General features: G+C 37.7%; 1 long non-coding RNA gene across 1 annotated transcript; it reads left to right on the top strand.

Annotated features, from left to right (window-relative positions):
• The first annotated feature begins 58872 nt into the window (after window positions 1-58872).
• On the top strand, window positions 58873-129602 carry LOC133775130 (uncharacterized). Its single transcript, XR_009868196.1, has 3 exons — window positions 58873-58947; window positions 102230-102291; window positions 129466-129602. It is a non-coding gene; the product is annotated as an uncharacterized LOC133775130 (long non-coding RNA).
• The last annotated feature ends 14577 nt before the right edge of the window (window positions 129603-144179 follow it).

Raw genomic sequence — 144179 nt, 5'->3', positions numbered from 1 at the left:
TGGGGGAGGGAGATGTTACTTTGCTTCTCACAATAAATCAAATAGATGAAAATAACTGATGATTATAGAATGATTAATCCTACACACATCTAATTTTTATTCATATACTCAAATAATATTTATAATAATAATAGCATAATTTTATTAGGGTAATTCAAACTCTTGACTTTCAAACCAGGGAATTAAATTTTGAATACCTGAAGTGTTGTTGTTTACCATACCCTTCTCCAAGATTTTGCACTCTTTTTTCTGTTTTCCTTATTATTCCTCCTTTGAGTTCTGGTACGAAACTAGCCATAGGATAGTACTCATCATAACAACGGCTGTCTTAGTCTATTTTGTGTTGATATAATAAACATCTACATGGTGTGGAAAGAAGAGGGGATTATCTAGCTCTCTGCTGTGGAGGTTCAACAGCATGATGTTGGCATCTGCTCAGTTCTCATGAGGACCTCACGGCACATGGCATCACAGTGGCAGAAGGATGTGCAGAAGAGGGCACATGGCAAGATAGGAAGCAAGGGGCCTGGCGGAGACCGGACTTTTACCTATCACAACATGTTCTTCTGGGAACTAGCTCACTCTTGGAAGACCCGACCCAATCCACTCGTGAGTGTAGAGTCCCCAGTGACTTATTACTTTCCCTTAGGCCCCATGTGTTAAAGGTTCTGCCACCTTGCTAGCACCATTCTGGGGGCCAGGTTTCTGGAACTTGAACCTTTGAGGGACACACACAGACAATATCTCAAATTATAGCAAGAGCCAAAACAATAGCAATGGTAACTTCTCTTCTGTGACATCCCAATACATGCCAGCATTGTACTACAAGTATTGTACCATTACAAAAGTTAAAATAAGACAAAGCTGACACCAGAGTCTAGCGAATTTTACAGTAGCCTTGAAAGCTTTTTCAGTTAAAATGTGACTGAAGCTATAAAATATTTTATAAAATGTGACTGTAGCTATAAAATATTTGAATCAAGAAGATGAAAGAAATTTCATATAAATCCTGAATATTAGTACAGCCATCTTATTTTTGTAAAAAATTGACATAATCCATGATTATGTAAACACCAGTATTTGATTACGATTTTGTCTGGATGGGCCAGCCCTGTGACATGGCAAGGTTATGAGTCCACTTACACACGCGTCTCATATTGGAGTGCTGATTCTTGTCCAGGTTGTTCTGCTTCTGATTCATCTTCTTGTTAATGCACCTGGGGAAAGCAACCGATAGTGGCCCAAGTACTTGGGTCCCTGACACCCAGGTGGGAGGCCAGTATGGTATTCCTGGTTCCTGGGTTTCACCTGGCTCAAACCTGGCTGTTGTGGGTATCTGGGCAGTGAACTAGTAGATGGAAGACCTCTCTGTCTCTAAACCTCTTTCTGTTTCTCTGCCTTTCAAGTAAATAAATAAATCTTCTAAAAAAGACATTTTAGAGGAAAATATAGGACTATTATTATTTTAAAGGATTATATTAAATATATTAAATTATATTAATTATATCAATTATAATATATTTAATTATATAGGATTATTATTATTTTAAAGATATATTAAATGTTATTTTAGTACAGATTTTGTTATTCAAATTTTATATTTAATAACATATCTTGAGAAGATTATCAAGTTTAATTGCATAATTTGTACATTAAAATGAGGAAATAAGAAATTTTTCTTAAAGAAAAGTTTTAAGTTAGACAACACATTTTCCCATTTTCTGGTTCTCTATTGATTATGCTTTCCCAAATTTATTTTTTTCTTATTCACTCTAATATTTTGGTATATAGGAACCAATGGGTATATGTACAGAAATACATAGAGCATCAATGTAATATATCAAATTTTATAAGTTTATAAAATTGCTACTGATTAAGTTTTGGTCTTTGCATGGCACATAAGTATAACAATTAATAAATGTTTAAAAGAAAGAAAATAAAATAATAAGATGTATAAAAAGGGAGAGACCACTAGAGCAGCTGGTGACTCAATGGTCATATTCTGCTTGAGAGTCAGTCTTGGTGGAATGTAAATTGTGCATGCAAGATAAGAGACTTCCATGAGTTAGTATGAATCCTTTTTATAGAACTTACAGTGCACTTGTCAGGGATCAAATGTATCTCACCAGCAACCAGCTTGGCCATTCAAAATATATTACCAATAACAAGGAGTCGCAGTTGGGAGGAAATGACTCTACTCACTGATAAAGCTCATTTTTGGCCAGGTCATGTCATTAATTTTACCCTGATTCTTATCTTTACTTTCAGACTTCCTGTGCGAGTATTGCACGTGTGTCCTATAATTTATATTTCTGTAGTAATTGCCATATGATAAATGAACTGTTATAGTTAATGACATCTTGGAAATATCATTAACATAACTCATTACCTGTACTAAATTTGACTTTATGATATTAGAAGCAACAAACATGTGACCCTTGCTCAGATCTAATTTTTTTTGGTCCATTCTCCTTCTCTGTTGTTAGCTGGCAAAACTGAAAACTTCAGGACTACACCCTAAATTAATGCCAACAAACATTGTTTTATTTTCTGCCTGTGACAAGTAGAACAGACATCCCTCCACCATTACCCATAATTTGCTCCACCATAGCAGTGTTCATTTCTACTGAATTGTATGTGTCTTAGGTTTCATGTGCAGGAGTTATTGTGTGGTTCACAGTTGTTGTGTGACAGTCATTTTGTCTGATGTACCAAGAACGTCATTCATATTTAAACTCACCTCTCCAACTCACTAGTCACATCACCATGTACATCATCACTTCCCAACTAATTCGTTAAAAAAAAAAAAAACATTTGGAGTTCCTTCTCTGAAATAAATATTGACTTCAAATGAGTCAGTTGAATTAGAAATCCTGCAAGTGATATAGTCGATAAATGTGAGGAATAGAGTTGGCAATTTTGTGGTTGATACAGGTTTTAATTTGAAAGTCTTCTACTGGCATTATTAATCATAGTCCTGGTACTTTGGTTTCGCTGATGAGCTAAGTAAAGCTAAATGTCAGATTTTGATTTTTCCCTAATTCTGTGATCATTGATGGCTCATTTGACTCTTCTTGGTAGTTATACTGTTCCAGCCTATTCTGAAAAAGACTCAGTTAGTTCTTTTGCTCTAGATTCTTATAAGCTCCATGCATACCAAGCATTATTAAACCATGAGATTGGGGCTGGCGCCATGGCTCATTTGGTTAATCCTCTGCCATATGGGCGCCACTTCTAGTCCTGGTTGCTCCTCTTCCAGTCCAGCTCTCTGCTGTGGCCTGGAAGGGCACTGGAGGATGGCCCGGGTGCTTGGGCCCCTGCACTTGCATGGGAGATGAGGAAGAAGCACCTGGCTCCTGGCTTCTGGCGCCAGCCGTTGCGGCCATTTGGGGAGTGAACCAATGGAAGGAAGACCTTTCTCTGTCTCTCTCTCACTGTCTGTAACTCTACCTGTCAAATAAAATAAACAAACAAACAGACAAACCATGAGCTTATTAAGGAAAGTGGCCAATATATTTATTGAGAGAGTAAGAAAACAAGAAAAAGCTGAGTAAAAGAGAAAAGAAGGACTTGGAGATCTTATAAATAGCACACAGTTTTACACACGTTTAATAACATTGGGACATATGGTGTTGAATCATCTAGGTTTTATATACAGCTTTCTACTAATACAGATCCTGGGAGACAGCAATGATGGCTCAAATAATTTGGATTCTACCACTGATGTGAAAAGCCTTAATTTAGTCCCCAGCCTGTGGTTGTTGTGGGCATCTGGGGAGTGAGCCATCAGATAGGGATGCACTCTCTCATGCACTGTCTTCACTCTCCAGCTCTGTCTCTCTCTCACATAAAGTTTGTCTCTTCTAGTCACATTGTAGATATAATAGTTGAAGCACATTCTATGATGTTTACACAAAGGTGAGATTTTTGAAAATGTGCTCCCTAATTAAGTAATGCATCAGCGAATAATTTTCAAGCAAATAAAGACACATATTGTAATAGTTTTACATTAAATGTCTAAATGATTTTATCTTCATCATAAAAGATAGATACAAAGCTTAATCTATAAATTTTCAGTTAACAGAAGCAGAGGGTCATATAATGAGATTTGTTTTGTGTTGTCCTGTAGAAGTTCCCACTCCCACTCTCATCTCAATGTCATCTTCTCAACACTAAAACAATAAAATATTTTTGGTACTGTTTTTGATGGGATGGAGAGGATCCTGTAGTAACTAAATCCTACATGGGATTGTCTTACCATTCAGTTTAAAGTTATTACAGAGAGATGAAACAAACTGACCAAGCAGAAGAAATAGCTGTAATAAACATCAGAAAGTTAAGGAACATATTCCTGAAACAGAAAAAAAAAATAGGATGAGAGATTATTTTAGCTTACACTGAAAGATCAGGGAAGGTATACTTAGAAAAAACCCAAAATGGGCCGGCGCCATGGCTCACTTGGTTAATCCTCCTCCTGGGGCACTGGCATCCCGTTTGAGTGCCGGGTTCTAGTCCCGTCTGCTCCTCTTCCAGTCCAGCTCTATGCTGTGGCCCAGGAGGGCATTGCAGGATGGCCCAAGTGTTTAGGCGCCTGCACCTGCATGGGAGACCAGGAGGAAGCACCTGGCTGCTGGTTTCGGATTGCCATAGCTCCGGTCATAGCAGCCATTTGGGGGGTGAACCAACGGAAAGGAAGACCTTTCTCTCTGTCTCTCTCTCTCATTGTCTAACTCTATTTGTCAAAAAAAAAAAAAAAAAAGAAAAAGAAAAAGAAAAAAACCAAAACAGTTCAAAGCATGAGCTTGGTCATGAATATTGAGTAGCTGCAGAAAGGTGGTAGAAAGTATATAAGATTGTGTAGGGAACATTTTTACTCCTTTCTCTTGGAAACCTCTTTGCTCTTCCTATGTCGCTAGACCTTTCTCTCTCTCTCTCTCTCTCTCTCTCTCTCTCTCTCTCTCTTCCTCACATATAAACCCAATGGAGTACAGTAGTTCTTTCTTATCTACAATGTATATAGTCTAAGACTCCCAGTGGATATCTAAAACTGAGTATTGAACCAAGCCTTACATATCCTATGTTTTTTTCCCTTATTTTTACATAGCTATCATAAAATTTAATTTATACATTAGAATCAATGATAGATTAACAATTATAACTAATGATAAAATAAAATAGCTTTTAAAATACTATAACGACACTACCAATATCAGTATTATTAAACTCTGTGGCTATTTTTAAGTAAAATAAAGTTCATTTGGACATAGCACTGTGATCCTGTGACAGCAGAAATGATAACTGAGATGGCTATGATGTAATTAATGGCTGGTGATGGACACAGAGTTGAGACACTGAAAAAGGATGATTCATATCTGGGCTCATGAGACATTTCATCACACTACTCACATCTGCCTGCAACTTAAAACTTATGAATTATTTATTTCTAAAATTTTCCACTTAATATTTTCATATGGTGGCTGACCACAAGTAATTGAAATTAGGGAAAGAACCATGGTTTGGGGGCGGTGTTATTATTAAGGAAAAGGCATAAACCTGCAGGGAAAAATTAAGTGGAACTGCAGCAAGCTCTAAGAGCCGGAAAGTAGGTGGACCAGAGATATTAATAAAGCAAATGGGACAGCCTAAAGGCAGCTGTTTTGCACTTCATGCCCAAAGATGGTCTATAATTGAAGATCCCATCAGATAGTTCTGAAAGTGGAGCCAAAACTGCACCTGAGAACTAGAAGCTGGGCTGAGATCTATTCAATATGCAGGTTCCCAGAATCCCTTGGCCTTTCTGCAGGTGACTGATCTTCCCCCTGCAAGGAAGGCTGAGACCTTTGTTTCTAGCATAGATATGTCAGAGGGTCTCAGCAGTAGACAGCCCAGCAGCACATGAGGCTGTATACCATCCTAAAAATTTGGGGATTAAATATGTCCGTACCATGACTGTTGACAACCCCCAACTCACTCTCACTATTAAGCTCCTATTGGAAGAATGTTATTCAGAGCAACTCAAGAATATGAAAAATCCATGTCTGCCATAACTGATCTATTAAGAGTTCTCTAAAACCTATATCATCTGAAATAAAAAGATGTGTTAAAGGGAAGGTAACTTTAGGAAAGGATTAATAATGCTACTTGAAATGAATACGAGCCAAATTACACCCCTAAAAATAGGATGCTATTATAAGAGAAATCCAGAGGTCTATGAAAGTGTTTCCAGGGAGTAAAAATATTGTATTAATCTATGGAGATGATGATAACAAAGTGCCACAAAATGATTTCAACAATAACATATTTTCTCATAACTCTGGATGTTAGAAGTCTTACATCAAGTATCCACAAGGTTGTTTCCGTTTGAAGCCTGTCTCTGGCCTGCAGATGGCACACATCTCCCTGTGTCTCTGCAAGGTCTTTCTATGAACAAGTTTATTCTCACATTTCCTGTTATCAAGACATTAGTTATATTGGATTAAGGACCAAACTAATGCTCTGATTCTAACTTAATTACTACAATAAAGACCTTCTCTCTAAGAATGGTCACATTCTGAGGTACTGTGGGTTTGAACTTTAATGTATGAATTTTGGGGAACACAATCCCATATAACAGATGGTTTGCAAATTAAGTTTCAGAAATCACCTACAAAGTAAATTTTACCTGTACTTTTAATGGTAAATGGAAAAATACCAGAAATATTACAGAATTGTTTTATTTGGCTGAATATAATAAGAGTTCCAAAAGGAAATCTTTCTTTCCCCCAAAATGAAATTAGGAGACTTTATACACCAGAATGCTTCTGATTGAAAAGATCTACCAAATGTCTACCATGACTAGTTAGGGAATTTACACGTAGCACATTATCGTAAAAATGTTGAATATTGAGCATGAAGATAACAGTATAAAAGCCTTTTAGAAGGAGAGAAAAAAATAAAATTAGATTACATTTGAAGGATATAGATTGTGAAGGGCATCCAAATTTTTAACTACAAAACTGAAAGTTTAAAGACAACTTGAAAATATGCCTTCAAAACTTTGAGGAAATTTATTTCAGTCATAGAAATCTGGATCAAGTATAAATATTACCAGCATATGAGGGTGAAATAATGAAGAATTTCAGACAAGGAAGAGCCCAAAAATTATTTTCATGGAGTTTTTCTCAGGATATTATTGGAAGAGGGGTATTCCCAAAATGAAGTAGAGTTGAAAACAGTAGTAAATGTATCCAAGAAAGAGGGAGCCTAGCGTGAAAGAAGTTATAGAAAAACAGAATCTTGGGTCAGAAGATTCATTTCTGCTAAAATATACAGTTGTATGCTTGGATGTTCTGACAATGCAGAGTTACTAATAAAGATCAAAATGAGAATTCTCGATTTATATTCCATTTCTATGCCTGCGTTTCCTGGACTAGCAATGGTGTGTGCATTACCTTTCTGCTAGCGCTGCTTGAGGGAGATACCTATATCTGTATTTATATCTACATCTATCATTTTCAGTTTGTCATTACAGCTAACCCAAACAAAGATTAGACCATTGTAGAACTACAATTTTATTTGCCCTTGGAGAGGAGAAACCAAATCAGACACTAGGGCTTTTACTTCTATACAAAAGTTTTCATTTTCAACTTTTGCTCTTCAGTGAAAAAACATATTGAAGTTATTTTGAATTTTTTTCATTTACATGCAATTTTTTTTCAAACTGACCATTTTGACTTTTCAAATAGGATATTTCTATTTTTCTTAAACTGGAAGTAAAGCATTTCACCAAGATACATGTACATTATTCTTAGTTAATTTTTAGCTATGTTTTTGTTTACAATGAGTAGGCACATGGATTTATTGGATTCAGAATATAAGAAATTCTTCTACTCTCCTCTCCCAGTTTTCATAGTTTGGATCTTACTGGAATATTGTGTTCTCACTCATTTTTTATTTTGGTTTTCTCATTATGAGTGGCCTTGATTATCTGGTATGTAATCATATATAGAGGTAAAGTTTGCTTTAAAATTTCTTGACCATTACACATGTTTAATCTACTGAAAAGGACTCCTGGGACCTTCCTCTTGATTAATTTTAGACTCATATATCCATTTCAGAGTCTTACTCCTAATAATTTCATTTTTAATAAACGAGTTCTGTTGCATAGTCTTGTTTGATGACTATTCTATAATCATTGAGTTTAAACTCACTAGGGAATATGTGGTTATGTTCTCTTCAAATTCCCTAATAAATTCACTGTATAGTTTTAGGATACCATAAAATTTACCAAGAGCAGTTTCCTACTTTAGACATCCATGGGCTGTATTTCCTTTCCTTTGTGTAATCCTTTACTTTTTAAAAAAAAATTTTATTATCTTCCTGGCTTAATCTAAATTCAAGTTTATAAAGCATTTCTCAAAAAGAAACTACTGTGGAAATTGAATGAATAAATAAATGTGCATTCAGCAACATTTTTCTTTCAGGCTTTTTGTACACTTACTATAATTCATATTTTAACATTTATTGAGCACTAAGCGTGATACTCTGGAACAGAGAAGTAGATGCTACTTCTGTTTAGCAGACTTAGATTCTCATAGAGAATTCAATTTCTAAACAGGTTTCAGAAGTTAACTGTCACTATTACCTAAATGACAAGTAACAAAGAGAAAAAAATATACCATAAAGTTTGAACAAACTTTAAGATTTATTTTCTCTGTGACTAATGTCTGTACAGAGATTTGAATCCTGCTGACAGTGTGATTGACACACCAGAGCATTAACTACAAGATATGGTTTTTATATATGTTGTAAACTATTATAGACTTCGAATTCAGTTAAAATTGGAACTAACAAAATAACTATCTGACCCATATACTAAATGACTTGTATTTGGAAGCATTCCAGATAATCTTGGTTGTCTTATTGTTGCTGCAAACAGTCAGTTTGTTTTAAGTGGCCTTTGGCATTCATGTTATTTGAGGAATTTGGTAACTTTTAAAGCCTGAATTTTGGAGTCAAGTCTATGATCTGCTTATCCTTTCTTGGTTTCTACGAGTTAGATAGAACTTGAGTGAAGATTGGGACTGACCAGAACAGTAAAGAATACTTATTTTCTAAAAGCAAGCCATCCTTTTAAATGTCTCATTTTTATTCTAGTCCAATCTAGAACTATATTCTTTATTCTGAACAAATGAGAAAATTGACTTGTGAGAATAAAGTTCCAGACAGATAACTAGATAACTATCAGTAGCTTACTGTTTTCTCTTTCTTTCTTTCTTTCTTTCTTTCTTTCTTTCTTTTTTTTTTTTTACAGGCAGAGTGGACAGTGAGAGAGAGAGAGAGAGAGAGAGAGAGACAGAGAGAAAGGTATTCCTTTACTCTTTTTTTTCTCACTTTTTTTTTAAAATTTTATTTTTATTTATTTTTTTGACAGGCAGAGTGAACAGTGAGAGAGAGACAGAGAGAAAGGTCTTCCTTTTGCCGTTGGTTCACCCTCCAATGGCCGCCGCGGTAGGCACGCTGCGGCCGGCGCACCACGCTGATCCGATGGCAGGAGCCAGGTGCTTCTCCTGGTCTCCCATGGGATGCAGGGCCCAAGCACTTGGGCCATCCTCCACTGCACTCCTGGGCCACAGCAGAGAGCTGGCCTGGAAGAGGGGCAACCGGGACAGGATCGGTGCCCCGACCGGGACTAGAACCTGGTGTGCCGGCGCCGCAAGGCGGAGGATTAGCCTAGTGAGCCGCGGCGCCGGCCAGAAAGGTCTTCCTTTACTGTTGGTTCACCCTCCAATGGCTGCTGGGACCGGTACGCTGTGACCGGCGCACCATGGCCGGCGCACCACGCTGATTCGAAGCCAGGAGCCAGGTGCTTCTCCTGGTCTCCTATGCAGGTGCAGGGCCCAAGGACTTGGGCCATCCTCCACTGCCTTCCCAGGCCACAGAAGAGAGCTACACTGGAAGAGGAGCAACAGGGACAGAATCTGACCGGGGCTAGAAGCTAGTGTGCCAGCACTGCAGGCGGAGGATTAGCCTATTGAGCCGTGGTGCTGGCCGCTTACTGTTTTCTTCTGGTAGTCTGTCCTCAACAGAATTGATAAATTGATATGTTATTTGCAGCATTGGAAACATAAACTACTGAAAAAGAAAACCATAAATTGCAAACAAATCAATATTGCCCCAATTAGATTAACTGATCATCTGTAAGTTACATATTTATGAAGCAGATTAGTAATCATGTCTCCTAAAATTTAAACTTGAATCCTGATATTATAAAATTGACATATCCAACTCAATTCTTCAAATATGGCCCTTGCAATGAAAAATCCCATTGATTGTTAGTGACCTTGCCAGTAAATAAATGGTAAAATTTCAAGTGAGGAGGTCTTTAAACTTGTTGGGTGAACTGGAGCTTATTATCCTGAATCCAAGGTATCATGTTGGATGGATGCCTTCAGGTCCAACTGATAGGAATAATTGATTGACACATTATATGGATAAGAAACTTTCTCATTTCCTTATACAAGAACCTACAGAAATGGGAGACTATAGGGAAAGTAACAGCAAGAACTGGGCTTTCTTGGTTGTCATGGTTCTCTTAGTGTTGCTTACTTTCTATATATATTTTTAAAGATTTTATTTATTTTTATTTGAAAGGTAGAGTTACAGACAGTGAAAGGGAGAGACAGAAAGGTCTTCCTTCCATTGGTTTAGAAATAATGTGCTATAACTCCTTAGTATTATTTTTTATCACAAACAACATTTTTTTCAGATACTAATTTTCTTCTCTTTTTGTTTGATAAAATCTCTGCATCTCATATCCATCTCCTTTACATTTTTACTTATAATTACTCCTGGAAACATAGACATTGATAATGTTTTTAACTTAAAAAAAAGTATTCCTTTAATTGAAAGGCAAAGAGAGAGAGAGAATGCATGGGAATGTGCTTGTTCAAGCCCCAAAGTATGGCAACAGCCAGGGCTGGACTAGGCTGAAACCAGAGGCCAGGTCTTCATCTGAGTCTCCCACATGGGCAGCAGGGGTACAAGCTCTTGACCCATTCTCCACTACTTTCCCTGGCACATCAGCAGGGAGCTGGATCTGAAGTGAAGCAGTGGCAACATAAACTGGTGCCCATATAGGATGCAGGAACGCTGCAAGCAGTGACTTAACATTAGCATGTCATAAACCTGGCCCCCTGCCTTTATCTTTTAGTCCTGAAATATAAAAGCTGCTTGTGAATTCCAATAGTTAAAAAAATGACTTCATGTATTATTTAAGGTAAAACAAATTTGGTTGGTTTAGCTTATTGTTTGAACTTTTTCTTTAGAACAATTTATTGTTATGATGTAAGATAGATGGCTTTTTATAATATACTTGTGAAATTATCATAATTTGCTGATAAGTATTTCCTGTATTTCTTCAGAGCTCTTCTTTATGGAGTGAGATCACTGGCAATGCAGAACTAAATTTGCCTGATTTAATAAATGCTAAAATTTAATTAATGGTAAAATTTGAAGCAACTTAGAGTTGCTTTCTTATATCTAGCTAATTAAGGCTCAACAATGATTTGGTATGGCCTAAAGTGAAAGAAATGAGAGGGACACTTTCAGGTAGTGCTACACACTGTTATCTCTGATTGAGATGTACCATGTAACAAAGTTACTGACCTATGATGAGAGAATTGCACAAGTTGAGAGCAAGTGCCTGGTTTACTCTGGGTAAACAGAGTATAGACTAATTTGTGTATTGTAGGCCCTGCAAGACTATTTGATGTAGGAGCCAGCTTCATAATTTCAAAATGCTATTTTGTCATCTGTAACCCAGCAGTATACTTACATTTCTGGAATCTATTTCAACAAGGCTTAATTGAAAATTAAGTATACCTTTACATGACAAATGGTGAGAACTAGCTAGTGAGGAAGGATGACAAGAGAATTTTAGGGTATAGTACTAATGATTTAATTTTAGATAAACATTGAATATTAACATCAGAACTTGCTGAAATTGTTTTAAAATCTCTTCTATTCCTGACTGCATATAACAGTAAAACTGTTTTGTTATGCTGTATCATGAAAACATTCTTCTCTACAGGTTGTGGTGTCCGTAAAGTCAAATTAGCTTAAATTAAGAAGGAAAAGAAAAACTCAGTTGCAACATTAACAATGCTATTAATATACAGATTGTTTCTTCAAAGAGTCAAGTGTGCTTGTAGTTATTTTATGGGGAATCACATTTCAAACATTACTTTTTGTGCATGTAAGTTGTGGAAGAAGAAGAGTTATAACATAGACTTTGCAACCTTTTTTTCTTCTATATTTTAAAATTTTTATAGCTTTTGATCTATATATTTGTTTTTTTAATTAATTTATTTATTTGACAGGCAGAGTGGACAATGAGAGAGAGAGACAGAGAGAAAGGTCTTCCTTTGCCGTTGGTTCACCCACCAATGGCCGCCACGGCCGGCGCGCTGCGGCCGGCGCACCATACTGATCCAATGGCAGGAGCCAGGTGCTTCTCCTGGTCTCCCATGGGGTGCAGGGCCCAAGCACTTGGGCCATCCTCCACTGCACTCCCTGGCCACAGCAGAGAGCTGGCCTGGAAGAGGGGCAACCGGGAAAGAATCTGGCACCCCGACCGGGACTAGAACCTGGTGTGTTGGCGCTGCAAGGCAGAGGATTAGCCTATTGAGCTGCGGCGCAGGCCGAGCTTTTGATCTATATATTTGTTTTATTTCTTAGTCCCAGGTATTCATTTTCTGATTTTAATAAAATATTAGTATATAATAGGTTAGGGGAAAATGATCCCCTTTCATAAATATTTTGAGAAGCACAACCCCAAGGATCAAAGCCATATCTATTCTAGTGTTATATGGGATTAGAGAGTAATGAAAATACAAATACCAATGAAATGAAAGTCGGCTTTAAAATGAAATGAAACAAGAAATGTTTGTGTAGGTTGTCTCTCTAAAGAGCTCTTGAAAAATTTACTACTCCTTTTCCAGCAGACATTGGTCATAACTTTCAATAACTACTGGTGAATGTGGAGGAAGAGAGAAGGAACAAATGATTGCATTTATTATATAGACTTGTAATAGAGTTATGGTGGAATTCAGGAGTATGGCTATAAAGAAGAAACGGATGAGGAGGGGAAACAAGCCTGATCAAGTGATGGGGTTAGAGAGAGAAAAAATGATAACAATGGTGAGTGCAAGCACAAATAATTAACCTGAGACTGGCATTGTGGTATAGCATGATAAACTGTCACCTATGACACTGGCATCCTGTGTGAGCACTGGTTTGAGTCCTAGCTGTTCTGCTTCACATCTAGCCCCTTGCTAAATCACCTGGGAAAGCAGAGGAAGATGGCATAAGTATTTGGATCCCTGCACCCATGTAGAGACCCTGATGAAGCTCCTGGTTTCTGTATTTGGGCTGGCCCAGCCCTGACTGTTGTGGCCATTTGGGGAGTGAACCAGTAGATGGAACATCTCTTTCTCTGTGTGTATGTTTCTGTGGGGGGGTGGTGTGTGTGTCTACCCCACTCTCTCCGTAACTCTTTCAAAAAAATAAATATGTCATTTAAAAATGTGATTGATCTTTACTCCGTCCTGTTGAGAAGTGCTTGGTATGTTGTGTGCCTTGGGTAGAGAGAAGGCTAGCCTAGCAGTTTTAAAGTTTAAGTATTAAACTAGAAAGGAAGATAGTTCCAGAAAGAGAAAAGTGGAGGTCAAGTGGGAAGAGAATGCTGGCAGCCTTCCCAGGTCAGGCTGTGTGATGAGTCCTGAAGAAGACGTAGCCTGACCTAGGAAGGCCACGCACAACACCTTCTAGCATGAGTGGTCTGGAAAAAGAGAACGCTACCGAGTGAGCCATAAATGGGGGTTAGGTAAACGGATTTGTACTTTTACGTGCAATACATACACTTAACTACTTTATTATCTGATGAATGTAATGCAAAATATTCAAGGAGATTTCACTATTCACTGAGTATCTATAAATCATTTTGTGGAGATTATTTCGCTTCATCTATGTACCAATTCCATGAGTTGGGATACTATCATTTTCATATCATGGATGGAGAAACTGAAGCTTTGATATTTTGGTTATTGGATGCTCTTAAATGCTGTGGACCACTGTGTTATTCTACTTGAACAATTATATTTCCTTATGTTAAGTGTTCTTGCCGCATATTTTGTATACCACCAGACTTTGACAAATAGGGAAAGGATATGACATTCTTATCACATTCTGAAAGTAATCACTACCGGAGATCACATGAATAATTTAACAAATATGAGTTCACACATTTTGAGAGCAAATAAGAGTAAAGTGTAAAGATGTGGGACAAATGTAGGCCTTCGAAAATTAAATGTATAATAGAATGACTGTTTCAAAACCATGATTTTATTCTCTGAATTCCACCTATCCAAGGAATTAATTTTTTAAACGTTTATTTATCCGAAAGGCAGAATTGCAGAGAGAGAGAGAGAAAGTCTTCCATCCACTTTGTCACTCCACAAATGGCTGCAACAGCCTGAACTGAGCTGATCAGAAACCAGGAGCTTCTTCTGGGTCTCCCATGCAGGTGTAGAGCCCCAAGGACTTGGACCATCTTCGACTACTGTCCCAGGCCATAGCAGAGAGCTGGATCTGCAGTGGAACAGTCGGGACTTGAACTGGCACCCACATGGAATGTGGGCCCTGCAGGAAAAGGCTTTACATGCTACACCTCAGTGCTGACCCCAGGAATTATTTTTTATATTAATTTATTTCTCGGTAGATGAAATTGGAAGAAAGGGAACACGTTAACTTTCTTGACCTATGATCACGTATACAGGGACAGAAAGCATAGCTCTAGTTAAGCATGAGCTTGCTAGGTTTGCAATGTTAGAGCTGGAAGGAGGGTGATTCCTATCTTGTGCCTGTGGCAGACACTGTCAATTGATCAGTATCTTCTGTTCTCCTCAGTCCAGATTATATTTCAAAAATTTCATATATTGGCATACAAAACTACCTTTACCTATTTATCACAAGAGATGATGCTATGTGTTAGGGGGATTTCAAGGTTTTTGTTTTGTCTTTTTCAGCTTTGTTTTTTATTCTCTTTTGTGTATTTTAAGTTTTAACATAGGGTCGACAAACCATGATTTAAATTTTAAGAACAGTATTGCTGTAATAACTGTGATGCCAGTTGTAAATATTTGTTAAGGCCACTCCAGCAACAGGAATTCCATCTGGAACTAATGTTAAAAAAAGTATCTTCCTCAGTTTGGGCATGCTTCATGTATGTTTTGATAGTCAACTGGCTCTGATTTTTGATTCTGACAAGAATAAGATTCAAAGTTGGTAAAGTCGAAGAGATAGTCTTTGTTAAACAATGCTGACCTGAGAAGAAATAGAGTCTTGTAAAAATAGATTTGCTTTTACACTTTTGCTTTATTTGTTAATTGTAAACTGCTCAGATCCTTGCTATAGAAAATCTACATTTTGATTTTATGCCTTGCTGCCTTTTCTGCTTCAGTCCCTTCACTGCAAGTGAATGTTTATGTCTTAGGAAAAACACAGAGTATGGATTATATAGCAGTGTCAAGTCCTCACAGGGAACACATTACCCTGCCAATCTTAAAAGGAGCTACTCCGTTGCTGAGAAGAGAAAATTAACTTTGGATGAGTGCAAACTAAAGCTGAATGAATAATTATGTGTCCAGCTTTTAATATATTGACTAGGAAACATGTACAACACATTTTTGTAAGCCAATCCCTTTAGCGATAGTTTCATCGAAAAACAAAATCAATTGCACTTGCCATGCTGCTCTGAAGACTAATAACTAGCTTTACTGGAAACACTGTGGCACATTTATATCCCCACTGCTGAAGTGTGGTGGCTGAAATGTGGCTGAGGGGATCACAAACGAGCACCCTCAGAGGCAGCCTGGAATCTCAATTACTGTTTATAGGTGATCTGAGTTTTCTGTTTCTCTTTCCCTAAGCTTTTATTTGAGCACCATGCCCCTCAGAGGGAAGGTAGAATTTCAGAATTTTTTATACAGCCAAGTCCAATGTGGAGGTTTGATGAAGCAGTACTTTGCAATTATGGTACAAATGAGATTTCTGATTATTTGTGGACTTCAATCCATCAACTGCTCAGTCCTGCAATCACATGAGAATGCCATGTATTGTGTATGGTATTCAGAGAGGCATTCATTGCATTTTTTAAATAAAATTTACAGTGGACAAAGATACAACCATCTGTCAAGTCAGATAATTTGGATTTTTATGACTAGTCTTTTATCAAATACATGCAATAATTTAGGAAACTGGCAATGTGGGTCATTCTTTATGTGGGATGGAATGAGATTCGCAAACCTTTGTTGCAACTCCAGAACACATACTGTTTACTTTGGGATCATATATACTCTTAATTAAAATCAATTTTCCTATAAAAATAACCATCAGTCTGCCTCGCAATTGTATTAAATTAATGCTTAATTTAGAAAATCTTTCAACGGCAGTTTTTTTTTTTTTTTCGATTTAATGCTTATCTTAATGCACATACTTTGAGGCTATACAACTTACGTTTCAGTATGATCTTTTGAAGGCTATTTTTGATCAATTTTAGTCATGTTATTGTTCTTAGGAAACTCTTATTAGCATTACAATTCAGTTCAATAAAAGTTATTTAATTGGAAATTGGAAGGGAACTTCAACCCTATCTACTACAATCAGCTCTCTTCTGCTGACACTGCTATAAAAGCAGGACTGTCAAGCACAGAATGAATTAGCTGTATGTATGAATGATTTTAGAATATGTTAGATATGATTTAGAGCAGAATTTTCAAAGCCAGCAGTTAAATCTTAATTAAAAGTCTTATGGTTTGCTTATAAGGGTGAGCAATTTTTGTTCCATTTAATGATCAGTAAATCTGATATCCTTAAATACTTCTGTCTGCTGTTGCAGTATATTTTAAAAGCCTCATCTGTTCAATCATGAATTTAAACATAACAGTGAACACCTAAGCACTATTTACCTCAGAGATCAAAAGAGATAAAAATTTGTATTTCTGCAGAGTATTATTATAGGGGTGGGAGGACAAGCCATAGATAAATATGTGAAAACACGTAACAGTGACAAAAGTTAAAAGATGAAATGAAGTAGGGAAATGGTGGTGTTGGCAACAAAACAAGACTTGTGATTTTTCATAGTGGCATTTTGCAAAGGTTACATGGGAAGGAAACTGGAGGAACAATGAACACATCTGGGAGAAATGTATTCTAGCCTAGAAACAGTGAATGCCACGGCTCGGAGGTGTTTGCTTGTCTCACAGTTCACAGGGAAGTGAGGTGGTCAACCTTTCTGGATCCATTAAAAGAAATACCAAAGACAAGGTCAAAATTAAGAAGTAAAATCAGATCAGCCTGCATTGTGGGGCAGTGGATTCAGTTGCCTACAACATGCGCATCCCATATCAGAATGCCTGTTTGAATCCTGGCTGCTCCGTTTCCTATCCGGGTCTGTGATAATGTACCTGGGAAGGCAGTGCAAGATGGCCGAAGTATTTGGGCCCCTGTCACCCTTGTAGGAGACCTGGATGGAGTTTCAGGCTCCTGGCTTTGATCTGGCAGAACCCTAGCCTTTACAGCCATTTGGGGAGTGAACTAGCAGATGGTAGATCTCTTTTTTCTTTGTCTCTTCTTCTCTCGTTGACACTCTGCTTTCCAAATGAATAAAACAATTTTTTTTTCAAAAAAAGAAGTGAATTCAGAGAAGCAACAGGGAGTCTGTTCACACGAAAGGTCTGCCAAGTCAAGATGTTGACTTGAACACTATGGAAGATACTGGAAACTTTTGAACTCAAGTGAAATGATTCTATATTTCTACAGTAACCTTGTCACTAAGGACATTACTAATTTAATAGAAAGAAGATCATATATTGGATCAGAGTGTTGGGTTGTAGGTCATGAGAAGTGGTCTGATTCTGGATATATCTTTTTTTCCCCACATGGCATAAAATCAACCTTTCTAAACTGTGAGATTCAGTGACATTTTACTATATTTACCTCTGCCTGGTTCTAAGACATTTTCCACACTCCAAAGAGTAACCCCATACCCTTTAAGCACTCACTTTCCATACCCTTCCCTCTCATTCCTGACCACTACAAATCTGCCTGCCTCTGTAGATTTCTTTTTTCTGGACATTTCACATGAATGGAACAATACTGAGACAGTAAAACTTTATGTAATTTTAATAGATTTATTTTATTTGTTTTAAAGACTGACTGGTGGAGAGAGAGAGAGACAGAGAAAGAGAGAGAGAGAGATCTTTCATCTACTTGTTTACTACCCAAATGGACTGCAAAGCCAGGAGCCTGGAATTCCATGTGGGTCTCTCACATGGATTGCAGTGATCCAAGGAGTTGGGCCATCTTCCACTGCTTTCCAAAACCTGTTAGCAAAGAGCTGGATTAGAAGTAGAACAGCTGGAACTGGCATTCACAAGGGATGCCAGTATCGCAATTGCAGTTTAACCCACTGTGCCACAATGACAGCCATACAAATTAAATTCAACACAGATTATTTGAACAAAGAATGACTCATGATTCAGACAGCACTCAGAGCAACAGAAGATTAAGAGCTCCACCCATCCAGGTTTTATAGTCCTAATATAGAAACAAAAATAGAAAAATCATTTGTTTGGCTTCAGATAGATATTTGCTTTATTTGGACATAGTCTGATTGGTTGGCTGCTTGTGATTGGAGGAAGCCAGGCTGTTTATGATTGGCTGACACCTGGCTCTTTGTCACAGAAATATATTCCTGAGTTAGATTTTGATGTGTTAAACGTATCAACTCAGAGTATAGAAAGCCTCAGACCAATGGCCTCCTCTATTTATATCAGCCATACACTATATGACATTGCATTTGACTTCTTTCACTTAGCATAACATTTTCATGTCCACCCATACTGTAGCATGTGTCAGTAATGAAATTATTTTAGATTTTTTTATTTAGCAAATATAAATTTCCAAAGTACAGTTTATAGATTACAATGGCTTTCCCCCCATAATTTCCCTCCCACCTGCACCCCTCCCATCTCCTGCTCCCTCTCCCATTCCATTCACATCAAGATTCATTTTCAATTATCTTTATATTCAGAAGATCGATTTAGTATATATTAAGTAAAGATTTCATCAGTTTGCACCCACAGAGAAACACAAAGTGTAAAGTACTGTTTCAATTCTAGTTATAGCATTACTTCACATTGGACAACACATTAAGGACAGAGATCCCACATGAGAAGTAAGTACACAGTGACTCCTGTTGTTGACTTAACAATTTGACACTCTTGTTTATGGCCTCAGTAATCTCCCTAGGCTCTAGTCATGAGTTGCCAAGGCTATGGAAGCCTTTTGAGTTTGCGGACTTAGGTCTCATTCCGACAGGGTCATAGTCAAAGTGGAAGTTCTCTCCTCCCTTCAGAGAAAGGTACCTCTGTCCTTGATGGCCCCGTTCTTTCCACTGGGATCTCACTCGCAGAGATCTTTCATTTAGGTCTTCTTCTTCTTCTTCTTTTTTTTTCTTGACAGAGTGTCTTGGCTTTCCATGCCTAAAGTACTCTCCTGGACTCTTCAGCCAGATCCGAATGCCTTAAGGGCTGATTCTGAGGCCAGAGTGCTATTTAGGACTTCTGCCATTCTATGAGTCTGCTGTGTATCCCACTTCCCATGTTGGATCATTCTCTCCCTTTTTGATTCTGTCAGTTAGTATTAGCAGACACTTGTCTTGTTTGTGTGATCCCTTTGAATCTTAGACATATCAGAGCAATCGGTTGTGAACTATAATTAATCACTTGGACTAGTGAGATAGCATTGGTACATGCCACCTTGATGGGATTGTATTGGAATCCCCTGGCACATTTCTAACTCCATCATTTGCGGCAAGTCAGATTGTGCATGTCCCAAATTGTACATCTCCTCCCTCTCTTTTTGCACTCTTAAATTTAACAGGGATCACTTTTCAGTTAAAGTTTAAACACCTAAGAATAATTGTGTGTTAATTACAGGGTTCAACCAATAGTACTATACAAAAAAAAATACTATAATGGATAAAGTATTACATTGTACATCAACACGACAAGAGCTGATCAAGATACTGTTTCTCATAGTGTCCATTTCACTGCAACAGGTTTCCCCTTTGGTGCTCAGTTAGTTGTCGCTGATCAGGGAGAACATATGATATTTGTCCCTTTGGGACTGGCTTAATTCACTCAGCATGATGTTTGCCAGATTCCTCCATCTTGTTGCAAATGACCAGATTTCATTGCTGTTGACTGCTGTATAGTATTCTATGGAGTACATGTCCCATAATTTCTTTATCCAGTCTACTGTTGATGGGCATTTGGATTGGTTCCAGGTCTTAGCTATTGTGAATTGAACTGCAATAAACATTAAAGTGCAGACAGCATTTTTGTTTGCCAATTTAATTTCCTTTGGGTAAATTCCAAGGAGTAGTATGGCTGGGTTGTATGGTAGGGTTATATTCAGGTTTCTGAGGAATCTCCAGACTGACTTCCATAGTGGCTTAACCAGTTTGCATTCCCACCAACAGTGGGTTAGTGTCCCTTTCTCCCCACATCCTCTCCAGCATCTATTGTTGGTAGATTTCTGAATGTGAGTCATTCTCACCGGGGTTAGGTGAAACCTCATTGAGGTTTGATTTGTATTTCCTTTATTGCTAGTGATCCTGAACATTTTTTCATGTGTCTGTTGGCCATTTGGATATCCTCTTTTGAAAAATGTCTATTGAGGTCCTTAGCTCATCTCTTAAGTGGGTTGTTTGTTTTCTTGTTGTGGAGTTTCTTGATTTCTTTGTAGATTCTGGTTATCAACCCTTTATCTGTAGCATAGTTTGCAAATATTTTTTCCCATTCTGTTGGTTGCCTCTTCACTTTCCTGTTTCTTTTGAAGTACAGAAACTTCTCAATTTGATGCAACCCCAATAGTTAATTTTGGCTTTGACTGCCTGTTCTTCGGTGGTCTTTTCTAGGAAGTCTTTGCCGGTACCTATATCTTGCAGGGTTTCTCCAATGCTCTCTAATAATTTGATGGTATTGGGTCATAGATTTAGGTATTTAATCAATGTAGAGTGAATTTTTGTGTAAGGTGAAAGGTAGGGGTCTTGCTTCATGCTTCTTCATGGGGAAATCCAATTTTCCCAGCACCATTTATTGAATAGGCTGTCCTTATTCCAGGGACTGGTTTTGGATCCTTGATCAAATATAAGTTGGCTGTAGATGTTTGGATTGATTTCTGGTGTTTCTATTCTGTTCCATTGGTCTATCCTTCTGTTTCTGTACCAGTACCATGCTGTTTTGATAACAACTGCCCTGTAGTATGTCGTGAAATCTGGTATTGTGATGCCTCCGGCTTTGTTTTTGTTGTACAGGATTGCTTTGGCTATTCGAGGTCTTCTGTGTCTCCATATGAATTTCAGCATAATTGTTTCCAGATCTGAGAAGAAGGTCTTCGGTATCTTGCTTGGTATTGCATTGAATGTATAAATTGCTTTTGGGAGAATAGACATTTTGATGATATTGATTCTTCCAATCCATGAGCATGGAAGATTTCTCCATTTTTTGGTATCCTCTTCTATTTCTTTCTTTAAGGTTTTGTAGTTTTCATCGTAGAGATGTTTAACACCCTTGGTTAAGTTTATTCCAAGGTATTTGATTGTTTTTGTGGCTATTGTGAATGGGATTGATCTTAGAAGTTCTTCCTCAGCTGTGGCATTGCCTGTGTATACAAAGGCTATTGATTTTTGTGCATTGATTTTATATCCTGCTACTTTGCCAAACTCTTCGATGAGTTCCAGTAGTCTCGTAGTAGAGTTCTTTGGGTTCCCTAAATACAGAATCATGTCATCTGCAAAGAGGGATAGTTTGAGTTCTTCGTTCCCAATTTGTATCCCTTTAATTTCTTTTTCTTGCCTAATAGCTTTGCCTAAGACTTCCAGAACTATATTGAATATCAGTGGTGAGAGTGGGCTTCCCAGGCTGGTACCAGATCTCAGCGGAAATGCTTCCAACTTTTCCCCATTCGATAGGATATTGGCCGTCGGTTTTTCATAAATTGCTTTGATTGTATTGAGGAATGTTCCTTCTATACCCAGTTTGCTTAGAGTTTTCATCATGAAAGGGTGTTGTATTTTATCAAATGCTTTCTCTGCATCTATTGAGAGAATCATATGGTTTTTCTTCTGCAGTCTGTGAATGTGTTGTATCACGTTGATTGTTTTGCGAACATTGAACAATCGCTGCATACCAGGGATAAATCTCATTTGGTCTGGGTGGGTGATTTTCTGATGTGTTGTTGCATTCTATTGGCCAGAATTTCATGGAGGATTTTTGCATCTGTGTTCAGGGATATTGGTCTGTAATTCTCTTTCATTGCTGCGTCTTTTTCAGGTTTAGGAATTAAGGTGATGCTGGCTTCGTAGAAAGAATTTGGGAGGATTCCCTCTTTTCGATTGTTCTGAATAGTTTGCGAAGAATTGGAGTTAGTTCTTCTTTAAATGTCTGGTAGAATTCAGCAGTGAATCCATCTGGTCCTGGGCTTTTCTTTGTTAGAAGGGCCTTAATTACTGTTTCAATTTCTGTCTCAATTATGGGTCTGTTTAGGTTTTCTATGTCTTCCTGGTTCAATTTAGGTAGGTTGCATGTGTCCAGGAATCTATCCATTTCTGGATAGATTTCCCTGTTTGCTGGCATACAAGTCCTTGTAGTAATTTCTGATGATTCTTTTTATTTCTGTGGTGTCTGTTGTTACGTATCCTTTTTCATCTCTGATTTTATTGATTTGGGTCTTTTTTCTTCTTTTTTTAGTTAGTTGGGCCAATGGTGTGTCAATTTTGTTTATTTTTTCAAAACACCAGCTCTTCTTTTGGCTAATTTTTTTTTTTTTTGGATTCAATCCTGTTGATTTCTTCTTTGATTTTAATTATTTCTCTTCTCTTACGAGCTTTGGGTCTGGTTTGCTGCAGATTTTCTAGATCCTTGAGATGCACTGATAGCTCATTTGCTTGGTACCTTTCCAATTTCTTGATGTAGGCACCTATTCCTATAAACTTTCCTCTTAACACTGCTTTTGCTGTATCCCATAAGTTTTGGTATTATGTGCTGTTATCCTTATTTACTTCCAGAAAGTTTTTGATTTCTCTTTTGATTTCTTGTATGACCCATTGTTCATTCAGGAGCATGTTGTTCAATCTCCATGTGTTTGCATATGCTCTAGGTATTCCTTAGTTGCTAATTTCCAACTTTATTCCACTGTGGTCTGAGAATATGCATGGTATAATTTTGATTCTTTTGAATTTGCTGAGACTTGCTTTATGGCCTAGTATGTGGTCAATCCTAGAGAAGGTCCCATGTACTGTTGAGAAGAGTGTAAATTCTTTAAGTGTAGGATGAAAAGTTCTGTAGATATCTGTTAGATCCATTTGGGCTATAGTGTCGTTTAAATCTACTGTCTCCTTGTTGATCTTCTGTCCTGTTAATATATCTCTGAGACTGGTGTATTGAAGTCCCCCAGTACTATTGTATTGGGGTCTAAGTCTCCCTTTAAGTCCCTTAACAAATCTTTTAAATAAACCGGTGCCCTGTAATTAGGTGCATATACATTGATAATAGTTATATCTTCCTGCTGAATTGATCCCTTAATCATTATATAGTGCCCCTCTTTGTCTCTCTTAACAGTCTTTGTGGTAAAGTTTATGTTGTCCAATATTAAGATGGGTTTTTTCATTTGTGTTGGCATGGGATATCTTTTCCAGCCTTTCACTTTCAGTCTGTATGCATCTTTGTTGGAAAGATGTGTTTCTTCTAAGCAGCAAATAGATGGGTTTTGTTCCTTAACCCAATCAGCCAATCGGTGTCTTTTAACTGGACAGTTCAGGCCATTAACGTTCAATGTGACTATTGATAAGTAGTAACTTTCCCCTGCCATTTGCCAAAGCTGTTTTCTAATATATGCTTTGAGTTTCCTGTGATCTTTTGCTATGAGGTTTCCTTCCTTTACCTTCTTTAATATTGATGACCATGTTTCTGTGTTTCTGTATGTAACACATCTTTACGCATCTTTTGCATGGCTGGACGAGTAGCAACAAATTCTTTCAATTTCTGTTTGCTATGAAAGGTCTTTATTTCACCTTCATTCACAAATGAGAGCTTTGCAGGATATAATGTTCTGGGCTGGAAGTTTTTCTCTCTTAGTACCTGGGCTATATCTCGCCATTCCCTTCTAGCTTATAGGGTTTCTAATGAGAAGTCTGCTGTGAATCTGCTCTGAGAGTAATCTGACGTTTCTCTCTTGCAGTTTAGGATCTTTCCTTTCTGTTTCACTCTGATGAGTTTGACTACAGTGTGTCGTGGTGAGGATCTCTTTTGATCATGTTTATTCGGGGTTCTATGAGCTTCCTATACTTGGATGTCTCTGTCCTTCTCCAAACCCGGGAATTTCTCTGCAAGTATCTCACTAAAAAGGCCTTCTAATCCTTTCTCCCTCTACATGCCTTCAGGAACTCCTAGAACCTAAATGTTGGTTTTTTTAATAGTATCCTGTAGATTCCCAACCATATTTTTAGATTTCTGATTTCCTCTTCTTTTCTTTGATTTGACTGTTTCCTTTCCTGTGCTCTGCCTTCTAAGTTTGATATTCTCTCTTCTGTTTCACTGACTCTGTTTTTAAGGCTCTCTAATGTGTTTGTCATTTGATCTGTTGAGTTCTTCATTTCATTTTGATTTCACTATCACACTTTATGTTTTACTAGTTTCTGCATTTCATTTTGATTCCTCCTTAATATTTCATTTTCACGAGAGAGATTTTCTATCCTGTGCAGTAAGGAATTCCATAGCTCAAGCATTTGTTTTTGAAAACTTCTAATTGTTCTTATCATAATTTTTTTTAATTGGTATTTTGCATTTCTTCCATCTCATCATCTTCATAATCTTGGTTTGGGGTGTCTTGTTCATTTGGGGGTGTCATAATGTTTTCCTTGTTCTTGTTTCCTTGGTTTCTGCATTTGTTGCTTGGCATTCTGGATATATTCTTTGGATTCTTTTTCCCTCACTGTGGTGTTTTGTCTTGTTATACTATGAATGTATTAAGTGGACTGTCTGCTTTTGATGGAGCCTTAGAGGCTTGGGATGGGTGTGGCCTGAGTGCTCTGTTTGGTTTCTCAGGGTTAAGGGTGTGCCAAAGGTGACACTCCCAGTTTAGGCATGGTACATCTCTCTTTTTTTCTTTTTCTTTCTTTCTTTTTTTTTTTTTTTTGATTCAAAAGGGAAGTAATTCCACACAGCTGAGCGGAATTGGATGTAGTTAGCAGCAAATGATATACCCATAGGAGCCAGAGATCGGAAGCTCTTTCCCAAGGACCACACAGGGAATCTGTGCTGCCCTCAGTGTAGGCTCAAATTCTCCTGCAGTCTCCCACTGTTGCAAAAGTTACCAAATTGTAGCATCTCTGGAGAGTACTCATGTGAATCCGTGAGTTCTCTCCCCCACTGTCTCTTTTTTCTCAGTCTCAGTTCATTAGCACCACATATTCACTAGGTCCTAATCTCCTGTTATTTCACCCCCCACCCAGAGTCAGGTTTTTCTGCTTGCCTCAGGTGCAGTCCTGACTGAGGTCGCCCCACTTATGACGTATGTCCAAAATGGTGCCTGCTCTTTGTCATTCTCGCCTTTGAGAGGTGAGCGGAGAGAGAGAAACTCGTGTCCGTATCACCGTATCGGTCACTTTTTTTTTTCCTCTCTTCTAGTTAGACTGGTGAACTTTTCCCCACAGGGTTTCAAGCCTAATTCCCTCTAGTCTCCTCTTTCTGCTTGCCCGCCGGTGTCTTGGGCCATTGAGGTTCGACTCACCTCACGTTCCAGTGCTGGTGTGTTGATTCTGCAGCTGGTGTCCCGAACTGTGGCTTACCACGCTCTCCATGCAGGTCCACTGTGACTCACTAGTTCCAGAAGAGTTTCTTCTGCTGTTTCTTCCCCTACTCTTCCTTGAACATTCAGTATCTCCACTTTTATTAAACTATCTCTTCCTGGACTATCAGTGTGCTCCCTTCCTACTCCGTCATCTTGCCACTCTCAGTAATGACATTTTTTATGATGGAATAATATTCCATTGTTTGAATACAATACATTTTGTTTATCCACTCAGCAGTTGATGGACAATATGCATTTTATTTCTAAGCTTTGAATAGTGTGAGTGCTGCTCTGAATATATTTTAAAGATAGAGAAAACAGAATTTTCTAATAACTGTTATAAGATATTCTTAAAAAGGTGAAGTTAAGAGTAACCCCTAGATTTTTACTGTGTTCAGTATAAATAAGCAGTGCCAGAGAGGAGGAAGCCTGTGAGAGGAGCAAACTTCAACCATGGATGGGAAATTGAATATCAGTAACTCACTTTGAGACCAAGTAATGTCAATAAGTTAATTTCAAGGGGATGTATCATATAGGTATGTAGGAATACAATTCTAGAGTCTAAGGAACTGACATTTGATGTTACTTAAAGCTGTGAAAATGTATGAGATCATTCAGGAATTTAGTGTGGAGAAAAAAAAAGAGTTCCAAGATCTTGCAATGTATAAAGACCAGGGAAATGAAAAATAGGAAAATAAAGGAGACTGATTACAACCTCAGGATGTTGTGGAGTGAATATTTTTTATAAACACCACAACATCATTTTTGTAAATGTGAAATGTAAATTATTAAAAAAATATTTATCTAAATGAACTGTATTATCGGCTTTTAAAAACTGGTGGTAAGTTGTTTAAATAATATTATAAAGGGGTCAGCACTGTGGCTCAATAGGCTAATCCTTCGCCTTGCGGCGCCGGCACACCGGGTTTTAGTCCTGGTCAGGGCACCAGATTCTGTCCTGGTTGCCCCTCTTCCAGGCCAGCTCTCTGCTGTGGCCCTGGAGTGCCGTGGAGGATGGCCCAAGTCCTTGGGCCCTGCACCCGCATGGGAGACCGGTCAGGAGAAGCACCTGGCTCCTGCCTTCGGATCAGCGCGGTGTGCCGGCGGCAGCACGCTGGCCGTGGCGGCCATTGCAGGGTGAACCAACAGCAAAGGAAGACCTTTCTCTCTGTCTCTCTCTCTCACTGTCTACTCTGCCTGTCAAAAATAAAATAAAATAAAATAAATAATAATATAAAGGAATGCTGGCTGCTGTGTTTAACTGAATGTCTGCACTATTCAAAATAAATTCCATTATAAAAATAATCATATTGAAACATGGAAAGAAACACTACAAAAGAAATAAACCTCAGTAATTTTGGTATTTGTTAAAAATTTGTTGTTTTTTAAAAATTATTTTGTTTATTTGAAAGGCAGAGAGACAGGCAGAAAGAAAAAAGAAAGATTTTCAATGTGATGGTTCACTCCTCAAATGTCCATAAATTTGGAGCCAGGAACCCAATCCAGGTATCAGGAAGGATATAAACTTATGCAACATTTGGAGATTTGCTACTTTGGATCTTTGCAAACTGGATTTATTTAACAGAAAAGAGGAATGGCTTGGGGGTCAATGCACTGGAGCCTAATTATGTCAGTCCCATTGTTTTGAATTGTTTCCAGGTGGGCAGACTACTATATAATTTTGTTCAAGTGTTTTAGAAACAAAGCACCATAGGTAGGTACATGACTTACTGTTCAAGGGTATTATTCCAAGCATAATTGGCTGAGGATAATTGCAGTTTACATTTTAAAATTCACCTGGACCACTAACAGCTCTTCTTTTGTTTCAAAGTGCCCTGTCTTGAATGATGCATGTTTGAACTTATTCTAAGGAAACAAAAGAGTGAAGAAAGAACAGCCAGAAAAATAGAGTTGAAATATCTCACCTGTTGAAGGAAATACAGGTCATTTCTCCAAAATATAAAATTATGGAATATAAGTCTCATTTTAAACACCAAGCAATTATCTTTGAGACTTACTCATTTTAAAAGTTCTTACATAATTAAAACTTCTTTTTCCCAGGAATGAACATATCAGTACACAACATATTAGACTGTACCACAGATTTGTCAGTATTTAATCATTGTGATACAATCAGAAATTCATGTAGTACAAAGTAATAAAAATATGTATATCTTGCTAGTTTAATACAATATCTTAAATATCTCTTGACAAACATCCAATCAACTATATCCCCCCAGACAGATTTAATTCATTTCTCTTTAACGCATGGAGTGATTTTGTCAGAGACAATGAATGGGCAGGTAATGTATTCTTTGAGTGACTGCTTCTGAAAGCTATGTTTTCTAGTAACTAAAGACATGATGACATCACTCAAAATTACAGATTAACAGATTCCATTCTCTTTAGAGTACCTACAGTATAAAGTAAATGGGCTCCCAGGGGTCTTTCCATCCAGTAAGCCCACTTGCCTACCCCTGCAGAAATGTCCATCTGGATAAGACCGCAAATGACCATAAAGTCAGGAGACAGAGAGAGAGAGAGAGAATGTCAAGTAGTAAGGATATATTTAAATTTCCTTTTTCTTTCTTAAAGAAAGTTATTTTTAATGCAGTTTAATAGGCATACAACACATTTTCCAGATGAAGCACAGGCTGAAATAGGTAAAATTCCTGCTCAAAGATGGAGGTAGTAGGCTACAGTTTGTGTCCTGGCTACAATGTTTCCAGCTCAAATGCTTGGTCTCTTGCCACCATGTGAGAGGTGGATGGTGTTCCTGGCTCCTGGCTTCTGCTTGGCCTAGACCTGGCAATTATGGGCATTTGGGGAGTGAGTGAATCAGCAGTGATGAAATCTCTATCTTCCTGTCTTACTCTGTCTCTATCTCTGTCATAATGCCTTTCAAATAAATAGATAAGAAATAAATAAATAAATATTGAAAAAGAGGGAAGTTATGGGGGAGGGGAAGCCATTGTAATCCATAAACTGTACTTTGGAAATTTATATTCATTAAATGAAAGTTTAAAAAAAAAGTAAAACTAGTGCTAGAGGTAACAGTGGGTTATACCTGCAGGTGCCCAGTCTAATATATTAGCTACTCCCATTATTGGGATTAATCCAATTGTTGAATCTTTATCCTATCCATGTTACTGAGCACTTTGAAAATATGAGCTAAAATTAATAATAATGAAAGTATAGTTCTATCAATTCTCAGAATCTTAAGTCTAGAAAAATATGATCAAATCTATTTTAAAGTTAGACAAAATTTCATGGGAGAAAAATCTTCAAAATATTTTATAATGCTATTATCTCGTGAGGTTTGCAACATAAAATTTTGAAATGGGAGAGCCAAATAGCACTTAAAGAAATTAATCATTTTAATGTAGAGAATAAAATATTATTATATAGGCAGTACATTGCCACCAGCATTCTCACCAAGTCCCTGCATCAGGTGATCTTTTGCTATCCTCGTTTCACACATGCTGCCACATATACAAGGATACTTTAAAGAGTTCATGGAAAATACAGATATGACAACACTATACATGATTTGGTGGGAAGGTACCAGCTCACGTGGGATGCTGGCACTGGCAAGCATCTGCTGGTCCTGATGACACGAGTTGTCTGCCCAAAACATTGTCCTGTCTCATTTTGTTAATGTCTTATTTACTTGTGAGATAATTTGATTCAGAGTATTTTTGCTCTTTCTTTCTTTCTTTTTGATTTATTTATTTTATTTGAAAGTCAGATTTATACAGAGAGAAGGAGAGGCAGAGAGAGAGGTCTTCCATCCACTGGTTCACTCCCCAGTTGGCTGCAATGGCTGGAGCTGTGCCGATCCAAAGCCAGGAGCCAGGAGCTTCCTCTGTGTCTTCCCATGCGGGTGCAGGGGCCAAAGGACTTGGGCCATCTTCCACTACTTTCCCAGGCCATAGCAGAGAGCCGGATCGGATATGGAGCAGCCGGGACTCGAGCCAGAGCCCATATGGGATGTCAGCACTGCAGGCGTTAGGTAGCTTTACCCCCTATGCCACACTACCGGCCCCTACTTTATTTGTTTTTAAAATATTTATTATTTATTTTAAAGACAGTGAGAGAATGAGATCTCCATTTATCATTGGTTCACTACCCAAATACCTGCTACAATCAGGGCGTGGTCAGGCCAAAGACAGGAACACAGAATTTAATCTGGGATTCTTACGTTAGTAGCAGAGTCCAAAGCACTTGAGCTATCATCTGCTACCTCCCAGGGTATGCATTAGCAGGGAGCTGGCATAAGAAGCAGAGTCAGGACTCAAACCCAGACACTCTGATATGTGAAAGAGGAGTCCCAATCAAGGGCTTCAGAGCTATGTCATAATGCCCACTCCATGCCTTTGCTTTAAAAGCAAGGAAATAATTTCTCAGTGTTTTGCAAAATTGAAATGAAACCTACAAAATCCCAACAATTTAAGGTTATTGGCGAAGCTCCAGTTTAATTTGTGGTGGTTTTATATAGTGAAGAGTGTACCCTGTGTGGCTTGTGTTAGTGTCTGTTTCTTCAAACCATCTACAGTGTGTTTTTGGTAAAATGTCACCATATAGCTTTCTATATTATTAATTTAGCAAGAAGGAAATGTTTTCCAAAGCAGCGCTCTGTTTCTTTGTTATCAAGAAAGAAATCTCAGAAGGGTATTTTAATATGTATCATTAAGTTGAGTGGAATTTTTGCAAAAAAAAAAAATTCCATAAGCAAAAACTGAACTGAAGTAGAAGTCAGAAAGGTTACTGAATGTAACTACCATGGCTAATTTTTTTTTTAAATTAAACTTTTATTTAATGAATATAAATTTCCAAAGTACAGCTTATGGGTTACAATGGCTTCCCCCTCCCAAAACTTCCCTCCCACCCGCAACCCTCCCCTTTCCCGTTCCCTCTCCCCTTCCAATCACATCATGATTCATTTTCAATTCTCTTTATATACAGAAGATCAGTTTAGTATATATTATGTAACGATTTCAACAGTTTGCTGCCATATAGCAACACATAGTGAAAAAAAAAAAAAGAAAATACTGTTGGAGTAGTAGTTATAACATTAAATAAGAGTGTACAGCACATTAAAGACAGAGATCCTACATAATATATATTTTTTAAATTAATTAATTTTCTATGCCATTTCCAATTTAACACCAGGGTTTTTTTGTTGTTTTTTTTTTTTTTTCATTTCCAATTATCTTTAAATACAGAAGATCGATTCAGTATATAATTAGTAAAGATCTCATCAGTTTGTACCCACGCAGAAACACAAAGTGTAAAAATACTGTTTCAGTACTAGTTATAGCATCACTGCACATTAGATAACACATTAAGGACAGATCCCACATGGGATGTAAGTACACAGTGACTCCTGTTGCTGACTTAACAATTTGACACTCCTGTTCATGGCGTCAGTAATCTCCCTAGGCTCTAGTCATGAGTTGCCAGGGCTATGGAAGCCTTTAGAGTTCGCTGACTTTGATCTTATTCCGATAGGGTCATAGTCAAAGTGGAAGTTCTCTCCTCCCTTCAGAGAAAGGTACTTCCTTCTTTGATGGCCCTGTTCTTTCCACTGGGATCTCACTCACAGAGATCTTTCATTTAGGTCTTCTTCTTTTTTTTTTTTCTTTTCCATGGTATCTTGGCTTTCCATGCCTACAATACTCTCATGGGCTCTTCCGCCAGTTCTGAATGCCTTAAGGGCTGATTCTGAGGCCAAAGTGTTGTTTAGGGTGCCTGCCATTCTATGAGTCTGCTGTGTATCCCATTTCCCATGTTGGATCTTTCTCTCCCTTTATGATTCTATCAGTTAGTATTAGCAGACACTTGTCTTGTTTGTGTGATCCCTTTGATTCTTAGACCTATCAGAGCCATCGGTTGTGAACTATAATTAATCACTTGGACTAGTGAGATGGCATTGGTATATGCCACCTTGATGGGATTGTATTGGAATCCCCTGGCACATTTCTAACTCCATCATTTGCGGCAAGTCAGATTGAGCATGTCCCAAATTGTACATCTCCTCCCTCTCTTTTTGCACTCTTAAATTTAACAGGGATCACTTTTCAGTTAAAGTTTAAACACCTAAGAATAATTGTGTGTTAATTACAGAGTTCAACCACTAGTACTAGAACAACAACAACAACAACAAATACTAAAAAGGATAAAGTATTACATTGTACATCTAGAGTCAGGACAAGAGCTGATCAGGTCATAGTTTCTTATAGTGTCCATTTCACTGCAACAGGTTTCCCCTTTGGTGCTCAGTTGTCACCGATCAGGGAAAACAAATGAAATTTGTCTCTTTTGGACTGGCTTAATTCACTCAGCATGATGTTTGCCAGATTCCTCCATCTTGTTGCAAATGACTGGGTTTCATTGTTTCTTACTGCTGTATAGTATTCTATGGAGTACATGTCCCATAATTTCTTTATCCAGTCTACTGTTGATGGGCATTTGGGCTGGTTCCAGGTCTTAGCTATTATAAATTGAGCTGCAATAAACATTAAGGTGCAGATGGCTTTTTTATTAGCCAAATTAATATCCTTTGGGTAAATTCCAAGGAGTGGGATGGCTGTGTTGAATGGTAGGGTTATGTTCAGGTTTCTGAGGAATCTCCAGACTGACTTCCATAGTGGCTTAACCAGTTTGCATTCCCACCAACAGTGGGTTAGTGTCCCTTTCTCCCCACATCCTCTCCAGCATCTGTTGTTGGTAGATTTCTGAATGTGAGCCATTCTCACCGGGGTGAGGTGAAACCTCATTGTGGTTTTGATTTGCATTTCTCTGATGGCTAGTGATCTTGAACATTTTTTCATGTGTCTGTTGGCCATTTGGATTTCCTCTTTCAAAAAATGTCTCTTGAGGTCCTTGGCCCATCTCTTAAGTGGGTTGTTTGTTCTGTTGTTGTGGATTTTCTTGATTTCTTTGTAGATTCTGGTTATCAACCCTTTATCATTAACAGACTGCAGAAGAAAAACCATATGATTCTCTCAATAGATGCAGAGAAATCATTTGATAAAATACAACACTCTTTCATGATGTAAACTCTAAGCAAACTGGGTATAGAAGGAACATTCCTCAATACAATCAAAGCAATATGAAAAACCCACGGCCAACATCCTATTGAATGGGTAAAAGTTGGAAGTATTTCCGCTGAGATCTGGTACCAGACAGGGATGCCCACTCTCACCACTGCTCTTCAATATAGTTCTGGAAGTTCTAGCCAGAGCTATTAGGCAAGAAAAAGAAATTAAAGGGATACAAATTGGGAAGGAAGAACTCAAACTACCTCTTTGCAGATGATATGATTATTTATTTAAGGGACCCAAAGAACTCTACTACGAGACTACTGGAACTCATCGAAGAGTTTGGCGAAGTAGCAGGATATAAAATCAATGCACAAAAATCAACAGCCTTTGTATACACAGGCAATGCCACGGCTGAGGAAGAACTTCTAAGATCAATCCCATTCACAATAGCCACAAAAACAATCAAATACCTTGGAATAAACTTAACCAAGGGTGTTAAACATCTCTACGATGAAAACTACAAAACCTTAAAGAAAGAAATAGAAGAGGATACCAAAAAATGGAGAAATCTTCCATGCTCATGGATTGGAAGAATCAATATCATCAAAATGTCTATTCTCCCAAAAGCAATTTATACATTCAATGCAATACCAATCAAGATACCAAAGACCTTCTTCTCAGATCTAGAAACAATTATGCTGAAATTCATATGGAGACACAGAAGACCTCGAATAGCCAAAGCAATCCTGTACAACAAAAACAAAGCCGGAGGCATCACAATACCAGATTTCACGACATACTACAGGGCAGTTGTTATCAAAACAGCATGGTACTGGTACAGAAACAGATGGATAGACCAATGGAACAGAATAGAAACACCAGGAATCAATCCAAACATCTACAGCCAACTTATATTTGATCAAGGATCCAAAACCAGTCCCTGGAATAAGGACAGCCTATTCAATAAATGGTGCTGGGAAAATTGGATTTCCCCATGCAGAAGCTTGAAGCAAGACCCCTACCTTTCATCTTACACAAAAATTCACTCAACATGGATTAAAGACTTAAATCTACGACCTGAAACCATCAAATTATTAGAGAGCATTGGAGAAACCCTGCAAGATATAGGTACAGGCAAAGACTTCTTGGAAAAACCCCAGGAGCACAGGCAGTCAAAACCAAAATTAACATTTGGGATTGCATCAAATTGAGAAGTTTCTGTACCTCAAAAGAAACAGTCAGGAAAGTGAAGAGGCAACCAACAGAATGGGAAAAATATTTGCAAACCATGGCTAATTTTTAAAAAAACAATTCTTCAAACCAAAGTAGGATTTTATATAATTTTAATTAGTATGAAATGATGCATAGAAAGCTTCATTGTGTTTCCCTTGTAAAGTCCTTATGTAGGTTTTACAAATTCTGAATAAAATGAAATGTATTTTTATACATTGATTTTGTATCCAGAAACTTGTTATTATAAATTTTTATTGGGAAATTTTACTTTGTATTTTTTCCTATCCATCAGATGCAAACAGTAATGTAAAATAGCAGTATTAGGGGCCAGCATTGTGGCACAGCAGGTTAAGTTGCAACTTGTGATGCTGGCTCCCGTATCAGCCTGTTTTGAGTCCTTCCCGGCTGCTTTATTTCCAGGCCAGCTCCCTGCCAGTGCTCCTGGGGCAGCAGCAGATGATGGCCCAGGTCTTCGGATCGGAATTCCTGGCTCCTGACATCGACCTGGCCTACACCTGGTTATCGCAGCATTTAGAGAGTGAAGACCTCTCTTTCTCTTTGTCTCTGTCACTCTGACATTCCAATAAATAAATATCCTTTAAAACATTATTAATAAATACACATATTTCTTAGCTAAGAATCACAAAAGGAATTGAAAAATATTCTATTCCTTCCCTCATTTCTCAAAAACCAAACCAGGGAATCTCAAAAATCAAAATAGTTCTTCTAAAGCCTTAAAATATAAAACATGGCACATGCCATAGAAAAGGAAAGGATCTTAGGATGAAAAACATAAGTGAAAAACAACATGGAGAAATGCAGACAATTGAGGGGGATAGATTGTAAACAATCTGAGCGAGGTAACAATTTAAAATAAATAGAATGGAACAAGAGCTTGACACAATTTCTTTCTTTCTTTCTTTCTTTCTTTCTTTCTTTCTTTCTTTCTTTCTTTCTTTCTTTCTTTCTTTCTTTCTTTCTTTTTGACAGGCAGATTTAGACAGTGAGAGAGAGAGACAGAGAGAAAGGTTTTCTTTCTGTTGGTTCGCCCCCCAAATGGCCGCTACAGCTGGTGTGCTGTGCCGATCTGGAGCCAGGAGCCAGGTGCTGCCTCCTGGCCTCCCATGCTGGTACAGGGCCCAAGCAGTTGGGCCATCCTCCACTGCCTTCCCGGGCCACAGCAGAGAGCTGGCCTGGAAGAGGAGCAACCAGGACAGAACCGGCGCCCCAACCGTGACTAGAACCCTGGGTGCCAGCACTGCAGGTGGAGGATTAACCAAGTGAGCCACAGCGCCAGCCTCGAACACAAATTTAAAAATCTGAAAATGAAACAGAATGCTACTGCCAATCTCAAAATATAGCTAAAATAATGTCTCAAAATAAATAGTTTGGAAGCCGGAGGAAACAGCATAGATGTAATGAAAATGAACCCTTTACTTTGGGCTTAGAAAAAGAGCTTGGAACAGTGAAAATGAAAAGGAATGAAATTTGAAAGAATTCTTTGATTCAAGTCAGGCTGAGTTTTTAAATGTCATTCAGCATATAATAAGTGTTGCCTTTAATTCAAATAACAAAGGAAAATTTCTCTGAAAAAAATTGTATCTACAGGAAAAGGACACACCAAGTATCTTTGTGCCATATAAATGTATGTGTGTAAATACATATGTTCATATATACACAGATATTCAAAGAGAGATTGAATTATAAGAAGTAATGTATAATTCTTCTGTTAATCTTTCCATAACAACTTCCAATGCCAGAAAATAATAGATGATATTTACTAGGAAAGAAAATGTTACCAGAAAGTACTGTATCCAACCAGGTATTCTTTTATAGAGTAAGATGGAAGACAGACCTTGAGTGTGAAAGAACTTAAGCATTACTTTATCTACTAACCCCTGTTAGGGAAAAAAAAAAACATGCATATTGAAACTTAGTTGATGTACTGACTCTGCTTGTAGAATTATTATAAAAAGTAAATTTGGTGGCAGAGAGAATATAATTATTACAAACATTGTAGTGTTGCATTATTTATAAAGTTAACAAAGTAAGGAGGTGGTCAGAGTTGTAGTGAGAACTATGGGAATGTTGCAGTATTTAATCAATGCATCATATATATATATATATATATATATATATATATATATATAAACAAAAGCACATATTTGCATTTATTTATTTTAGTTGAAAGATGTAGAAAAAATGAGAGAAAGAGAGAGAGACAGAGGTCTCTCATCTGCTGTTTCACTCCAAAATACCCATAACAGCTGGAGTTGGGATAGGCCAAAGCCAGGAGGTAGGAACACAGTATAAGTTTCCCACATTGGTGGCAAGCACCCAAACACCTGAACCATCATCTGCTCCTCAGGGTGCACATTAGTAGAAAGCTGGAAGAGGGAAAGGAGCCCAGGCTTAAACCCAGGCTCTTGGGTTTGTGATGCAGGTGTCCCAAGAGGTATCTTTACCACTATGCCAAGCACCTGCCCTCACATGGATTTTATAATTTTTTTTTAAAATTTTTTTTAAAATTTTTTTAAAATTTTTTTTTAAATTTTTTTAAAAATTTTTGGCAGGCAGAGTGGACAGTGAGAGAGAGACAGAGAGAAAGGTCTTCCTTTTGCCGATGGTTCACCCTCCAATGGCCGCCGCGGTAGGCGCGCTGCGGCCGGCGCACCACGCTGATCCGATGGCAGGAGCCTGGTGCTTATCCTGGTCTCCCATGGGGTGCAGGGCCCAAGCACTTGGGCCATCCTCCACTGCACTCCCTGGCCACAGCAGAGAGCTGGCCTGGAAGAGGGGCAACCGGGACAGGATCGGTGCCCTGACCGGGACTAGAACCCGGTGTGCCGGCGCCGCAAGGTGGAGGATTAGCCTAGTGAGCCGCGGCGCCGGCACCTCACATGGATTTTAAAGCTGACTCAAGTACTTTGTCTTAATTACTATTTATTCTTATTCTCAGGAAGATAGAAGAATAATACCTATAATAGTAAATTAAAATGTGATTTTTCAGTGGAGTTTTGCAGGAATTTTTCACTTCTATTTCAGAATTTCTCTCATTAAATTTAAATAAGTCCGATTAATTTTATGAAAATAGTATAAACTGCATGATCCTATTTTAAAAATTGCCTTCTTATCTACTGATTGATCACTCCATTCACTTATATGTATTGTGTCTAAATTAGGATCTAATCCAAACAGCAAACATTTTGTTGGGTAGCTCCAAGGAATGACTTACTATCAGGGACTGGTTGCAGAGGTGTTTGAGGAGCTTGAAGGCAAATAGGGATCATTAAGGGAATCCCTAGATGAACACACAAAGAAGCCATTATCATCCCTATGCACAGAGAGTGAGATGATGGAAGCTGGTACTGCCAGACAAGAGGTGGTGGTGTCGAATTCACATAAAACTACATATACACGACATATTTCGTGTATCATGGTGGTAACCAGAGCCACAGATGAAAGGGACTGCTCAGGGTGAACTGGGGCCATAGGGAGACTCTGCTGCTGCCGGAATCGTAGCTCAAGAAGTGAACGGGGTGAACTCTACCTCTGCTTCTGCTTCCTGGTCATTAGGATTCCGTAAATTCCTCATAGTAGCTCAGCCTCACCAGAGCCCAGGGGTCAAGTGTGTCTTGACATGCTAGGGTAAATGAAGAGAATAAATCTGAGAACAGATGGACAAGTGGCCAGTACATCTGCAGAAAGCTGCTACGATTGGCTGAAAATGATGATTTCTAAAGATAGGATATATGTGAATAACTTCTGGTTTTTCTTCTTTCTACTGTGAGTTTGAGAAAACTTTCAAATACTGACTTTTGTACTCAATGTTTGAACACAAGTGAATGGAAATAAAAGAGGAGTACAGTGGAAAGCAATTGTATGCTTGAGGAAGAGCAGCTCTCTTGAGAATACTACTTCAGATTGCATAAGAGCAATCAGGGTAGCATGATGGGAAGATGATGGGGCAGGTATGGAAAGGAACATTCCTCCATAGAAGTTTGAGTTTTACGTTTATATTGCACTATTCAAATGAGTTACCAATTTAGGAATAAACACAATCAAATTTTAGATCTATATTGCTGGCAGTAACTGAAGTATAATGTAGGGGAAAATAATCATTTCCAAAACTATCACCCAAGTTCACATTAATGATACAGAAAAAACTATTACTCAGAGGACTTAGCAAGAATGCTTTAATTTGCTATGATGTTTGATGGTCCTCAAAATTATATTTATAATGATTTAGGTTATTGCTTTTTTTTTTTCAGAGTTAGACAGTGAGAGAGAGAGAGAGACAGAGAGAAAGGTCTTCCTTCCATTGGTTCACCCCCAAAATGGCCGCTATGGCTGGAGCTATGCCGATCCAAAGCCAGGAGCCAGGTACTTCTTCCTGGTCTCCCATGCGGTGCAGGGCCCAAGCACTTGGGCCATCCTCCACTGCCTTCCTGGGTCACAGCAGAGAGCTGGCCTGGAAGAGGAGCAGCTGGGACTAGAACCCGGCACCCATATGGGATGCTGGCGCCACAGGCAGAGGATTAACCAAGTGAGCCACGGCACCGGCCCTAGGTTATTGCTTTTTCTACGTTGATTTAATGGAGATGTAAGGGAACATATGTTATTGAAAATTTTGGAAGTTCAATTATCTCAATATGGTTGGCTAAAATCTCACATACAAATTGTTGAACAAATTCAACACAAATTCCTAAAACTGATTATCCAATGAGTCTCTGTTAACCCTCGTGAAATCTAACACTTCAGTTTTCAAAAATGTTTTATGTCTAGTGTGTGAATTTAATGAAAGGAGCAGAAGAGGAAATATAAATGAGTACAAATGAATGTTTAAAAGTTCAATGGAAATCATAATATACATTTAATATTAGATTTCATGATAATATCATATTGTATATATATTGACAGACAATTGAATGCTTGAATAGCAAGTCTTATAAAAGTTCAGTAGGCCTGTATGGAGTGGAATTATTGAAGAAAACTGAATCAGTATCTTCGGATCTTCCAAAAACTGTATGCTTTTTTCCATGATTATTACTATTTCATTATACTTAAGTGGCTGTAATTATTGATACAGACTAGTAGAATCAGACACACTTGGGTTGAGTTCTAGATGAGCAACAACTTTCCTTTGGAGTGGTCAAATGTGTCCTTTTAATTTGGCAATGAAATATGAGCAGTAGCAGTAATATATATCCACTATGCAATATGTGTCTGAAGGAGAAGGGGAAAGTGTTGTACTATTACAGATAGTATAGTTTATCAGCTTACTCACTCCTCATAACAAAAATGCAGGAGTCAATATTAATTTTCCTTAGAAAAGGCACTTGGTTTGACAGCAACAAAATTTAAGAATTTATATATCCACTTTTTTTTCAGAAAAATAAAATTTCAAGGAATTTTAAGGAAAGAGAGAAGTAATGATACTCATCCATACCAAACATTTTTATTCCAATCATGCATGATGGACTTAAGGCATTTTTGCTGATAGTAGGATAAAGTCTACAAAATAAACTTTAATGATCACCTTTATAAATATAAGAAACATCATAGTAATGAATATTTTCTAAGAAATAATTATTTATTTATTCTGAGCCATTTTGTTCTGATGTGAGGCATGTCCTTTAATTTTCACACCAACCAGGTAAGATAGGTGATGTAATTCCACTTACTTTCCAAATGGAAAAATTGTGGTTTAGGCCGGTGCCATGGCTTAACAGGCTAATCCTCTGCCTTGCGGCACCGGCACACCGGGTTCTAGTCCCGGCTGGGGCGCCGGATTCTATCCCGGTTGCCCCTCTTCCAGGCCAGCTCTCTGCTGTGGCCCGGGAAGGCAGTGGAGGATGGCCCAGGTCCTTGGTCCCTGCACCCGCATGGGAGACCAGGAGAAGCACCTGGCTCCTGGCTTCGGATCAGCGAGATGCGCCGGCCACAACAGCCATTGGAGTGTGAACCAACGGCAAAAAGGAAGACCTTTGTCTCTCTCTCTCTCTCTCTCTCTCTCTCACTATCCCCTCTGCCTGTCAAAAGAAAAAAAAAAAGTAAAAAAAAAAAAAAAGAAAAATTGTGGTTTAGATAAAATAATTGTGTAAAGTACCATATGGTAAGGGGTTTCTATTTCATATTTAGAGGTCAGTGAAAATCTTTTGTATGAACTAAAATGCTTTTTAAAAATTTTTCCAAAGTTTAATTGTTAAAATTTATATAAAGCAGACATATTTTATATATTTCATGTATACAATTTAAAGCTCATAATAAATCTCACCCTCCCTTCTTCCCTCTTCATTTCTTATTTACTTATTTTGTTTGACAGGCAGAGTTAGACAGTGAGAGAGTGACAGAGAGAAAGGTCTTCCTTCCGTTGTTTCACTCCCCAAATGGCTGCTACAGCCGGCGCAAGGAGCCAGGTGCTTCCTCCTGGCCTCCCATGTGGATGCAGGGCCCAAGGACCTGGGCCATCCTCCACTGCCTTCCCAGGCCTCAGCAGAGAGCTGGCCTGGAAGAGGAGCAACCGGGACAGAATCGAGGGTGCCGGCACCGCAAGCGGAGGATTAGCCTAGTGAGCCACAGTGTCGGCTATTTTTTTTCTTTTAATTTTTTGTGATAACATGTTTTCAATTTGATTTATAGTCACAAGCTAAATCCTCTACTAAGCAAATAATTCAAAAAGTAGTAATAAGAAAGATTAAAATTCTAATCTGAGATCTGACCCAGCAGTTATTTCACTGAGAAAGCAAAACAAATTGAATCTATGTGCAGATATTCAAAACTACAAGAATAATTGCACAATTGAACACTAGACAGTAAAAATATGTTTCTTGGAAACCAGTATAGGTATTGCAAAGGAGGCCTTGACAAAGTTGTGCAAATACTTCCTATCTGGGAATGCTTTGGAATGTGAAATATAAATATCATAAATAAGAACATGATCATTCCTTCTTATTATGTATTCCTTTATTGCTGTTCTACTAAAATGAAAATAGATGTCCTCAATCATAGGTCATCTAATTTGTATAAAAATCATGCTTTTCTTATTTAAGTAAGGAATATGATATGGTTTATAGTCCTTTTACTATCATTCATACTCTTATGGTTACTCTTTGAATTCTCAGTATTATTCTTGGAAGGGAAGTTGAAAGAAAGATTAAATGAGTTTATATGTTGACATTTCTGTGAAAACCAGAAGTTGACAGATTATCATAAAGAACATTTGTCTGTATTTTAATAATTTATTAATCATTTATTAATTCTCTTGAAAAAATCACTACATGAGGTTTTATCTTTCATCTTACAAACAAAGTTTGCAATTGATTTCTGTTATCCACTATTTATTTGATCACACTAATGTCATGTTACATTTTACTCATACTTGTAATAGGGTACACCTAGCTCTCCGTCCATATAAGTGAATGTATATTGACCTTGAAACTTTTTTTTAAAGATAGTTAATAATATATTTCTTCAAGATCTGGTAAATGCCCCTAAAGCTAAGTTATTTGGACTTTTAAATTTTATTTTATGACAAATCATGAGGAAGCATTATTTTTTCCAAAAACAATGGAAAGAAAGAAAATCACCTGAGAAGCATATGTTCTTCAAATATGACAGATTTACAGTCTGAAATGGAAAATTGCTAGTTCTAGAAAATGGTATACTGATAATTATTTGCAGCACTTTTCATCAACCAATAGCAAAGAATAATCATTGAATAATAATTTAACAAAATCCTCAAAAATAAGTAAAAATAAAAATTACTTCTTCTCCATACAGGTCGTAAGTGCATAATTAAATAAATATGCACTGTAGAGCTGCATACTCATTAGTTTTGCAAAAATGGAAGCATAAGAGCTTTGTGCCAGACATGTAGGATACAAAGACCAACATGCCTGATATAATCCCCTCCCACATATGAACATAAATTCAGGACACATTGCTCAGAGCCATTTTTTCTGCTTTCCAGCATAGCCTGAGCCTTGGTCCTTTCTATAATTATTGTTGTTCTGATGAAGGTTTTCTCGTCAATTCTAAGGAAAATGTTTCTTGAGGGATATGTTAAAACATTAAAAATTCAACTGTTTTTAATAGAGAAATCATCTTATATTTATTACAATGGTAATGTTAACAATATCTAAAGGCAGACATAGTATATACTCAAATTTCAAAGAAGCATTTTGATGATTTTAAAAGCACCTTTTTGACCTTTATTTTAGTTTTCAAAATTGTTTTGCCACATGCTTTAAAGTGAAGGGAGAGAAGAGTTACAGGAAATTAAAGACAAAACAATTTAAGATGGAAAACAGCAAGACAGCAACAGAAGTAAATCCTCCCCTACTGGGAAGTAAGCTGATTAAAGATGATTACCAGATGCAAACTGGAAGCAAAAATGCATAGATTATATAAGGTCATATCAGCAACTGTAAGTCAGCAGTAAATCCAGCCAACACGTAGTCCATGGAACTACAAATTGGGGTTTGAAGATCCGGATTTGAACTCTCTTTTTTATTATTATTATTATTAAACTTTTATTTAATGAATATAAATTTCCAAAGTACAGCTTATGGGTTACAATGACTTCCCCCTCCCAAAACTTCCCTCCCACCCACAACCCTCCCCTTTCCCGCTCCCTCTCCCCTTCCAATCACATCATGATTCATTTTCAATTCTCTTTATATACAGAAGATCAGTTTAGTATATATTAGGTAACGATTTCAACAGTTTGCCCCCATATAGCAACACAAAGTGAAAAAAATACTGTTGGAGTACTAGTTATAGCATTAAATAAGAGTGTACAGCACATTAAAGACAGAAATCCTACACGATATTTTTTTAAAAAAATTAATTAATTTTCTATGCCATTTCCAATTTAACACCAGGGTTTTTTTTTTCATTTCCAATTATCTTTATATACAGAAATCGATTCAGTATATAATTAGTAAAGATCTCATCAATTTGTACCCATGCAGAAACACAAAGTGTAAAAATACTGTTTCAGTACTAGTTATAGCATCCCTGCACATTAGACAACACATTAAGGACAGATCTCACATGGGATGTAAGTACACAGTGACTTCTGTTGCTGACTTAACAATTTGACACTCCTGTTCATGGCATCAGTAATCTCCCTAGGCTCTAGTCATGAGTTGCCAGGGCTATGGAAGCCTTTAGAGTTCGCTGACTTTGATCTTATTCCGATAGGGTCATAGTCAAAGTGGAAGTTCTCTCCTCCCTTCAGAGAAAGGTACCTCCTACCTTGATGGCCCCGTTCTTTCCACTGGGTTCTCACTCACAGAGATCTTTCATTTAGGTCTTCTTCTTTTTTTTTCTTTTCCATGGTATCTTGGCTTTCCATGCCTACAATTCTCTCATGGGCTCTTCCGCCAGATCCGAATGCCTTAAGGGCTGATTCTGAGGCCAGAGTGTTGTTTAGGATGCCTGCCATTCTATGAGTCTGCTGTATATCCCACTTCCCATGTTGGATCATTCTCTCCCTTTTTGATTCTATCAGTTAGTATTAGCAGACACTTGTCTTGTTTGTGTGATCCTTTTGATTCTTAGACCTATCAGAGTCATCAATTGTGAACTGAAGTTGATTACTTGGTCTAGTGAGATGGCATTGGTACATGCCACCTTGATGGGATTGTATTGGAATTCCCTGGCACATTTCTAACTCCATCATTTGGGGCAAGTCTGATTGAGCATGTCCCAAATTGTACATCTCCTCCCTCTCTTTTTCCACTCTTAAATTTAACAGGGATCACTTTTCAGTTAAAATTTAAACACCTAAGAATAATTGTGTGTTAATTACAGAGTTCAACCACTAGTACTAGAACAACAACAACAACAACTACTACTACTACTACTAAAAAGGATAAAGTATTACATTGTACATCTAGAGTCAGGACAAGAGCTGATCAGGTCATAGTTTCTTATAGTGTCCATTTCACTTAACAGGTTTCCCCTTTGGTGCTCAGTTGTCGCCGATCAAGGAAAACAAATGAAATTTGTCTCTTTGGGACTGGCTTAATTCACTCAGCATGATGTTTGCCAGATTCCTCCATCTTGTTGCAAATGACCGGGTTTCATTGTTTCTTACTGCTGTATAGTATTCTATGGAGTACATGTCCCATAATTTCTTTATCCAGTCTACTGTTGATGGGCATTTGGGTTGGTTCCAGGTCTTAGCTATTGTGAATTGAGCTGCAATAAACATTAAGGTGCAGATGGCTTTTTTTTTTTTTGCCAAATTAATTTCCTTTGGGTAAATCCAAGGAGTGGGATGGCTGGGTTGTATGGTAGGGTATGTTCAGGTTTCTGAGGAATCTCCAGACTGACTTCCATAGTGGCTTAACCAGTTTGCATTCCCACCAACAGTGGTTTAATGTCCCTTTTTCCCCACATCCTCTCCAGCATCTGTTGTTGGTAGATTTCTGAATGTGAGCCATTCTCACCGGGGTGAGGTGAAACCTCATTGTGGTTTTGATTTGCATTTCTCTGATGGCTAGTGATCTTGAACATTTTTTCATATGTCTGTTGGCCATTTGGATTTCCTCTTTCAAAACATGTCTCTTGAGGTCCTTGGCCCATCTCTTAAGTGGGTTGTTTGTTTTGTTGTTGTGGATTTTCTTGATTTCTTTGTAGATTCTGGTTATCAACCCTTTATCTGTAGTATAGTTTGCAAATATTTTTCCCATTCTGTCGGTTGCCTCTTCACTTTCCTGACTGTTTCTTTTGAGGTACAGAAACTTCTCAATTTGATGCAATCCCAAATGTTAATTTTGGTTTTGACTCCCTGTGCTCCTGGGGTCTTTTCCAAGAAGTCTTTGCCTGTACCTATATCTTGCAGGGTTTCTCCAATGCTCTCTAATAATTTGATGGTTTCAGGTCATAGATTTAAGTCTTTAATCCATGTTGAGTGAATTTTTGTGTAAGGTGAAAGGTAGGGGTCTTGCTTCAAGCTTCTGCATGGGGAAATCCAATTTTCCCAGCACCATTTATTGAATAGGCTGTCCTTATTCCAGGGATTAGAACTCTCAGGTCCCCCACCCTTCCCATTATTTAAGAGGAAGCATGTCATTAAATCATCACATTGAAACTGAAACTGGGGAGCCAGACTTGTGTTTAAAATTTAAAAACCACTTAGATTGTCTGGATTTTGAGTCAGGAACAAAAGGAATTTAGTAGTAAGTATGCTCCATATGAGTTCCTTTTACCCAAACATTCTGGACTTTTTTGAAAGATAAGTAAAACTTAGAAACTTACGGCTGGACTAAGAAAAACAACAGATTCAAAAAACAAAAATCATGAGTGAAGTCATTACAACTGATGCCACAGAAATAAAAGAGATCATAAGAGATTGCTATGAAAAATTACACTCCAACACACGGGAAGACATGGATTCCTTCCCACAACATATAAGCTGCCAGGTGTGAACCAAGTGTTAACTCTTATGAAGATGGTATAAGTAATCTAAAATCTCCCAATAATGAATTGCCCTGGAATCAGCAGCTTCACTGCTGATTTCTGCCCACATTTAAAGAAGAATGAACATCAGTCATTTTCACACTCTCCCAAAAATTTAAGAGAAGGATACAATTCCAAACTCACTTTATGTGGCTGACATTACTCTGAAATGAAAGTCAAGCAAACTGCACAAAATTTACAGGCCAATATCTTTGATGAATATAAATGAAAAAATTTTCAATATAGTACTCTCAAGCCAAATTAACACATTAAAAAGATCATATACCATGACCTGTTTGGATTTATCCTGGGATTTAATAATGGTTCAACGTAAGAAAATCAATAAATGTGATAATACCACATTAACAGAATAAAGGATAAAAAAATCATGATCATCTCAATAGGTGTAGAAATAACACACTTTCATGATAAAAGCTCTCAATGTGTTAGGAATTGAAGCAAAGTGGTTTAACAAAATAAAGGCCATTTATGAAAAACTCACAGCTAACATCATACTCAATAGTGAAAAATTGAAAGCTAGTCCCCCAAGATCAAAAACAAGTCAGGGATGTCCACTATCCCCCTTTTATCCAATGTGGTGCTGAAAGTTCTGCTCAATACAATTAGACAATAAAGAGAAAAAAACCACTCAAATTAAAAGGGAAAAAATAGGTGCTGGCATTGTGGTTCAGCAGAGTAAGCCCTCGCCTGTGATTCTAGCATCCCTTAAACATACCAGTCTGAGTTGGCTGCTCCACTTCTGATCTAGATCACCTGAGAAAAGCAGCAGAAGACCCATGTGCTTGGGCCTCTGCCACCCACATGGGAGACCTGGATGGATTTGCAGGCTTTTGCTTTGGCCTAGCTTGGGCATGACCATTGCACCCATTTTGAGAGTGATGCAACATTTTATTTATTCTTTAACCATAAATTCAGTCTTTAAAAGAAAGGACAGTCTGCCACTGGTGACTGCATGGGCAAACCTTAACAACATTAATGAAATGAAGTGACAAATGTTTCATGATTCCACATATATGAGGTCTCTGGCTGTTAAACTGAATAGAATCAGATTGCAGAGTGATGGTTGTAAGGGACTATGGAGAGGATGAAATGAAGTTTCCTAATGAAGAGCATCAAGTCTCAGTTATACAAGATGAACAAGTTATACAAGTTCTAGGAATTTGTTGCACAGATTTTGCCTATAGTTACACAATATTTTGTACACTTAAATATATCTGAGGAATCTATCTCATAGCAAGTGTTCTAGCTACAAAAATCCACATATTTTTGAAAATGAACATGTCCTCTGCCAGGTCTCAGATTATTCACTCTGAACTCTACACAGAGAGTAGAGTGCAGAAGGTAAGGGCTCCTGGGTAAGCTAATTTCATGGGCATGTGGACAGAGGTGCCCACATAGAATGGCCAAAGAGGACATCCAGATAGTTTCCCCTTTGCTGATACATCGTAGTGTAAATGTACTTTCAGAATGTATTTTCAGAAAATGTAATTTCAGAAATGGATTAAATCACCTGAAAATCTGCCAGAGTTTAAAGAATGCTGTGATTTGTACGAAAGGTTGAATGAATCACGGAAGCTTTTATGACAGACATCTGCCTTCGTTGTGGACAGTGGGGCTGTTTCATTTGTTAGAAATAGAAGAAACCTTGATAATAAAGTAGACAACTGATTTTCTTGTTCTTAGATACTCAGAGAATTGGCAAATTTGAAGCATCTCGGTAGAATCAGTTGACAGTTGCCACACAGACCTAGTCAAAGGACATTACTAGGTTTAAGAGCTCGTCCCAGAGAACTGGATATTTTTAATATTAATCATCTTCCTAAAACATATAGATATATTTTAATATCTGTTTATCTATTTGAAAGGCAGAGTCATGGCGTGGGATAGACAGGGAGAGAGAGAGAGAGAGAGAAAGAGACAGAGAGAGACAGAGAGAGTGTTTCCATGCACTGGTTTCACTCCCTGGAGGGCAGCAATGATTGGAGCTGGGCTAAACAGGCGCCAGGAGCTTCTCTCAGATCTCCCACATGAGTGCAGGGGCCCAAACATGGGCCATCTGCTACTGCTTTCCCAGGTGTGTCAGCAGGGAGCTGGATCAGAAATGAAGCAGTCACTGGAACCAGCACCCTTATTGGATGCCTATGCCACAGGCAGCAGCTCTCCCCACTAAGTCACAGCACTGGCCCCATCTTCTTAAAATCTTAAAGGAAGGAATTCTGGGAGTCTGGTAGTGAATAAAGATGGCAGTCATTTTATATTTCTTCACTTTTGGTTTTTTCATATGGCAATTATGATGTTGATTGCTTTCCCTATATTTCTCTACTTGCGATGAATATTTTTAATCTTAGATTTCTTTGTCATTTTTGCAGTTGCTTTATTCACTTCTCACCAACTGATTTATATTGCCAAAGCAAAGATTGGGAATTTGTGGCCAAATTCTCCTTTTTTCTATTCCAAATTTGCAAAAAATGAAGCCAAAGAAATATTTTGCCAATTTTATGGCAGTGATGCTCATGTTGGATAATCATCTGTGTTGTTTTTGAAAACAGGGAGCTAAAAATCTTAATTTCTCATCCCTAAAGAAGCTAAGTCTTGGACTACATGACTAGCTTTAATGCCAATTCCAGTGTGCAGAATTCCAGCTTTGGGATTTTCTCTCAAACAACTTCAGTGTTCTGTGTGACTGTAGCTCTGTAGACAAAGTACCCATCTCCTCATTCAACACCAGGAGTGTTTTCCAGGTTATCTCCCTAAGCCAAGTATATTCACACTGAAATTCAGTTAGGTTCAGTGTAGTTTGAATAGCTCTATCATGGCAGTAATATCTGCAGAATACATATCGTTTCCTCCTCTGCTTCGTTAGTCTCAATTACTCTCTGTCACATTTTCCCTACCCTGTTATGATTCTCTGTGGATGCCGGTTAGAATTTGGAAAATGGCAGATCAAAATATATTTTGCTTACCCTACCACAGGTTTGGGAAGTAATTCGATATACTTGCCTTGGTATCTGAATATCCTTTGGAATTTTACATTAGAAGTGGGAAAAATTTGGATGCCTGGTGGGCTACTTCTTCTATAGTAAAATGATTCTCTTTTAGTAGTAAATTCTGGCACTTAAAAATAATAAGATTCTTCATTTTCTATACTCATTTCAACCTTTTGGTGTTATTATATTCTAATCCCAATATGGTATACAGTATGTTTTCATTGACAAACCTGGTCATTAGCAAAAAATGTAGAATCTATTTCCCACTGTGCTGACCTGTAAGGAGTGATTTTGTTCAGTATTTTTTTCTACCTTATTTTCTGATTGCTTATTGATAAAACTGCAAATGCTAAAATAATGTGATTACATTGCACTGTTTGTATGGAAGAAGACACTCAAGAAGTACACATGTGGATTCATGTTAATTCTATAGCACAGTCAAATTTTAAAACCATTTTTAGAGACACATTTATTTATTTTTTAGAACAAAATATTATGTTTATTAGAAACTCAGATCTAATGGCTTTTAGCAAGGGCTATTCATATTTCTTAAAAGACTTGTTTATTTGAAAGAGTGACAGAGGGAGAAAGAGATCCTCCATCCACTGGTCCACTCCCCAAATGAATACAGTGGCCAGGGCTTAGCCAGGCCAAAACCAGGAGCGCGGAATTCCATCCAGGTATCACACATGGGTGACAGGAATCCCAGAACTTGGTCCATCTTCTGCTGCCTTCTAAGGTGCATTAGCAGGATCTGGATCCAGAGTCCAGTAGCCAGAACTCCAATATAGGATGCAAACAGCAGCTTAACCAGTGTGTGACAATACTAGCCCAATGTGGCATTACATTTAATTTCATATGATTCAAAGTGTTGTTTCTGTCTTCTGACTGACCTCTGGATTTTAGAACTTCACCTTATTTTCAGTGTGATGAGAAAAATTTTATTGGAAGGCTGACAAAGTGGGATAAACCTCCGCCTGTAGTGTCGGCATATGGGCGCCTGTTCAAGTCCTGGCTGCTCCACTTCCGATCCAGCTCTCTGCTATGGCTTGGGAAAGCAGTGGAAGATGGTCCAAGTCCCTGGGCTCCTGCACCCACGTGGAAGACCTGGAAGAAGCTCATGACTCCTGGCTTCAGATCAGCTCAGTTCCAACCATTGTGGCTATTTGGGGAGTGAACCAGCAAATGGAAGACTTCTCTCTCTCTGCCTTGCCTCTCTGTAACTCTGCCTTTCGAGTAAATAAATAAATAAATAAATAAATCTTAAAAAAAAAGATTTTTTTGGTTCTTGGGACTTTTTTTTTTTTTTTTTTTTGCCAGGCTTAGCGTGCATTTTGAGACAACAGCATCATATTAAATTTCCTATGACAGAAAGACTGATTTGGAAATTTCAAAACATGAGAATATCTTATTTTTATTTACTTTGAGAAAGATAGATTCACATTTACAAATGGGTGTGTATGCTAAACAGAATGTTTCTAAAAAAATTTCTCAAGTAGTAATATATGCAAAAAAGACTATAAACTGATAGAAGCCAACAAAAGTAAATCAGTCAGCTATCCTTGTTTTCTAGCTAGGAATTACAGAATAAAGGTTGGGAAGGAATTGTGAACATACTTTTGCTTCTTACAAAGATTCAAAAAATACCATATTTTCAATTACTTGCTATAAGATTTAATAAGTATTCTCAGTAGGCTTTTGGGATCATTTGCTATTTCTTGTTTGAATATTCATTAGTTATAGAATATTAATTATATAGCTATCTATAATTATATTCCATAATTAACATAATTATGAAATGCAGATACATTTATTATCATTAATCATAACATTATGAAAGAATATTAATTAACTGTGAAACTGACTGTCATTAGGAAATTTAGATGCAGGAGTTACTAAGATCTGTTTTCTGTATCAAACAGATGGACTTTGAATAATTTTATTTCAGAGGTAAAAGAAGAAGACTATATTTGTACATTTTTTTTGCTTGTTCAAATTCTATTAAGTTAATGTTTTGGTGGTTAAATCCATTTCAGACACTTCTTTCAATCTCACACAAGTTTTTTGTTTTTTGTTTTTTGTTTTTTTTAATATTGAAGCAATTTTAAGTCCCAAATTAGTGGCTGAAGTAGAAAGTTTTATCTTAGTTAGCAATAAATCAACAAATCTAATTAGGAAAATATGTAACCCCCCAAATTTGACAAGACTCTATAGTCAGCTTTCAGTTTTATAGGATCAGCTACTCGGGGCACATGCACATAAAACAAGCTCAAATATGTTATTCAAGAAATGGGCCATAAAATCCCATTGTTTAATCAGCAGAAAAGATTTGCCAAGGGATACCTTGTTCTGTGGTGCTGCTGGTTGAATGTACACTGCAATCTTGGTTTGTGGTGTACGTGACAGCTTACCCAAGGTCTGAAAGCACTGTCACTTCCACGGGTACGGGTGGAGAAGAGCTCTCACCAAAGGCCGACTGCATCCATCGCCGTCCTTTTTTTTTTTTAAAGAATAATATAAAATCAGATGATGCATTCTTCAGCATGAATACTGACTCAATTGTAAATAGAATATTTTTCTCTGAATTCTCTTGTTCATATATGATTTTATGAAATATTGTGATATATAATGCAACTATTAGAAAAAGTTTTCCTTTCAGAATTTTAATAACTGATTTTATAATATTTACTTCAAAACATATTTTCAGTCTTGAGGAATATGGTTAAACATTATCTCTCTCCACATAAATATATACATATATATTTCATATATAATGAATACATATATGTATATATACAAAACAGATTGCTAATGTAAAATACAGTGGTTGAGAAAAAAATAAGTTAATTTGTTAAATAGATTAGCATTCTATGCGGTACTATTTATCTGTAAAGAACATTGCAATGCCCTGTTAAGGCATTATGCTAAATTCATACATATTATTATAATTTCTAATGCATATTTAATATGCCATTTTCACCTCTGCAAATATTGATCATTTTAAAGTAGGGCACATTTTTAAACATTATAGCTTAGATTTTGCTGCCACAGATTAGAGGAGGTAAAAGTAAGTGGGAGTGGGGGAGCTGATATACCCTCCTCCTTTTTTTCTGAAATCATCTCTGCTCAATTTATTAGTCCAAGTAAGAAAAGTTCTTTTAAGCATTGTTTCTATGATCATGAAAAGTTCAGTTTCATACATAGATACATTCTTTAGGCAGATGACTGATGGGGTGGTGGAAGGTCATTCTGTCCAATTTCTTCTATTCCAATGCTATTTGAGAGTTGAAAGTGCAACTACTACCTGGATGTTTAACAATGTTATTGGAAAGTATAAATAGATCTAAAAGCAAATAATCATGGCGTTCTAAGAAATATATCAAGTGAGGGCAGCCAGCGCTGTGGCGCAGCGGGTTAACGCCCTGGCCTAAAGCGCCGGCATCCCATATGGCGCCGTTTCGAGTCCTGGCTGCTCCACTTCTGATCCAGCTCTCTGCTATGGCCTGGGAAAGCAGTACAAGATGGCCCAAGTTTTTGGGCCCTTGCACCCTTGTGGGAGACCTGGAAGAAGCTCCTGGCTTCGGATCAGCGCAATTCCTGCCATTGCGGCCAATTGGGGAGTGAACCTGCGGATGGAAGACCTCTCTCTCTCTCTGCCACTTCTCTCTCTGTGTAACTCTGACTTTCAAATAAACAAATAAATCTCTAAAAAAGAAGAAATATATCAAGTGAGGAATAATTAAAGGAGCGGTGATGTTAATAATGTGTAGAATAAAAGGATTTGAGGCAGGGAACTCTCTTCCAATCTAGGCAGAGCTACTTCTTGCAAGAGAGAATGTGGCACACTAATTCTAAATAGCAGCAAGGGCAGAATAGGGACAAGGGAAGCAATTAGGAAATTGAAAGGAATTCAGCACAAAGAAATGCAAAGAAAAGATTTTACAACTTCAGTGGTCCAAAATTACAGGAGCTGCTGCAGGAGATAATGCTATGTCTCCCAAAATGGAGCAGTTATATACTAGTTAGGAATCATATGCTGAGGAGGAAGGAGGAAATAAAGCTAACATTTGTATCATGTTTTATGTGCCAGGCCCTCTTGTAAGTGCTTAACATATTCTCAGTGATGACAACAATGTTAGAAGGAAAATTCTACCAACTCCTCATGTTATGGATGAAGCAAAGAGAAGGTTAACAGTATCCAAAACTACTCAATATTATGTGTGCAATTGAATTTTGAATTTAATGCAGTTTCGTTCCAGAATCCATTCTCTTTACTATAGTATATTGATTCAAAAAATGATCAATGTTACATTGCTTAAATTTATTTTATGCAAGTATTTATCCATTATCTAGTGTGGTGAGAATGAGAAGAGGACATATGACATGGAAAAGAAAAGAAGTCAGAAAAAAGCAAGGAAATATAATGTTACTGCAAATACCATTCAGAATGACACCTTAAGCAAGATTTGGAAGACATGCCAAAACATACTTTTGCCAATACATTTTAAGGTTATCACAGCTCATAGTGGAGAATGGAATTTCAGTCTTTTTCAAATGTCAGATTATGGAATAAAATCTAACACAGTGAACTTTGAAGGAAACTACTTTAAGCATGTTTCTTCGCTGTCTTGAAGTTTTCTGTACTTTGTATATAATTTTATATCCCTTATAACTGATCGTACTGTAATGTTCAAACCCTTGAGTGAGACTGATTCTTCTTGCCCGAGGCCTCCTTCAATATTCTCCTTCCACATGCTACTTCATTTTAGACTTCATTACGTATGTCATCTCATGTATCTCAACAATGCCCTTTCATTCAAATCTTACCTCTTGTACCAGTACACTTTGTTTGAGCTCCTCTTAAAGACTCTGAAGAATTGATCACACCAATCCTTCTTTAGTGAAAACTATGGTTTTAAATATAGATGTACTGAGGCCACACTCATTTCAAGCCTCTAAGGCTCCACCGAAAGCAGACAGTCCACTTAATATAGAGCCATAGTGTAACAAGAAAAAACAACACAGTGAAGAAACCAAATATCTCCAACATGCCAAACAACAAACGCAAAAACTGAGGAAACAAGAACAAGGAAGACACTATGATGCCCCCAAATGAAAAAGACACCCCAATTCAAGATTATGAAGATGATGAGATAGAAGAAATGCAAGAAGCAGATCTCAAAAAATTGATAAGAACATTAAGAAGTTCTCAAAAACAAATTCTTGAACTACAGAAATCCTTAATGGACAAGATAGAAAATCTCTCTCATGAAAATGAAATATTAAGGAGGAATCAAAATGAAATGAAACAACTAGTAGAACAAGAAACTGTTATAGTGACAAGAAATCATAATGAAATGAAGAATAAAATAGATCAAATGACAAACACATTAGAGAGCCTTAAAAACAGAATGGGTGAAGCAGAAGAGAGAATATCGGAATTAGAAGACAGAGAACAGGAAAGGAAACAGGCAAACCAAAGAAAAGAAGAGGAAATTAGAAATCTAAAAAATATTGTCGGGAATCTACAGGATACTATTAAAAAACCTAACATCCGGATTCTAGGAGTTCCTGAAGGCATGGAGAAAGAGAAAGGATTAGAAGGCATTTTCAGTGAGATACTAGCAGAAAATTTCCCAGGTTTGGAGAAGGACAGAGGCATCTTAGTACAGGAAGCTTATAGAACCCCTAATAAACATGACCAAAAGAGATCCTCACCACGACATGTTGTAATCAAACTCACCACAGTGAAACATAAAGAAAAGATTCTAAAAGGTGCAAGAGAGAAATGTCAGATTACTCTCAGAGGATCTCCAATTAGACTCACAGCAGACTTCTCATCAGAAACCCTACAAGCTAGAAGGGAATGGCGAGACATAGCCCAGGTACTAAGAGAGAAAAACTGTCAGCCCAGAATATTATATCCTGCAAAGCTCTGATTTGTGAATGAAGGTGAAATTAAGACTTTTCATAGCAAACAGAATCTGAAAGAATTTGTTGCCACTCGTCCTGCCCTGCAAAAGATGCTTAAAGATGTGTTACACACAGAAACACAGAAACATGGTCATCAATATGAAAGAAGGTAAAGGAAGGAAACCTCACAGCAAAAGATCACAGGAAGCTCAATTTCTCTTTGACATAGCATTAAACTCTGATGCTCTGTTACAGCAATGTGTTAAAGTAATCTATTATGTTCTCTTGATGTCTGTTACATTCTAATTGTTCAAAAACAGCTGAATTTTTATTAAGAGCTATGGGTTATTTAAATATGTGCTTATTTTCAAAGATTTGAATAATCACCTTGTAACAATGATCAAATTTGGTCTATGTTATGTCATGCTTTTAAGGAATCTTATTTCAACCAGATATTTTGGATTTTGAGCCTTCTTGGCATTCTTGACAGGCATTCAAAAAATCAAAGTTTCAAACAATCTGGACTCTAAAATTTCCAGTAAATCTTGGACTTTGGTTTTTCCAGTTTGGACCCAACTGAAAAAATCGAAGGACCTATGTCTCTCATCTTATAGAGACACCAACTAATCAGGCTATTTGGATTATATTAGAAGTACTGACAAGATGTGACATGGTACCAAATTTTAAGTTTCTATAATGGAAAATGCTATTAATACAAATGATTGAGAATTAAAAAGTCTAATGATCTTGTGTTACTAGACATGATAGTTATCTTAATGAGAAAGCCCCAGAGGCCTAAAGGGTTAAATACTTGTAAAATCCTACAGGTGCTTTCAAAAATACTGTGAAGTAAGCAAGTGCCTCTTGTTGGTTGATGAGTTTATAATTTTAAACATGGCGACTTAAAGTCTTTTGTCATCCACAGTTATATATGATTTGCTGCTCATAAAACTAAAGCGTTGTTGGTTCTGTGTTTAGCAGTCCTCCTATAGGTTCCTATGGACTTTTTCCAGCCACTTCTATTGTATTCAGTACTTTGGGATGGCTCTGTAAACAGATGAAGCCAATAATGTATTGACAGTACCAACTGAGAGAAAGTATGGTTAACTGAGGTTACTAAAAACAAAAAGCAATTCAAATCAATTGGCAATCTACAAAAAGAGTTAAACATTTTAAAAGCTTTTATTAAAATTGCTATATTGGAATATTAAAAAAAATTCACCACTTTTTACATGTGCAATTTGATGATTTTTGGAAATGTACACAATCACACAACCACCACGAAAGACATGATACTAAACATTTCCATCAACATCAAAAGTTCCTTTCACCCACTTCCTTGCTCCTAGCAATTTCTCACTAAAGTTTTGCTTTTTCTAAAATTTCATGGAAAAGGAATTATACAGTATATATTTATTTCTGGATTCTTTCACTTAGGATAATGCTTTGCAAAGCATTGCTCACTTTGTTGCTAGTACCAGGCATTTGTTTCTTTTTATTATTAAGTAGTACATCATATGATTATATCACAATTTGGTTATCAGTTCACCGGACAACAGACATTTGATTGCCTTGCAGTTTTTAGTTAGTATAAATAAAACTGGATTGAACATTCAAGTCTAACACTTTAGGTGGACATATTCATATGTTTTCATGGGTGGTAAAGTAAATTTATGAGCTTATAGAAAAACTTTATATTTCATTCTGGTGCTTATTTTTAAAATATATTCTATATTCATTCAATAGGCAGAGTGACAGAAAAAGATCTTCCATCTGCTGGTATATTCCCCCAAATGGTCACAAAAGCCAGATACGGGCAAGGAAGAAGCCAGGAGCCAGGAATTCCATCCTGGTCTCCCACAGGTGTGGCAGGGACCCAAGGACTTGGGCCATCTTCCACTGCCTTCCCAGGCACATTAGCAGAAACTGGATCAGCAGGGTGTAGCCAAGACTCCAATATATGATGCTGGGGTATGTAAGTGGTGGCTTAATATGCTGCATGCCAATGCCATCCCTGGTGCCTATTTTTTAAACAACACATTTACTTCAATCTCTTAGCTATAGTAAAAAAAAAAAAAGAAAGAAAGAAAGAAAGAAAGAAAATCCTCTGCCTATAACAACTCAAATTATTGATGCTATTGAATAACACAATTCACCCACCAAGATAAGAACTCTCAATCTATTAATATCAATGCAATAGAACATATACTTACAAAAAAAATATAGATGTACTGGTTTAACATTTCTCTAGTCAGTTTTCTCATAGTGTGTATTTATAATTTGACAGTTGCAATTCAGTATTAGCATTTTTGATACTATGTATATTTGCTGTTTATTCAATTCCCCTAAATTCCTTTAGTTGTTTGCTGCAGTGATATCTAGAGTGATTATTAGTGAAGAGCTCTTTTCCTATAAAAAACTTCTGTTAGATCTTGAAAAGTTTTGTTAAATTACTTGTTGTCTGGTATTCCAGTGATTATCTGCCGGCTCTTACTTTCATTCAAACCCTTCTTTGATTTTGTTCGTTTGATAGAGACTTGAAAGAGTGCCAGGTAATAAGAATTAATCAATTGAAAACGACTGATGAGATATTTTAAAAGGGACAAAGGGCCGGCGCCATGGCTCACTTGGTTAATCCTCTGCCTGCTGTGCTGCCATCCCATATGGACACCAGGTTCTAGTCCCAGTTGCTCCTCTTCCAGTCCAGCTCCTTGCTGTGACCCAGGAAAGCAGTGGAGGGTGGCCCAAGTGCTTGGGCCCTGCACCCACATGGGAGACCAGGGGGAAGCTCCTGGCTTCAGATCGGTTTAACTCCGGCTGTAGCGGCCATTTGGGTAGTGAACCAGCGGAAGGAAGACCTTCTGTCTGTTTCTCTCTCTCACTGTCTAAAGCTATCTGTCAAAAAAAAAAGGGGGGGGGGACAAAGAAAAATGCATTTTACATATTCTGTTTCTTTTGTGTCTCTGGTGTCAGCAATATGATGACAAGATTGGGAGGTGACTGTGGGCTCCAGCTGAAACTTCAGATGACAGGGTCACCATCATATCAGTGGAGGTACTGACAGCATCACCGGATGCATGTCCTTGCATTTCTGCTCAGCAGTAATGGGAGCAAATTTAGCATCAATATGTCCTGCAGGTTCTCTGCAGTGCTGCCTCCCGTGTTTCAGCCAGAGTTGGAAAGAGTCAGACTCCTCCATTTTACTCCTCCACGATTTTCTCCTCTTAGTTTCGATTCTTCGACATTCCAACAATTTTGTAGGCCATTCCCTTCAGTAAACTCCTGTATGCTTGAGATAATTGGAGGGATCCTGATTTCGTGACTAAATGCTGACTGATTCATCGATTCATCTAAAGCATTTCTTAGTCTGATGTTGGGATTATCTTTACAACATCCTCTCAAGCAAATATCTGTTCTCTGGAGCAATTCTCCCATTGAATTTGGCTTAATTTAAAGCAACACATCCTGTTTTTGAATAGCTTTCAGTTAGAAAATGATCTCTGTTACATTGGCCTGAACTCTGTCTCACTGTATTTTTCCTTGCAGTTCTGTTTTAGGGTTCTCAAAGCAACTCCTGCCTCCTAGTGATCATTTTCCCTGAGGTTTTTAGAGCTATATCAAAGACTGAGGTATGTGCTTACAATTTTTAGCTAAACAGTGGTGAGCAGTATGTAGAGTATAAATTTAGGTCTTTGAGTAAATGAAAATGTTGATGTTTGACCCATGGCATGAAATTAACTCATTCATTCCTTGATACAATAGTCATTTTTGTTCATTTAGCAAACATTTCTTGAGGAAATCCTATCACAGGCAAATTTCTAACTACTGGGGCTGATACCAGTAAGCCAAACAGACTAATTCTAGAAATACTGTAGAAGATAGTTCGTGGTCAGCATATCTGATTTTTCTCCCGAGTCACCCAATTAAAGTCCACCCTCCTTCTCCAGGGAAGTGAATGGAGATTGTTGAGAAAAATCAGGAGCCAGCTGGAATCTGGTGGGAGTCTCTTTTCAGATATACGAAGCTCAGAGAGATTGAGGCTTCCTTTGGTTTAAGTGAGGTATGACCCATATTAAAATGTAAACATTGCAGGATAACAGATGAAATCTTAGTTTTCATTTAGATGGTATTGTTATATATTCTGTGAGTAGTCTTTGTAAATGGATATCAGAGGCTGTAGGAACACTGGAATAGTGATACTCAAAATATTTCACATACAGCTGGTTATGCATACTGAATGATTTGGAGACGATACCAGAAGTGCATGATGCACAAGGATGAACCTTGTCATTGGTCACTGATTGAGTAATAAATCCAAGGTAAGAAGCAATGAGAAATATGGATTATATTGGATTAAATGCACTCTGGACTGAAGCCGAAGTGTTGGGAGAATTCATTCTTTCTGAAGGCTCCAGGTGAGAATCATTTTCCTTATCTTTGCCAACTCTCAGACTACCCACATTTTTCAGCCAGTAGCCTGTTATTATGCCTTCAAATACAGCAGCACAGCATTTCAACTCTGTTTGCATCTGTGGCCACATTACCTTTATTGTCTTTGACTTCCTACCTTCCTCTTTTAAGAGAGGGAGCACAACCAAGTAATGCAGAATCATCGCCTGATCTCAGAATTCTTAACTTGATTATATGTGCAGTGTTCCTTTTGCCTTGTAAGATAACATGTTTATGGGTTTTGAGTATTAGGATGTGGACACCTTTGGGCCATAATTCAGTCTACCATAAGCATAAATACAGTCTTCAAAATATTTTGTCCTAAATATCAGATAAATCTTAAAAGAAACTCTTAAAATGCTGATATTTTTCAATTGTTCCTTTAGAAAAAGATGACAGAAGAAACCAATGGTTTTAACATATCTGCTACATCCAATCATTCATTCAAGGAATATTTGTGAAACCCCTGCAAAAATCGAAGCACTTACTAGCTTTCCCAAAAAATCATTGAGCTCAGTCCTGAGATTATAAAAAATAAATAAGCTAGCACTATAGTTGCTGATCCTGAGAATTGCTATAGTGCAAAATAAAGTGGAGAGAAAAGAAAGCTAGGAATGGATAATGGATGATGGCCTCCTATTTTAGGAAGGGACATTTCTCTGCAGAAAGTGACAGTAGTACAATCTTGAATTAAATGAGTGAAGGAGTAAAGTAGTAAAACCTTGAGTATGGATTTTGCTGGGGGAGAAATTATATGATGTGGTTGTTTATATAAAAGACTTTATTCTTATCTTAAGTGAATACTAACTTGTTATACCTTAATACATGGAAGAAATTGCCATTAATCAGCTGTCATGCTAAATATAACTTGAGGGTTTCAGGCATGATTTAGCAAATGCTGATGCTCTCGCTCACGTTTGTTCTTGGAAAATAGACTCCCTTCATGTATATAACCTTAGGTAAAAGCAGCTCCATAATCTTTAGAAGGGAGCAGCTCAGAGTCATTAAATAATTCTTGCTTTTAGTAGCCCTGGGCTTATTTCCCATAGAATATACTGCCCTCAGTGAGGGAGGGAATTAGGTTGAGTAGCACATGACCAAAAATTTTTTAAAATTTTCCATTGTCATTTCCCCCAACATATATATGCATGTATGTATCTATATGCCATATGCTTATATGTAGAGAGGAGAATAGGTTGTTGATTTATTCTTGTATCAGAAGGGAGAGGCTGTGAAAGTACACAGCATTGTTATTTAACTACTGATTGAGACATAGTCGGGCATATTAGGTATTATAAAAGGTCATGTAATAAGTGGTTTGACATAAAGTCATTAAAAATAACTAAAACTTCAAAGTTATATGACATATCATTCAGTAAAGCGGGGCTAACAATAGGTCTGCTTTCCATTCTTTAGCTTTTCTGGGCTATCCAGTAAGAGCAAAGCAAAGAAAAATGCAATCTGGTCCAATCTCTTGGCAAGACACTAATGGTGTTTGCTATGAGATCTATGGGATTCACTGGAAATGTCATCGTTTTGTCAGCATCAGAAAATAAAATGGAGGTGGCTTGTGGCAGACAGAATAATGGACCCCTAAAGACATCCATGCACTAATCACTGTAGCCTGTGAATATGTTACATCATGTTGCAAAAAGAAATTAAAGTTTCAGATGGAAATATAGTAGCTAATTAGCTGTTCTTAAAATCAGGTGGTTATTCTGATTAGCTTTATGTGAGCAATGTAATCACAAGAATCTTTAAACGTGGAAGAAAATGCAAAAAAGTTGGGAATGAAACCATGTAACAGGACTCAACTCACTCTGTCTTCAGTGATGGGGAAAGAAGGTCTCAAGCCTAGTGCTACTGCTGACCTCAGGAACCCAGAAAAAAGCAAGGAAGAAGATTTCCCCTGGAGACCAGAAAGCAATGTAGCCTTGACAACACCTTGGTTTTAGGGCAGTGAGATTTTAGGGCATTTGGTTTTTAATCTACAAAACCATAAGATACTAAAGTTGTATTACTATAAGCCACTCAGCTATGACAACTTGTTACAACATCCATAAGGAATGCATGTAGTATTTCATAAACAGACTGACTCTTTTCATGTATGGGACACTGCCTACAATCTTAGAGAGCTCACTTGCTTGATGTGACCCAGGGTGTGTCCTGAAACAGTGAAGAAGTAAATAATCCAGGGTTTCCTGATGATTCAAGCCTTCCTGCTTCCTCTCCATTTCAGACACCTGTATCCTCAACATGAGCTTAGAGCTTGATCCTGTGTAAACTCTGTGTTTACTCAACAGCCTGATTTTCAAACAAATCCTTTGTATGTTCTCATTACTTAGTATTTTTTTTTCTGAACAGAGCTATCAGTGACAGATTTATATACGTAGTTGAATTCACTGTTTATTTAGCAGATACCATTCCCCCACACAGAATTAAATAATAGTGCATGCATATTAAAATGTATAATAATTACCACATCAAGGAGTTTACAGTCAAATCAGTTCAGTTATAGCTGAGTAGATATGGGACCATCATCTGAGGAAAAATGTTTTTTCTCTACACACAATAGTCAAAAGTATCTGCGGTGACTTAAAAAAACACAAATTGTCATATTTTTATATAATCTAGAGATAGTACTAGGAAGATTTTGAACATTTTTACTGAGGAAAAAGAAATTAATTGGTTCAGAAAAACAGTCAAAGCAGGAAAAAAAAATGTTCAAAAGATTGATTGTGCTTTTCATCTGTGAGCTCAGGAGAGTTTTACACATATTAGGTCTTCAAGGGTTGTTTGTTGAGAGTAATTGAGTCACCACTGAGGCCAGGTTAGAGAAAAGAATTACGTCTGGCTCATTGTACCCTGCTTCTATTCCATCTACAGTGTAACAGGAATAAAGCCAACTCAATAAGGTGAAAAGTCCAAACCTGACAGGTCGAGCATAAATAAATACAGCATCTAGATCATTATTGTGCCAGGGGAAAAACTGGAAAAACTGACTTAGACGTTGGCATTAAACTTTAATATCTAATGGCTTTGGTTTTGAGAAATGTATTTTATTTTGTAATGTTACAAACACAAGATATAAAAGTCCAGGTTGAAATAGCAAGGAGAATAAAATAAAAATAAAAATCTCTGAATTCAGAAAATGTAATTTGTCTGAAAACCCTTAGAATGTTCAGGGATTAATATATGATCACATTTTTATAGAGCAGAACTGATAAAAACTAATTGAGATTATTGATGTAGGTATGCAATAAAATGATCACATAAAATATTTCAGAAATATGACCCATTTTATTATATTAATCAGAATTATATTATTTTAATGTATATTATCTTTATTGTTATAATTTCACATGAAAGATACTATAAGCTCACAGTGAACTGAATGCCCGCATCAAAAAGCACTTTGATGTGAGGATGATAGTAATGATAATAGCTAAAGTTTATTGAGCACTTACTGTATGTCAGGCAGTATATGCTTTATGATTGTATGTATGAAAACATTTATCTTTTATAACAACCTGATGACATTAGTCATTTTTAGCACTTGTTTAATACACAAGCAAAATAAGGTCAAGAAACATTAGATTATTCACTTTGATAATGAGTACCTCCAATACATAGAAAATACTAAATTAGAGTCCTTGCCTAAACACAAGATCATGCTTTTAACAGCAACCTAAGTAATTTCTCATTTTATTTCCTCTCTTATTTATCTACTCAATGCAACTGGAAATACTAGCTCAGTTAAGACTCAAATCAAAGGTCATTTCCCATCAGAATATTGTTGTGACTATTTCAGGAACAGTCTGACGCATCATCCTTTACTGATATGTAGAGAACACAATAAAAGCATTGCTTAATTGTAAGCTTTTCTATAGCTGAGAGCATTATTTGGTAGCAAAACACCCTTTATGAACCAATGAAAACAGGGCTACTGATGATGCGCAGTTACAACCAGAATGGGAATAACCAAACACTGCTTAACAAAAGATCTTTGAACACTTTTGGGAATTTCAAAGGATTTGCAGGCATCAAAATGGAAGTAGAAGCCCATGGATGCCCAGATAGTTAGATTTGATTTCTGAAATTTCTTATTCTGACTACACTGAGAATTTTCCAATTTAAAGATCATTTTACTCTTTCTGCTTCACTTTCAATATGATAATTTTTAAAAACTTTTATTTAATGAATATAAATTTCCAAAGTACAGCTTATGGATTACAATGGCTCCCCCCCCCCCAAACTTCTCTCCCACCCGCAACCTTCCCCTTTCCTGCTCGCTCTCTCCTCCCATTCACATCAAGATTCATTTTCAATTCTCTTTATACACAGAAGATCAGTTTAGTATATATTAAGTAAAAATTTCAGCAGTTTGCCCCCACATAGTAACACAAAGTGAAAAATACTGTTGGAGTACTAGTTATAACATTAAATCACAATGTACAGCACATTAAGGACAGAGATCCTACATGATATTTTTAAAAAATTGATTAATTTCTGTGCAATTTCCAATTTAAAACCAAGGGTTTTTTTTTTTCATTTTCAATTATCTTTATATACGGAAGATAGATTCAGTGTATACTAAGTAAGGATTTCATCAGTTTGCACCCACACAGAAACACAAAGTAAATCAATATGATAATTTTAAAAGTCAACTCTCTTACTCTCTTATTTTGTTTCTCAGAGATCACTGCTTTTCTGGACATTTGCTAAGATTAAAATCGTATTCAGTATGTTCTTTCCTCATACCCACACAAAGTAACATTCTGCCCTTGAAGTTAATTGTAGCTGCCAGTAAAATGCCAAAGTTGAAAGTATAAACTAATTAATATAATTAACTTACAGGTGTCCTAAGAGTACTAGGAAATCACTTTCACCAAAATTAAATCCTTTGAATGGTTTCCAGTAGCAGCCAGCAATACAAAGCTTTATGAGTATGCCAACACTAAGATTAGTTTAACACAGGGAATTTTAAACCTGTTAAGTTATATTAACTTATAAAATAATACAATGTCAATTAAAATAAAATTAAAATCTTTTTGTCCCCCTTCTCTTGGGGTGATCTTGCTGTGAATGAATAGGAAGGTGATACACAGTCCTTGAAAGATTTTATTTTCCTGACATATGATGACATGGGTGCCTGCCCTGAGATCTCTGTGGTGCAAGTTATGTCTGGGTACTACTGTTCAAACCACACCCTGAGGAACTGGAACATAGTACTCTGCAAAGGCCACATCTGATGAAATAGGTCCATTTCCAAGACTATTCCAGGGACATTGCCTTCAAAGGGCAATATTTGGGTTGTTTGTAATGGCTATGGTTACTCTTACTGACAAGTGATAGCCTTTTGTACAGAAGTATAACTGGTTCCTAATGGGCTTTCCGCATTTCCAGCCTGAGATGATGATTATTATAGATATGCTCCACAGACACCTCAGTATCACTTCACTGATAACTTCTAAGCCTCTTATTTCCTAGCTTGATATTACAACCTTTGGGGAGTCATCATTTTTCTTTAGATTATGCTATGATGGAAAAGGCAGGATGTGAGGTCTCAAGCAAGATATAGGATAAATTTGAAATAACTAACACTCTGTGACATCCTATTATGTTACGGAGGACCTAAGCCATGTTTGAGAAGTTTGTTTAAAAGTCTAGCTATTAAACTTTTGCTTTTAGCTTTTGCATTACCAGAGAGAACATGAGGTATTTGTCTTTCCGTGTCTGACTTTATAGGTTGTATGCATATACTCATGCATCCCCACAAAATGTACAGTGAAATCTAAATTTTAAAAATGTAGTCCTTGTTAAAAATTGAGAGTGATTTTCCACAGCTTTTCTTAATTATCTTCAAAATAAGATTATTTCTTTGATTTGTTACCCACAACTTCTTTTAAATCATTATCAGAGGGATTAACATGTCCAGTTAATTCCATACAAAATAAATTCTTAGTACTTGCGTAGATATAATGTGTGTGTGCATGTGTGTGTGTGCATGGTAGTGTCAAATCTTATACTGAACACGTGTTCAAGAAAATAACAGAGGAGCAGGCTTTTGGTCTAGTGGCTAAACCACCAGTTAGGATGTATGTATCTCATTTGGAATGACTATGTTTGATACTCACTGCCTTCTCTCCATTTTAGCTTCCTGCCAAGGCAGACTCTTTGAAGCAGGAGTGATGACACAAGTAGTTGAATTCCTGAAACCCACATGGGAGGCCTTTACTGAGTTCCCAACACCTGACTTTATACCCCCAGCCATTGTAGGCATTTGCGGAGTGACCCAATGACCCAATGGATGGGAGCTCTATCTCCCTTTTTCCTTCTCTCTTTTTGCCTCTGACTAATTCTCACCCTTGCCCTCATTCTGTTTCTCAAATGAAGATTTTTTTGAAAGATTTTATTTATTTATTTGAGATATGGAGTTACAGACAGAGGGAGGGTGAGACAGAGAGAAATGTCTTCCATCCATTGGTTCACCCCTCAAATGGCCACAAGGGCCAGAGCTGGACTCATCCAGAGCCAGGAGCCAGGAGATTCCTCTAGGTCCCCCATTTGTGTGCAAGGGCATAAGAACTTGGGCCATCTTCCATTGCTTTCCCAGGCCATTAGCACAGAGTTGGGCTGGAAGTGGAGCAGCCAGGACATGAACCAGTGCCCATGTAGAATGCCTGTGCTGCAAGCAGAGACTTAGCCTGTGCCACAGTTCGGCCCCTCTCAAATATTTTAAAATTTAATTAGAAAAGAAAATAACAGGATATCAAAAATATTAAAATAAAGGGTGGATGCTCAGAGCAGCGGTTAAAGCACCATTGGGAAACCGGGATCCCATATTGGAGTGCTTGATGCAAGTCCCTGTTCTGCTCCTAATTCTGGCTTCCTGCTGTATTAATCTGGGAGGCAGCAAGTGATGGCTCAATTACTTGAGTCCCTGCCACCAATGTGGGCAACTGGATTGAGTTCCAGGCTCATGGCTTTGGCTTGGCCAACTCTGGATGTTGTGGGTATTTGTGGAGTGAACCAGTGGACAGAAGACCACTGTCTGTGTGTCTGTCTGGCTGTCTGTCTCTCTATCTTTATGTCTTTTAGATAAATATTTTTTAAAGATTTATTTTTTGAAAGAGTTATGCAGTGAGATAAGGAGCGGCAGAGAGGGAGAGAGGTCTTCCATCCCATGGTTCACTCCCCAGCTGGCCACAACAGCTGGAGATGCGTTGATCTGAAGCCAGGAGCCAGGAGCTTCTTCCAGGTCTTCCCACATGGGTACAGGGGCCCAAAGACCATCTTGTACTGCTTTCCCAGGCCGTAGCAGAGAGCTGGATCAGAAGAGAAGCAGCCTGGACTAGAACCAGCATCCATATGGGATACCGGCACCTCAGGCCAGGGCTTTAACCCGCCGTGTCACAGCACCAGCCTCAAGTAAATATTTTATAAAAATCATTTTTAAAGTTTGGGTGCCATAGGGAAAAAAACCAAAGGGGCATAGAACTATAGAAATTTATAATCTCACAGTTAAGAATGCTGGGATTTTGGAATCAAGTTGTCAGGAGGGACACCCACCCTCACCCTCTGAAATTTGTAGGAGGATCATCTTTCCGTGCTTCCTCCAGCTTCTGGTTTTTAGTTCCAGGATCCTGTGTCTCCCCACACAGTGTCTATCAGTGTGTCCAAATTTTCCTCTATTATAAATACACTGGTCAGGGTCATATTGAATTAGAGCCTGCCCTAATGACCTCATTTTAACTTGGTTATCTCTGTGCAGGCACTGTTTCTATGCATGGTCACATTTGGAGGTACTGAGTGTTGAGACTTCAACTTAGCATCATTGGGGAGGACACAATTCAAGTCATAATAGGTTATAAACATTTTTTCTTTAACTTGAAAAGAAATCCGGGATTTTCCTTGAAAGTTAATCATTTTACCTTCTTGTGAGATGGAATTTTATCATATTTCTCTGATGTAACATTTCTGTTACATATGAAATATTAGAATTTCCTCTGGTCATAGCTAAAAGGTTTCCTATACCTACCTTTGTTTGTAGACATGGTTTGAGGCAAAGTATAACAATCACATCATAATGGTTTATTAGAATTAAATTATAATAGTTGTTTTATGTAAGTCCCAGTATAAAGGAAGGCAAATAAATTACTTTCTCTAAAGAATTATGCTCAGCATAAATTGCTGTTCTCTGTATTATATTTTCTTTCTTTTTTTTTTTAACTTTTATTTAATGAATATAAATTTCCAGTATACAGCTTATGGATTACAATGGCTTCCCCTTCCCATAATTTCCCTCCCACCCGCAACCCTCCCCTCTCCCGCTCCCTCTCCCCTTCCATTCACATTAAGATTCATTTTCAATTCTATTTATATACAGAAGATCAATTTAGTATAAAGATTTCAACAGTTTGCACCCACATAGAAACACAAAGTGAAACATACTGTTTGAGTACTAGTTATAGCATTAAATCAAAATGTACAGTACATTAAGGACAGAGATCCCACATCAGGAGCAAGCGCACAGTGGCTCCTGTTGTTGACCCAACAAATTGACACTCTAGTTTATGGCACCAGTAACCACCCTAGGCTGTCGTCATGAGTTGCCAAGGCTATGGAAGCCTTCCAAGTTTGCCGACTCTGATCATATTTAGACAAGGTCATAAAAGACAGGGTGAGGATAGTAACCAATGATCCTAAGAGTGGCCTTAACCAGGTCTGAACAATTATACAGCATTAAGTGGGAAAGAGGACCATCAGTACACACAGGTTGGGAGTAGAGCCATTGGTGGTAGAGTAGAGGTTATGATTACAAAGGAATGAGGCCCAAGTGCACTAGACAGGGTCTAGAACAAAGGACAGAGTCATTATTAGAGGAGCTAAGAAAGGTGCTATCTAAGCTACAATTAAGTTTTCTGATTGAGAGGCAAATAGAACCTGATAGAAGGGGCTTGATAATAATCTGTTGGGCTTTAGGCCTTGTAAGTTAAGAGGCCCAGACCTATCTATCTCTTCACATGGGGTATATCCTAAGGGAGGTGTGAACCTCCTAGGGGAAGGCACTCTGTTGACTTTCATTACTTGGTTGGCCTGGGAGGAGAGCTGGCCAGGTAAAGGCAGGTGGCATCTCTAAGAAGAAATTTACAGTTCTGCCTGCAATGTTGCTGACCCTACTTGACCATCCCCTCAGCTGCAGTGGTCACTTTGGAAGTTGGGCTGAGTGAAGGGCTTTTCAGCTTGGAGCCAATAAGATCTGTGGCTCTGACCTGGACATCCTTCGACTCCAGGGCAGGTCCATTTCCAGTGATCCAACTCTTGGCAGAGCTGCCAGGGCTCTTCACAAGCTGACTTCTGCTGAAGCCCAGGCTTACCACATTGAAAGCCACTGCAGTGGACTGGCCTGTTGGGTCTCCTTGAGGGCAGATCACTGTACAGATCAGCCATTAATAGGCCTGCCACCCATTGCTTCTGATGCCTAGCTTTCTTTTCCTCCTGGTTTGCGTTAAAGCAGACCAGAGGATGCAAGTCAAGGGAGTGCCCGTGTCCCATCTCTAATCTTCGGTGGCCTGAACTACAAGTCTATAGTCACAGGCATGTTCTGTAGTAGTTTTTCTGAGGTAGACAATGCCCATGAGGAAAATTATATTCTCACTTTAAAACTTTCTTTCCCTTTGGTCTGAAAGGGAGGTTGTTTTTTCTACTTACTGTATACTTCGCTGATGGCGAAGAGAATCTAGCTATGAGATTATTAGTTAAGTTCTTATTTTGGCTATGCTATTACAGAAAAATGTTAGCCATCTCTTATAAGGTCTAAAGATTAAATTGTGCGTCCTACAGATTCCTTCATAATATAATTAGTTCCCTACCTTGAAGAGAATAGAGAAATGAAAGAACAAGTTGGGCTTAGAATAGAGAAATGAGGGAGCAAGTCCTAGATCACTTGCTGACAATAGCAATATTACATGAATACTTAGCAAACCGTTTCAACCCTTAGATAAGAACTTAATAAAACATTTACCAGAAGGTCCAATGCCTTCTATAAATTTTAAGAATCATGTATTTGAAAACACCTCTTAAATATCTAACATGGTGTAGTTTGTTTAACCAGTAAACTTAAGCACAACCATCTAAAATGTTTTTAGTTTCTTTCTACCAACACGTTTAAAACATATGATACACAGATTCAGGTCTCACAAATTAAAATGTATCTTTGATTGATTTTAGCAGCTTAAATTTATGGACAATCTTATCTAAAAGCAATTTAAAATAAAACTCTTAATAAAATTTCCCCATGTGGACATACAATATGTACGCACATATAACATAGCATAATAGACCAATATCAAAATCCAAAATATCTGGTTGAACTAAGATTCCTTAAAATCATGACATAACATAGACCAAATTTGATCATTGTTACAAGGTGATTATTCAAGTCTTTGAAAATAAGCACATAGTTAAATAACCCATAGCTCTTAATAAAAATTCAGCTGTTTTTGAACAATTAGAATTTAACAGACATCAAGAGAACATAATAGATTACTTTAACACATTGCTCTAACAGTGCATCAGAGTTTAATTCTATGTCAAAGAGAAATTGAGCTTCCTGTGATCTTTTGCTGTGAGGTTTCCTTCCTTTACCTTCTTTCATATTGGTGACCATGTTTCTGTGTTTCTGTGTGTAAGACATCTTTAAGCATCTTTTGCAGGGCAGGATGAGTGGCAACAAATTCTTTCAGTTTCTGTTTGCTATGAAAAGTCTTAATTTCACCTTCATTCACAAATGAGAGCTTTGCAGGATATAATATTCTGGGCTGGCAGTTTTTCTCTCTTAGTACCTGGGCTATGTCTCGCCATTCCCTTCTAGCTTGTAGGGTTTCTGCTGAGAAGTCTGCTGTGAGTCTAATTGGAGATCCTCTGAGAGTAATCTGATGTTTCTCTCTTGCACCTTTTAGAATCTTTTCTTTATGTTTCACTGTGGTGAGTTTGATTATGACGTGTCGTGGTGAGGATCTCTTTTGGTCATGTTTATTAGGGGTTCTATAAGCTTCCTGTACTAAGATGCCTCTGTCCTCCAAACCTGGGAAATTTTCTGCTAGTATCTCACTGAAAATGTCTTCTAATCCTTTCTCCCTCTCCATGCCTTCAGGAACTCCTAGAACCCGAATGTTAGATTTTTTAATAGTATCCTGTAGATTCCCGACAATATTTTTTAGATTTCTAATTTCTTCTTCTTTTCTTTGGTTTGCCTGTTTCCTTTCCTGTTCTCTGTCTTCTAAGTCTGATATTCTCTCTTCTGCTTTGCCCATTCTGTTTTTAAGGCTCTCTAATGTGTTTGTCATTTGATCTATTGAATTCTTCATTTCATTATGATTTCTCGTCACTATCAGAGTTTCTTGTTCCACTAGTTGTTTCATTTCATTTTGATTCCTCCTTAATATTTCACTTTCACAAGAGAGATTTTCTATCTTGTCCTTTAAGGATTTCTGTAGTTCAAGAATTTGTTTTTGAGAACTTCTTAATGTTCTTAACAATTTTTTGAGATCCGCTTCTTGCATTCCTTCTATCTCATCATCTTCATAATCTTGAGTTGGGGTGTCTTTTTCATTTGGGGGCGTCATAGTGTCTTCCTTGTTCTTGTTACCTCGGTTTTTGCGTTTGTTGTATGGCATGTTGGAGATATTTGGTTTCTTCACTGTGGTGTTTTTTTTTTTTTCTTGTTATACTATGACTCTAGATTAAGTGGACTGTCTGCTTTCAGTGGAGCCTTAGAGGCTTGAGATGGGTGTGGACTGAGAGCTGTGTTTGGTTCCTCAGGGTTGAGGGTGTGTCAAGATGACACTCCCAGGTTAGGCGTGGTAAATCTCTTTTTCTTTCTTTTTTTTTTTTTTTTTGATTCAAAAGGGAAGTAATTCCACACAGCTGAACATAATTGGGGGTAGTTAGCAGACAAATGATATACCCACAGGAGCCAGAGATCGGAAGCTCTTTCCCAAGGACCACACAGGGAATCTCTGCTGCCCTCAGTGTGGGCTCCAGATCTCCTGCAGTCTCCCACTGGGTTGCCAAGTTAGATCCTAATGTCCTGTTATTTCACCCCTCCCCCCAGAGTCAGGTTTTTCTGCTAGGCTCAGGGCCGGTGCAGACCTGAGGTCGCCCTGCTTATGACGTATGTCCAAAATGGCGCCTGCTCTTTGTCTTGCTTGCCCTTGAGGGGTGAGCGGAGAGAGAGAAACTCGTGTCTGTATCGGTCACTTTTTTTTTTCCCTCTCTCTCTTCTAGTTAGCCTGGTGAACTTTTCCCCACGGAGTTTCAAGCCTCGTTCCCTCTAGCCTCCTCTTTCCACTTGCCCGCTGGTGTCTCGGGCTATGGAGGTTCGGCTCACCTCGCGTTCCAGCGCTGGTGTGTTGAGTCTGCCGCTGGTGTTCCGAACTTGGGCCCCCACACTCTCCACGCAGGTCCACTGTGAATCACTAGTTCCGGAAGAGTTTCCTCTGCTGTTTCTTCCCCTACTCTTCCTTGACCCTGCAGTATCTCCACTTTTATTAACCTGTGTCTTGCCGAAGAATATCAATGTGCTCCCTTCCTATTCCGCCCTGTTCTCTGTATTATATTTTCAAGCAGGTTTATAAAGCAATGTTTATAAACCTTTCCCTTTGCATGTCTACTGTGTTTTTCCAGCTATATTTCTGAATGACTAGTGATTCTAAAGAGCCAGAAAAGCACATTTTATCTATCAAATATTTAGTTGCTTGTGGAAGAATTATCTTTGTCCTCTCCTTGCCTGTGAAGCACAGTACTGAAGAAGGGATTTGCAGGTGTTAAGTTGTTATTTTGTAAGTACTAGTACTCAGGATGACTGAATAGAATGTTCCCTCCTCATGTGTCTCACTAAGGCAGCTTGATTTTTATATTGCAATGAGCTTAATACACAGATTTCATTGAGATAAATGAGGAAGCTTTGTTTTGTAGCAGTGACTTCTGAGTACCCTAATAAAAGATTATGCCCAATCTGGACTCCCAGGAAGCAGACACTATGACCACATTCACCATGTAGCATGTTTATTAAGGAATCTCCTTGATATCTACTTTAAACGAAAACGGGAGAGGGGGAAACAGTGGGCAGAGGAAGCAGCTGATCTGTCATGCACACACAAGGTAGTGTTGGTTAACCCAGTGGAAACCTCTGGAAGGAAAATGGTTTTCAGAGTTGCCCCAGTTGTGCTGAAATGGTTATGCCATTCAAGTCTTTTAGAGGTTGGTCCTTGGATGTGAGCTGTGCTGAGAAAGGACACAATCTTAGGGAGACAGAAGCTAAGATACTTTCCCACAGCCCTCCCAGCACCAGTAGCAACAAGTCCTTTCCTTGCTGGGACATCTGAGCAACCCATCATGGAGTGCTAAGTCCTAGATGTGATGCAATCATCCTGATCAATATGTTTTCTTAAATAAGTTTGTATGTTTCATGAGAGAGAGAGAGAGAGAGAGAGAGAGAGAGAGAGAGAGAGAATCTTCCTTTTGTTTGATCACTCCCCAGATATCCCCAGAACAGTCATGGCTAGACTAGGCTGAAGTCAGGAGCTCAGAACTTCATCCATTTTCCACAGGGGTGATGGAGACCCAACCATTTGAGCCATTCTATGCCGCCTCCTAAGAACATTAACAGGAAGCTAGATCAGAAACAGAATATCTGGGACTTGAACTCACACTTCCATCAGTGATGCAGGTGTTATAAGGAGCAGTTTATCCTGCTGAGCCACAATACCTGCCCCTCAAATATGTTTTGGAAGGTGAAAAAAATGTGTGTGTGTGTGTGTGTGTGAATGGACATGCATGTAGTCTTGTGGAAAATGCTTCTTAGCACAGAATGTGGAGGCTTAAGAATAACATCACTATGTTAGCAAGTTTTGTATGTCTTTGTCATAATTATACAAATTATGATGGGCAAAACAGGTGCTCCTCCACATATCTAACCCTGTTTCTGAATCCTCCTTCAACCAAATAGTATCTTGGGCTCACAAAGTTCAGTTCTGTTTTATCTGTTGGTATTTCTACATTAAGTGTGTCTTTTGAAAAATTGAAAGGAAAAATAGCATGCATTCAGTTTTGCTGGCAGAATAATTCGGAATTGTGTCAATAGATTGGAAGAACACACTAGCTTTCTGATAGCAAAGGAAGTGAATTTTGGGGGAAATAAATGTCTTTAAATTTGGAAACAGCAGCCTAAGTGTGAAAAGCTTAAAGAGAATGTGAAATTGTAACCCTGTTACCATCTATTACTTTTTTCTGTCACATTTGTCTCTAAACACACAAGAGAAAATCTGGTCAGTTGTAACTATATACCACTAATATGTGATGTCAACTCAGTATTGATCTTCCTCTATTCTGAGACTCAGTTAAATTAGCTTCACTATATCTTCTGGAAAAACAGTATTACAGGCTGGTGCCATGGCTCACTAGGCTAATCCTCCACCTGCAGCACCAGCACCCCAGGTTCTAGTCCCGGTTGGTGCACCGGATTCTGTCTCGGTTGCTCCTCTTCCAGTCCAGCTCTCTGCTGTGGCCAGGGAAGGCAGTGGAGGATGGCCCAAGTCCTTGGGCCCTGCAGCGCATGGGAGACCAGGAGGAAGCCCTAGCTCCTGGCTCCAGGGCAGTGCAGCGCACCATAGCGGCCATTTGGGGGGTGAACCAACGGAAGGAAGACCTTTCTCTCTGTCTCTGTCTCTCTCACTGTCTAACTCTGCCTGTCAAAAATACAGTATTACAAAATCTTCCATTCCAATCAAATTAAAAAGCCTGTTTGGATTATTGAAATAGATGTCTTCTGGTTTCCCTACCCCTTACTCTCAAAATCAAAACAGTCACCTTAATTTTCCAAAGAAGCAGCTGTGTTTGAGTCATATCCCTGCTCAAAAAATTCTGTGCATCTCAGTGCATATAAAATTAAGTGGAACTTCCTCATTTTGAATTCAAGGCCATTCATAAAATTATTTCAGTCCATATCTAGGCCCCTAGATTACACTACCCTTACTGATCCCTCCTTGGTATCATTGCACTTTAACTCCCAACCTATATGAGTCCAATCAAATTAAGCATAATTAAACTCCCAGCAAGGTATTAAATTAGAAATCCATACGATGATGTATACTCTCTTTCCCTCTCCCATATTGACAGATAAATTAATCACAAAATGTTTAATATTTCTGAACTTAAACCTGGCATTCTAAAATTATCACAAAGAATTTTTACTTTGAATTCTAGTAATAATACATTTTTCCTTCCTTCCTTTCTTTAATTTCTGTTATGCATACTGTTCTCTTATGAACTTCTGTCATGTTGGAATTTGCATTCCCAGGTTGTGGAAAATAATATTTATAGTATATTAGAGGAGCTAAGAAAGGTGCTGTCTAAGCTACAATTAAGTTTTCTGATTGAGAGGCAAATAGAACCTGATAGAAGGGGCTTGATAATAATCTGTTGGGCTTTAGGCCTTGTAAGTTAAGAGGCCCAGACCTATCTATCTCTTCACATGGGGTATATCCTAAGGGAGGTGTGAACCTCCTAGGGGAAGGCACTCTGTTGACTTTCATTACTTGGTTGGCCTGGGAGGAGAGCTGGCCAGGTAAAGGCAGGTGGCATCTCTAAGAAGAAATTTACAGTTCTGCCTGCAATGTTGCTGACCCTACTTGACCATCCCCTCAGCTGCAGTGGTCACTTTGGAAGTTGGGCTGAGTGAAGGGCTTTTCAGCTTAGAGTCCTTTGTTCTAGACCCTGTCTAGCGCACTTGGGCCTCATTCATTTGTAATCATAACCTCTATTCTACCACCAATGGCTCTACTCCCAACCTGTGTGTACTGATGGTCCTCTTCCCCACTTAATGCTGTATAATTGTTCAAACCTGCTAAATGCCACTCTTAGGATCATTGGTTACTATCCTCACTCTGTCTTTTATGACCTTGTCTAAATATGATCAGAGTCGGCAAACTTGGAAGGCTTCCATAGCCTTGGCAACTCATGACGACAGCCTAGGATGGTTACTGGCGCCATAAACTAGAGTGTCAATTTGTTGGGTCAACAACAGGAGCCACTGTGCACTTGCTCCTCAAGTGGGATCTCTGTCCTTAATGTGCTGTACATTGTGATTTAATGCTATAACTAGTACTCAAACAGTTTGTTTCACTTTGTGTTTCTATGTTGGTGCAAACAGTTGAAATCTTTATACTAAATTGATCTTCTGTATATAAAGAGAATTGAAAATGAATCTTGATGTGAATGGAAGGGGAGAGGGAGCGGGAGAGGGGAGGGTTGCGGGTGGGAGGTAAGTTATGGGAGTGGGAAGCCATTGTAATCCATAAGCTGTACACTGGAAATTTATATTCATTAAATAAAAGTTAAAAAAATATTTATAGTATATTATATGGTAAACTTCAGTTACAATATCAGAGTTATAATATCACTAAGGATATAATATCACTATAAGGACCCAACAAGCTCTTCACTTTTCTGTAAATCATTTTATTTTGCTCACTTTAAAAAATGACACAGCAGGGGCAGGTGTTGTGCATAGTGGGTTATTCTACTGCCTAAGATGTCAGCATCCCACATGGGTGGCCACTTCTTGTCCCAGTTGCTTCATTTCCAATCCTGTTACCTGCTAATGAGCTGGGAAAAGCAATAGAATATGACCCAAGTTTTGGGCCCCTGCCACCCATGTGCGAAACCTGAATGGCCCAGCCCTGGCCATTGAGACCATCTGGGGAATGAACCAGTGCTTGGAAGATCTCTGTCTGTCCCTCTATCTCTGTAACTTAGACTTTCAAATAAATAAATAAATAAATCTTTTAACAAATTTTTAAAAAATTAATAAAGATTACACATGAACTTTCTAAAATTAATACTCATATAACACACTTTTTTCATAATCTTGGCACAGTGATTAAATTACAACTTCAGATGCCTGCATCCCATATTGGAGTGTGCAGTTCAAGTCCTAGCTGCTCCAATTCCAATGAAATTTCCTAATAAATCACATTCTGGGATGTAGCAGATGATGACTCAAGTACGTGAGTCCCTCCCACCAGTATGGGAGACATAATGGAGTTCTGGGCTCCAGGCTTTGGCCTGGCTCAGAATTAGGGGATTGAATTAGCAGGTGGAAGATCTCTCTCTCTCTCTTTCTCTGTTTTTCAAATAAAATGAAAATAAATGTTACTTTTTAAAAATCTTTTTGTATGACAGCTTGGAAGTAATCACTGTATTTCACCATTCCTTTATCTGCACAACCAATTTGAACTTCATATATAAGAATGATGTTCCAGTCTGGTTATGTTAGTAAATAATAAAAGAATTTTGTTCTTTAATCTACTTTGTTCCCAACAAAGAGATCAATTCATATTTAGAAATGGAGCTTATAACTAGAGAAACATTTTCTTAAGGGTTTATTTATTTGAAAGGCAAAGACAGAGAGAGAGAAAAAAGAGGGAAACAGGGATTGACCTTCGGCTGGTTCATTACCCAATGGTCACAAGATCCAGGGTTGGGTTAGACTGAGACCATCAGCCAGCAACTCCATTCACATCTTCCGCATGGGTAGCATGGACCCAGGTATTTGAACCACCCTGTGCTGCTCCTCAGGCACATGAGTAGGTGGATGATGGGAGGCAAAATAACCAGGAGATAGCACTCCCAAATGGGATGTGAGTGCTCCAAGTGGTGTCTTAGAAAAATAACAAAGTATAAGACTTTATTGTAGATAGCCTAAAGAAAGACAATGAGGTGGCAAATAAGAAAGTCAGGAGGTAATATGTATATATTTATATAAATATGTAATGTACATTCTAGTATGTTCTTATCAAAGTTATAGAAGTAAAGAAAAGACAAAATAAAAGATCTTCTTAAAGTTGCCACCATGAATAAAAGAATAATAGAGAGTACCAAATAGTGATGGGGAGAGGAAATTACCCAAAATCCAAGGTAGCCACTGCAGAAGAACAAAACTCTCATGACAAAGACAATGACTTTACACTGCAGAAGGCAGTGAAAACAAAAATTCACATAAACAGGAACGAATGAAGCAAGCTGATAAAACCAGAGGTTACATGGAATGAGAAATTTCTGAGCCAGACAGCACACCAAGACCACAATTTACATTGTAAACATAAAATAAATGAGTTACAATCAATGAGAAAGGAAGAGATTCAACACAGCTGAAAAGTGAACTGTAAGCATGATAAAAAATACTTGAGATACACAGAGGTCATAGGCATGTAATTATAGTAATTATAATTGCAAGCTGCTAAATATGAAAGGCACAAAGAATGTATTTGCTTTAAAGAATAAATATTTATTTCTAAAATAGAGTCTAACAAATGGAACAAAAACTATTGTCATATAAATTAGCAAGATAAAAACACTCTTCAAGTTGAAGAACTTTCTCTGCAGAATTAAAGATAAATAGTCCTGGAGGCACAGTGTTTACAGAGCACAGCAGTAGAGTTTAACATTAAGACACATTTGACATGTTATTGATATGCAAAGATAAACGAAGAGTCCCTCAAGTCATCAAGCAGAAATAAAACAAGTCACACAGCAAAGAGGAAAAATGTAGTGCTTACCTGATTCCACCACCTCTAGCTGGTGCCAGAGAGGAGATCCACTTACAGACGATGACAGTACATAACATTGCAGGCCACCTGAAGCAGCATTCCTAGGACAGCTGCTCTCTCCACTGTTGAGCATTGTTCAGACACAGCTCACACAGGCACTAGATAAACTAATGCTTTACCCACACAGAGCAGTGACAAAGCAAGATGAGCTCCCATAGTGGGTAACCATACTCCATGGTCAGAAGGTCCCCACTGCAGCGGATGCAAGAGTGATGATTTCACACTCCTTTTGCTCTGCAGTCAAGGACCCTCATGTTCAAGTGCTATAAGGCACACTTGCATAAATAGAACAAATATCTTTGTGGGGCATATAGGGTCCAGAGCTGAGAAGGATATTCCCCCACAAGGCCAGAAATTTCAGCACAGGCTCTGAGGACTCTTTAAATCCTAGAGCCAACACAAAAAGTGAGATAGTCTGCTTCCACTCAGGAGGGAACACTTTTGGAATACACACCCTGATTCCACATACAGACTATTTATATGTAATTTTTACATTTCCACACAAAATGCTGTTTCTAATATCTAGTTGAAAATGTGTGGGGCCAGCAATGTGTTATAGCAGGATAAGCTGCAACCTGTGATGTTGGCATTGCATATCAGAGTTCTGGCGTGAATCTTGGCTAATCTGCTTCCAATCTGGCTTCCAGCTAATGTTCCTGAGAAAGCAGCAGAGAATGCTACAGGTGGGCCCTTGCCACTCATGTGCGAGATCTAAATGTTGTTCCTGGCTCCTGATGTTGGTCTGACCCAGCCCTGGTTTTACAGCCATTTGGAGACTGAACTGGCACATGGAAGATCTTTCTCTCTTCTCTCTGTCACTCTGTCTTGAAAAGTAAATAAGTAAATAAATCTTTTTAAAAAGGAAAAAGTATAAAATTTATAAAAATTACTCATTATTACATGTTTTTGAGTAGGAAGAATAAATATTTTATATGAATATATGAAAACTATCGGGACACTAATTGATAATAATTTATACTAATAGATTTGATGGTACAAACAAAAATCATATTTATATAAATGTAATATACATACAGTATTTCCAAGTGAAAGCTGAGAATTTGTATGTCCTGTGTTAGTCAGATCATAGAATATTTTTTATATTTTTAAAATTTATTTGAAAGGAAGAGTTAGAGAGAGAGAAAGAGAGAGAGAGAGAGAAATCTTCTGTCTACTGGTTCACTCTGCAAATGGCTTCAACAGCAGGGCTGAGCAATGCCAAAGCTAGGAGCTTGGAACTTCTTCCAGATATCCCATGTGGGTGCAGGGGCCCAAGAACTTGGGTCATCTTCCACTGCTTTCCAAAGTACATTAGCAGGGAGCTAGATAGGAAATGGAGCATCTAGGACTTGAACCAGTGCCCATGAGGGATGCTGACATTGCAGCTGGAGGCTTAACCTGCTATACCACAATGCTGGCCCCTTATAAAGTTTTAATGCAAAAATGCAATGTAGTGTCTTCTTTTCTTACAAACTATTCTATACTTAGAATATAAAGCAGATATAAAGATGTTGATATGGTTCTGTTCATATTAGAAACATTCTACTGGGGCCAGCGCTGTGGCATAGCGGGTAAAGCTGCCACCTGCAGTGCTGGCATCCCATATGGGAACCGATTCAAGTACCAGCTGTTGCACTTTGGATCCAGCTCTCTGCTATGGCCTGGGAAAGCAGTAGAAGATGGCCCAAGTCGTTGGGCCCCTGCACGCACCCACATGGGACACCTGGAAGAAGTTCCTGGCTCCTGGCTCCTGGCTTTGGATTGGTACATTACCAGCCATTGAAGCCATTTGGGGAAAGAACCAGCCAATGGAGGACTTCTATCTCTCTTTCTCTCTCTCTGCCTCTCCTCTCTCAGTCTCATTAATGAAAATTAATTAAATTATTCATTTCTATTATATTCAAATTTAATCCACTGTCCTCTGTATAAACTTTTTATTCAATTATGCTGTAGTAGTAGTGTGATCCATGTGCATGCTTTGAGGTTTTTATGTCTCTTACTGAAAAAGTTGTCTGAAATACCTTTTTCTTTTCATTGATTACTTGTAAGATCAACTAATAGCATTAACCATGCTTGCTGACACAGTAGATGTTGGAGATACGATCAGGTGGAAGGCAACCAACCCTGTTCTCACAGGACTTTCTTAAGACTTTCAGTGTAGAACATGTGTCTGGGGGTTCCCAGAGAGCTTTGTATTGTGCAGTAAGAGAAATGTCTTTACAAAAGCAGAAAAGGGTGGCAGGTGTTTGGCATAGCAGTTAAAATGCCATTTGAGTGTCTACATGCCAATATTGGAGTGCCTGGAATGGAGTCAGATCCACTGGTGATTCTAGCTCCCTGCTAATGTACACTCACATGGAAGACCTCGACTGTGTTCTTGACTCCTAGCTTCAACCTGGGCCAGCCTCAGCTCTTTTATATCTGATAGTCTAACAAAATTGACACTTGGAGAGTGAAACGGTGAATGGGAGCTTTCTCTGTCTCTGACTCTCTCTTTCTGCCTTTCAAGTAAATAGTCAATCAATTTTTAAAAAGATTTAATAATTTATTTGATTAGCAGAGTTACAGACAGACAGAAGGAGAGACAGAGGGAGAGAGGTCTTCCCTCCGCTTGTTCACTCCCCAGATGACTGCAATGGCTGGTGTTGGGCCCAGAGGCCAGGAGCCAGGAGCTTTCTGCAGGTCTCCAAGGTGAGTGCAAGGCCAAAGCACTTGGACCATCTTCTACTGCCTTTCCAGGCCATTAGCAGAGAGTTGGTTTGGAAGAGAAGCAGCCCTAACACATGTTCTGGTGTCAACATGGCCAGTCCTATGGGAGCCACCTAAGCAATATTCCAAACCAGTATCACTTCTGTGAGGAACTCACAGTGTAGTGAGAAACACAGACATCTACAAGAAATAAAACATTATACTAAGTGAAATAAGCCATTCTCCAAAGGACAAACACTGTGTAATTCCACTTCTATGAGGGGCCTAGAACAGTCAGATTTCTTGAGCTGGAAAGAAGAGTAGTGGTTATCATAGGCAAAGAGAGAAGGGGATTTGGAGTTGTTATTTTATGGGAGCAGATTTCCAATCTGAGATGATGAAAACTTTTGGAGATGAGGAGTGATGATAGCGGCACCAGGTGGACCTGCTTTTTGTCACTGAACTCACAATTCGAGAGTATTTGAAATGATAACTTGTGTTTTAAATGTATCTTCTCATAATAAGAATACCTCGATTAAAATCTAAGTCTGTGGAACTGTATAAGAGTGAAAATCTGGAAAACAGAGATATCAAACCTCCTTATTTCGTGTGACAGTGTGGGTAACTAATTGGAGGAATACATATAAAGGATGTTTCACAATGCCTGGCAAATTTTAGGAACTGAGAAACTCTTACCTATTATTAAACTTCCTGGTTTTTGGCATTAGTCCATGTATATTTATTTCATCTTTTGACTTAAAGCAAATTTCTAAACCGCACTGTAATTAAATATAGAAACTCTTCCATTTTTATCTTAATTTCAAATATTTGCTCATGTTTTCCCTGTGTGCTTTAACCTCCAACTGAAAGAGGAAATCCTTATTATGTTTGGAAACTACCAGATTTTGATGCTTATCAAAAATGTTTGCATTCATTTATTTTTTCACTAGTAATTTGTCTTATAACTTTGAGTAAAATGCTTTATAAATGATTTTAAACAAGTTTAAGTGCCAAAGCTAAATTTGTAGGTATGTATTATCTAATCTATTTAATGGTTTAAAATTGACCTATATTATCCTAATTTTACAGAAAAAAAAAAGAAAGAAAGCGTGGAATCAAAGTAAATATAAAGATAATAAGGATAGGATATAGTGGTATTAAAACATAGAGCAATGATTCACATCTATTAGTTTGGTGAAGACAGCAATTGTATCAACAACAGCTAATTTATATTTACGTTCTACTGTTTACATTAATTTATATTTACATTCTACTGTTGATCTACAAATGTGAATCAGGGTTTTTAACAGTGTTTTCTAAGTTCAGGATTTTTAACCCTACAAATCAGGTCAATGTGATTTAGTCAATGAAACATTTATTAAACTACTCAATGAAAATAATAGAAAAGTTGAAGCTTAATTTATGTAATGTGCCTAAGTCACATAAGTAGTAAGGAGCATTGAAAGATCTAAATCCAAGTCTGTTTACTTTTCATGCACATACTTGCTTTAAGGCTACACAAGGATGTTTTCATCTGTTCTTTAATCTGTGTTTACAGCTATTTTCATCTCACTTAGACTCAGAAGCATGGGAGAGAAAGTAAAACTCTCTAGATTTCCAGCCTTGAATAATTATGCAAAAATAAATTTATAGATCATCTCATAACTTAGAGTCAGTTTGATGAGTATCAGAGGAACTCTTCATAAAACTTTCTGGATCAGAAAATCTCTATAATTTAGCTATGACAATAACCATCCAATCTGAAACTGAGCCTAAAAAGCATGGCTGATCACTTTGATTGCAACTCTCACCAAAACACCAGACCTGTGCTCTTTAAGGTGTTATATGACATCCATGTATCATATCCTAAAGGAATCCCTTCATATTTCTAATCCCTGTCAATCATTAGAAAGTTTTATAGGTGGCACAACCTTCATGAAAATCTCACCATTATTCAAAGACATGCTGTTCTATAGCCAAAAGTATATGATCAGTATATTCATGTAAGTTTCTCCAGATATTTAGATGGGGTAGGCAAAAAAGGGGGTTTCATTACTTACAGATTAGTTGGGGTTCCTTGTCACAGATAGTATATTTTAAAAGCATTGCACTTGTAATCTCATTCCCTGAGTTGCAAACTGAAAAAAAAAATTCTAATAAGCCAAAAATTATCTGTAAAATCAATCAGACTTGAATTAAACTTACTGTATTATTTTTATCTTGCATAGTAATCAAGTTTATTTTCTGATTGGAGGCAAGAGTTAAAAACTGTTTTGCAACCTTTGCAACACTGAAAAGAACAATTGCAGCAAAATTTTTCTAATTAAATAAGATTCTTGGGAACATAAATTTGCTGAATCAGAAGACTGCTTTTCTCAACTCTGTTCATTCTTTAGAAAATTATCCATTTAAAGCATAAAATAAAATAACAGCATAATTTTACCATGAAAGAAGAAAAGCTGTGTAGTTAAATATCAATATTCAATGGCATGCATATAAAGAATTTCAGTCCTATGTCAAATATTCTATTCCTATTGAACCAAGTTTCAATATTGCTAAACACTATGAGTCATCATTTTTGCACAATGTCAGATTGAGGCAATACAATTCTGTAAATGAATTTGATTTCCCTCTTTCTTTTTTCTTAATATTTCCTTGGTAGTAAACCAAGCAACAAAATCCATCTGTGCATGTAACTTCAGTAAGCAATGATTTGATATTTAATGAACCCAGGAGGCAATTCCATGACAGCAGAGAAGTTATGTACCTTTTGATAACATTATCCTGAAAGGTGATGGCACGGAGTAAGTTGCTTGATTATATTTGAATTCTTCATGTGCTGCTTTGGGTAACCTAATCAAGAAAAGTGTGTTCTTCATAGAAAAATGTTTAAATGTTTACTGAAAGAACATGTTTTCCAAAGATCACCAGAAAGAAAGATGGAATATAACAAAATAATGTGTCAGAACTTTTTATTAAGTTGAGAGTATGTAGGTTGTCAGCCATATACATGGAACACAGATATAAATAAACTATATCATTTATGATTGTTTATATCCAATAATTTCTAGTCCCTTGTGGTAAAATTTTATTTTTTGTACTCTTATTAATGTGAATTAATATCTACTAGCACATTTTTTTCTGGTATTGATACAAATGTCTAAACGTCACTTATGCCTTTATATCCTCAAACCATTTCAGTAATCTACAGCATCATTGTTGTTGATGATTATTTTGGTTGGTTTCTTTTTTTTTAACTATAGAGTACTAAGATTTCAATGAAGAGAATAAACTAAGTTCCAAATATTGGCCAGTATTTTGCAGGAAAGATAATCGTGGCAAATCTCATCACCTTGTCCCTTGTGGAGGGGTGGGGTGACTGGAAATTCACCTTGGAGAGGGTAGCTAAGTTAAGGCAATATTTTAAGGGCTCTGTTTGGACTCCTATCGTATGGTAGAATGCTGAGGTGCTGCAGCCATGGTGTGAACCTGCACCCAGCTCCCAATTCTTTCTCATAGCTTTCATAATGCATTTGGGGGTGCTTCACAAGACACTTGAGTCGGGGCAGACAAAGTACTTCAGACTTTAAGAAAGTGAGGACTAGAACTGGACAAGAGAACTAAGAGGAACTCCTTAAGGTTTGCCTAATTTTCACCTCAGAGAATCTAATGCAGGAAACCTGAGGGAAATTTCTTCAAAACATCAGCCAACGTAAGGGGTACCACAGTTGTCCTGCAAAGACTGGAGGCAGGGAAAGAGGCCAGGGAGCTATCTAAGAGGCCAGAATAGGGGAAGAGATAGCCAAGAGCAGGACCAGAGAACAAAGAGAACTTCCCCTTGACTCAGAGGCTGAGACCCTCTATGTGAAGCAGGTGTATACTTCCTGCTTCCTAAAGCTGGTGCTGGGCTATAAAGAACAGCTTGTTTAACTGAATAATCTCAGTGCCCAGACACAAACTCTACCGAAAGAGTAATTTTATCTTGTACTCAGAATGGAAAGTCAATGGGAAGTAGGCTGAATTAAAATTGGCTACAAATTCCACACAGCGGAGTCCAGTAAATAATACTGAAATGATGTTTTCATAGTTCTGAAAATAATCATCTAGTATTACTTCGGCAACAAAGATATTCATAAGAAAGAAAAGGAAGTGAGAGTGGAGCAAGCTAATGACTGAATAAGACACTTCAGTGATCAGCCTCCAAAGGAGACACTGATGCAAACAGCTGTTCACACATCCACACTTCACAAGACCTAGAGAAGTCAAGACAGTGCCCCTAGACCTGCTCCAATGTCAAGTTGAATCCTGTGTTTGCCCAAGTTGAATGGACTTACATTCTAGCCAGTGTCATTCATGGCTGGTTGCAATAGCCTTGGGCTATGAATCCATCTAAGCGAGAGACCAACTGTCCTGGGGTGGGCTTTGGTCCTATCCCCAAACAGAATACTTCTCTGAGTGTGCTTTAAGACTGATTGTATCATTGTGGTATTGGTGTCCACAGGACTGTGCAACTGGAACTCCCCTGACCCTGGGATGAGGCATGTAGGGACAGACTACACCTCTCTGGACACTGCCCTGGATCATACTAAGTTTGCCAGCTGAGGATTTGTAACAAACCTGAGCGTAGGAATCCTCTGAAATGTACGTAGTGACTGCACTGGCAGCATTGTGACTGCAAACCTTGATTTAGGGTGTCATCTAGTACTGAGGTGGCCCAGGGTCTACAGGCTTAGACAAAATCAGTGAAATATGTGGACGGCTCAGTTTCCGGAAAGTTAACCACAAATAAAGCCGGATTATGGAGACTAGGAAAATACTCCTTCAACTCACAGACAATGTCATAAGCTAGCAAGCATCAAAGGACTTTGAGAGAACTATAAATTCATCTAACAAACAAAATGTCAAACCAATCACCGAGGACATAACAATTTCAAGTGCTCAGATGAGGAATTTCAAATACCTGTTTTAAGAAAACTCAACAAACTTCCAAAACTTCCAGAGGACACAGAAGCAGAGTTAATGCTTAGCAGAGACTTTAAATAGGCAAATATAGTTGTTGTTACAAGTCGAACAAATGCTTTTACTTAGAAGTACACTAAGCAAAATTAAAAACATGATAGAATGCATCAATAGCATAATTAAACAGAAGAAACAGTGAACTAAAAATACAGGGTCTGTGAAAATATACAATTGGAGGAGAAAAAAGAAAAAATACCCAAAGGCGTGCTTAAAGCTTATGGGAACTGTGGGACAGCATGAAAAGAACAAATACTCAAGTACCTTAGATTCAAGAAAAATTTGATAATGTCACAGGGATAGAAAGTAATCCAAAGATATAATAAAACTTCCCATTCTTAGAGAAAGAGCCAACTGTTCATATGCAGGAGGGTCAGGGATTATTATTAGATTCAACCCAATTAAGTCTACCCCAAGAAACACCATAATCAAATTCTCCAAAGTTAACGATAAAGACATAAAATATAATTCTCAAAGCTGAAAGAGAAAATAAGGAGATCACACATGAATGGGAACCATCTTGCCTGATGGCCAACTTGTTAGCAGAAGACTTAAAGGTTCAGAGGCTGTGACCTTCATCGCAGTGAAGGAAAAAAAAAAAAAAACAAACTGACGGCAAGAATGGTGTACCCAACAAAGTATCCTTTATATATGAAGGAGAAATAAATATATTCCCAGGTAAACAAAAACTGAGAGAACTTATCAGCACCAGACCTGTGTACAAGAAATGCTAAAGAGGGCTCTTCAAACTAAAAGCTAGTCACATTAACAAACAAGACAAAAATATCAGAAGATTTAAAACTCACTGGTGAGTAGCTATACAAATTAATTCAAAATGCTCTAATACTATAAACCTAGTATATAAACCATCAACATCTTTACTATGAAGTCAAGAAATAAAACACTTAAAATAATAATCACATTGAAATCATAAAAGGCAGGCAATATATTATATAAAATGCAGCATGGTGAATTCAAAACGTAGAGAGAAAGGGCGCAAGTGCAGAATTCTTTATTAGTATTTTTATCTTTTCACCTCTTTTCTCTTTTCTCATCTTTTTCCCCAAGTAATTTGTTTTTTTAACTTTCATTTAATAAATATAAATTTTCAAAATACAGTTTATGGATTACAATGGCTTCCCCCACCCATAACTTCCCTCCCACCCACAACAATGGCTTCCCCCACCCATAACTTCCCTCCCACCCACAACCCTCCCATCTCCCGCTCCCTCTCCCATTCCATTTGCATCAAGATTCATTTTCAATTCTCTTTAAATACAGAAGATCAATTTAGTATATATTAAGTAAAGATTTCAACAATTTGCACCCACACAGAAACACAAAGTGTTAAGTACTGTTTCAGTACTAGTTATAGCATTAATTTACATTATATAACACATTAAGGACAGAGATCCTACATGAGGAGTAAGTGCACAGTGACTTCTGTTGTTGACTTAACAATTTGACACTCTTGTTTATGGCATCAGTAATCACTCTAGGCTCTTGTCATGAGTTGCCAAGGCTATGGAAGCCTTTTCAGTTTGCCGACTTCGATCTTATTCCGACAGGGTCATAATCAAAGTGGAAGTTCTCTCTTCCCTTCAGAGAAAAGTACCTCCTTCTTTGTTGGCCTGTTCTTTCCACTGGGATCTCCCTCACAGAGATCTTTGATTTAGGTCTTCTTTTTTTTTTTTTTTTCTCTTGCCAGAGTGTCTTGGCTTTCCATGCCTAAAATACTATCATGGGCTCTTCAGCCAGATCCGAATGCCTTAAGGACTAATTCTGAGGCCAGAGTGCTGTTTAGGACATCTGCCATTCTATGAGTCTGCTGTGTATCCCACTTTCCATGTTGGATCGTTCTCTCCTTCTTAATTCTATCAGTTAGTATTAGCAGACACTAGTCTTGTTTATGTGATCTCTTTGACTCTTAGACCTATCAGTGTGATCAATTGTGAACTGAAATTGATCACTTGGACTAGTGAGATGGCATTGGTACATGCCACCTTGATGGGATTGAATTAGAATCCCCTGGCACATTTCTAACTCTACCATTTGGGTCAAGTCAGATGAGCATGTCCCAAATTGTATCTTCATAATTATTGTCAAATTGGTGTGATTTTAAAATAGCTTATTGTAACTAATATGTGTTCTCTGTGAGCTCATAGTAACCACAAAACCAATATCTACAATAGACTTAACAAAAATGGTAAGCAAGGGATCAAAGCACTCTACTAAAGAAATTCACTTAGTCAGAAATGACAGGTTTCCTTTTAGGTGCTCAGTTGTCACCGATCAGGGAGAACATATGATATTTGTCCCTTTGGGACTTGCTTATTTCACTCAGCATGATGTTTTCCAGCTTCCTCCATTTTGTTGTAAATGCCCAGATTTCATTGTTTTTTACTGCTGTATAGTATTCTATAGAGTACATATCCCATAATTTCTTTATCCAGTCTTCTGTTGAATGGCAAGTGCAAAATTTAAAAAAAAAAAAGAAACAGAATAAAACCGGAAAAAAAGTATCAAATTGGCTGTAGTAAGATCTTGTCTATCAGTAAATACCTTAGGGATTAAATTATCTAATTAAAAGCCATAGAGTGACTGAAGGGATAAAAAGCAGCATGCAACTGTATTCACTTATGAAAAATTCATTTAACTTCTAAGGACAGGCATAGATAGAAAGTAAGAGGATGAAATAAGATATTTCATGCAAGTAAAATTCAAAAGAAAGCATGAGCAGCCATATTTAAACCAGACAAACTGATTTAACTTGAATGCACTAGAGAGACAAGGAGGGACTGGCACTGTGGCATAAGGAGTAAAACCGCCACCTGCAGTGCCAGCACTGATTCGAGTTTCAGCTGCTCCACTTCCAATCCAGCTCTCTGCTATGGCCTGGGAAAGCAGTAGAAGACGGCTCAAGTCCTTGGGTCCCTGCACCCACGTGGGACACCTGGAAGAAGCTCCTGGCTCCTGGCTTCAGATTGGCCCAGCTCCAGCCATTGCGGCCATTGGGGAGTGAACCAACAGATGAAAGACCTCTCTCTCTGTCTCTGTCTCTGTCTCTGTCTCTGTCTCTCTCTCTCTCTCTGCCTCTCCTTCTCTCTGTGTGTAACTCTAACTTTCAAATAAATAAATAAATCTTGTGAAATCATTTATCTAAAAGACATAAAGATGGAGTGAGAGACTGACAAACAGCGACTGTTGGAGCTATGGCCCACAGAATCCTATGAGTTCACCCATGAAGGAGGGGGGAGAACCCTATCTACATTTCAGTGTTCCAGATCCATGCTGTATACAATTGTGAGCATAACCTACATGTGAAGTGTGGAATCTGGGTAAAGTTTCCATTGCATAATGAAGCTCTGGGACTGCAACAGCTGGCTCTCTAAATCCATGGAATAATTGCACTTGTCCCTTGGGACCTAGAAAAGGCTCTATCTCCATTCCACTGCTAGTGACCATAGTTGCCAGTGCACAAACCCTAGCATAGCCTGTGCCTTTCCTATTGGATTTGGGAATGTTACGTGGATCTGCAGCTCCAGGGCTGTGACTGTTAGTATTATGTTCCTCAGTCACCTGAATGCACCCTGCAGAACCCAGGGAAGACCCTACCTGTATTCCATTGATCCATGACACATCTTCCAATGTACAATCTCCAGCATAACATAATTAGCCCCATGTGACCTGGGAAAAGTCTCCTTAATATATCTCGGTGTTGGGATGGGAATCGTTGGCTTAATACATTCCAGAAATCACCCTTGGCTGCCATCACAAATCCTAATGTGACTGACACACAGCTCTCTAGGGTCTTCAGTTAGACACCTTTGAGAGCCTGCATCTACCCCCATGAACTGATGCAAATTAGACAACTGTGGCACTGAAAGGCACTGCTGACCTTGATTTCAGCTGAAGAAATCACTCAAAGGTTACACTTCTGGTCTCACTTAGACCCAAACCAAAGCAATAAACCAAGTGATACCCTGCATTTCATTTGGACAAAAGAGTTTTTTTCCAATGAAAGCTATGTCATGAAGAAGGAGAAACTGTTATACCAGATACACAGACACCAGTGTAGCAACAAAGGAAATATTAAGAAGCAAATCTCCATAAGAACCTAACAGTACACCAGAAGTAAATCATGCACAGTGTTGTGTGGACAGTGGTTCTGGATCACTGCTGTTCTGCTGGGTCTGGTTGGGTTCATGACTACACAATTTGTTTGCTAGTGTGCTAGAATGTCTGTGGGGTCTCAGGGATGGCGTTTGATGGGTTTCTGTTTCTTAGGGAAGTGTGGATTCTGACAGTGACACTTTTCTCAGGATGGTTCCCTAATGTTGCAGCCTGTGCTCTGAGCAGTGATGTAATGTGAATTGTTTCTCTCAATCAAAGCAAACTACTTTGAGATCTACAGGAAGCTGTGGTGCTTCCTGGATTTGACAGTGGTGCTCGTGGATTCCTCCTGTAGATAATGCTGCCTACTAAGATGATCCTGCAGATGGACTCTGTTGAGGCTTTCTCACTTATCATTTTCCCTGCAATGAGGATTCCTCCTGGCCATTGGAATGAAGTCTCAACTGCTGGTTTGTTTTTTCGCCTCTCCATCCCAGGAGTCCCTATCCTACTTGTTTCCCCTTGTCCCTCTACTGAGTTCCAGTATTTTTCCTCCAACAATCACCTTGAAATACAGCTATTCATTTGCTCTGTTGATTCTCCTCTGTGAAAGAGGCAAATATTAGGCACCTCTATCCAGACTTCTTGTCAATAAGCTATTCAACCATCTTTGAGGGAACTTGAAGATGTACAAGTATCAAATACTGGCTACTGCAGACACTGAAATTGGTTCCATGCAAAAAAATCCTCTTTGAAAATATGCATGGGTTCAAAAGTTTTATATGTCCCCTTTAGCATAGTCAAAGAACTTACAGGGGTATGATCAGATTGTTCCTAACTAGCAGGTCAAATAAAAATAAGGTTGATATCTTCCTGCATAAGAATGTAAGATTATTTGGATTTTCTGGGAGAAAGGATAAGGCAATCAAGTAAGAATTATGACAGAATCCTCAGAATAGTCATGTTCATCATTGATCCTATCAATTCCCATTTGTGTCTTCATCATCATCTTGCCTTGGTATAGACACCTTGATAATTAAGTAACAGGTTAATAAATGTGCCTGATTGCTTGAGTTTGATATTTTATCTTTACCATTTTTGGATGGTCTATCTGGAGATGCCTGCCAGAGAAAAATGCCATTGACATCCAGAAGATTTTCTCTATCTTTTTTTAAGAAGTGGGGATTTAAGTTTGTGTTCATGGTGTAAAACATTTGTTCTCTTAAAGCATGTCATTTTTGACATAAAAATGCAAAATATGGCTGAGAATTTTTATGTTTGCTGTTTCATTGCTAAAGTATTCTGGAATGTAATTTGCAGTTTGACACCTTGTTGAATAACAAAGTCTTTAAAATATGCCATTTTCCCCCAATCTATTTATTTCACCTCTTTTTTATTCTGTGATGTTCACAACTTATTGGAAAATAAACATTGTTCAACATCTATAAAGTTTGTGGCATATCTGTTAGTGATATCTAGTAATAAAATACTTTTTAAAGTTGACAAACTATATTCCAAACCACATAACACCTATGTATGTTTTTTAAGAAGGGACATAATTTATCTTTCTAATGGATCAGTTGAAATTGACAAAGGAATATAAAATTAAAATTCATTTCAGTTGTTATACCCAACACTACACAAAGGCAGCATGATAAACTATACTAACATTTAGAAGACTTTCTTCATGTAGAAGAACATTATTCTTCTACAAAAATAGATATCTGTTATTTTAAGAAACTGCAGGTAAATAGTTCCAAATAAGATTTTGCTTGGTAGAATGCCTATTCTTGCATGATATGAACATCTAATGTAATTAAGTTATAGAATTTTCTTCTTTCTGTTTATTTACACAATAATGGATTGAGAATGTATTTTATGTCACTTTCCCAAGGAGCAGTAACTAATTGTGACTGAATCTATAAATGCATCTGAAGTTGCTCACATTTGACATTTGTTTTGGTCTTGATATATTTATAACCTGAAAGAGAAAAATGTAGAGCAGCCTTAGTCAAGATCCAGTAAAATGTGATAATAGTAAGATACAAGGAGAACATCCACTGCAGAAAGTACAGTATTTACAATGGCTTTGTATTCTTCAGAGAACTCTTATTCACATTATTGTCCCCCAAAAATATCTTCTGATGAAATAAAATATTACAAAAACAGTAAATGATGAGCAAAAAAGCCTATTGTGTTGTTTTACCGCCAGGTGCTATTATAGTTATGAAGACTTTCAATACAACCTTAGTATACACCAGCATAATGATTAACCTAATCTTACTTGTCTGAATTTCAGTTTTTCCACCTGTACAAGTAGCATAGAAGCTACTTTAGATACATCATTTTGACTATTAAATGAGATAGAATATATATGTCTATCTATCTTGAAGAAGTCAGGTAATGCATCTGATCTTTCTTTCATCTTTCCTCTTTACTGAAATTCAACTGCCTTTGACATTGCTGGTAATTAATATTCCAGTGGGATTTTCATTTTATTATTTATTTAAAGCAATTTTCAATAATCATAAAGGCAAAATTTATATACTTACAAAATTTATGGCAGCATGAATTTTATGAGGTTTTCTTCTGAAGATTTGATCTTTTGATCATAGCACAAGAGTGACTTTTCTGGCACACTTACATGTTGATTACATGATGCCAGAAAGCCTAATGTTAATATCAAAATAAGACACTACATTAAGTGTCATTTGTTCTTCCTAATCTATTCTAGGTAATATTTTTGAGACACAACAAAATTAGAATTCATATGAATGCCTTTTTAATGCTTAGGAGGGATACTGATGATAGATAATTCAATTTGAAGAAGTAAAAGTGAAAATCCAAGTCATCTTTCTTCTCATAGTAAATTTAATTTTAAAAGAATAAGGATGTTTTCCACTCAGAGTAGATGACACATGCTACTTGGAAAATCATCCAAATAACTCCCAAAAATTACAAGATAAATTTTTATTTTTATTTTAGAGGTAGACACACAATCACCATACACACACACACACACACACAAGGTGGGGATGGAAAATTTTTCTCTGAAATAATGCATTTTCCATTGCACTATAAAATAACTTACCCTCACGACCTGTTCCTGTACATGTTTTTTCGGTCACACACATACACAAACACACACAGGAAGACCTGCAGATCTTTTGGTGAATGAAGTCTTTCTTCCTAGAAAAGGAGAAGTATATCCCAATCAGGCCATCCCAAGTCTTGGTCTTATTCTTCAGTTAGAAACTATAAGAGGAGGGAATAGCATTGTAGTGCAGCTGGTTAAGCCATGGCTGAATCCCATATTGAGTCCCAGCTGCTTTGATTACAATGCATTTCTTGCTAAAGCACCAGCTGCTGCAGCCATTTGGAGAATGGAACCGTGTATTGAAGATCTTTTTCTGTCTTTCTCTCTTTGTCAGGTTGCCTTTCAACTAAATGAGTAAATCTTATAAAAAAAACAGAAACAATGAGATGAGGTGGAGAAAAATCTCAAGGATGACAACCATTAAGACTATTTCTTTTTAAAAAAAAGAATTTATATTTATTTGAAAGTCAGAATGGCAGAGACAGAGACAGAGAGAAAGAGAGATCTTCCATCTACTGGTTCCCTCTCCAAATGGCTGCAATGGCCAGGGCTGGGCCATGGAACTTCAACTGGGTATCCCACCTGATGGCAGGGGCCCAAGTACTTGGGCCACCTTCTGCTGCTTTGCCAGGAATGTTATCAGGGCCCTGAGACCCTGAGACCATTTTCTTTTTTTTAAGTTTTTTTTTTTAAATGAATGCATTTTTTCATAGATACAACTTCAGGAATATGGTGGTTCTTTCCCCCATGCCCACCCTCTCCCCCCTCCAATTCCAATCCAGCCTCCCTCTCCCTTTCCCATCTCCTTCTTCATTATGGCTCATTTTTAGTTTAATTTTATATACAGAGGACCAACTTCATGTTAAGTATAGATTTCAACAGTTTGTACTGACGCATGCACACAACATATAGAGTAGAGTTTGGGAACAAAATTTGCAGTTCATTCTCATAGTACATCTCATTGTGGAGTCTATGGTCACAAAAGGCTTCCATTGCCTTGGCAGCCCATGGTAAGAGCCTCAGGTGATCACTGACGTCAAAAATAAGAGTGTCAGTTGTTAAAGGAACAACAGACCACTTTCTTAACCTGAGGCATTTACTGCTCTCTGGGCAACCCTCTAGGACAGAAGAAGGGACAGGCCCAGAATCTTTAGGGTAATCTGATATCCTGACTTTATCATAGAAACCGTATCAGATCTGCTAATTTGGCATTTGAGCCTCTGTTACTCTCACAATTAGGTAGTTGGTTCATTTTTCAATATAGTGTCTTACTTTGGAAATGAAACAGCATGTCCTAAATTGATAGTTGACTAATGTGAGCCTGATTTCTTCCCCATAAAGGGTTCCAGTGGTACTTAACAAGTGGGAACCAATTTTATAATTCTTATGTACTCATTTGTACTGATTTATTCATATATTTCATGCACAGGGTCATGAAAGTCACTTCATCCAATTTTTACAGGATCTCCATTCCAATTCATCTCAGATGATTGGACGATCATCCTTAATCTCTTTGTATAATTCAACCTGTCTTGCCACCTGGAAAGTGTGTTTCCTAGGACTGCTTGTGCTCCTTATTTGATTTTCCCCAGAAACAGTGTTTAGGATGAATATCTCAGTGTAAGTTGAGTAGTTAATTTGGAAGGTGATGCCAAAAAGCAGTGATAGGGAGTTGACAAAGTGAGAGAGAAAAGGCTGAACATATATATTTGTGTTGTCAATGAAGTTATCAATGTGATCATCAACCATGGGCCAAACTTTCCAGGAAAATCTGGGAAGCAGCAGAACATGCCAGGGAATGATACTATCAAAGAGGCACAAAAGCTGGGAAATTTGCCAGCTCCCTCCAGTCAGTGACTGAGGAGGAATACTCCTGGAGAGGATGAGTTTCTAACATCTTCTGAATTTCACTAAACATAAAGAAAACACTTAGGCAGAACTAGGGGGGCTGGCAGTTAAATTTTGGAGCAGCAAGCGAGGTGTAAATGTTAAGTTGATTGAAGCAGGGCAATGACAGCACGTAACAAAAAGAGAACAAAAACTTGAAATAGCCAGCAGTTCTTGGACCATGCACAAGAAAAATACAAATTTTGATTAATATGTGTCTTTGATAAATTAAATATGCATGTGTCAATTTATGGACTAATCTGTTTAAAAAGACAACTTTTTAGAATATATACTATATTGTACTCATGAGTTCCTTTTGTCTCCAGGATTAAAGACACCCTGGATTTGTCCGATTTATAAATTGATATCTTCTCCCTTGGGAGAACTTTTCCTAACACTTTTAGATTCTGCAGAGTCTTTGTATCAGTTTCCAGAAATGCATAGAAATATCAACATCTCACTTAGAATTAAACTGAAACAGTTATGTCATAATAAGATATTAGAATAATTGTCAGACACATGGTAATTCAGAGGATTTTCAACTATGTATACTTTTTTGAAAACAGAAATTTGGAAAATGCTTTCTAGTCAATTAAATATTTTATATCTAGGCTGACATCACATAAAAACAAAAGAAAATGAGATTGCCACCAGAGTTTTGAGGCATTAGTTAACAGTTCAACAATATCTAATGATGTCTAAGGAAATAAATTTAGAACCAATGATTATATAATTAACTAGCCGGTTCTAAAAATCAAATTAAATACTTTGGAATACACAATAACCCAAGAAATAATGGCTTCCTGATGATTCTAGAGGATGTGTTTTATTTAACCGATCACTGAAGAGATGAAATCAGATAGATTTTTGGTATTGGATACTTTTAATTATAAAATTAATAACAAAGAAAAAAGGCTTCTGTAAGGCTCCAAAATGTTATAGAAATATATATGCTCAGAGAAACACCATTTTATACATGGGAAGATAGTGAAAAGTATGTATGTACACAGTGGCACATATACATGTGCACATATACACAAATATTCATATATGTAGTCATGAAAGTATGATATGTATGTATAATAATACACACATGTAACATACAAATGAGAAAGTAGGTATATATACATATTCTATTATATGCATTTAACACATAAATGTTACATGATGAGTGCGTTCAACTAAGAAAAATAGGAAGAGCACATTATAAAATAAGCAACTTTATGCCTTTCTGGTAATAAATTTGAGAAAAAGCATATTATTAAAGCTGACAGATTAAGAAGTAAAAGATTAAACAAGTTTATGAACACATTACTATCTAAAATATGATGGAGGCTAGAAAGATATAGAAGAAAAAATAAGTTTTGCTTGTAAAACAATAGGAGACTAAAGATATTAATATGAAAACTACAGTAAAAATATGTAAATTTTCAAAACAATTGTATGGTAATAGAAAAACAGAACAAAGAGAAATACACAAATATTGAAAAAGAAGACGTTATATATAAATATAGTTAAACATTGATATATATTCACATAAGGTGATTGTACATGAAAGAATAGATGTAGATACATACATATATACATAAATACATATCTATAGATGCATGCATATACAAAATATACATGTATACATATAAAATTCATAATAACAATTCATAATAAATAGTTTTAAAGATTCATTTTGAGATGAACAATTTTTGAAATTCATATATGTTTTTCATAATGCACATTTGTATGTGAAGATCCCTCACACAAATATATATGCATGCATGTATAAAATATTATTTTTTCATATAAAGGCAACATATTTCATGTATTTTACATATGCAAGTATTCTTAAGTAGTCTTCTCTTACATGTTAAAATATTGCATCTCAAATCCTTGGTTTGGCAAGTACAAAACTACAGATTGGGAAAACATTTATATGATATGAAGTATCAAGGTAGTTTTGTCACTTAAAAAAATCCATTTCAAATTTTTCTTCAGCATGTTAGAATGGTAAATGTGTTTTCTGGGAAGGTATCCAAGTTTACATGGATTTATTTCTTTGAACAATAATTTCATCCTTTTACGATGCAGAGTCCAATTACGGATTGTGGTGACATTTCAGGAAATTCTATGCAGTTTAGTTTTTGAAAATTGGTAATATTCCCTTTCTAACCTTGTTGGCCCAGAGAAGGACATGAGATAGAAACTTATTTTATCTTTAAACTTTATAATATGAAATTGAAACTTTAAGGTTTGTTAAAAAGCATGAAATTGAAATCATCTCTCACTGGTAACTGTTCCCAACCAACTGTGCTTTGTGATGTCTATTGTCTCTGAGGGTTCTATACATTGCCAGGTCCATCAGATTTAAAGCTGTCGAACTTCCTTTCATTCCATACACTTCTCACCACTTTTCTTCTGGTATTAATGGATTGACACGTCTTAGTCATTTTCACAACAGCTCCCTATACCTTCTTGAGCTTCTCTTTCCATTTCCTCTTCACTGTCAGCTCCTTTTCACCACAGGGTGCTCTCTCTAACTTGTAATTTCTCTTTAGCACACTGTATACACCACGGCCACACCTGGGTTTGAACCTCTGCTGTCATCATGTCACTTCTCTGCTTGGAAAATTTCAAGAATTCCCATATTTTATCAAGTTAAATCCCAACTCCTTCACCTTACACCTGGTGACACACAAACTCCCATTCCAACCAGCATGATACACTTTCTGTAAGTAGCCAGCCTGATTTACATGTTGCTTCCCAAATCCAATGACACGTGCTGAGAGACTGGACAGAGGTAGAGAGCACAGGCTGTGGAACTGGAGTTCATGGACTCGGATTGGGATTCTCCCACTACAGAGCTGAAGCCTTTCTACACTTTCACTGCAAGTTCTAAGAATTTCAGGAAGCTCTAAACACAAAGCACATAGAAATGTGGCTGCCACAGAGTAAGTGCTTGTCAAAAGTGACTGGTGTGAAACATTGCTGGACATTCCCGAGTTTTGTATCCCAAGTGTTTTCATTTTGCAGTTTGTTTATTAATTTTGCTTCACAGACTCACCCTATTAATAAAGACACTCTTAATTGACTAATGTTGAATTGATGAAAATGGTGACAAAGGAGTGGGTGTTGTGTCACAGCCAGCTAAGCTGACTGGGATACCCACATAACATATCAGAGTGCTTGTTAGAGTCTAGCCAACTCTGCTTCTGACCCAGCTCCCTACTAATGTGCCTAGGAAGCAATTGATGATTGCTCAAGTATTTGAGTTCCTACCACCCACATGGGAGACCTAGATGGAGTTTTGGGCTACTGGCTTTATCCTGGGCCAGTCCTGGCTACTGCTGTCATTTGGGGAGTGAACAAGCAGGTGGAAGATACATCTCTCTCTCATTCTCCCTCTCTCTTTCTGTCTCATTTTGCCTTTCCCAGAAAAAAAAAAAAATGCATGCTTAAGAAAATGATGACAGAAGACCATCAGTGACTAACTGACTGTTTTAAACATGCTAGTCCGAAATCTTAAGAGTATTAATTTAAACTAAATGTTACTATTACTTACAAGAGTGGGGAGCTTGTTTACTTGTTGTCATGCTTAAGAAATTGTTCTATATATGAGTATGTGATTGCCATTATTTCTTTAAATAGTTATATATGTTTTCACAAAAATGGGCTATTTGGGATAAGCATTTTATATAATAGTAAAATGCTGCTGGAGGCCTCAGCATTCCATATTAAAGTTTATGAGATAGAGTCCTGGCTCTGCTCCCAAGTCCAGCTTCCTGTTAACACACACCCTAAGAAACAGAAGGCTTGGCTCAAGAATTTGAGTTTTTGCCATCCACATGGGAGACCCAGATCAAACTCATGGTCTGGCCTAGGCCTAGCTATTGTGGTCATTTCGGGAGTGAACCAGCAGATGGAAGATCTCTGTTTCTCTTTCTCTTTGGCCTACAAATAAATAAAAGAAATAAATGGTTTTTTTTTTTTTTTTTTTTTTTTTTTTTTTTTTTTTTAGGAAAAGAATACTGGTTATAATTTTGCTAGTTTTGTAAGTTGAATAATCTGAACATTTGAAAGTGTGTTCAAATATCAAGAACACACACCAGCATTTACAACATACATTGATAATTTTCTTCTAATAATCTAGTGAATAAGCATTGTGCTTTAACTTGTGGTGGAAAGAGTTCAAACATTATTCTCAAGTGATAATACCCGGTTGCCCAGGATCACTGAGGTCATAAATCAAATCTAAGATGAAAACCCAGGTTTTCCAGCCCCAGTCTTTTGCTGATCTCTATGTATACAGAAGAGTTGTAGAAATGTACAGCACAAATTCAGAACTTTAGGATTGTTATTTATTATCCCACGTCACAAGTATAAGACTGTATGCATTTTGAATATAATCTCAATACATTCTGTGTTTTTCTTAAGCTGAATTTTTGTATTTGAAAATGTTAAGCCTTTAAATGTTCTACTATCTTAAAAATTTCGGTGACACTTTGTTGGATGTGATTCACTACATTTCAACCAGTTAACAATGGCACATGGCTTATAAAATTATCTGGGTCTGTGTCCAGACTTGTCCAAAAAGTGAATCTCTATGTGATTTATTGCATATTCTAAACCTTTCTACTACAAAGGTGCATTATTTTTGTTTATACTAATATAATTTTGATCCATTTTGTTTTTCCCAAGTATGTAAGAATTATGTCATTTATATTACACTAAACTTATAATTCTAAAATGTGTTCTTATTGTGTTTCACAAACCATGCATCCTTTATGTGTCATATTTAATCACTGAATTTCTTTTTTTTTAATATTTATTTTATTTATTTGAAGGAATTACAGAGAGAGGTAGAGACAGAGAGAGAGGTCTTTCATCTGCTGGTTCACTCCCCAGATGGCCGCAACAGCCGGAGCTGCGCCGATCAGGAGCCAGGAGCCTCCTCCTGGTCTCCCATGCAGGTGCCAAGGCCCAAGGACTTGGGCCATTCTCCACTGCCTTCCCAGGCCACAGCAGAGAGCTGGACTGGAAGAGGAGCAACCGGGATTAGAACTGGCGCCCATATGTGATGCTGGCGCTTCAGGCCAGTGCTTTAACCCACTGCATCACAGCGCCGGCCCCATAATCAATGAATTTCAACCAAAAGTCTTACTTCATGTGATACACTACAGTTTTCTACCACCTGTATTAAGACTTGTAGCAAAACAAGGTGTTGGTTTCTATCTCTTGAGAACAATTATCATCTCCTCAAGTGTGCTTGGTTAATGTGGATGTCTTAATTTTGCTGCAGAAGAGCAGATACTTACCTTTATTCTGCACTCCTGTGGCACCAGCAAGCTGATGAGTACTACCGTGTCCGTGGAGAACTCAGCACCACGAAGTGCAGCAACTCCATGATCATTGCCTTCCTTGACTCAAAGTGGAAAGGAGTGTAATTTCCTTTTGCGCCTTTCTTTTTTCCTTTGGAAAAAAAAATGAAATCAAAAGAATAATTTCTGAAGATGTTTATAAAGCATTTCAGTAACTAAATAACTCATTTACTTTTTTAAAATGTATTTCCAAGAGCAGCAATAAGCAGATTAAAGACTCCCAGAATTAACCTCATGCCATCGCTGTTAAGCAGATACCAATGGTGTAGCAGAACTCCTTACACCCGTGAGCAATCTAGGCAGTGGGAGTTAAATGATAATGTCAGAGTTAAATGATAATGCCTGTCACTGGATAGGTCAAGAGCAGAAGCACTGTTCTCTTATTCCCACAGGAGCTCTTGAACATAAAATACATAGCATCCTACGAATATAAAATCATTCTACATGCTTAATTGTGGTATCATTTTTACCTATAAAGGAGTAAGAAATCCATTTGCTAATCAAAACAGCATTTGAAATCACAGGTATCTTCATAAAAACAATATTAGAGTGATAGAGTTGGAACCGTGATCAAGATCTATAAGCAGTCACGTTCAAACTTATTTTAAATAAGTATGAACAAATTAAAAATTTAGAGCAGAGGTATATTACTGATGATGTTCAATCAAGTGCAGATGCAGAAACTAGTGTGCTATTGGAAATTTTATGACAAACGGCAATTTTAAATTTCCCCAGAAGAGGATAAAAAGGTGTTTTGTTGAGAAAAAAATGATACAAAATATCTGAGTAATTTTAAGACACATTTTTAGTATTTTGTGTCTATAACCAAACTAGAATGAATGAGATTAATTATCTGAAACTGGAATTAAATGTCCAACAGAAGAAATTTTAATAATTTATTAGGTTTTGGGAGGCTGGCGCCGTGGCTCAACAGGCTAATCCTCCGCCTTGCGGCGCCGGCACACCGGGTTCTAGTCCCGGTCGGGACACCGGATTCTGTCCCGGTTGCCCCTCTTCCAGGCCAGCTGTCTGCTATGGCCCAGGAGTGCAGTGGAGGATGGCCCAAGTGCTTGGGCCCTGCACCCCATGGGAGACCAGGAGAAGCACCTGGCTCCTGCCTTCGGATCAGCGCGGTGCGCCGGCCGCGGCGGCCATTGGAGGGTGAACCAACGGCAAAGGAAGACCTTTCTCTCTGTCTCTCTCTCTCTCACTGTCCACTCTGCCTGTCAAAAAAAAAATTTATTAGGTTTTGAGTGAGTAACTTTGACCCACTATAAAATGGATGACTTGAATTCTGGAAAAAAGTCAGAGAAAAAAAGCTAAAAACAGATGAAGAGATGGTAAAATGTTAATATGACATTAATATTTAATGTAATATTTATCACAATAATATTTCATTTGAGAAACAGATGAACAGACTCAGAAAGTTATCTATATCTATCTATATACTTATCTATATCTATAAGAATATCTATATCTATACATGGAGTGAGAGAGGGAGAGAGAGAAAGATCCTATCCATTGATGAATTCCCAAATGCCCATGGTGGCCAGTGCTGTCGGTGCTGGACCAGGCTAAAGTCAGAAGCCAAGACCTCCGTTTGGGTCTTCCATTTGAGTGGCAGGGACCTAAGAACTTGAGCAATCATTTGCTGCTTTTCCAAGGTGTATGTTAGCAGAAAGCTGGAACTGGCTGCAGCAATTTGCAAAATACTAAGTTGCTCAGAAGAATCTACCCTAGTTTCTGCATTGAATATGGAAGCTTAACTACCAGCAAAAATGTTTTCTTATGTTTCCACACGTTTTATATATCTTTCCTCAAAATTTTTGGGGAACATTCTGTAAGGTCAGGGAGAAATAAAACAGAGACAGGAGCACTGCAACACGCAGAGTGAGCATGTGTTAAGCTGGTAATGACAATAACACATTGCTACAGCTTTCCTCTCCTATCACTTGCTAAATCATCCTGACTTCAAGTAGAGAACACCCGTAACACAAACTGGGGTGAAATCCATTGCAGGTTCAATTTAAAGTGAGATTCTGAAAAGGAGCATGTTGAGATATGTAGATTTTATGTTGTTTAGAAAGATCGATTTAAAAATCTCCAGGGGAATCTTGAGGGCTCTGTGCAATTCTGGGCAAAAATCTATGCAGTTAAAAACCTTTCTGAGTTAGTGTGGCTGAAAATTCATATATTGATAGATATCAGGAAAATTTTCAAACCCCAGTGATAGCAAATTCTTACCTATCAAGAAAGATTTCTTGAGAATCCTTTGGTTGCTAACTTTTCCCCTCAAATTTCTTTCCAGTGTCTTCTGTGAGCATTCTACCTGGAGCAAGACTTGGATATACTTTGAAAAGCAAATAGCAGGTAATTTATGTATGATTGATTAAGACTGCATTTTTTTTCTATTTGAACAACCCCCAGCAAGAAAAAGCAGCGATGACAAAATACTAAGATTCATATAAACACTAGTGCTTTACTCCTTAAGAAGAGGGATATAAATAAGTTATAATGGAATCAGCTTTGCTGCAAAGATACACATCCCAAGAAGCTGCTGTTGCTTAAGGCCATAAAAAGCATTTTGTTCCAGCATACTCATAAATCACTTGAAGGTTTGAGCAGGGCTCTGCTCCACACAGATCTTTGTGGACTCAGACTGTCACAGGCTGTGTCACCTTTTAACTACACTATCAGCGGTATGTCACCTTTGAGACTCTGGCATGGAATGAGATGATAGATGTTTTCTTGAAATTAAATGCTTAGGCTGGGAAGTAATATGTGTCACATATGCTTGCCATTTATTGGGCAGAACTAGTCCTAAGATCTCAGCTAAGTGAAAGTTCAGGGTTTTCTGCTTACCTGGAAGACAAAACACAAAGATCAGCACTGGTGAGAAATTTTAATGACTCAGACATTTACATTGTTTACATTTTTTAAAATTCCAGAATTGACACAGATTTCTCCCATCTGCTGATACACTCATTAAATGCCCACAACAGCTAGTGCTGGACCAGAGCTGGTGCTAGAGCCAGTAGCTAGGAACTCAACCCAGGTCTCCCAAGTGGGTGGCAGGAACCCATTACCCATCACCACTGCCTCTCAGAATCTGCAATGATAGGAAGCTGGAGTCAGAAGCTACAGATGAAAATCTGATGTGGAACTCAGGTTCCACACTTAAAAACTAGCAAAATGCCTCTTCTCGACTAAATAATTTTTAAATAAATGATGCATAATTAGGGACTGAAGGTTCGAGATATCGTTAATGAAGATGTTTGGCATGAATCGGACCAGTGAATCTTTAACAAAGAGGTAAAATGTTATTATACTTTTGAGGAATGCAAATAAATCTGGATGATGGACAAAGATAGGGGATACCAGTCTACCAAGGAGAATGGCACTGTTCTATCAAGTTGCATGTGAGAGAGACAACACTGCAAGAGCACACTGTGTGGTGCTAAGGCTTGGAGTCTGCAGTCAGTAAGAGTGTAAGATTAAGCTGTTTGTACGGCTCTTTGGCTCTGTCATTCTTCAAATTATACAAAATAAGCAAATTTTTGAAAGACATTCAATTATGAGCTGTAATTATGGCACAGTGTGTTAAACTGATACTTGCGACATTGGCATCCCAAATTAGAGCACTCATTTGAGTCCCAGCTGCTCCACTTCCAATTCAGCTGCTTGCTAATGTGTCTGGGAAAACAGCGAATGATGACTCAAGTGCTTGTGCTCCTACTACCTGTGTGGTACACGTGGATGGAGCTCCAGGCTCTTGGTGTCAGCTTGGCCAAGCCTCAACCACTGCAGTCTTTAGGGGGAAGTAAATCAGCAGCTAGAAGATTTCTCTCTAAATGTTTCTCTTGCCTTCTCTCTGATTCTCTGCTTCTCAAAGAAACAAAAAAAATCAAAAAGTACAAATTACTAAAACTGACAAAAGAAGAATTAAAAACATGAATAGTCCTATATTTATTAAATAAGATTAATTTGTAATTTAAAATTGTCCTACAAAATCTTTGGACTTATGTGGCTTCTTTCCTAATGATACCAAATATTTAAGAAATACATAATTCTGAGGCAAACTCTTTCAGAAAATACAAAAAGAGGAAACATTTAGAAACCCATCACTTCAGTATTATTCTGATATCAAAACTATAAAAACAATATTCTAAGAAAAACAAACTACCCATTAATATCCCTCCTCAAAATAGAAGGAAACATAATTGGTAAAATCAGCAAATTGAATCAAATGATACAGAAAAAGATGTCACATGTAACTATGTATGATTTACTCAGAAATGCAAGATTGGTTTAACATTTACAAAATAACTTCAACAGATGAAGAAAGAGGTATTTGAAAATACTCAGTTACTAATTATGACTTTTTGAAAAGTTGCAGAAAACTATGAATCAAGGGGAGAGGAATTTCCTCACCCTCACCAAGAGCATCTATGGTCATTGACCCAGTAGATGGACAATCTTTTTATTTCTCCACCTCTCTATCTCTGTCTCTCTGTCTGTCCTCCTTCCAATTAAAATTAAAAGAAATACAATTCTTAAATAGATAAAATTATAATAAAAGGTGAATCCTAACACTGAAACAGTTGTATTCTCCATAAGATTGGGAACAGATGCCTGCTGTCACTGTTTCTATTTAGCATTTTATTAGAAATTCCATTCAGTATACTAAGGCAAGGGGAGAAACATGAAGACTGCAACTAAAGAAGTAGGATTCATATTAGAATTAAGATATTGGCTTCCAGTGTTACTTCTGTATATTATTTAATCACATGGAACGTCTTGTGAAAAATAGTTTCCTCTTTATTTGATAAAGTCACTGGCTTCCACTGGCTTTATTCCTTTATTCATGGGGTAAATGCCAAACACTGTTCCAGGTACATGATGCTTAGCATTTTCTTTTCAATAATATTTCCCCACCTTGGGTAAAGAAAGGTCATGTGATTAGAGTTCAGATAGTAATCAGTGTTTAACTTAAGTCAGACCATAAATTAGACAGTTTGGCAGATGTACTTTTGAGGAGATGGGATGATGGCTAGTAAGGTAGGCAACCTAATCAGACAAGGTGAGTCTACTGCAGCTGTCTTCCTATTCATCCTGATTGAAGACTACCTGAGTTCTGAAACTTTCCTTTCTCATAGTTTAATAAAAATTTCATAGGAGTTTGCAGCACAGCTTTTTCAAAATTCAGAAGTAGGCACTCCTACCAAATCTGCAATGGATCGTGTCTGCCAACAATATCAGTAACTATAGCAAATGCTTACTCTGCATTTATTATGTACCAAAGATGTTTTATAAGACACACACATGATAATTAAATAAATCCTCTCAAAAGTGAATTGTCAGCTTTATTTTTTCCTCATTTTGTAGAGTGACACAGAGAATTTGAATTAGTGACAAAATTTGATTTATAAACATAAACTACTTTGAAAACCCATAGGTTTTAATATTATCATCCTTTTTACCTTAACTATTCATTACATAATATTTTGCATGTTTAAAATAGCAAGCAGTAAAAACAGCTTGCACAGAAATAAAGTAAATGTCAAGTTGGTGTGCGAGTATGTTGAAGAAAATACATTCTAAGCAGAGATATCAGGTCATTCATGGAACCAAGGTAACAAATCACAAGAATTCAGGGATAAAAATATGTGTCTAACAGGAGAGCATTTCTATCCCTATGGCTAGAATTATACCTTAAAATTGACTACTTTATGTCTGAATCTTTAGAAAGTCTCTCATTTAGTAGAATACTTTCTTAGTTTTTTTATTTTCAACAAATGACTTTCAAGTAAAGATTTAATAAATAAAATTTCTTTAGTTTTCTGATAGTTTTAAAATTTTAAAGAGTCTACTTAAGGATATACACAAGACAAGGATTGTGGGGCAATCATAATTATCTTTTTGTGGGTATCTACAAAAAGTAGTCCTTCAATCCCCCTTTTAACTCAGCCTCACTTCAAATCATCCAAATATATCCTTAAACAGTGTTAAAAATCAAGAAGTTAAATGGTGATTTTGAAACTTATCTAAAATTTAGCTTCATGCATGGATTTTGATGAAAGAATGTAAAAATGCAAATTTCAGTAACCACTGGAAATCCTTGTTTTGTATATTACTAAACATAAGCTGGGAGATTTAAGTATCATAATACATTTAAATTTAAGTAAATTTAAATTCGCTGATGATTCTTTGTTGATTTTCTTTGCTGCCTGTAGCTTTATATCATTTTTCAATAAAGAATGAAGAAAAATATTTCAGACTTGAGTAAAGCTATTTAGGTTTTATGTTTGCAATGCTTTGAAAGACTAAGTAAAACATTGCCTGAAAGAAATTCCTTTCTCTCCGCTATAACTGGATGGCACTACATGGAGCTTATAAGTAGGTCATAAAGGCTTTGAAATATGCATCTTTTAAAAGAATATATAAAAAAACTTTAACTTATGCTTCCTCATTTTCTCCAGGATTAGAGCAGTAAACCATACTTGCATAAGTGTTGGATGACATACGACTTTATTATTGCTGTAGCTCAGGTCCAGATCATCCCTCATGAATCCCAGAGAAGAAATATGTCGCACTCCAAACCCTCAACTGGTGCAGAGGTTTCTGGATCACAAGAAAGGATTTGGTTTTGTAGCTTGTTTTACTTTAATGTTTCTTTTAAGCTTTCCCCAGATAGTCATGCTTACCAAGCCTATTAAGTAAAGCACTTAGCATTTGTGGACTTATGGTGAACAAATAGAGCCTCGTTCCCTATAATCATATAAAATAGATGCTTTCATTTGCCGAACAGCATGATGTAGGTTGCTATCAACCACTCAGCTTCTCAGAGACAAGGTAAACATGGTTGCTGCTAAATTAACCTTTCCTTAAAACAAAACTAAATTGTATTTTTGGTAGCTAATCACAAAATGGGTAAATTCTATGACTCAGAATAAATATTACCTGCTGATAATAATATTCTCAATTTTAATTAATTATATTGCCAAAAGGTTTTAGCAAACACTTTGAAAACTGTACCATAAATAATACTTACAAGTTAAATATATAAAAGAGCTTGCATTTCATCCTTAAAATCCAAAAATTATAATTATACCACTATATTTACTGCCTGATAAAATGTATGAGAGCAATAAGTAGGTGGAATTTGCTACCTAAGATATAATTATCAGTTGACATATATTTTCCTTACATACCAAATTGCCAATATGATTAAAAAGCAACAAAGAGGAGATTTTAATCATATTTTGCAAAATGTGGTTTTTGTTAGTAGAAAGTATTGAATAGCTCTTGTTAGAAATAGCAAGCAGTATTCTGCTTAATAGCCAATTGCTTATCTATAAGAGTGGTTGCTTAAATTAAAGATGTTCATATAGAAATAACCATGATTGGCAAAACTCCATGACCATTTTGTTAAGAGTTACAGAGAAACACATTGTTTTATGACAATAAGATACTATTTACTGAGTCTGGCACTGTGTTGCAGTGGGTTAAATCCCTGATCTGCAGCGCCAGCATCCCAAATGGGTGCTGGTTCAAGCCCTAGCTGGTCCACTTCTGATCCAGCTCCCTGCTGATGCACCTGGGAAAGTGGCAGAGGATGGTCCAACTCCCTGGGCCCCTGTACCCTCATGGGAGACCCTGATGAAAGTCCTGGTTCTGGCTTTGAATTGGCTCAACTCTGGCTATTGTATCCATGTGGAGAGTGAACCAGCAGATGGAAGACTCTGTGTGTGTGTGTGTATGTGTGTCTTTGTGTCTTTGTTTCTACCTCTTTCTGTAACTCTGCCTCTCAAAAATAAATAGAATGAATCTTTAAAAAACATAATATTTACTTTATCTCATTTCTCAAACATATGTTTTTGAAGATACTAGTAATTAATTTTGGAATTTAAATATGGGATCCCTCATTAATATTTATAAGACATTCATCATCTTTATTATGATATAGCATTTCTAAAATTGTCAAGAGTTATGTTGCCAGTGTAATAAGACTCTAAAGAGATAATTTCATAAAGAATAAAAGCAAAGTGTTTGAAATCTCCCTCTAAAGACATTAGTATTTAAAACTACCCTTGTAATGTATACAGAAAATGTTTAAGAAGAATTAAAACTTTGAGGAAGAATTTTTGAAAGTTGGTGTTTGAAATAAAACCTAGAAAGCCGATGTTCTGGAAGAACTCAAAGATGCCCTCTTTATCATGTGGTGAAAGTATCTCCAACTTTAGGCTGCATGGTCCTCTTCTATGCATTGTGAAGGTGCATATTCTCATCTTTCTATGGACTGGGAACTGTTTTACAATTTGTAAAACATAGAATAATGAAGTGAAGTGTTTTTTTTTTATTTTATTCTAAATCAACTTAGTTGCTGCATTTCATCTTCATCACTGTAACCAAATAGTGGAGCAACCACCAACCCAGTTCTTCCATTAGCAGAAATAAACAACTGAAGGGTTGTAACATAGGCACCCGGATTCCAAGATGGCTGAATGTGGAAAAGACAAACTGATTTTGACCAGGGAAAGATTATAGAAGAAAAAGAAGGCAGCACATTCCCAGGTGAGAGTTGGAGAGAAATCTGCAGTGGAAATTCTATAGAAAGATGAGACGCATCTACAAGTACATGAAAAAACTGCTTAGGATCACTAGCCACCTGCCAATCAAAACTGCAATGAATTTCATCTCACCTTAATTAAAATGGCTATTATCCCCAAATCAAAAAACAGTAAATAGTGGTGAGGATGTGGGGGAAAATGTGCCCCAATCAACTATAGGTGGGAATGTAAACTAGCACAATAATTGTGGAAGATATTATGAAAATCCCTCAGAAATCTACTATATGATCCAGCCATCCCACTCCTAGGAATTTACCCAAATAAAATAAAAGCAGCGTATGAAAGAATTATTTGTAGCCCCGTGTTTATTGAAGCTCAAATCACAATAGGCATCTTATGGAATCAACCCATATACCTATCAACTGATGACTAGATGAAGAAAATATGATATATATGCATTATGGAATACTACTAGGTCATAAAAAATAATGAAGGGTTGTCTTTTGCAACAAAATGGATACAACTGGAAATCATTATGTATAATGAAATAAGCCAGTCTCAAAAAGACAAACATTATATGTTTTCCCTGATTAATTCTGTTCCTGTTAATTCTGTCATTAACAGAATGACAGTTAATATGGAATACCAAAAATTTTTAGAAATAAGGTGATCATTTTGAGATATGATTGTCATTTTTAGATCTTGTTTATATTCATGTGAAACTATGGTCTTCTTAATACTCACTTGTTGAATACTATGATTTGTGGTGAATTAAGACCACGGATATGGAGTGGATCGCATTATGTCCTAACAAAAACTGATGAAGAGAGAGGAGGAAGGGAGTAGAATTGAGAAGGGAGGAGCAAAGGAGTGGGGGAAGTGTGGTTGTCTTATTAGAATTGTACCTATGGAATGCATAAAATCTATTTATATTAATAAAAAATAAACAAAAAATTGTTGATCAATGAATATTTCTTGATTTTAAGAAGGTGTTTATTGTGAGTATCCTTCCATCTCTAAACGATCATCTGTGGTATTCAATGATTATAGGTAAAATTTTTTTTTTAGAATCTTAAATTTTATTTTTTTAACTTTTATTTAATGAATATAAATTTCCAAAGTACAGTTTATGGATTACAATGGCTTTCTTCCCCTCCCCATAACTTCCCTCCCACCCACAACCCTCACCTTTCCCGCTCCCTCTCCCCTTCCATTCACATCAAGATTCATTTTCAATTTTCTTTATATAAAGAAGATCAGTTTAGTATATATTAAGTAAAGATTTCAACAATTTGCACCCAAATGGAAACACCAAGTGAAAAATACTGTTTGAGTACTAGTTATAGCATTAAATCACAATGTGCAGCACATTAAGGACAGAGATCCTGCATGAGGAGTAAGTGCACAGTGCCTCCTGTTGTTGACTTAACAAATTGACACTCTTGTTTATGGCATCAGTAATCACCCTAGGCTCTTGTCATGAGTTGCCAAGGCTATGAAAGCCTTTTTGAGTTCACTGACTCTGATCATATTTAGACCAGGTCCTAGTCAAAGTCCAAGTTCTCTCCTCCCTTCAGAGAAAGGTACCTTCTTCTTTGATGACCTGTTCTTTCCACTGGGATCTCACTTGCAGAGATCTTTCATTTACATAATTTTTTTTTTTTTTGCCAGAGTGTCTTGGCTTTCCATGCCTTAAATACTCTCATGGGCTTTTCAGCCGGATCCAATGCCTTAAGGGCTGATTCTGAGGCCAGAGTGCTATTTAGGATATCTGCCATTCTGTGAGTCTGCTGTGTATCTCGCGTCCCATGTAGGATCGTTCTCTCCCTTTTTTATTTTATCGGTTAGTATTCGCAGACACTAGTCTTGTTTATGTGATCCCTTTGACTCTTAGACCTATAATTATGATCAATTGTGAACTGAAATTGATCACTTGGACTAGTGAGATGGCATTGATACATGCCACCTTGATGGGATTGAATTGGAATCCCCTGGTATGTTTCTAACTCTACCGTTTGGGGCAAGTCCGCTTGAGCATGTCCCAAACTGTACATCTCTTCCCTCTCTTATTCCCACTCTTACATTTAACAGGGATCATTTTTTCAGTTAAGTATCAACACTTAAGAATAACTGTGTCTTAATTACAGAGTTCAACCAATAATATTAAGTAGAACAAACAAACAAAAAATACTAGGAGGGATAAAGTATTAAGTTGTTCATCAAAAGTCAGGGCAAGGGCTGATCAAGTCACCATTTCTCATAGTGTCAATTTCACTTCAACAGGTTTCCTTTTTGGTGCTCGGTTAGCTTTCACCAATCAGGGAGAACATATGATATTTGTCCCTTTGGGACTGGCTTAATTCACTCAGCATAATGTTTTCCAGATTCCTCCATTTTGTTGCAAATGACCAGATTTCATTGTTTTTTTACTGCTGTATAGTATTCTGTAGAGTACATATCCCATAATTTCTTTATCCAGTCTACTGTTGATGGGCATTTAGGTTGATTCCAGGTCTTAGCTATTGTGAATTGAGCTGCAATAAACATTAAGGTGCAGACCACTTTTTTGTTTGCCAATTTAATTTCCTTTGGGTAAATTCCAAGGAGTGGTATGGCTGGGTTGAATGGTAGGGTTATATTCAGGTTTCTGAGGAATCTCCAGACTGACTTTCATAGTGGCTTTACCAGTTTACATTCCCACCAGCAGTGGATTAGTGTCCCTTTTTCCCCACATCCTCGCCAGCATCTATTGTTGGTAGATTTATTGAATGTGAGCCATTCTCACTGGGGTGAGGTGAAACCTCATTGTGGTTATGATTTGCATGTCTCTGATTGCTCGTGAACTTGACCATTTTTTCATGTGTCTGTTGGCTATTTGGATTTCCTCTTTTGAAAAATGTCTATTGAGGTCCTTGGCCCATCTCTTGAATGGATTGATTGTTTTGTTGTTGTGGCGTTTCTTGATCTCTTTGTAGATTCTGGTTATTAATCCTTTATCTGTAGCATAGTTTGCAAATATTTTTTCCCATTCTGTCGGTTGCCTCTTCACTTTCCTGACTGTTTCTTTTGTAGAATAGAAACTTCTCAATTTGATGCAATCCCAATAGTTAATTTTGGCTTTGACTTCCTGTGCCTCCTGGGTCTTTTCCAGGAAGTCTTTGCCGGTGCCAATATCTTGCAGGGTCTCTCCGATGTTTTCTAATAATTTGATGGTGTCGGGTCGTAAATTTAGGTCTTTAATCCATGTTGAGTGGATTTTTGTGTAAGATGTAAGGTAGGGGTCTTGCTTCATGCTTCTGCACATGGAAATCCAGTTTTCCCAGCACCATTTATTGAATAGACTGTCCTTGCTCCAGGAATTGGTTTAGTTATTCAAGGTCTCCTGTGTCTCCATATGAATTTCAGCATCATTTTTTCCAGATCTGAGAAGAATGTCTATGGTATTTTGATTGGTATCACATTGAATCTATAAATTGCTTTTGGGAGAATGGAGTTTATAGGCAAAATTTTAAAAATAGTCCATTTCCTTGTGATTTTCATTATGTTGTTGTTGTTTTGGTATAATAACTATTCTACCTATAATTTCCAGAAGCAATTACTGTTAAGTTGAGGAGGGTGGAGTACAGAAGTCTTTAAGAAAATAAATAAAAACAAAGAAAAAGATGAAGGGGATTTTTGGTTTGTTATATTTTTCCCCCAGGCATTTTCAGACATTTCTTTCTGCCTCAGAGTTATTAGAGCATAATAGAAAACTTTTTATTATTTTATTATTATTCCATATTATCAAAACTTAGCAATATTTTATGAGATAATTTCAGTTAACAGTATTTCCCTTAGTGTGAAAGTTTCCACTCAAACAATGATTTTGAGAGCCTGATGATTTTGTAAGTCATGTTTTTATTGAGTGATATGATATTTGATATATAATGAGATGACAATGGATGTGGATTTGAATTTGGACAGTCTTAGTTTTGGGCCTTAGAGTTGAAAACTTGGCAATTTACTCAGTCTTTATTAGTATCCAATCCTCACTTTTAAGTGAAAATGGTGTGATCATATAATTATAGATGAGTTCTAAGAATTTAGCTCAGCATTTGGCTTATATTAGATATGTGGTATATATTAGCTTTTGTTAGTATTCTATCTACCAAATTTAATTAAGAAGACAAAATGTTCATGACTGAAATGCATGACAGAAGAGTTTATAATAGGGGCAGGCATTTGGCCTAGCAGTTAAGAGGCCAGTTGGGGGCCACTGTTGTGATGTTGCTGGTAAGCTGCTGTTGGTGACACTGGCATCACATGTGGGCTGCGGTTCATGTCCCAGCTGCTCCAGTTCTGAAGGCCTGGGAAAAGCAATGGAGGATTGCCCAAATGTTTGGCCTTCTGCTACCCACATGAGAGACCCAGATGAAGCTCCTGGCTCCTGAAGTGGTCAGACTATGTGATCATCTGGGGAGAGAACCAGTGGATGGAAGCTATCTCTAAGATAGATAGATAGATAGATAGATAGATAGATAGATAGATAGATAGATATGCCAGTACGCATGACTAAATCTCTCATCAGAGTGCTAGGGTTTGATAACCATCCCTGAATCCTGACTTCAGCTTTCCTCTAATGTAGATCCTGGGATGCAGCAGAGATGAATCAAGTGATTGAGTTCCTGCCATCCATGTCAGAAATACAGATTGCGTTTCTGACCCCCAGCTTTAGCCCAGCCATTTTGGTCATTGCAGACAATTGGGGAGTAACCCAGTGAGTGGACCTCACTCCATTCACCTCAATACCTCTTAAATAAATACATAATAATATACTGTTAAATTAATAGTACATTATAGATAAAGGAACATCTATAATTCTGTGAAATATCTGGGTGAACTCAGTTTTTTTTTCTTTTTCACCCACTTTTTCAATGTTGTGCCAGAAAGAGAAAAAAATAATTCCCCAAACAGAAGGAATATTCTTGCCTCAGTAGTTTGTTAGTAGCTGCACTGCCCTAATGGGACCTTAAACAAGATCTAAAAATTCATTCACAAAAAAAAAATAGATATTAACATAATTAACATGCCCTCTGAACAGATTGTGTATATGAATGTGGATGATTCTGGAACAATGTTGAAGAGGAATACATTCCTGAAAGCCTCTTACCAGCATGTAGTATACATTCTGCCTCAGGATCAGTGTCAAGATCAAGTCTAGGAAAGCAGTATTGACAAGAGAAGTTTCTGATAACCGAAGTGGAATAACTAGGGTTGATCGGAGAATGCACAAACTACACGTTTAATCAAATAAGATATTTTCATTCTGCACATAGACTGTCCTGAGAGAGCTAAATAAGTCTTAAAAGGCCAGGATGCAAAGTGATCATTCAAAGCATGTTGTGATTTTGGATAAGATGCAAAACAGTCCCCCAGAGCTCAAGCTTCAGATAAGGTCATATTAAATTTGACTCAACTGTCACTGACCCTTATTTTACGTCCTGTTACCCTTTCGTAAGGCAAGTCTCTAGGCTCTGGTGAAGTATGCAAATAGATTTTTGTGCTCTCTCTCTCACTTCTCTGCCGGAGTAGCTTCATCATTCACAGCTCATGGCCAGTGGACAGCACCACTGCTCCAGGCGTGTTGAGCCAAGGCTGCTCCACTGGCCATCCTAGAAACAGCCCTGCCTCTGCTGATATCCTGGCTTCACCTCACTCTGTCAAATTCAACTGCAGTTTTATGCATTGAATCAAAAAGATGCAATAGGGACATGGTGCCATGATTTTGGAATTAACTCATTGAAAGCAGTGTTATTTTTCTCACAATGATTTAGAAATAGCTTTTGTGAAATTTTTCCCATCATCTATTTCTTCCAAACAGGGTCAAGGCCAACACCAGGGGAAAACAACAAATCACAAGCTATAGGGACTTTCTACCTCCCTTATGATTACAAAGAATTTGATTCTGAATTAATATTATTTTTCTGGGAAACTTTTTTGCTAGTATCTTTTTGAGGATTTTTGCATCTATGTTCATCAAGGATATTGGTCTATAGGTCTATAGTTCTCTTTCTTTGTTATGTATTTTTCAGGTTTTGGAATTAAGGTGATGCAATCCACATAGAAGGAGATTTTGAGGATTCAATCCTTTTAAACTGTTTTGAATAGTTTGAGAATTGGAATTACATCTTTAAAAGTATAGTAGAATTCATCAGGGCAGCCATCCTGTCCTAGGCTTTTCTTTGTTAGGAGGGTCTTTATAACTTTTTCAATTTTCCTCTTGGTTATTGGTCTATGTAGGCTTTTTATGTCTTCATGACTCAATTTTGGTGGATTGTATGTGTCCAGAAATCTATCCATTTATTCTAAATTTTCAAATTTGTTGACATACATCTGTTTGTAGTAATTCCTGATGATTCTTTTTATTTCTGTGATATCTGTTGTTACATCCCCTTTTTCAACTCTGACTATATTGAATCTTCTCCCCCTTTTTTATTAATTAAGCCAATAGTGTATCAACTTTATTTTTTCAAATACTAATTTTTTTCAAATACTAGTATTTTGTATCTAGTTTTGGTTTCAATTGTGTTTACTTTTTTTTTTATTTGACAGGTAGAGTTATAGACAGTGAGAGAGAGACAGAGAGAAAGGTCTTCCCTCCGTTGGTTCACTCACCCCAGTGGCTGCCACAGCCAGGAGCCAGGTGTTTCTCCTGGTCTCCCATTGGGGTGCAGGGCCCAAACACTTGGGCCATCCTCCACTGCCCTCCCAGGCCACAACAGAGAGCTGGACTAGAAGAGGAGCAACCGGGACTAGAACCTGGTGCCGATATGGGATGCCGGCGCCGCAGGCGGAGGATTAACCAAGTGAGCCAAGGCCCCAGCCCCTCAATTGTGTTTATATCTTCTCTAATTTTTAATTATTTCTTTCCCCCTACTAATTTGGGATTGGGCTTGTTCTTATTTTCATAACTCCTTGAAATGCATTGTTAGGTCATTTATTTGATGTCTTTCCAATTGCAATGACTTACTCCAAGTACTCAGAGGACTCTGAGCCCCTAAAACCAGACACAGTGATTGCCCAGAGGTCAAACTGTACCCCACAGCCTATCCTGTAGTCACAGAATTCCCACAGCCATAGCACACAGGATTCCTACAGTCATAGGGAATTAGGGTATCCACTCTCAGCCCCCTGGGCCTGCCCCATCCACAGAGGAGCCAAGGTGTTCCCAGAGCCTGCTGCCTGTAAGTGTTCCTTCTTGGCAGTTTGAGTAAGATCACAGCTGATAGATGTAGGGGAGGGGAGTACCTCACAGGCTTACATGGGCACTCCGCCCCTGGCCAACCCTCCATGCCAGACTGATAGTCAGTAGGGACTACAGATTTATCTCTCAGGAAAAAATTCCCTGCTTGGTTGCAAAGGAATCATGGCTGCGTTGACTCGCCTCATCAAGATGTTGTCTCTTCCCTGCTTGTCACCGGGAACCCTTGTTGGGAGGATGGGAAATATGTAATGTGCTCTCTATTCATGGGGTGTATGTATCCTGCTAGTGCTCCAGGCAAGATCCAAAGTCAGCAAGGTTCTCCCTGAAGCAATAGCAGCAGTGGCCTGGGTTCCTGCGGTCTCTTTTTCACTTCTCTCTAAGCAGCTGGTGTCTCCTGACTCCCTGACTTTTAGCTGCCAGTTATGATGCTCTGTGGGAGTAGGGGAAGGGAAAGAAGCAAGGTAGCTTTCCTGCTCCAAACCTGGCAGTCGCTCAGGCCCCAGTCAGCTCCCCAGGCTGAAGTAAAAGTAAGGGGACGACTGTGGATTCCCTCTCAGCTAAAACTCCCAGTGAGGGCTGCACAGCAGTTTCTTCCTAGCTTGACATGGTGAGATGGTGGCTTGCAGCCTGCAGCTGGTTGTGCCATATGGCTGGCTGCAGTAGTGTCTCAGTCTCCTCTCCCATTGTCCCAGTGTCCTCATTGTTTTTTAATTTCTCCCCTGGAAATTACTGTCTGATTCCTGGAAACATAGCCCTTCCTTTGGGTTAGTGTGGCTGCACACTATTCAATAATAAAGAAGTTGGGGAACTTCTTTTAATACTTCTCAAATTGGAATCTCTCTCAGGACACTTTCAATAGCCCAAATACACAGAGTTCAGCTCTCAGACATGCAATCTCAGATGCCTGAACCCAACAGGTGCTGATCCAAGATGATCATGCATCAATATGAATACAGTTCCATTGGTTTATTCCCATTGAAGTAGGCAGGCATACAGGTTAAAATCAATTAGGCTTGTGAGCTGGAAGACCATGCCTTTGCCACACCCCTGTGTGACCTTATGCCCCTACCTGACCACACCTGGGTGCCCACCAGCCAATCAGGTTAATTAACCACTCTCCTTTGGAAGAGGGTTAAAAGCCTGGGACACGGTGTGTCTGCCCTTCTTTTCCCTGGCCTCTTGCCAGGAGGGGGCTTGCTGTAGCCCTGCGCCTCCGGGGCACGTGGCCTTCGGGCCACCCGCCCTAGACTATGCTCCTCCATGTTGCTGGTTCCTGGTGCTAAGTATGAACCTGGTATCGAGAATGACCCCCTAAAATCTATACAAAAATATGGCTCCTTAAAGTTCCCCAGAAGCACCATCTGGGGTGCCACATATGCTACCAGAATTTGGGGTGCCATACGATATCACCATATGCTTATTAATAAATCCCCAATATTAATAAGCCCCAAAGGGTTCTTGCCTAATATTTAGAGAAGAATTCTAAATACCGGCATCCATAAACGAGGCAGCATGGTACATTTTAGGCTTTTATTTAGTGGGAAGATGCATAGGAGAGCGAGAGCTTTATTTAAGAGAGGTAAATCTGGGTTCACACTGAGCACCAGGAACCAGCCACATGGAGGAGCATCTATGCCAGGAAGCCTAGGGTGGGTGGCCTAAAGGCCATGCACCCTGGAGGCTCAGGGCTACAGCAAGCCACCTCCTGGCAAGAGGCCAGGGCAAAGAAAAGAAGGTGGGACACACAGTGTTCTAGGCTTTTAATCCACTTCCAAAGGGGAGTGGTTAATTAACCTGATTGGCTGGTGGGCACCCAGGTGTGGCTAGGTTGGGCACCCAGGTGTGGCTAGGTAGGGCATGAGGTCACACAGGGGTGTGGTAAAGGTGTGGTCTTCCAGCTCACAAACCTAATTGATTTTTACCTACAAGCCTAATTGATTTTAACCTGTATGCCTGCCTACTTCAAACCCAGATTTGCCCCTCTCTCTTAGATAAAGCTCTCACTTTCCTATGCATATTTCACACAAAATAAAGCTTAAAATGCACCATGCTGCCTTGTTTATTGATGCCGATATTTAGATTTCTTCTCTAAATATTAGGCAAGAACCCTCTCAGGCTTATTAATATTGGGAATTTAGTAATAAGCATATGGTGTATGGCATCCCAAATTCCGGTAACATATGTGGCATCCCAATTGGCACTTCTGGGGAACTCTAAGGGGCCACATTTTGATATATATTTTAGGGAGTCATTTCTGATATCACCATCAGATCCTCAAATATATCCAGGCTTATTTAATTTCTTATCTACGGATAAATTAAGTCAAAACAATATTTATAATGCATTTAAAATTGGAGGTGTGATCTAGATTACATTATCTCTTCAAAATAATTCCATTAATTTCTCATGTCTTTTTTGCGCCACAATGAAACAATATCCTTAAGTTTACTTCATCTCAAAAAAAGTTATTGGAGCCCACAAATGGCATCATATTTTTCATCAGCTGCATTTGAAATACGGTTGTGATTTATTAGAATATGACATACAGAATAATAAATTGCTCATGTCTACCAGAGTCAGAAAAAATGTATTCAAAATATGAGGCTTTTTTGGTTGCATCTTTTTCCCTTAGAAGTTGAATAATAGATTATTTGTCTTAAATCAATTTTAAATAAACTATTCTTTCAGGGTTTAAATTAACTAGTTAAGGTAGGAAAGAAGATAAGAATACTTTTGATAGTGATGATAACGGGGAATGACAAAATTCACTTAGAGTCAGTCTGTATGTGAGTCTGGAATGCAGTCTGTCTGATGTGTGGCCCCATGAGTCTCCAGTATCTAGGATATTAGTAATGCAGAGGAGAGTGAGAATTACAGGGGCCAGTCTCAGGGACCACTTCAGTTACAATGATCACATCTTGGATAATGCTTACTTAGGAGGATAATTTGATGTGAACCCATCTATACTTAACATTTCTACAAATAATATTTTACAAAGAAACTTGTACAATAGGTTCAAAATGATTTCTGTCTTCAAATATTCAACACCTTTTCTAAATATATTACATAAATTCTCAAAAAATAAAAATTCTTTTTTTTTTTTTTGACAGGCAAGTTAGACAATGAGAGAGAGAGACAGAAAGGTCTTCCTTCTGTTGGTTCACTCCCCAAATGGCTGCTACGGCCAGCGCTCTGCGCCAGTCCGAAGCCAGGAGCCAGGTGCTTTCTCTTGGTCTCCCATGCGGGTGCAGGGCCCAAGCGCTTGCACTGCACTCCCAGGCCACAGCAGAGAGCTGGACTGGAAGAGGAGCAACTGGGACAGAATCCGGCGCCCCAACCGGGACTAGAACCAGGGGTGCCAGCACTGCAGGTGGAGGATTAGCCAAGTGAGCTGAGGCGCCGGCCTAAAAATTCTTTGTTAGGGTGGATGTAAGTATTAGGTCTGGAATAGCTCGGGGCTCTGGCCTTTGGTACCCCCAGAAAGGAGAGATGGAATAAGGAGAGGGAGTCCGATCTCAGCAGAGACAGGCTGCTTTATTGGAAGCAAATAGGTTGGCAGCAATCTATTCTTGCGAAGAGACTGTGCACCAGGGTCACTTGTGAGTCAGGTTTTATCATGTTAGAAGAGAATTTGCCACTACTGTGGGGTGGTGGTGTAGAAGGCAGCTGGGAAAAGAGTGGGGGGCTCTTTGTAGTCTCCGAGAATTCCCCCCTTATCTGCTTCATAGCTGCCCAGTGCAGCTCATCTATTTTTCCATTTGCATTGCAAGGAGTTGAGAAGGGTCTGGTGAAGCACCAAGAATCTCAACAAAAGAGAGAAAGTGGGGTGGGAAGAGGGGGAGGAGGAAGAGAGAGAGAGGAGGAGAAAGGTGCAAAAAGTCCTTTAGTAAGCTTTTAGCTTTCCACATTCTGAACCCAATTTACTTTTAAGACTTCATTCTTAGCTTTATCCATATCAACATTGTTGACTTTTATTTTTCTTTAAAAACTGTTCTACTTGTTTATATAACTATTTCTACAAATTTAAAAAAATGATATGTTTCTACTTAATTATTTGAGTCAGAAGAGGGAGAGAGAGTGCTTCTGAAGTAGGCATGTACCCCAGATAGAATTTCTAGGGAACTTTAAGGGGCCGCATTTCAGTGTGAATTTTAGGGGGTCTTGTCCGATTTCACTTCCATTTGTTGATTCATTCCCCGAATGCTGGCAATGGCTAGGACAAGGACAAGCCCAAACCCTAAAATCATGAACTCAACCCAGGTCTCTCACATCAGTGGTAGGAACCCAGTTAACTACTTGAGTCATTGCCTGCTACCTCCCTGGTTCTGTGTTAGCAGGAAGCTGGAGTGAGAAGGCAGATCTGAAGAGCAGGTACTCCAGTGTGCGACATTGGCATCTTAAGCTGCTAAGTTTAAACAGTCACCCTGGCACTCATTTTATATTCCTTGAATACTCACATATGTCTGCCCAATTCCAATATTCTATCACATTTCTTACCAGCTCCTTGAAGACTATTCATAAAAACATTTCATATAATGACAGTTTTCTCCTTCAATACTTTTGTCACCCACCTACTCAGTATTCCACTTCTTTATTAGTGAATCATATTATTACTTGTGATGTTTTTATACATTATTAATATTTTATAACTTTTAAAAAATGTTTGCTCTGTAATACACCTGTAATTAAGTTGTAAAATCCAGGAAGATAAAAGCATCAGTATGCTTTCTAGTATTAACACTTTTGAACCCAACAACTCTACATAGTCATTCACTTCCAAATGAATATGATCCCTCCCATTTGATCAAAATATGCTTGCCATTCTCCAAAATTAACCATATAAATCGAAACTGTATTGGTACTATTAGAGAGAAATACAGAATTGAGTATGGTAAAAGTATGGTACTATTGGTTGAACTCAGTAATTAACACACAATTATTCTTAGGTGTTTAAATTTTAACTGAAAAGTGATCCCTGTTAAATCTAAGAGTGGAAAAAGAGAGGGAGGAGATGAAGAGCTATGGGTTATTTAACTATGTGCTTATTTTCAAAGACTTGAATAATCACCTTGTAACAATGATCAGATTTGGTCTATGTTATGTCATGATTTTAAGGAATCTTATTTCAACCAGATATTTTGGATTTTGATATTGGTCTATTATGCTATGTTATATGTGCGTACATATTGTATGTCCACATGGGGAAATTTTATTAAGAGTTTTATTTTAAATGGCTTTTAGATAAGATTGTCCATAAATTTAAGCTGCTAAAATCAATCAAAGATACATTTTAATTTGTATGACCTGAATCTGTGTATCATATGTTTTAAACTTGTTGGTAGAAAGAAACTAAAAACATTTTATATGGTTGTGCTTAAGTTTACTGGTTAAACAAACTACACAATGTTAGATATTTAAGACGTGTTTTCAAATACATGATTCTTAAAATTTATAGAAGGCATTGGACCTTCCGGTAAATGTTTTATTAAGTTCTTATCTAAGGGTTGAAACGGTTTGCTAAGTATTCATGTAATATTGCTATTGTCAGCAAGCGATCTAGGACTTGCTCCCTCATTTCTCTATTCTAAGCCCAACTTGTTCTTTCACTTCTCTATTCTCTTCAAGGTAGGGAACTAATTCTATTATGAAGGAATCTGTGGGACGCACAATTTAATCTTTAGACCTTATAAGAGATGGCTGACATTTTTCTGTAATAGCATAGCCAAAATAAGAACTTAACTAATAATCTCATAGCGAGATTCACATCGCCATCAGCGAAGTATACAGTAAGAAAAAAAAAAAACCTCCCTTTCAGACCAAAGGGAAAGAAAGTTTGAAAGTGAGAATATAATTTTCCTCATGGGCATTGTCTACCTTAGAAAAACTACTACAGAACATGCCTGTGACTATAGACTTGTAGTTCAGGCCACCGAAGATTAAAGATGGGACACGGGCACTCCCTTGACTTGCATCCTCTGGTCTGCTTTAACACAAACCAGGAGGAAAAGAAAGCTAGGCATCAGAAGCAATGGGTGGCAGGCCTATTAATGGCTGATCTGTGCAGTGATCTGCCCTCAAGGAGACCCAACAGGCCAGTCCACTGCAGTGGCTTTCAATGTGGTAAGCCTGGGCTTCAGCAGAAGTCAGCTTGTGAAGAGCCCTGGCAGCTCTGCCAAGAGTTGGTTCACTGGAAATGGACCTGCCCTGGAATCGAAGGATGCCCAGGTCAGAGCCACAGATCTTATTGGCTCCAAGCTGAAAAGCCCTTCACTCAGCCCAACTGCCAAAGTGACCACTGCAGCTGAGGGGATGGTCAAGTAGGGTCAGCAACATTGCAGGCAGAACTGTAAATTTCTTGTTAGAGATGCCACCTGCCTTTACCTGGCCAGCTCTCCTCCCAGGCCAGCCAAGTAATGATTGTAGTATCTTAGAGATCACAAAGTCAAAATTCAATCCAACACTTGCTTCCTGCTGAGAGCCTATGGTCATAAGTCTTACTTTTACTTTGAACTTATTTTCTTTTTCTTTTTTTTTAATTTATTTTTTATTTTTTTGACAGGCAGAGTGGACAGTGAGAGAGAGAGACAGAGAGAAAGGTCTTCCTTTTGCCATTGGTTCACCCTCCAATGGCCGCCGTGGTAGGCACGCTGCGGCCGGCGCACCACGCTGATCCGATGGCAGGAGCCAGGTGCTTCTCCTGGTCTCCCATGGGGTGCAGGGCCCAAGCACTTGGGCCATCCTCCACTGCACTCCCTGGGCCATAGCAGAGAGCTGGCCTGGAAGAGGGGCAACTGGGACAGAATCTGGTGCCCCGACCGGGACTAGAACCCGGTGTGCTGGCGCTACAAGGCGGAGGATTAGCTTAGTGAGCCGCGGCGCTGGCTTTGAACTTATTTTCTAATAAATAATTTACTAATAAATAAAATTCTATTTTAAGTAAATAAAATTGGGTAGCTTCAACTCAGATTTTGATTAAACTTGTTAATAGTTTCAATGTAGATATTAGAGAATATGCTCAAATAGTCATTTTCTCCCTATTTCCATATTTTTGTATAGAATGCCTGCATTTCCAGTTTTCCTAAGGGCAAACCTTAAGTATCACTCAATTCTGAGTGCTATGCCACAGCTTGTTGCAGTAGCAGTACAATTGAAAAGAAGACAATTAAAATTTGCTTTCTTTTAGGAATTTGAAATTAGTACCATGAAAGACTGTTTTCTCCTTTTCTTTTCTAAAGATTTATTTATTTATTTATTTGAAAGGCAGAGTTACAGAGAGAGAGGGAGAGACAGAGAGCTCCCATCTACTGGTTCACTCCACAAGTGGCCACAATAGCTGGAGCTGAGCCAGTCTGAATCCAGGAGCCAGAAGCTTCTTCAGGGTCCTCTACCTGGGTGCAGGGGCAAAAGCATTTGGGGACTATGTTCCACTGCTTCCCCATGTACATTAGCAGGGAGCTGGATCAGAAGTAGAGCAGCTGAAATTCCAACTGTGGCCATTATTGAAATTGGAGAATGACCCCCTAAAATTTATACAGAAATGTGGCCCTTTAGAGTTCCCTAGAAGTGCTATCTGGGGTGCCTCATGTGCTACCGGAAGTTGGGGTGCCATATGGTATCACTATATACTTATTAGAAAGTCCCCAATATAATAAGCATGAGAGGGTTTCTGCCTAATATTTAGAGAAGAATTCTAAATACCAGCATCCATAAATGAGGTGGCATGGTACATTTTAAGCCTTTATTTACTGGGAAAGATGCAGAGGAGAGTGAGAGCTTTATTAAGGGAGAGAGGTAAATCTGGGTTCATACTGAGCACCAAGAACCAGCCATGCGGAGGAGCATCTAGGCCAGGAAGCCCTGGAGGCTCAGGGCTACAGCAAGCCCCCTCCTGGCAAGAGGCCAGGGAAGAAGAGAAGGCCGGGACACACCGTGTTCCAGGCTTTTAACCCACTTCCAAAGGGGAGTGGATAATTAACCTGATTGGCTGGTGGGCACCCAGTTGTGGCCAGGTAGGGGGATGAGGGGCATGGTGAAGGTATCAGGTATGGCGTGAGGTCACATAGGGGCGTGGCGAAGACGTGGTCTTCCAGCTCACAAACCTAATTGATTTTAACCTGTATGCCTGCCTACTTCAATATGGGATGCCAGCACTTCAGGTATTTGAAACTTCTAGAAGAAAACATGGGAAAAACACTGTAATGACAAATTCTTATCTATCATTCAAATCCCAGGTTAAATATATAACCTTTTTACAAGGTCCCCTAACCTGTTTTGTTTTGTTTTCTTTTCTTTTCTTTTTTTTTTTTTTTGACAGGCAGAGTGGACAGTGAGAGAGAGAGAGACAGAGAGAAAGGTCTTCCTTTTCCGTTGGTTCACCCTCCAATGACTGCTGCTACCGGCGTGCTGGGGCGGGAGCACCACGCTGATCCGAAGGCAGGACCAGGTGCTTCTCCTGGTTTCCCATGCGGGTGCAGAGCCCAAGGAGTTGGGCCATCCTCCACTGCCTTCCCAGGCCACAGCAAAGAGCTGGACTGTAAGAGGGGCAACCGGGACAGAACCCGGCGCCCCGACCGGGACTAGAACCCGGAGGATTAGCCTATTGAGCCACGGCACCGGCCCCCCTAACCTGTTTTCTTTGTCCTAGCTATTAACACATTATTCTTTTATTCACACATGCTCAATATTTTTAATCTTTTAAAAACATTTCTTTAATCCCTTGTGAAAGGCAGATTGACAGGTGAAAAGAAGAAGAGGAGAAGACCTCTCATCTGCTGGTTCGCTCCTCAGACACCTGCAACATGCAGCACTGGGCTAGACTGAAGTCAGGAACTCCATCAGAATCCCCACCCGAGTGGCAGGAATAGAAGTACCTGGACAATCACCTGCTGCCTCCCAGACACGTTAGCAGGAAGCCAGATCAGGATCAGAGGCAGGACTCAATGTCAGACACTCCAAGATAGGATGAGGGCATCTGAAGCAGCAGTTTAATCCACTGTGCCACAATGCACACCTCTAACTCTTTACAGCTCTGTCTCTTTTATTGAAATATTAGCTTCTGTGTACAATTTCTAGCATGACTTTATTTTTCAGTATCCTCTATGGCAAGGAAAATTACAGTATAAATATTTTCTAATTGAATTTTATTATAGTGAAATAATTGGTAGAATTCTATAACTTAGTCATGAGCACATTTTTCACTTAAGCGGCATGAACTAATGTATTTGTTAATGCTTCTGACAACTCCAGATGTTAAAGTTTGTGTGACTATTGCATTACCTTCCAAAATACAAAATGAAACAAAGGCAGAGAGCAAAGGATTTTTTTTTAACTTTTATTTAATGAATATAAATTTCCAAAGCACAGCTTATGGATTACAGTGGCTCCCCTCCCCCCCCCATAACTTCCCTCCCACCCGCAACCCTCCCCTTTCCCGCTCCCTCTCCCCTTCCATTTGCATCAAGATTCATTTTCAATTCTCTTTATATACAGAAGATCAGTTTAGTATATATTAAGTAAAGATTTCAACAGTTTGCCCCCATATAGCAACACAAAGTGAAAAAATACTGTTGGAGTACTAGTTATAGCATTAAATCACAATGTACAGCACATTAAGGACAGAGACCCTACATGATATTTTTTAAAAATTAATTAATTTTCTATGCAATTTCCAATTTAACATCAGGTTGTTTTTTTTCATTTTCAATTATCTTTATATACAGAAAATCAATTCAGTATATACTAAGTAAAGATTTCATCATTTTGCACCCACACAGAAACACAAAGTGTAAAAATACTGTTTCAGTACTAGTTATAGCATCACTGCACATTAGACAACACATTAAGGACAGATCCCACATGAGATATAAGTACACAGTGACTCCTGTTGTTGACTTAACAATTTGACACTCTTGTTTATGGCGTCAACTAGGCTCTAGTCATGAGTGGCCAAGGCTATGGAAGCCTTTAGGGTTCGCCGACTTTGCTCTTATTCCGATAGGGTCCTAATCAAAGTGGAAGTTCTCTCCTCCCTTCAGAGAAAGGTACCTCCTTCTTTGATGGCCGCATTGTTTCCACTGGGATCTCACTCACAGAGATCTTTCATTTAGGTCTTCTTCCCCCCCCCCCCCCCAGGGTGTCTTGGCTTTCCATGCCGACAATACTCTCATGGGCTCTGAAAACCAAAATTTTAGTATTTAATTATTGATAAGCTTAAATCTTAACTTATTCAATACCTCAATATTGACAGTTTATTTCATCAATTCTTTCAGTATTTCAGCATTGGCATTTGTTATGCATTTCTCTGTGAACTCAATGACTTTCTTTTCCAGTCAGATTTACTATTCTCACCCACTCCATTCATATTTGTATTCTTCTGTTCTTCAAACCCAGAAAAATTCTGTTACTTGCCTACATTCTGCCTTTTTTACATCTAAAATGGAGCTGTTGAGTACGAGTGAGAAAACAATATACTAAATGATTATGCCACCTCAAATCAATCATTTGTATTTTATTATCTCATAAAATTTCTTATTGACATTTGTAGATATTTTATCACTTTTACCTTAAAACATTAAACCATTACTGCAATTTTCTTCTCCCTGAAGAAACATCCTTTTACAGTCCCTCAGGAAGACATCTCATTATTCATTTTCTCATAACTTCTTGCAGACTTAGTACCTTACATAATTTATAAAACTTTATTTAAATACAGTTATAATACAAAAAATTAAATACAATTAAACTGTACAATTTTACATGCTTTGAAATATGTATCTACAAGCTAAACCATCATCAAACTCAAGTTAATGAACTTACCTACCTCCCTAAATCTTCCACTTGCCAGTTTGTAGTATCTGCTTCCTGCCTTTCCTATCTCTTCTCCCTCTTCCCAAAATACAACTGCTCTGCTTCCTGTCACCATAGTTTAATTTACATCTTCTAAATTTTTGTATAAATCTATTCTTTCTAAGATGATGTCTTCATTGAATATAATTATTTTGACAGTGACTAATGCTACATTTAGCAAAAGTTCATCTCATTTTATTCCTGAGTTATATTCTGTGATATTGGTATAACAATTTTTCTCCATCTACCTAATGATGGCCACGTGGTTGTTTTCAGTTTGGAGCTATTAAAAAGAAACGAACATCTTTATAACAGTCTTTATATGGATACATGCTTTTAGTTTTCTTTGATAGGAATTAAATGAGTCACATGTAGGCATGTGTGTAACTTTCGAAGGAACTGCTAAATTAATTTTCATGTAGCTGTTTCATTTTCTATTTATATTAGTAGTTTCTAGACTTCAGCTGGTTAACGCTATTGAGGCAGACGTTGTTGTACAGCGGTTTAAATCTTTGCTTGAGATTGCCATATCCCATACTGGTGTCCTGCTTTAAGTCCTGGCTACTCTGCTTCAGATCCAGATTCCCACTAAAGTGTCCTGGGAAGGCAGCAGATAATGGCTCATGTACTTGAGTCTTTGTCACTTATGTGGAGGCAAGATGGAGTTCCAGGTTTCTGGCTTCAGTCTGGCCCAACCTTTGCTGTTGTGGGCATTTGGGAAAATCTGTCTGTTTCTATCATCTGTCTGTCACTCTGTCATTCCAATGACAGATCACCATTGTTAACACATGATAGAATCAGGATGAAACTGTCCTTCCAAACAAGTGTAAAATTAGCCTCCATTGAGTTTTAATTTGCATTTGCCAAATGGTTAATGATGGAATATCTTTGCATGTACAACCCTTCATTTGCATTTGTAAATCTGCTTTGTTTGTTCAAATCTTCATCCCTTTTTCTTTATTGGATTTAAAATTTTCATATTCAATTCAGTGGTTTATTTATTTGGCAAGTGATATTTACCCAGTTTAGTTCTTTCTAAAGTTGGTTTGGCTATTCCAAATGCTCCTCATTTCTATATAAATTTTAGAGTCATCTTTTTAATTTCTTCAAAGAAAACTGCTGTGATTCTGATTGGATTGTGTTGAGTCGATAGACCAACTTAAGGAGAATTGATGACTTAATAATACTACATCTGAAAATCCATCAGCATGGCCTGTGTGGTGCATTGACTTGCTGGGACTCCTGTAGTAAAGTATTATAGACTGGGTGGCTTAAACAACAGAAATTGATGGTTTTGCAGTTGTGTAGGACAGAAGTTCTAAATCTAGGTGTCATATGAAGTGATTCCTTTTGAGAACTATTAAATAAAGAATCATTGCAAATTTTTTTCACCTTGACTTGCAGATACTATTTTCCCCATGTCTCTACATTACCTTTCTCCAAGCGTGTCTCTCTATTGAATTTCTTTTGCTGTTTTTTGTAAAGAAATCAGTCATATTGGTTCAGGCTCCCCCGCCAAAGAGCTTAGTTTGACTTGATACCTCTGTAATGACCCTATCTCCAAATAAGAGCATATTCTGAGATACAGGGGACCTCAGCTTAAGAATTTTGGGGAGACACAATTCAAAACATAACATGTAGGTAGTGGCAAACGCTATGCACAATATAGTTGAAACTGTTTCTCACCAGCAAATTAAAATATTTGGCTACTAAATTATTGGCCAGTACTTATCACATGCCTCGATTTTACTTCTATGAATCTAGAAAAGTGCACTGGCATCAGGATGGCCAGGAACTGAAACTATTTGGTGCATAATACTAATAAACATTTTTCTTATTATGTTATTCTTTCAATAAGTTTATCACTATTTGTATAGTACTTAAAGGAAGAATAGGGTACCAAGGAAAGATACTAATGATTGGAGCCAGTGTCATGGTGTCACAGGCTAAGCTGCTATCTGCAATGCTGGCATCCCATATGGGTGCCAGGAGTCCAAGCTGCTCTACTTCTGATCCAGCTCCCTGGTAATGCAGGTGAAAAAGCAAAAGAAGATGGGACAAGTGCACCCATGCACTTGATGGCCCCTGCACCCACATGGGAGATCCTGGATGAAGGTCCTGGCTCCTGGCTTCTATCTGACCCAGCCCCAGCTATTGTGGCTTTTTGGGGAGTGAACCAACAGATGGAAGATCTTTCTCTTTCTATTGCTCCCTCTGTATTTCTGTTACTCTGCTTTTCAAATAAGTAAGTTAAAAAGATAATAGCTATCACATTCCTTTTCTACACAAAGGTAATTTTTTCATATACACTAAGTATATATACACTAAGTATATATTTATTTCTATTTCTATTTTATTTATTTTATATTATTTTATTATTTATGTTTAGTTTCCTGTTGTAAAGAATGCAATTACATAAAAACAATGATATTGTGATATTCTTAATAATAAATTTACATTAATGGAAATTACAAAAGTTTGTAGATACAGGCAAATGACTTATTTAAACATGATGACATAGGGATTCCCATTGATTATTTGGTTTGAAGAAATCACAATGAAACTTTGCTTTGCTTTCATTTTTGCTGTTTTCTTCCAGTCTATGACCCAAGAATATTGTCTAGATGTTTTGTTTTCCATTTCGTAAAGTTATTACCTGAAACCATGCTAAAGGGATAGGGTCAGCAAGAGCAGCAAGAGGAAAAAGTCATGTAAGGGATGACAGCAGAGTGTACTGTACAATTTTGGGGGTCCAATGCAAAACACAAATGTGTTTCCGATTGTTCAAAAAAGACAAAAAAAAATGCATCTTCCTTTTTTGTTTGTGATCTCTCATTTGAGAGATAGAATGTTTTACATGTTGCTTTTAATGTCATGTTTCCTCAGCACAATACACTCACAAGTGCTGGGAGCTCCACTGTCTGACAAGTTCATGGAACATGTACCCAACCTTGAATCTCAGCATGCCCTTTTGGGGGCAAAGGGTGTGAGAGGTTGCTGACTGAAGACTTGGGAGCTAACTGCCTAGAACCTGCCCAGGGAACTCAAGGAGACTCCAAGGTAAGATCATGTGTTTGTCCATGTTCCAAGGCCATGGTGTATGTTTTATTCTATTAAATACCATTTACAAGCTCATCCATAAAATTATGAAGAGTGTTTAAAAACAGCCAAACAGCCTTATATCTGAAGATGCTGACATGTGGAGCTCTGTCCACATGGTTGCTAGCTATGAGGTTCCCCAGGAAGGTTCCTATTCATTATGACTAGAAAATTTGTATGTTGGAGGGATGAACAAGTTGGGGATCTGCGAGACCTGTAGCTAATAGGACTAAAGGGCTTCCAAGACATACTCCTGATAATACTCTAGAGGGAAAGATTCGTCAGGGAAATGGATATTGGGTGCAAGCAGAGAGATATCTACCTTGTCATTATGATTTTCAAAAGTCAAAAATTTCCTTTGCTTAAGTTTGGCTTTAATGGGTTGTGCGATCCTGGACAATGTAATGTCAATGCCAATGCCAACTAAATATGAAAGGCTCTTTCCCAAGTATTGACCAATACTCGGATTCTTGCCCAATACTAGGTTGTGAGAAAACATCCCTACAAAAAGACAGCTACCTTATCTGCAGATGCTTAAACAGAATGGAGAGTACAGTGCTAAATTACATGTGATTTAGTGAAAATAATATGTGATTTTTCTTATACACAGACTCTAGAAACAATATTCAAGAAGTTGCATCTTTGTTACACATTTTAACTCCTTGTTTATATAAATAATAACCAATCATAATAACTAACATTTATTGAGTTACCAGTATGCTTTGAATGTCGCTCTATTAATTTTATATGCACTAATCTATGGGGTCTTTATAGCATCTGTGTAAAAGATAAAATGCTATGATCCCCCTCTTACACATGAGAAAGTAAATGCAGACAAAGACTAAATAGTCTACTAAGGTCACACAACTAGCAATTGCAGGGTCAGGATTTGACCCTAAGTAAGCTCTCTCCAGAACCTTTCTAATGAGCTATTATTTTGCCTTGATTTAAAAGAGATTGAGGGTTTTTATCAGAAGCATTTCAATATTTTTTGTATTTCCCTTTAATCATGAAATAATGATAGGAATAGAATACAAGCCTGTGCTTCTTTAAATTTTGAGTATAGTTTTAAAATGTTTTTGATGTCTGGAGAATTTGGCAGAATGAATAGGTGAAAACATCATAGGGCATTATTAAATAAGACTCAAATCATTGTTGGCATTCTGAAGTCTGGCTTTATAAAACCAAACTGACCTGTTTGCAATGGAAAATACACAAAAATGCAATGGATTCATCAGAATATCTGTATGGATAAATATTCTTTTGGTAGAGAGTACAATCCATTCAAATCAGTAAGATTAGAAGAAGAGAAAGCTAAAATATTTACACTCAGTAATTCTAGAATTAAATTACTGTTCATAAAGTGCTTTAATAAAATTACTAAAAATAATTTAAATTTACTATTTCTTCTGTATTCTTTCTGAACATTAAATTGTAGAACTTGAGCAGTAAGAAGCAACTCAAAATATTATATCTAATTTACTTACCCCACTACGTAAAAGTTCATAAAGTCTGAATCCCAGGAAATTCACTCTCTGGCTGCCCAGCATCTAAGCTAACTGCATCCCAGATGTGATTTTTGGAACCATTATCCCTCACTCTCAGTCCATCTTGTTTAAGGGTGTCTCTTGATGGTCACAGAGGTAGAGCTTGTGACCCCACTGCCTAGCAGCACCAAAAGACCCCTCCTGTCTAATTGGCAGTTCAGGGATGGGTATGTGATACAAGCTGGTTCCATCAGCATGTGTTATGGTGAAGCTTTCTCTTATTTTCAGGGACTGAAACTTGGGGAATATGTACATGAATGTAATGTGAATAGGAATTATTATAAACTTAGTGCCTTGAAACATTACCCTTAATTACCTCACAGTTTTCAAAGATTGGGAATTCAGGCACAGGTTAACTGCCTCCTCAGCTCAAGTCTCATAGAGCAGCAGTCAAGGTTCTGGGTAAGGCTGTGGTCCCATCGAAGGTTTCAAGTCCTCATCCAGTTCATTCAGGTTGCTGGCTGAATTTAATTCTTTGCAGATGTAGATCTTAGGATGACTCCCATCTTTAATGACAACAATAGGAATTCTCTCTGATGCTTCACTTTGTTAAAAAAATATTTCATCTCGTTCAGTTGCTGTGTTGAGTAATTTTATGAATCAAATGACTGGGTCATGATAACCTTATATTTCTGTGAGAATGTTTTTAGATGAACTTAGGTTTCAAATTCATGAACTCTAAAGCAAATTGTGCACCATCCAATCAGACTGCAAGTTGGGACCATAGCACATAGTTAGGATCATATCACATTCTTGTACAACTCTTGTTTTTTTTTCTTTTAATTACTGATAATTGCACATATTTATGGGCAAAAGTGTGAAATTTCAATACATGTATTCAGTGTGTATTGATTGAAACAGGGTAATCACGACTTCCCCTACTTTGACAATACTTTATTACTGGAGGCTTAGAGCTTGCTTCTATTCCTTCACAATACGTACTAGTTTATTGTGAGTGAATGATAGACTCCCTGGTAAATTGTGTAAAGGAATTTACTCCTTTAATCTAACTGTGATTTGCTAACTTCCTTTTCAAAATTTTTTTTACTTATTTGAAAGGCAGAGCAATAGAGAGAGAGAGAGAGGGAGCGGGAGCTTCCATTTGCTGGTTCACTCTCCAAATGGCTTCACTTTGTTCAGAAGGCTGTCCAGTCAACTGAGATGAAATCAAATGTATTTATTTCATAAGGAGACATTTTGGAGAACACACTTGTATATTGTTCTACAAAATGGTTATTCAGTTATCTCTGTATGCAGGCAAACATATCACTGATAGTAAGACAGCAGAAAGCATCAATTTATGCTTCCAGCATAAAGAAATGTCTATGTTTTCAGTTCTTGATGCCAGAGTAACAGTTAAAACCAGCCTCTCCACAGCTTAGTGGCTCCAAAACCTAGGACAAATCTAGAGGTGGACATTTGCCATTGTGGTTAAGATGCCAGCTGGGATTACTGCATCCCATGTCAGAGTGTCAGGCTTTGAGTCCCAACTCTGCTCCCAACTCCAGCTTGCTGCTAATATGCACTCTGGGAGAGAGCAGGTGATGGCCCATGTAGCTTAATCCTGGTCACTCACAAGGAGATCTGGATTCAGTTTCTGGCTATTGGCTTTGCCCTGGTCCAGCTCTAGCTGCTGCAGGCATTTGGGAAGTGAAGAAGCCAATGGGTGCTTACTTGCAAGTAAGTAAAAGTTTTAAAAAGTTGCATAAATTCTATACTCCATGGTCCTCATATGTAATCTTGGGGTAAATGCAATTCCTATTTAGAAGTTGGAGTGAGGATGGTATTATGACAACATATGTTACCAGACTTACCCTGATAGAAGCCCCATGAATAATAATTAATGATTATTTATTGTGACATTATAAACTACAACAAAACAAGTTGGTTAAAACTAACAACACTTATTTAGTTGCTGATTCTATGAGTTGACAGTTGGGCTAGATTCACCTGAATGTTTTGCTTGCTTCTCAGCTGGGATCAGACACTCATCTGTAGACTTATTCCAAGGTCAGATGTCTCTTAAAATCCAGTAGATTAACCTAAGCTTTTTGACAGGGTAGTTCAGAGTTTAAGAGAGTATAAGAGAAAGCTATAGGACATCTAGAGGCTTAGTCTAAGAACTGGCCTGTCACTGCTATAATGATAGGTCAGAAATTGTGTTATAATGCCAACACAGATTACAGCAATGGGGAAGAAACTCTATTAGTTGATGTGGAGTTGGTTGTAAAGTATGTAGCCAATTTTGCAATTTTTTACCCCTGAATTATTATTTGCTGTATTTTTAATTACAGTAATTTGGTAAATGATATTAAATTGGTACTTTTTAGAATTTATGTATGTTTATGTATAAAAATCAGAAGTAAATGATAGAAAAATCATTTGCCCATTAAATGTAATAATCTGATAGCATTGTGTAATACTTGAAATGGAAGTGATTTTTGAAATAGATGATTTAATTATTATCTTTTTTGGAAAACCTATAAAAAGAGGTCCATTAAAGTTGGCTATCTTCATGGTAATAGAGTGACTTAATTGACCCAGGAATAGAACATAAGGTCTCTTGCCTACCCGTGCAGGATTATTTAAACTGTAAGGAAGTAAATGAGACCTTGAATACATAGCAATTTCAAATTCTGCAAAAACAGCATATTAATGCAACAAACTAGCCATATTTTCATCATGGTTTGTATTGTATGAAACTATAATAATTTAAACATAAATTCATTCCTTATTCTTCCATTTTACCTGTGCTTCTTTCACCTAATTTACATGGAAAGCAAGCAAATACTATTAATTTTTCAAAGGAATATTATGGATCTTTTGATGAAATTTGTAATAAAAATGTAGAGTGTAATTTAATAGGAAAATAACTGTCTCTTTAGAAAAACCAAAAATGAAATCAAAATTATAAACAAGCAACATCAAAATACCTCAAGATGATGGATAAAGATGACATTTACAAGGTTTGGTAATGCAGAATAGTAAAGTTTACAAGAGATTAATCTATTATTGTAGACATCTCATTTTTCACAGGAGCTGAATCATAATTCAGCTGTCTCCCTCTGACAAGGTCAAAATTTACCACGACGCACACTCAAATGCTGTAGCTGGAGCAGTTTCATTACATCCTAAATCAGTCTCTGTATAATTTCATATATAAAATCAAATTCTGTGGGAAGTATCTGCCCTTAATATATTAAAAAAGAAAATGAAAAATAAACCTTGCAAACGTTACTTTCAACTATTACAGAAAAAAATCTGTAGTTTGATACATAATTAATCAGAATTATCAGCAGCTGGGTTTCATCCATATTGCTGGGAATCATAACACAAAACAAAGCCAGCTGTTTCTTCCCGCATATCAACTCCATTACTGTCTCAAGAGCTATTCTGATTAAGGCTAACATGATGTGATCACTTTCATCACTTCACAGCTGCTCTTACAGTATTTAGATTTCAAAATCAGCATATGCTGTATATTCAGAGACCTAAGTAAACTAAATTCACATCTGTGTGATTTAAATGGTTCCAAGACTAATTGGCAGGCACTCACAAGATGGTCGATATTTTCCTCTGCCCTCCACCCCACCTTACCCCATGGAGTTGATAGATGATTTTTAATGAAGTAGCTCTACTTTGAGAAGGTGCATTCCTTAAAGATTTGAGAAATAATGTGAAACATATTGTAAGGTGTGTGGCACTTACAAAATACAACGAGTCTAAGAACTGTTATATACCGGGATAGAGAAGACAGTAAATACAATGCAAGGGTGCTTTATTTGAAAATGGCATCCTATTATATTGGAGAATTTAGAATTTCTTCATTCTGTTTTCTAAAACATTTCATTTCTTAAATCTCATTTCATCAATCTTGTGATTAATTTAGATGAGTAGCTATTGAACCATTTACATTAAAAATATATTCTTTGTTTTGGTCAAGAAAACTTTGGGAAGATTAAAAAACAGTACAACAGTCTTCCAACCATCACCCTCGGTACACTTTAAACAACTCACCATAAAACAAGCTACTTATTTTTCTTCTTTAAATGACCCGTTGCAATCAGATCATTTCGTTAAGAAGTGTGTTACATGACGTGGAAATACAGAGACTGTGTAAGTGTTTTACCCTTGAAGAATAAATAACCATCTCCTACATTTATGGCACTTTCTATTTGTGCCTGTGCAGGAAACTCTCTTAAATATTCAGTTATCTCTCTCCATTGGAAGCTCAGTCTGTTAAACTCAGTTTCATAAAAACTACTTTTAAACCCATGATTGAAATTACATTGCTCAAATATAAGCACACTCAAAGTGCATATTACCAGATTATTTCAGGAATTCATTTTCTGGCTGGGATGTGAGAGGCAAATGCTTTTAAACAAATACTCTAGATGACACAAGAACTATACTTGGAAAACATTGTTCTAAATTTCTCATTTTTTATTTGTACTTCTTTTGAAATATCTATCATATTAAACTCTGCTGCTCATCCATACACATTTTTTTCCTAACAAGTTGTTGGTGGGAATTTAAAATTAGGCAGCTGCAATGGAAAATAGTATGGCGTTTCCATATGAAATTAAAAATAGAATTACCATAAGATGTATGATATTGCAATTTCACTTCTGGGTGTATGTCCCAAAGAGGTGTAAATAGAGACAGTTATATACCCATGTTCCTACTGGCATTATTCACAACAGCCAAAAAGTGGAAGTAGCCCAAGTATCGATCCAATGATTAATGCATAGTGTGGTATATGTATATACTGGAACACTACTCAATATTAAAAGTGGAAGAAATTATGGCACATTTTAAAACACAAATGCATTTTGTAGACACTATGCCAAGTGAGATAAGGCAGTTACATAGGTGCAAATAATTTTCAAGTAGTACCTACAGTTATCAAATAACAGAGACAGAAAATAGAATGGTAATTTCTGGGACAAGTGAGAAGGAGAAGTGGAAGTTACTATAACTGGGTATAAGATTTCAAATTTGGAAGACAAATTATGGAGACAAATGGGGTTACAGTTTCACATTAATGTAAATGTACACTTAAAATGGATTTAAAGGAGTTCAGGGCAGCTTCCGAGATGGTGGAGTAGGAAGGGCACTTACTGCTGAAGAGAAGATAGTTTAAAAAAGTGGAGAGAGTGTGGTCTCAGGGAAGAGTTAGGGAGAAAATGGCAGAGAAAACCCTATGCAAACTAGACCTACGTGAAGGGCATGGACACCCACAACTCAGAACCCCAGCAGCTGAGAACTTTCACAACAGCATTGGAGAGTAAGGTGAGACCAGACTGTAGTAGCCCAAGCTACTGGTGATAAAGCTGCAGGAATAGCCTAGAGAGAACCTAGCTTGGAGCCTCGTAGAGAATAGTGTACCGACCAAACTAGGGGAGAGAAAAAAAAAGAGGGGCACATTTTTCTTTCCCTGATCACCCTGCAATGGTGTCCTGTAACAAGCTGATAGAGCAGGTGTCATTTTGGACATACATAACAGCTGTGCCAGGTCGTGTCCACGCCCAGCAACCAGCCAAGTGGAGATTCATGACTCTGATGGGGAGGACTAACAGGGGGCTGAGTGCTCATGACTTTGGGAGGCTTGTATGCCAGGATGGTGAAAAAACTGAGGCTGTGTGGGGGGGACACATGGTGTGGTTGGGACTTTTGGCAGTCACTGTGGGAGACTCCACATGATCAGGGCTCCCTGGATACTTGGTCAGGGACATTGCTGGGGAATCTGAGCTTACACTGAGGACTGCACAGATGCTTTGTGTGGTCCTTGTGGCAAAGCAGATGAATATTATACCCACTGGGGCTAGCATTCAGGCACTATTCTCCTTTGAGGAGAGGAGCTCAGCTGAGTTGAATAAACCTACCCTCTGATTAAAAAAAAAATGGGGAGTTTTACCACACCAAACCTGGTGTGTAACCTTTGGCACACCCTTAACCCTGAAGAACTGAACAGACTGCCTGACCACTCTCACTACATGCCTCTAGATATTCACTGAAAGCAGAAACTCCACTAATCTGCAGTGGAATAGTATAAGGATAAAAGGTGCCACAGTGAAAAAACAACGAAGAAACCAATGCACACCTCCACAGATGCTGAATAACAAATGCACCAATTCAAGAAGCAAGAATAAGGAAGACAACATGACACCCCCAAAAGAACATAATACTTCAATAACTAGATTGTGGAGATGATGAGATTGAAGAAATGGAATTTTAAAAGTTGATAATAAGATTACATAGAAGTAATCAGAAGCCAATCCACAAATAACTGAAACCCGTACATGATGTGAAAGGAAATTACTCCCATGCAGTTGAGATCTTAAAGATAAATCAAAATGAAAATGAAGAATTCAATAGAACAAGTTTAAAAATGCAGTGAAAAGCCTTAACAACAGAATTGGTGAAGCAGAAGAAAGAATATCTGACTTGGAAGACAAAGCACAGGAAATTATACAGTCAGCCAAAAACAAGAAGAAAAAATTAGAAAACTCAAAACACTCTTGGGAATCTACAAAATGCTATCAAATGACCCAACATTTGGGTTCTAGGGCTTTCTGAAGATGTGGAAAGGGAGAAAGGATTAGAAGGCATTTTTAGTGAAATAATAACAAAAATTTTCTCTAATTTGAAGAAAGAAAGGGACATTCAAGTACAGGAAGCACATATAACCCATAATAGACATGACCAAAAAAGATCTTTACCATGACACGTTGAAATCAAACTCACCACAGTAAAATATAAAGAAAAGATTCTAAAGAGTGCACAAGAGAAATGCCAGATAACTTTCAGAGGATCTCCTATTAGACTCACAGCAGACTTTTTATAAGAAGCCCTAGAGAATAGAATAGAATGGCAAGGTGGATTCTAAGTATTAAGAGGAAAAAAAAACTGTCAACCCAGAATCCTGCAAAGCTCTCATTTATGAATGAAGGTGAAATAAAGACCTTCCATAACAAACAGAAATTGAAAGAATTTATGACCACCTGCCCAGTCTTGCAAAAGATGCTTAAAGATGTGCTGTGAACTGAAACACAGAAACATGGTCATCACTATGAAAGAAAGTAAAGGAAGAAAATCTCCCAGTAAAAGTACAAAGGAAATGCAAGGTGAAAAGAAAAAGGAATATTATTGGAAAAATGGCAGGGCAAAGTCCTTACTTATCAGTAGTCATCATGAATGTAAATTGCCTCAACTCTCCAGTTAAAAGACATAGGCAGACAGACTGAATGGATTAAAAAACAAAACCCATCTATGTGCTGCCTACAAGAAACACATTTCACCAACAAAGATACATGCAGGTTGAAAGTGAAAGGATGGAAAAGATATTCCATGCTAACAGAAACCAAAAAAGAGCTGGAGTAGCCATTCTAATAACAGACAAAATAGAATTTAACACAAAAACTATTAAAGAGACAAAGAAGAGCACTAAGTAATGATTAAGTGATCAACTCAACAGGAAGATGTGACTATTATAAACTTACATGTACCTAATTACAGGGCAATTGGCTATTGAAAAGAAATGTTAAGGAATCTAAATGAAGACATAGTCTCAACAATAGTAATGGGGGATTTCAATACCCCACTGTCAGCATTGCACAGATCAACCAGACAGAAAATCAGCAAGAAAATAATGGAGACCAAATGGACCGCACAGATAGCTACAGAACTTTCATTCCTCCAGTTATAGAATATACACTCTTATCCACAGTGTGTGGAACTTTCTTTAGGATTGACCACACACTAGCCCATAGCAAGTCTAAGCAAATTCAAAAAAATTGAAATCATACCATGCATCTTCTCAGATCACAATGGAATAAAGCTGGAAAGCAGCAACTCGGGAATCACATGGAAACTGAAAACATGCTACTGAAAGAACACTGGATCATTGAAGAAATCAAAAGAGAAATCAAAATATTTCTGGAAACAAATGAATATGACAATACAACATATCAAAACGTATGAGATACAGCACAGCAGTGTTAAGAATAAAGTTTATAGAAATTGGTGCCTACATCAGTAAATTAGAAAGACACAAAATACATGAGCTATCAATGCACCTCAAGGATTTAGAAAAATAACAGCAAACCAAACCCAAGCTAGTAGGAGAAAATAAATTATTAAAATTTGAAAAAAAACAACAAAATTAAAACAAAATAATAAAAAGATCAGCAAAATGAAGAGCTGTTTTTTTGAAAAAATATACAAAATTGACACATCATTGGCCCAACTAATCTGAAAAAGGAGAGAAATGACCCAAATCAATAAAATGAGTGATGAAAAAGGAAATGTAACAACAGACACCACAGAAATAAAAGGAATCATGAGAAATTACTACCAAGATCTGTATGCCAACAAACTGGGAAACCTAGAAGAAATGGATAGATTCCTGGACATATACAGCATATCTAAATTGAGCCATGAAGACAACATACTTATCCCTAAGGGTACAGTTTAAAAGCTTGCCATGGGACCCCAAATCCCATTAATCTGGGTGGTAAAATGCCACCTTAAGTGTTAAAGTGATCATATTAAGTGATAAAGTGAACATATAGATAGGATTAAGTGTTAAGGTGATCATATAAATAGGATCAAGTGTCTGCTGATAATATAGCTGGAATTGAAAAGGAGAGAATATTCCAACACGGGAAGCAGTCCACACAACAGATTGATAGAATGACAGTTGCTTTAAGAGGCACTCTGACCTCAGATTCAGCCCTTAAGGCATCCTGGTCTGGCTGAAAAGCCCATGACAGCATTTCAGGCATGCAAAGCCAAGATGCTGTGGCAAACAATGCCCTATATGTAGGATCTCTGTGAGAGATACGCCAGTGGAAAGAAGTGGCCATCAATGAAGGATGTACTTTTCTATGAAGGGAGAACTTCCACTTTACTTATGGCCTTGTCTAAATATTGACGGAGTTTGTGGATTCAGAAGGCTTTCATAGCCTTGACAGCTCATGTCAAGAGCCTTGGGTACTCACTGATGTCATACATAAATTGTTAAATTAACAACATGAGTAATTGCACTAATTTCCCAAGGAGAACCTCTATGCTTAATGAGTTGTATTATGTGAATTAACTATTTCTCAACCAATTTTTTTGTGTGTGCATGTATGTGCAAATTATTGAAATCTTTATATAGAGTTGGTCTTCTATGTACAAAAGTTAATTGAAAATTAATCTTAAAGGATATTGGTACTGGGAAGGGGAGAGGGAGCAAGATGAGTGTTAGGAGTGGGAGGGTGGGTATGGTGGGAAGAATAACTATATTCCTAAAATTGTACTTATAATATTTGTATTTATTAAATAAAAAAGTTTCTTTGTGGAAAAGAGGGATTTAAAATGACTTACACATTTTTTTTTTCAGGAAAAAAAACTGACAGAAGGATTTGTTTTCACTTCTTTAATTGATAGGATGTTATGATTATAACTGTTTTAAGGTCATTAACTAGGAATTATATTGCATGTGTCATTTTTTTTATTTTTATTTTTTTAATTTTTGATAGGCAGAGTGAATAGTGAGAAAGATAGAGACAGAGAAAAAGGTCTTCCTTTGCTGTTGGTTCACCCTCCAATGACCGCCGCGGCTGGTGCGCTGCGGCTGGCGCACCGTGCTGATCCGAAGGCAGTAGCCAGGTGCTTCTCCTGGTCTCCCATGGGGTGCAGGGCCCAAGCACTTGGGCCATCCTCCACTGCACTCCTGGGCCACAGCAGAGAGCTTGCCTGGAAGAGGGGCAACCAGGACAGAATCCAGTGCCCTGACCGGGACTAGAACCCGGTGTGCCGGCACCGCAAGGTGGAGGATTAGCCTGTTGAGCCATGGCGCTGGCCGCATATATCAATTCTGAATCAGTTTATATTGAATGATTTTTTCCATGTCATCGCTTATATTTTCTATTTCTTCCCAAAAACTTATCTTCTTTTTTTATTATCTTCCAGATGGTATTGGATAATTTTCTTTTCGTTAAAATATTTTGGAGATCTGCAATGGGATGCAGTCAAGCTACTTGAATATAATTTGATCCTTTCATTTATTGTTTTTAAGTTTTATTAAGGTGAACCAGTATCGTGTTTATTCTAGGCTGTGTTTTAACTCTACTTACAGAAGACTTTTCTTAATACTCTGATTCTCTCTCATTATAAGATTTTTCACTCTCCCTTTAGAGTGAGCATTAATCCTGATCCTGTATCATCTATGAGCATCCTCCCCTATAATCTTTTGGATAGCTTTCTCTCAACCTCAATTTGAATATATCAGTGGATATATCAGTATTTATCCTTTTGAGAGGGATTTTATCCATTAAAGGTGTTATTTTCTTATGTAGTGCCTCTCTAGTATTCCCACCTGTATATAATACTGATCTTGACTTCTCCAGATTCTTGGTTCTTCCTTGTTTACCATCCCTAAGCCATAATCTGAACACTATCAACAGCAAGTAAGATAGACATGTGCAGAGTTCGCCTAATTAAATCATGTCCATCAGGGATCCTTATTGCTTGCTGTCCCGTGACCAATATCTTTAATAACAACATTTCCTGTATTTAGTTTTTAGTTTTTTTCTCTTATAAGTATAAATCTAAGTCTTGTTATTCAAACTTGATAAATATTCTAACCTGTGCATTATTTATGACAGAAGTTTAATTAGTTACAAGTAATAACAAATTGTTAGATGGAATGCCATGCTATTTAACTCAAAATATTTGGAGTGTCAGGGTAGTCAGGCAGCTTATACTAAGTACACAGGTTTTGCAGTTTAGGTAACTATATACTTTTCTTGTGTCAGAGAAAATATTTGCTGAAACTGTCACCTTGGATAACTCAGAAAGCAAACCATATACTTTCTAAGCCTGCAATTCTAGGGGAAGCATTTGTATAAAGCCAGTGTGTCAACATGTATCAGTGGCTCCTTGAGGCTTTTAGCAAGATGTTGTAAAAATAGAAATTAGCTTAGGCAAAATTAGATGTTTTACAAGCAATAGAAATAGTTCATAAACTCAAGACCTGTATATGGTTGGAAAGTTAACTGCAACTGCATTTCTTCCCAGAGTGAATAATTCCATTATCCTAAGAGATATACCATTTAGTGTTTGTGTTTGCACGTGTCATGTGTTAAGTGTTTATGTGAGAGAGGTGGGAGGGGAGAGAAAGTAGGAAACAAAAGTAGATCAATAGAATAGGAATAAGTACAATGTCCAGAAAAGATCTTAACATTGTTGGTAGCAAAGAGATCAGAATATAAAGCAAATTTTCCAGAAATCTGTTCTGTTATTGACAGAAGTATATCACTTGGTTAAACCTCAAGCTTGGTCTGAAAAGTATTTGGCACATTGAATACAGTATGACCTTTTGAATCCTAAAATACACTATTTGGAAATAGGTTGCATAGGTCCTCATTCTTCAAGAGGGCATTCCACTGTGAAACTAGAGGATAGCCCAGGAATATTTATGGAGGGAAACTCAAAGCCAATATAAGAAAGAGATAATGTATTTCCGTTGTTCAACATACTTTGTCCAATAATAGGAAGAATATCTTTCATTCTTCTCCAGCAGAATTCAATCACAATTATCAATTTCTAAGCTGCTTTCCATTTTCCTTTTTCTAATTGCAGCGTTATAATGCTGTCATTGCCATCCTGTTCTTTATCATCTTTGTGTATTGGTAGCATCTTGTCTTTAATTCAATTCTGACTGTAAGATCCACCTCCAGTCCTGATGGAGAGATCTGAACATTACCCAGAGATCTTGGACTTTGGGCTGAATGCATATCTCCATTGGACTTTGGTTTGGCTTCTTTAGAGAGGGAAGGAGTATGCTCCAAGGTTGGGAAGATGCAGATGGGCATTTGATAGCCAAGGAACAGATTGTAGCAAGGACTTATGGCTGACAACAAAAGGGAACCTCTTTCCTTGAGCACACAGATGGGCCACTTTACCCAATTTCCCTTGCACTTAATTTTGGCAATATATTTAAACTCTTGGCAATGTAATGTGAATACTGGTGATATGTGTTAATTTTGGTATGGCTTTTAATGCAGAAAGAAACCTCTTTATATACTTTCCCCTTCTGAAAATGAATATAGATAACAGTTGAAAATTAGAAGTTGGAGGAGTGATTCAAGTGAAGCAAGATGGATTCTTGTATAACCACATGGTTATACCTTCTATTTTCTGTTTTCTATTTTCTTTTTAATTGTTATAGTGATTTAGCCTATTACAGTTAATGTTCTCAACAATCTTTAAGAATCTGTTACATATGTTCTCCTGAGCATTACAAAAATGGTTAAATAGTTCAATTTGGGGTCAGTGTTGTGGTGCAGTAGGTTAATCCTCCGCCTGCAGTTTCGGCATCCCATATGGGCACCGTTTCTGGTCCCAGTTGCTCCTCTTCTGGTCCAGTTCTCTGCTGTGGTCTCGGAAAGCAGTAGAAGATGGCCCAGGTCCTTGGGCCCTTAGACCCATGTGGGAGACTTGGAGGAAGCATCTGGCTCCTGGCTTCAGATCGGCGCAGCTCCGACCGTTGCGGCCATTGGGGAGTGAACCAATGCATGGAAGACCTTTCTCTGTTTCTCCCTCTCACTGTCTGTAACTCTACCTCTCAAATAAATAAACAAAATCTTTAACAAAAAGTTAAATTTATTAGAGAAAATGCAGCAACAACAGAGTGTCCTTTAACCACAGAATAAATGAATAAACAGTTTTTTATTAAGTAGAACATAGTACATCTATTCAAAAGATATGGTACATAAATTTGAATTACATGTAGTGTTTTGGATAAATCTTAGATACATAGTACTATGTGACCATAGTCAGATCCAGAAAACATTTTACAGAATGCTATAATTTTTTTTAAAGTTCAAAAATAAATACACCTTAAATTTTTTAAAAAGATTTTTATTTGAAAGGCAGAGCTACAGAGAGAGGGAGGGAGACAGA

Source organism: Lepus europaeus, chromosome 16 (genome assembly GCF_033115175.1).
Source record: "Lepus europaeus isolate LE1 chromosome 16, mLepTim1.pri, whole genome shotgun sequence".
Taxonomy (NCBI): domain Eukaryota; kingdom Metazoa; phylum Chordata; class Mammalia; order Lagomorpha; family Leporidae; genus Lepus; species Lepus europaeus.
This window is presented reverse-complemented; position numbering and strand designations above follow the sequence as displayed.